This window comes from Trachypithecus francoisi, unplaced genomic scaffold, assembly GCF_009764315.1.
Source record: "Trachypithecus francoisi isolate TF-2019V2 unplaced genomic scaffold, Tfra_2.0 Lachesis_group13, whole genome shotgun sequence".
Taxonomy (NCBI): Eukaryota; Metazoa; Chordata; class Mammalia; order Primates; family Cercopithecidae; genus Trachypithecus; species Trachypithecus francoisi.
In genome coordinates this window covers 85,212,356-85,356,534 of record NW_022681458.1, presented here as the reverse complement: position 1 = coordinate 85,356,534, position 144,179 = coordinate 85,212,356, and the positions used below count along the sequence as shown (strand labels likewise).

Genomic DNA, 144,179 nt, shown 5'->3' with positions numbered 1-144,179 from the left:
TCTGCTGCTCTAAATCATCACCCCAAACTGTACCTTCTCCCTCTCCAGTCAAGTCTGAAAGGAAGAATGAGGTGGGAATGGAGAAGAAGGAAATGATTAGAGGTGTAAGGTAGCCTTAGTAGGGGTGGGAAAAGAGTAATGCTTCAGTTTTCTATCTATTCCACCAAGACATACCTCTCACCACTGAACCAATCGCTGGGGCTGCCATGAGAACCACTCTTCAAGCCTGGAAGGAGTGCCTATAGGAAGAGAAGGCCAGCATTTCATTTCTAGCTTTGACATCTGCACCTGCAGTTGCCTTGCCAATCCAGCCCTGTACCTACCTGAACTGAGGGGAAAAAAAGTGACTTAGAAAAGGGAGAGAGCACAACCTTGGGGCTACCCACATGTGTATCTCTATGGGCCATGTGAACTTGGGGGAAGTAGCTAGGTTTGTGTTATCTTGACAAATTCTACCCACAAGGATTGGCCATTGAAAGCACATCTCAGCAGCAGGAGCTGGGGAGTGTTCTATGTATGAGATATCAATGACTATGCAGTGGCGAGGTCCCTAAGGGGCTTCTGAAAACTCCCAGGTAGAGACCTCTGCCTCCCAGTCCACATTAACCACAGAAACAGTCAACATTTTACAGATGACAAACTTCAGCTGCACTATTAAATGTGAGAGACTTGTCCTTTTTTTTCTTTCCCAAATCACCACAAACTGGGGAACCCTAGAAGAGAGAGAAGGGGATAGTATCCCAGAGGCAGACCACACCCATGTCTTCTATTCCCGACACCTTATATCTGATCTGTGGTGTTGGAGGGAATAGCTCTAAATTAGATTGAGATTGAACCTTTTCTAACACTGAGTTGTTATGGTTTTGTTTTTTCTAAAGAAGCCTAACCAAAAGATCACAAGATCTGCCCAAGTAAAAGAGAAATTTGACAAAGCTTAAGTAATTGAAAAAAAAAAAAAGTTACTTTCCTATATATGCCCCAGGGAAATTCAGAATATTCAGCAAACTCATTACTAAAAGTAAACAAAATAATATGATATTACTATTAGGAAGAGAAGTACTTCATTAAAGTGATCACAAGTGAGAAATTAAGGAGAAGGACACTAAACATACACTCCATATTGTATTTTTAATACTAATTAGGAGACTTTAAATCAAAGAGCAAACTCTACAAGATTAATAATGATGGCACTCAGTATAGCCGATTTACAGCATATTATAGTAGTAGTAACATGGGCTACAGAATGAGAAAGACCTAGATTCAGTCAAGTATTTTGATGAATGGCCCTCAATTTGGTTTTATCTGATATTTTGTCATGAATTCAATTGAAGCCATAAATTACTGGAAAGGCTATCACGGAACTGTATTTTAACATAATTGAAAGTATTTTCTTCAAACAATTTTGAAATTGTATTTTTTCAACATATTATATCACACATTTTATCTCTTATCAATAACACTTTTCATGGGCATTATTTTCTCACCTGAGGAGATGGAGACAATAAATAGATTATATTGACATATATAATAGACTAGTGCAATAATATGACAGTATGGCTCAGATAATTTTTAAAAGCTATGACAATATCTACTATCATCAAGAAATATTAATTGGGTAGGAAGAATTTGAGCTAGGCTTTGCAAGGTAGGAAAATATTGCTAACCAGGGAGGGTGCAACTTTATATATCAGGCAAAGAGGCAGAGGAAGGAATATATTAGGAATAGGAACCCATAGTATGGCATAAAGATGCTGTAAAGCCATGACCCAGCAGACTTTGAAATCTTTTCAAAAATATTGTATTCTGTTCTAAAATATAATTATGAAGTAGGTGTCATCATCTTATTTTCACTAATAAAATTAATTGAGGCATAAATAAGTTGAATGATTTTTTACTAGACCACTCAGTATAAATATTACACGAAAAGTCAAATCCAGATTATTTGGATTTCTAATTTTATTGTCTTTCCATTACATTTTTAAGATTCTCTAATATTAACTTGGAATAAATTGGTGTTGAAATAAAAAATTATTCCATCTAGGCCGGTCACAGTGGCTCATGCCTGTAATCCCAGCACTTTGCGAGGCTGAGGCAGGTGGATCACAAGGTCAGGAGATCGAGACCATCCTGGCTAACACAGTGAAACCCTGTCTCCGCAAAAATACAAAAAAATTAGCAGGGCATGGTGGCGGGCACCTGTAGTCCCAGCTACTCAGGAGGCTGAGGCAGGAGAATGGCGTGAACCCGGGAAGCGGAGCTTGCAGTCAGCCGAGATGGCACCACTGCACTCCAGCCTGGTGACAAAGTGAGACTCAGTCTTAAAAAAAAAAAAATTATTCCATCAAAAAACGTCCTGATGTATTTACTACCTCTGTGACCTCTCAGAATCCACATGGGAAATGGCCACAGTAATGCCTTCTAACAGGGTTACTGACAGGATTAATGATGAAATATGACCTAGCAGATGATAGGCACTTGAAAAACAGTGGCTACTGTTGCTAGCATTTTTTCTTCATCATTTATTCATAATTACCACCTATTAAGGTGATTATTTACAGAAAAGATATCAGTGACATCCAGAGTCATAACAGTACTGGTAAAAATATATTTAAGAGGAAATTTTGGCTTATGGAAAAAAATCATAATTCAGGGCAAACAAAATTCCTCAAAGTAGCTAGCATTTCACAATAACTTAGGTGCCCTAGTTTATGGACTACTCTGTAGGTAAGAAAAATATAAAGTGATGGGTTTTGTCCCATGCTATATGGCTTATAACATTGTATCAGGACTGGAAGGGCACTCAGAGGGATCATTTAGGCCAAAGGATGCTACATGATATGCTCAGGGACGTCTGATCCTACCTCAGCCCCACTCATCCTTCATCCTTCATATGCCCCATCTGTTTGTTTGCTGGATGTTTCTATCATACTATACATTTATGTGCCGCCAAATTTCATCTTTGTTGTTTAAGGAGGGCACCTAAGATACCGGTATTGGTTCCTCTGCTCTTGGTACTTCATTTCGGAGGAGTACTTGGCCTCACCATCTGATTCAACACCACCTAACATTGCACTGAATGACCAGACAAGTATTTGAGTCATGAAAGTCTGTTTGATTTGTGATCCCTGTATTCCCTCCCCTCTTTGACCACTATTCTCTTTATTCATTCTTCCTTCCACACAGAGAGGGTAGCAAATACGGTTTGTTTTTTTTGTTCTTGTTTTTTTTTTTTTTTTTGAGACAGAGTTTTGCTCTTGTTGCCCAAGCTGGAGTGCAATGGCGCAATCTCGGCTTAGTGAAACCTCCAGCTCCCAGATTCAATCGATTCTCCTGCCTCAGCCTCCCGAGTAGCTGGGATTACAGGTATGTACCATCACACTTGGCTAATTTTTTGTATTTTTAGTAGAAATGAGGTTTCACCATGTTAGCCAGGCTGGTCGTGAACTCCTGACCTCAGATGATCCACCCGCCTCGGCCTCCCAAAGTGCTGGGATTACAGGTGTGAGCCACCACACCCTACCGGGGGTAGCAAATACGAACCAGTCACAGTATTTGATGTATTTCACTTTGTTCTCTTTAGAAGTTCTCATAATTGTTGTCCTGAGGAAAATCAATTAAACTATTGACTTAAATACCATGTGGGATCAATTATAATTCCAATTAACTGTGCCATCTGGGTTGCTCATTACCACTTTTGGAAAAAACTTGTTATAGTGAGAAAGTATGTCTCCTGTCCTCATGTTTATTCATCGTTAGGTCTAGAATTTACCGTTAGACACTGCCCCTGCATCCTCAAGATCCCACAGCTAACCTCCTCTATTGTGATGCCTTGGGTCTGTCTGCCCCAAACCATTTTTCCTGGTCACAGAGGACTTGTTACTGGCATCCTTCTTCTCTTCCCACTGCAAGAGCTAACAATTACTAATTCAATACATGTCAGTCACTCTGCTAACCACTTTGCATGCATGATTTCTTCAAATCCCACAAGGTAGACAATACTGTTCTCCTCCTTCAAAAAGAAAATACTTGAACCTTAGAAAGAGAAAAATGCCTTTTCCAATGCCACAGTGTGTTCAAACACAAGTCCCTGAGACACAGGCACTGCCCCTCAACCCAGCTGCCCTGAGCCTTTCTCAGAGCCAGGTTCCTGATGTGTTCTGAGCTCATAAGCCTTTAATGAGATGAACAAGCTAGAGAACCCCAGAAATGTTTCTCAAACTTGAGATCCTTCAACACCAGCATCTTTTACAAAATATAGATTCCCAGAGAAACACATCCCCCCACCTCATACTTACTGAACCAGAATCACAAGAAGCGAGACCCAGGAACTTAGTGCTTGAATACCACCCAGTGGGGGTTACATGCTTAAAAGTTGAGATCTTCTGTCCTGTGTCTTGCTTACAGGACACCTCAAGTGTACTTAACAAAGTCTCCCCAGAGACAATGCCCTGACTCCTGGTGGTCTAGCCCTAAAATGTAACTCGGATATGATCTGGATTTGAGAGAAAACTTTGTGATACACTCAAAGCTCACCTTTTGACTGACAATTTATTTGATGAAGTTTCAGCTGCCTCTGGCTGGGTTCTGAGCCCTATGTCACAGAAAGCACATAAAAGCAACTGGTCTGCTGATCTTTTTTGTAGCAGTCACAAAAAGAGATACTCTATTCAATTAAAATGTTTGTTGATTATCTATTCTTTGCAGATAATACAGAGGTGCATGGACAGGGTTCCTGTCCTGAGAAAGGCTGGAGTGGATACAGAAAAGAAAATAATCAATTATCTCTCTCTCTCTCTCTCTCTCTCCCCCCCCTTCCCTCCCTCTCTCTCTTTCTCTTTCACACACACACACTCCCATGAGCCAACTCAACCTGTCTTCATCATTAGAATATCACGTTTGAGTTCTAGTGCTTAACCAATGCAAAATTGGCTTTTCACCATCTCCCTCCTTTCTTTTTTCTTAATAAGAATCTTCAACTTCCTAGACCAATCTCTTGTCTCTTCCCTTCTCCTCGTGTTGATGTCATACTCTTGCATTTATTGAACCCTTCCATTATCAAAAATAGATGTCTAAATGTCATAAACTCAGCATCTGCCTTGACATAAGATATCCCCATAGCAAATCCACTGATCATATAAGAAAAAAATAGGCAAAACCTAGTATCAACAAGTAGAAGTCCAAAATACTTAGATGATGGGACAGTCAGCTTACTCATTAAACACTTGAATAAAAACTTTCCAGCAATAATTTCCTCAATATGATATTTATTTGAATATATAACACTGTATTAAAATGTGTTAATTTCTTCCCCTCCCCAAGATCAAAGGAAATAATGAATAATGAGAATCAACTCACACCATTCAAACTCAAACCTACCATAGAACTCTGGTTGGCAAATCTCAGTCAGTGATTCCTCCTGGTTCCCAAGCCAGAGCATAGGAGGTTTCGTCTACTCTGCTCTAAATAAATGTACAGCCTTCTGAAATGCAACAGGTCATTAACATAATGAAAAAGGACATACAGCCTCCTCTTAATTCAGACTGCTCACCTCATCTTCCCTGAAGTGAGTTCTCATCCGTTTATTTCAGGACATGGACAAACTACCTAGTATCAAATACTCACAAATAGAGATTGGGAAAAAAAGGAAAATTCGACGATGCCTATGTGATTCTCAAGCTCTGTACAAATAAAAAATTCATCTTATACTGAATCAGGTGACGAAAGAAACCATTTCTTTTTTTTTTTTTTTTTTTGAGACGGAGTCTCGCTCTGTCTCCCAAGCTGGAGTGCAGTGGCCGGATCTCAGCTCACTGCAAGCTCCGCCTCCCGGGTTTACGCCATTCTCCTGCCTCAGCCTCCCGAGCAGCTGGGACTACAGGCGCCGCCACCTCGCCCGGCTGGTTTTTTGTATTTTTTAGTAGAGACGGGCTTTCACCGTGTTAGCCAGGATGGTCTCGATCTCCAGACCTCGTGATCTGCCCGTCTCGGCCTCCCAAAGTGCTGGGATTACAGGCTTGAGCCACCGCGCCCGGCCAGAAACCATTTCTTATCTGGAGTTACTCCCAAATAAATGTTGTACTTGTGACTTTTACGTGAACTCTAAGCTTTCCGGGTTTCAAATGCTACTTACTATAATCTAACTACGAATTCAGCTCCACCTACTTTTGTTTTCGGGTAAATAATGAGTGTATTTTAGTTGGAAGGAGTTTTCCTTCTATATATATATTTTTTTAAAAAACAAAACCTAAGCCTTACTCTTCGTTAACTTCATGTGGTTCAACTAAAGTCAGACTTAGAGTTTTTTCTTTGAAGCAGGATAGACATCACTTAGGTTGTCTATCCTTTTAACAATGCCATGTTGGCTTTTTTCCATGTGACATTTAATTCCAATCTCTAGAAATAATTTGTAGAGAGAGCAAATTTGCCACATGTACAGCAATTAACATGAGAAGTTTTCCACACACATAGAAAAGCTCATGATGTGGTCTGGAAAACAAGTCACTTCCAACTTGTGGAAAACTGAAGGTGTTCTTGCCTTTAAGGCAAGATCTGCCTCTGATAGTCATTCTAGTTATTCTGAACCTGTAACTGCCTCTCCCTGTTTTATTTTGAGATATTTATCACGTTTGATCAGTTGAAAGTTAACCTGGTGTAACACAAAAAGAAAAAAAACTCCTTTGCTTGAATTTGTTCACAAAGGACATCCATTCTTAACAGAAAACATAGCTTTTGTTTTCCAAATCGCATGTGAGTTGTTTAATTATGAAGTTCCTAACAATGATGGCAATTTAAACAGTAGCAACAAATGCACTGGAAACTATTGCATCCTTGGCCAACCGTATGTGACACACAACTCCATTATTTGCCATCATCAAATATAAAGAAAATAATGGGGAAAGAAATCATAGCAGTTGAAAACTGTACTCATATGAAAGAAATCTGGTTTGTCTTATGGGTTCCTACTAACAGAACTATGTAACATTTTGCTGCCAGTTACTAGCCAAGGTTTTGTATTATGTATATGGGCCACGTAAAACTGAAAAAACAGCTGCTTCCACACATACCCCCAATTGCCTATATAATGCTTCTATCTCCCCTTCAGGATCTAGCTTGATGTGTCCTCACGGATGAGTCTGTCTGTCCAATACCTCCTTCCACGGGTGGCCAAGCATCTGCATCTCTCTAAACACCAATCCCTGTAAGAATCATTAGTATCAACCCAAGTTTCATTTCTCTTCGGTGGCCTTAAAGAAATCTTTCCGATGCTTGCTGTGTCCCTACCTGTCCTGTAGTGCTGGAGCTGGCTGGAGAGAGGCAGTAAAGGCCGTGAAGCTGCCCTGTGGGAGACACTGGCCCTGCACAGAGCTGGGGGAGGGCACATTGCTGGCAGCTGGAGGAAGAGGAGGAGGAGGAATTTGTGTGCCACTGCAAACAATACACAGTGCCAACAAAAACACCATCCTTTTTCCCAAGAAGTTCAAAGCACTTTGCAAACATTAACTTATGAGCTCACATAGTCATGAAGCAATTATTACTTTATTACACCCTTAAGATAACTACTGCAAGCAAAGTGACTGGGAAAAAAAGAATGCATTCATTGTTTCATTATTCCTTGGCTACTTATTGCATACCTACTATGTGCTAAGCACTGGAGGTGAAGGGGCTCCTATGGGCTCTCACACTACTCCATGTTCTTTTGCCAACCCAGTTAGGGCACTAAGCACCTGGCTACACTAGTTGTTATGTTTATTTACACTTTATTTTTGCCCAAATTGTTTAATGGAATGTGCTCCATTCTTCTGAATGCCTATAATGTGCTAAGTGCTAAGCGAACAGACAAAGGAAAAACTTTTAAAGTTACCTATAAATCTCATTACCACTTTAGGAACTGGGGAATAGCAATTCAAAGTACTTTCTTTTAAGATGCCATAAACAAGCTTTAGTGTGTGCAATCTTTGTCTCTTTCAAAGTCTGTGGAATTGCCATAGTGAATAAGGAGAGTTAAGATCAGTAATATCGTGCCGAATAGTTTATATAAATAATCTATATATTTTAAATCATTAATTAGATGAGCAAGCATGTTCGGTGATGCAGAGAGCCTTTATCCATGGGTCTTTTTATGATCTCCCTTTTATTTTATGTGACAAGATGGCAGGTCAGATATAGAAAGTGGTTGATGCCATTTCTAAATTCTTCTCCTTAGGCATCGGACTCCAGATATTTTAGAGTATATGGTTGTCTAAGACTAATTGGACGGAAGAGGCTGGTGGCTGCTTTTAAAAAAGGCATGACTTTTTGATGAATCGAAAGGGACTCAAGGTGTTGTCTTTTACAGATGCAAGCTGAGGATTCTAGTCTGTTCAGGTGTTACCCACACAACAGGTGGGATAAATTGCTAGGCAGGTGACAGTCCAATGACCACAACCATGGAGGATTTAAGAGGGAGATTTTATTATTTGCAACAAGGAAGGAGGACATCTGGGATAGTTCCCCAAGCAGTGCCTCCAGGAACAACAGTAAAAGCAGGGCTTGTATTAGGCTGGTTAGCTGAGTCATTGTATGTGGAAGTGGTGTAAAGGCAGGGCAGTTGCCTGCTGATCATGCTTCTACATACACCATGTGTACAGAAAATGGCAAATAAGCTCCTCCCTGAGCAGTGTTTGTTACTATGGTTAATGAGGAGAGTTGGCCAAAGTTCATCTCCAACTCAGGCATCTCTGGATCCAACCAGTTGTAGTTTTTCCAGGGCTGAGCTTCTTCCCAGGGCTTTTTGAAATAAGAACTCAAGATACGACAGTCACAAGTGGGGATTTCCTCACAGTGCATACCCACAACCCTGGAACCCTCGGTTACACAGGGAGTCACTAACCCACCCTAGTTTGGACTGAACATAAAGGCTGTCGTGGTTCTCACTTAGACATTTACATATATTTTTAAAGTCATAGAGAATGATAATGCCACTTAAAACCCAACATTCCTCTCTAATAAATACCTCTCTGACAAAACAGAATATAATGGATGTATAATATTGATCCAACACTCAAATGTATTGGTTACCACACATACCCCATGAAATGCAAGCTCCACATCTTAGCATTTAAGTAGCACCGTCCTTTGGCCCCAAAGTACCTTTCCAGCCTCAGCCTCATCCTCATCCTCCTTATCACTCTGGCCGCAGCATAGGTTTTCATAATAGTATGTGATTCTTACCTGGTATCCTCTGTCTTGAAGCCTGCCCCTGCCCAGCCCTAATAGACACACACACACACACACCACACACACATACCTTTTCTACCTGAAAAACTTCATTCTTCAAGAGCACATGATGTCTTCTTAGCCAATTTATTCCCAAAATATATCATGTATAGAGATCATATCTTATTCTTTCATATCTTCAGCAACTAGTACAAATCTTTGTTGAATGTGGATTTTCAAGAACACATCAATATAGCACTTACTAATGAGGGCAAGGTGATCAATTACTTGGGTTTACTCTTCAGCTGGTTGCACAAATGGGATTTTTAAAAAATCTTTTTATTAAGCAGAGCTGCTAATAAAGAGAATAAAATCAATTAAATAAATTATTAAGTTAAAAGCAGATCTATTATTCTTTATTAAAAAGGTGCTACATTAATAATACCATTATTACCTAGCTTCTCACACCTTAGATGGCAAAAAACTTCAGAGCCTGGGCCATGTTCTATCTACTCCAAATATAATAATAGCACTGAAGGGAAAACTATATAGCTGTGGAACTGCTACAGGAGGATGAAAAATGGCTAAACATCAACAGCGATGACAACGCAAGCTGAAACTGCTTACTTCTAGTTTCAACTTACATAGGAAGAGAACAGAATAAAGGGACAGGGAAGGATCCAGAACAAAAAAGAAAAGGAGGAGAAGAAACCAAGGGAATGGCTGCTGGAAAAGATTATCCTTACTGTTAGGTTCTGCCATTTTTCTCTTTATGAAAGTGAGAAATAGAGACATTTCTATTGATTGCACAGAACAGAATGACCAGCAGTTGGAGATAAATACTACTTAGTAAAAAGTTGTTCTATCTTCAAAGGCTTTAGCAAAAATTAGGGGCTGCTGATCTCTGTCAATATTTTAGGAAGAGTCCTGTCATTATCTAGATTTGAAACATTGATGTCTGTTTTTCAGTTTTACTCAAAATAAACTTAGGGAAATCAATAATTTAACCTGTGCATAGCACGTATATTTAAAAGCACATACTTTTAGTGAGCATAGTGAAGTACTCCTGCAAATATGATAAGTTCACTTGATCCTCACAGCAACCCTTCAAGGTGAGTATGGCATCTTTTTACAGATAAAGAGACTGGGTCTCAGAGAGATTCAGTATCTTGCAGAATTAATATACAAACCCCAACAGCTTAACTGTACTCTGGGGATTCTTTCATCAAATTACAACACTATGTGAATACTTTAAGAATTATTACAGATGCAGCTTTTATTCTTTACAGAACAAAATGCTGGCACTTTATATTATGCACCCAAATTTACTGAACAAGAGGTCTGTATATTATATAAAATGATTTTTTTCCTTGATACTTGGAAATTACCTGAGAATCCCGATGCCATTTAAGGAATGCATTCCCAAGTGAATTAAACCTCATCAACACACAAGCAAATATTTATTTTCAGTTCCAAAAGCTTTCAGCCTTAATTCATTCTTTAGCAGACAATGCAAATTCATGTTTCCCGCCAAATCCAGCAGAGGGCAGGATACTCCCACCAACAGCCAGCAGCTGGCTGGTGCCTCTAGCCAAGCCAGTGCAGTTACCTGGTGCAGCGTTCCCTTCTCACCTGGATCCGAAATGCAGTGTAGGCTTGTGCTGAAAATAGGGAATGTGGGATGTGCCCTTGGAAACGTCCATAAAAGTTTTGCCTTAGAGGCCGCTCACATTTTGTTTGATCTAAAGATACCTGGAAACTAGCCAGTTCCAATTATCTTCCTGGAATATCTTGCTGAGGATGCTACGCTACGGAATTAATTTAAGATATACCATGATAGTTTCTGTTTCTGGCTTTAGGCCATCGCTGGTCATAGCTGAGCTACTCCACTCTTGGGCTCCATGCCTGTTTCCCATACCTTCTATCTCCCTGTGTCCCAAACAACTCTTAAGAACTACCCATTGCATGGCCTCCTCTGTCTGTCATCCCTGCATAACCTCCACTAATCAGAAACAATGACCTCCTGCCCACTAATTCAAATTCTCCCCAAGCCCGACTTATGGGCCACCTTCTCCAGGAAGTTGCTGGAAGTCCTGGCCCCAGTGGTCATCATCAAGAAACATTTGCCAATGTCAAAGTCAAAGAAAATATAAAGAAGAATCTCTAAACTCACTTTTTCATTTGGGAATCACAGAATTGCAATTTGAGTCATACACAAACACAGGGGTGGTCTTCAGTATGTCCGAAGAACAAAGAGAGGGTTGGGAGTTTCACTGGAAAGATAAATGTTGTTATTTTGAAAGAAAACTCATTGGCACTAGCAAAGTTTCGGTGGGCTGGCAAGCTCTGATTGGTGAGTGATGGTGGTAGGTAAAATTAATCTTAGAGTCTCAGCAGGTTGTTTCAGCAACTGGACATGTGGACAATTCTTGGGGTAGCTGTTATGTGCCCCTAGTCATTTTCCCCCTTACCCCTTGAATCTGATTTAGTTCGGTATGACAATAATAAATCAATATGTGTAATTAACGTTCACAGTAAGTGAACTATTAGGTGAAGGTTTTGTACTAGAGCTTGGATCTAAAAAGATATATCTCATTCCTTCCAGTCCAGATAGTAGCATGGTAAATGTAACATGGAAGAGAGCAAGGATAACTGTCACAGTTCACAGGAGAGAACAGTGCTTCTGAAGGTAGCAGAATAATTGTAGCAAACTTCTAGAATTTTCAAACTATGGACTACAAGTTTGTCATTAGGACCTCAAAGGCTCCCAGGGTGAGGTGGTAGTAGGGGAAGGGATGGGTAGTTGGACCGGCTTTGTACCACCCCCAAACCTACTTCCCTACCCTTACTTTCCCCCACCTCCAACCAGATTAAAACAATGCCATTTTAACCTGTATTATTTGTGTACACCTCTAGATACTACATAAAGAGTTCCAAAAGGAGATCCGCAAGTAAGCAAACAATCCACCCACCAATAATCATAACAACAACAAAACAAATTTTTAAAAAACAGTTTAAAAATCACTGTTCTAAAATTCAAAGGCCTTTCTTCACTGTTGAGGAAACCATTCCTGGAGAGGAGGAACGACCAAACTAAGTCGTAGGCTGGTCAGTGAGGGAACTGGAATTTGAATTCCATCTAGCCTCTAAAGCCTAACACTTTTGACTAAAAGATGAGGCTTATTTTGAGCCTGAAAGAGAAGGACTCATTAAATAAAGGGATGAACCCCTTAGTCATTCTTAGGTAAAAAGAGTCACCCAACCAGCAAAGCCATCCAGAGCAGAGGTGAGGGGCAAAGTTGCTTGCATGAACTTAACCAGCCACAGATTAAGGTTATGTTTTTTTTTGTTTTTTTTTTTGTTTTTTTCCTTCAAACAATACCTTTACTTTCCCATTAGAATACGAAGAATTGGAGATTCTGAACAGCAAGGTTTGGGGTGGGTATCAGTCACTTCAAATCTGGCTATGCAGAGAGTGAAAGACATGGCGGAATAGCAGGGATGGAGGGTGAGTGAAATGTATCTTCATTGGGAGTACTGAAAGAGAGCAAGTTTTTCAAAGTTGTTGCCGGTATCTCATGAAAACCCAGGCTGCTACCATGGTGAGGGCAAACACTGGCACCAGCACCATAAATATGGGAATACCACTTGGGTCCCCTTCACCTCGATGTCCTATAGGTCCATTCTGCACCTGTAACCTGTGCTGCACTCTCAGAGACACAGCATAACCTGCATTACGAAAGAGGTCTACAGCAACCTGGTGCAGCAGGTTCTTTAGGTCTTGGCCATTTACTGAAAGGATCTTATCACCCTCCTGGAGCCGCCCATCCAGGGCCGCAGCCCCATTTTCTTTGATGCGGCTGACGTAGATGCCACTGTCGTTGGAGACATACTGTTGATCTGTCCCACCGACGATGTTGAAGCCCAGCCCTGAGGGTCCTCTGGTAAGATTGATCTCTTCCTCGGCGACCAAATAAACCAGTCTTCCGTTCATGTTTTACAGCTCATCTCAAGGTTGTTTTAAACCACATTTATTGGCAATGAATTGAGCACTTGGACAGAGTGGTGAGCCAGATAGATGTGACAACTCTCTGTGTTCATGGGGCTGACATTCTAGTAAAAGATATAGACATGTCACTGTCATTTGAGAAATGTTACACTGGAGAAGTACAATGTTCTACAAGGGAGTTATTAAATTCTATGCTTAGCACCACCTCCCAGATTATTCTTTCAGCCATGTCTAATTAACTATTTAAACAACTAGTTGTCCCAATTGCATAAAGTCCAGCCTGGCTCTCTTTAGGCCTTTCCCCCACCCTCAATGCAGAATGTCACCCAGGATCTCAAGTTGCATTTAGTTGTCATGTCTACTCAGTCTTCTGCAATCTGGGACAGCTTCTTAGTCTTATCTTTTCTTTTTCATGACCTTGACACTTTTGAAGAGTATAGTCAGCTGTTTTATAGAATATTCTTCAGTCTATTTGTCTAATATTTACTTATGATTAAGTAAAACTCGTGTATTTTTGGCAAGAATACCCCCAAAATGATGCCATACTCTTCTCAGTGCATCATATCAGGAGTTCCTGTTGTCGATGTGTCATATTTTAATGATGTTAACTTTGATCGCTTAGTTAAGTTAATCTGCCAAGTTTCTCCACAATAAAGATACTATTTTCCCTTGTAATTAGCTATTGAAGATAGTCTGAAACTGTGTAAGTATCCTGTTTCTGATTATATTTTTGCACACTAGTTTTAACATCAATTGAATTGTCCTTAAAACAATTATTACTGTGCCATTAACCAAATGGCAACTTCATATTTCTACCACTTCTATGTTTACTCTTTGGAATTCTACTGTAAGGAAGACACCTCCTTTCTCCCTCATCCATTTATTTATTTATTTGTTTGCTTTCATCAGTATGAATTAGTAGATATTTATTTTATTCAATGGATTATAATTCATTTATTTTTTGGCCCATATTGTCCCAGTTTTCACCTTCAAGAGCTCCTTTAGGTTGGCTTCCAGTCCTTTCAATTTGCTCCCATCATTTTTGAACATTCACATTCTGGCATCACAAGATGATTCAAGGCTAAGCACAGTGGCTCGGGCCTGTAATGCTAGCACTTTGGGAGGCCGAGGGAGAAGAATCACTCGAGCCCAAGAGTTCGAGACCAACCTGGGCAACGAAGTGAGACCCAGTCTCTAAAAAAAAAAAAAAAAAAAAAAATAGCCGGTGCACTTGTAGTCCTAGCTACTTGGCCTACTCAGGAGGCTGAGACAGGAGAATTCCTTGAGGCCAAGAGGTCAAGGTTACAGTAAGCAGTCATGGCACCACTGCACTCCAGCCTAGGCAACAGAGTGAGACTCTCTCAAAAATAGATAGATAGATAGATAGATAGATAGATAGACAGAGGCATATCTTTTACTTTCTGCATCCCAGTCCTCAAATTAGCCATTTAACTGAAAAATGGTACTTAGAATCCAAGTTCTGGGTACCAGGATACTCACGGCTGCTGGGGTGTCACTGCTTCCAGTCCTAAGTGAGCAGAGTTAAGGAATATATGTATATGCAGTCAGCCCTCTGTGTCTGCAGAGTTCAACCTCACATAGAAAATAATTCAAAGAAAATAAAAATTAAAACAATATAGTTCAACAATTATTTCATAGCATTTACATTAGGCATTGTAATATCTAGAGATGATTTAAAGTACACAAGATGTGCATAGGTTATGTGCAAACACTATGCCATTTTATAAAAGGGACTTCAGCATCTGTGGGGTGCCCTGGAACCCGTTCCCCATGGATACCTAGGGACAACCATATATACACAAAAATACATGCACATCTATGACTATTTCTGTAACTATCTCCTCTCTCTTTCACTCTCTCTCTGTGAGAGAGTGTGTGTGTGTACTCAGAACCAGTCTATACAGAAACAGTAGTTCAAACTGATACATGTGAATCTAATCCATAGGGATCATTCTCGCCTTCCCTCTTTCCTCATCTGTAACTCTTTTGTCTGACAGGGAGAAACTGGCTCTCATTATTCACCATTTTTTTACTTATTTGTTCGGTCTTAGAATACATATAGTTTTAGAATTACTAGCACATTGTCCTGTGAAAAATGAATTCCCTGAGAAGGGTACAATATTTTTGTGCAGTTTTTTGTCTTTGCCCTTATAGAACATATTTAAAAGATTGTTTTTCAGTATTACTTAGATTCATTCTTTTTTATCCCATTTATTATGGTGGTATTAATTTTTGGTATAGTTATATACATTGGTTACTGTTTGTGCTCTATTTTGGTTCCCCACACATCCTGGTTAATATTAATTAGTTTTTTTAAATATGTGAAACACTACTTGGTTCAAGAAGTTAGAAACATCCCAGAAGATGTACTTGCAGAAATATTCTGCCTCATTCCTTCTAACCATTTCCATTCCCCTATTCTTTCCACCCCATTCCCACTGATCTCTGTAAATAACCAATAATAGTAGTTTCTACTTTTACCTTCCCATACTTCTTTTTGTGCAGATGAGAAAATATATGTTTATTTTGTTATATCTCCTTCTTTCTCATCTGATGGCACCATACTACAGATATATGTGCACTTCACTTTTTTCACTTAAAAGCATATCCTGGGCCAGGTGTGGTGGCTCACACCTGTAATCTTCCCAGCACTTTAAGAGGTCAAGGTGGGTGGATCACAAGGTCAAGAGATCAAGACCATCCTGGCCAACATGGTGAAACCCTGTTTCTACTGAAAAAAAAAAAAAAAATCAGCTGGACTTGGTGGCATGCACCTGTAGTCCCTGCTACTCGGGAGGCTGAGGCAGGAGAATCGCTTGAACCTGGGAGGCGGAGGCTGCAGTCAGCCAAGATCACACCACTGTACTCCAGCCTGGCAACAGAGATTCCATCTAAAAAAATGAAAGAAAAAAAAAGGATATACTGGATACCAGTATAATATCAGTCCAGAGATTCTTCACTCATTTTTACAACACCATAACACTCTCGATTGTGCAGATGCACCATAGTTTATTCAACCATTCCCCCTAAGTATGGGCATTCTGGTGTTTTCCCATAATTTGCATTTGCAAACAGTGCTTCAGTGAATAACAGTGTGTACACGTATTTATTTGTATTGCTGGAGCTGTGCTTTCAGAATAACTTCCTAGAAATAGGATTAATGGGTCAAAAGGCAAATGTATGTATGAGTTTGTTGGTTATTGCTAAATTTTTCTAGGGACTTTTAATAGCTGTTAATGTCCAAGCTGCACCCCCAGAGATTGCAACATAATTGGCCAAAGATAGAGGCTGGGCATTAGTATTATTTTTAAAGTTCGTAGCCCTTTGTTGAGATGTAATTTACATACTATAAATTCACTCTAAGCGTAAGATTCAATAACTTTAAAGTAAATTTATACAACTGTTCAAGCATTACCAGTATTGGTATCTTTTCAAAACTCTCCATGTGATTCTAATGAGAGTTGAGAGTATAAGGCAACTAAACAAGGTCATTATTGCTGATGCTTTTCACTACCATATGGTGGTGTTGTCCTGCTACTTGAAGGCACAGGGCTTTTCCTACGCTATAGCGCCCTGCTGTTTTAAATCCAGTGGAACCTATTTCACATTAAGCCAGACTTCTCTTTAAGTATATTGTCTTATTCATGTCAATGGGTCTTTTCTGTCCCAGCAACCAGGTGAGCATAATCCTAGAAAAAAAGAAGTCAACATACATTTTGAATATCTCCCATAGGAGGTTGTCTTTTGAGTGACTACCTTAAGAAGGACTCATACTATTTCGTATATAAAGGGGCTGACATAGACCCACTCTGGGAAATGCTGGGAATGATTTCCTCAGGCAGGTGACATTTGAACGGAGTTTTAACTGATGACTATGACTTAACCTGTTGAAACACAGTGGGTAGAGGAGAGCACATTCCAGACAAAGCAAGCAGTACAGGCAATGACCCTGCAGTGGGGCTGGTGTGCCTGGTGCACATAGAGATTATGGTGCGATATGTTGCTTGGTAAGACCAGAAAGGTAGACCTAAGGCCAGATCATCCGAGCTCTTTTAGGCCTAAAGGATTTTGGTCTTAATTTTAAAAGCACTGGAAAGCCACTGAAAAAATTTAAGTGCTACACTAGAGAAGACGTGGGCTTGTGTAACATGGTCAGATTTATCAAGAAAAGTTCACTGGGGCTGCAGCATACACACACACACATACACACACACACACACAAGACTGGAAAAAGTGGCTAGTGGAAGACCAATTAGAGAACAAATGCGCTGAAGCACAGAAACATGATTTTTTTTTACTCCTACTTGGCGACCAGAGTGGTGCTAATATTGAGAGAAGTGATAGACTGACAGGACTTAATGATTGGTTGAGACTCTGGGGGCTGAGAGAGAAATGTATCAAGGATGACTCAGGTTAACAGACTACACCTCCCACTTCTCCTTGCAGTCATCTCAGGTCCTCTCCTCTTTACTCCTCCTCATTCTTTTGGAGCTTTTAGCTTCCTGCTCTCTGTCATTCTCTCTATCCTGCCATGATTCTTGATGATTTCAATATATATGCAGATACTCCTTCCATTATCACAGTTGCTTAGTTCCTTGATTTCCTCTCACAATCATTTTGTATTCTATGTTATCTTAGCCACTGATTCCCACAGACATACCCTTGACCTTTCACTACCATTAACTTAAATCCCTCTGTAATGTCATTTGCAAACACCCATTCTAGTATCCCAATTCAAACAATCCCTTGACCCTATCCGGATATATATCCCATTGATTATACAACAATTGCACTGCCCCTCATCTCATCATAGCCTCATTTTCATTACTAGACAGCTTAAATTACAAAATCAATCATTGCAATCACTTTCATATATTATCAACTTACTCAGACCTCTCTTAATTTGTACAATCCCTTGGCCAGCCACCATTATTACGATTAAATGGTGCCCTTTAGAGTGGTATAAAAACAAGATGTATACCAGATACCTTTTATTTCCCCCCAAGGATCAAATGTCCCTCCTTCTCCCCATTCTATGTTCTGGGAAGCTGATCTATGAGGATTACAGCAACAGAGCCTTATGCCCTCTGTCATTCAAATGGTTCAAACAATGGAGAACCCTGGCAGGAAATAAGAGGAATACAGAAAAATTGAGTTACAGTTATTTTACTTGTTTCATCCTTGCAAATTCATCAAGAATTATTTGTATCGCTAATTGAAGTCAATTCAGTGGCCTTCCTATCTAGAGATATTAGCAGCTCCACTGCTTTTAGACCTGGGTTCCTGCATTATCCCTGTAGTGTAGTTGTACTCCATGAACAACTTTTGTTTTACATTTATTATTAAGGTGAAATTGACATAGTGAAATGCATGAGCCAGTCAACTTTAACAAATATATACACCTGGAAAATGCATATTCCAATCAAGGTATGGAACATTTCCATCATACCAGTAACTTCTCATGCCCCTCTCCAATCAATACACTCTCTGCCATGGCAAACGCTATTCTGGTTTCTATAACCACACATTACATTTGCAGATTTTAAACTTTTATAAACTGAATCATATAATTTTTATTCTATTGTGCCTTGCATCTTGCTCTGAACATCATATCTATAATATTCATCATAGAGTTTTATCAGCAGTTTGTCTCTTTTTTTCTGTACTATGGCATTGTATGAGTATACTACAGTTCATCTCTTCTCCTACTCATGGTCATTAGGGTGGTTTCTAATTATTTGCTTTTATACATAAAGATGTTATGAATATTCTTGCACAATCCTTTTGTAGGCATATATTTGCATTTGGGGGATAATTAAAGAGGAGTGGAATTATGGGTCACAGGGAAAATGTATCTTTATCTTTGTAAGAAACTTTCAAACAGTTTTGCAAAGTGGTTAAACAATGTTATGTAAGTGTGAGAGTTTCAACTGCTTCACATTGTTGCCAGTATTTGGGGTTGTTATGTTGTCTTTATAATTTTAGGTATTCTGCTGAATACAGCAGTGTCTCATTGTGGTTTTGACTTCCGTTTCAAATACTGTGTACATTCTTATGTGCTTATTTGCCATTTGTCAATCTTCTTTTGTGAGATGTTCCAGTCTGTGGCCCAATGGGGAAGAGGGCATTTATTTTCTTGTAATTGAATTATAAGAGTTCTTTTTATATTCTCAATGCAACACTTTTGCAGATGTAGATTTTGCCAGTATTTTTTTCCTGTTTGGTGCCTTGCAGTTCCACTTTCTGTAGATTAAATGATGGTATTGTGCCATTGTTAATTTCCTATTTGATAATTGCCATGTGGTTATCCAGTAGAATATTCTTGTGTTTAGGAGATGCATACTGAAGTAGGGAGAAGTAAAGAAGCATCATATCGGATATATATATATATATATATATATATATATACACACACACACACATATACACAGATATATGTATATATATACACACACATACATATCTATATGGAGAGAGAGAATGATATAGCAAATGTGGTAAAATGTTAACATATGGGGAATCTGAGTGAAGGGTAATTAGGAATTCTTTATACTAGCAACTTTTCTGTAAGTCTGAAATTATTTCAACATAAAGTTTGGTTAAAAAAAAAAAGAAAGAGAGAGAGAGAATGTATGACATTAAAGAAATATAGGAAGAAAGCACTTTAATCAGAAGGAGAGCCTTATAGAGTGAATGTTTGTGTCCTTCCTAGATTCATATGTTGAAGCTCTAACCCCGAATGTACTAGGAAGTGGGGCTTTTGAAAGGTAATTAAGTTTAGATGAGGTCATGAGGGTAGAGCCTGGTGATAGAATTAGTCCCCTTAAAAGAAGAGAAGAAGACACCACAGCTTCCTTTCTCTGCAGTGTGAACACACAGCAAGAAGACAGCTGTCTGCAAACCAGGAAGAGGGCTCTCACCACGTATTGAATCTTCTAGTACCTTAATCTTGGACTTTCCAGGCTCTAAAGCTGTGAGAAATAAATTGTTGTTTAAGCCTCCTAGTCCATGGTATCTTGTTACAGCAGCCCAAACTAACACAGAAGTATTCACCAAACTTTTGTTATGGTAGGAGGTCAAATGAGATAAAAACTGAAGAATGTTGAAAGAGTATGCAGAGGCTAAGTTGTAGATGTCTTACATGCCAAACTAGGGATAACTGACTCTATTTCTGAGGACTACAGGGATGATATGGATACAATCAACAATTACTGAACTTGAAAACAATTACTGAACTTGAGAACCACATGTGTAAGGTATTATTTCAGAAAGATTAATCTGGCAAAGGCATTCTTTGCCAGAGATGGAAGACAAGAGTCTAGTTGGAGACATCAGTTAATAGATAATCACAACAATCCAGGAAATGAAGATTTAGACTTGGATCTAGATGAAGATTAGACCACTGGATCAGTGTTCAAAGGGAACCAGATTGAGGCTAAAGAAAATGAGAAATTACTATGATAAAAATGGGAAGCAAAGAGTGGCAGAGTGAAGAGTTAAAGTCAGTTTGCTGTAATCATCACATAGAATGTAATAAATTGGTGAGGTGGGGAGAGAAAAGGACAATTATGTTGTTTCTTTAACTATGGCAGAATGACTTTTCTCCAGTTTTTTAATGCTAAAATACAGAGTATGTCTCTGTGCTGTGCAGTGGAAGGTCATGAGGTAGAAATGGCAAAGAATAAAGTACATCACTGGAAGGTCTTCTGAATAGGCATTTGCTTCCCTCTTAAACAAATACACTCTTTAAGATAAACTGGGAAGACCAAGATTAAGGTACTAGAAGATTCAATATTGTATTAGTTCATTCTCGCATTGCTATAAAGAAGTACCTGAGACTGGGTAATTTATTAGAAAAAAAAAAAAAAAGAGGTTTAATTGGCTCACAGTTCCACAGGCTGTATAAGAAGCATGATTGGGGAGGCCTGAGAAAACTCACAATCATGGCGGAAGATGAAGAGGAAGAAGGCTCATCCTACATGGCTGGAGGAAGAGAGAGCAAAGGGGCAGGTGTCACACACTTTCAAACAACCAGATCTCATGAGAATTCTGTCACATGACAGCACTAGGGAGATGGTACTAAACCATTAGAAACCACCCCAATGATCTAGTCGCCTCCCACCACGCCCCACCTCCAACATTGAAGATTACAATTCAACATCAGATTTGAGTGATGACACTGAATCACACCATATCAAGTATCTAGTGAAGACCCTCTTCCTGGTTTGCAGATGGCTGTCTTCTTGCTGTATCTTGCTGTATGGCAGAGACAGGAAGCTCTGGTGTTTTTTTTCTCGGGTCATGGCAATGCGAAAGAAAAGGAAGGAACAGAAATGAAAGCATTATGGTACAGTCGCTCTGGTTAGGCCTTAGAAGTTTTTTGTTGAGACGCAGTCTCGCTGTGTCGCCCAGGCTGGATGCTAGAGTGCAGTGGCACGATCTGGGCTTACTGCAAGCTCCGCCTCCTGGGGTCATGCCATTCTCCTGACTCAGCCTCCTGAGTAGCTGGGACTACAGGCGCCCACCACCATGCCCGGCTAATTTTTTATATTTTTAGTAAAGACGAGGTTTCACCATGTTAGCCAGGATGGTCTCGATCTCCTGACCTTATAGTCCGCCCGCCTCGGCCTCCCAAAGTGCTGGGAAAACAGGCGTGAGCCACTGTGCTCGGCCGGGCCTTAGAAATTTTCAAGCTGCCCTGAAACTTCTGATACATAGTCAGACATGGTGAAAAGTTTGAGACTAGGGAGGTACTGGTACCACACGGTGACATTAATGAAGACATGACTCCTGGACAGAGGGCTCAGTGGTCAAAGGGAACCAGAAACTGGGAGGTTACTATGATAAAATCGTACGTTTAATTACTGTAAGATAGAACATTTGAACAAAATGAAAATTCAATGTAGTAAATCCAAAGAGAATGTAATAAATTAGACAACTCTGTATTGACTGGAAATGGAACCAGAGATTCAGATGGGGGCTGTTAACATTGTTTAGTACAAAATATGTTTATATCTTTATCAGGTTATAATGCTTTTCTTTTTTTTTTTTTTTTTTTTTTTTTTTGAGACAGAGTCTCACTCTATCACCCAGGCTAACGTGCAGTAGTGTGATCTTGGCTCACTGCAACCTCTGCTTCCCGGGTTCAGGCAATTCTTGTGCCTCAGCCTCCCAAGTAACTGGATTTACAGGCACACCCCAACACACCCAGCTAATTTTTGTATTTTTAGTTTCACCATGTTGGCTAGGCCGTTCTCGAACTCGTGGCTTCAAATGATCTGCCCACCTCGGCCTCCCAAAGTTCTGGGATTACAGGTGTGGGCCACTGCACCCAGCCCAGGTTATAATGCATTTTAAGTTTTATCTCATGTATTTAGGGGACAGTATTAATGTATAAAAAAAAGTGATATAACACAAACTCTATCCACTTCCCTTCTCTTTCTTCGTATCACTCCTTATCCTGAACTGTGAAAATCTCTGTGTATTTCTTAAAGAGTGAAACAAACACCTTTTCAAAAGACCTTCCAGTGATATACTTTGTTCTACGCCATTTCTATCTCATGACCTTCCACTGCACAGCGTACAGAAATGTTTTGTGCTTCTGTGTCAAACAAACTGGATGGAAGTCACTCTGCCACAGTCAAAGGAACAGCATAATTATCCTTTTCTCTCCCCTTTCCCTCCAGAAAGAATTCAAAGTCACCAATAATGAATATATTTTTTAAAAGATCAAATCAGGCTAATCCAAAAAGTAAATACATCAACAATGGCATTAAATGGGAATTACATCAAGTACTTGTCAAGACAGTCAATAAATGATAGCCTCTCTACCAACACCACCATCCACCATTTGAGAAGGACAAAAGGTAGAAAAAGACAATTGTTGCAATTTTAAAATAAAGTTCATTTATGTTTGCTGCTCACCTCAGTTCTCCCACAGGTAACAAATTCATTTCCATTAGGTCCTGTCAGAGTACAGTCTGTTTCCCAAAAGGGGTACAGAGAGGTTACAAAGTAACTTTCAGGAGTATTTTTTGCTTATTGTGGGAGGAGGGAGAGAGAGAGAGAGAGAGAGAGAGTAGGCAAAGAACTCTGGGAACAAAATTGTCTCTCCCACTAATTCTATCAATTAGAGATTCAAAGTAGTTAATGAGCTGTTCTTTTAAAGTGTAAAGGTCTTGTAGGGTTATGCTTCATTTGCACCTGAATGTTATTAAACAAATAATCGAGATTAGCTAAATTTCAAGGCAGAAAACCCTGTGGCAGGGGCAGGAGATTTGAGGAGCTTTATGGAGGAATAGTGGAGGAGGCAGCCAGACTCCTGACAGCCAAACACCCCTAGGGCAGTGAGTATCTGAAGGTAGGGAAGAAATGGCAGGTGGTAGCAGGATTTCAAAAAGGAAAAGGGCAGTGGCCAAGCTCAGAGTAGACATTTTTGTTCCGAAGTCAGAGAGCAATGGGTGTGTGCCACTCATATTCCAGCATGACTTTTAGATGACTACTTTAAGATATTCAGACATAAGAGTTTCCCTTATTTGCATACAAAATTATAATCCTTACAACTTGCAAGATAGATATTATATCCTCATTTCACAATTGAGGAAACTTGCACACAGAGAAATTATATAGCTTGATCAAAGTCCCGCTAAGTTTTGTAGATATAAGGGCAAAATTTGACCATAAAAATTTTTTTACCACAAAACATGCCTTGCTTTCAAGGAGAGCCTCTACACTTGCTGGTTACAAATCTCATTTTCATTCTCCTGGGCTCCATCATTCTGGGCTAGAGCTGAATGGACTTTCTAGTTCAACTCAACGTCTTTCTAGTCAACCTATGCCGTCTTACAGGAGTGGTTCAAAAATTAGAAAGAACTCAAACTTTGGATTCCAACACACAGGTTCACAGCTCAGCGCTGCCACTTACATGCTATATAGCTGTCAGCATATTTCCTTTTTGTAACACAGATGATTGTACTTAACTTACAGTGCTCTTGGTGGATTATCTGCTCCTGCATTAGAAAATCACCTCATATTGTAATCACTTAGAAATGATACGTACTTCACTCATAATTTTGTAATGTGATCAGGTATGTTAGAGATAGCTTATCTCTGCTCCACTCAGTGTCTGGGGCAGCTTGAAGGCTGAGAACAAGCATCATCTGAAGTCTCAGTTACTCAGAAGTCAGGCAATTGATTCCAGCTGTTTGAGATCTTAGCTGGTAATGACAGCCAGAATATTTACACACGGCCTCTCCCTGTAGCTTGGGCTTCCTCACAACATGGGGCCCAGATTTCAAAGGTAAGCATTCCAAGACAAAGAGCAGTTAGGTGGCAGCTCTATTTCTTTTTATCACTTAGCCTCAGAAGTCACATAGCATCACTTTTGCAGCATATTTTCTTTGAAATAGTCACAAAGACCTACCCAGAATTCAGGGGGTGGGACATGTGTCCATTAAAGGGGGAGTGGCAAGGTTCTGTAAGAACATTGAGATCAAAAGTATTATGGAGGTCATTACTGGAAACTAAAATCTACCACTATCCACTTTCAGGTGACAACAATTCACATCTCTTCCACATGCAAATACACTTAACCCTTTCCCCAAGACTCCCTCCCAAGCCCATCAAGCTTGAGGTTCAGGATCCTGTCATCTAAATCAGATGAAGTTCCTTGAATGTGATTCCTTAAGTTTAGCCCTTTGAATATCATTCCTCTTGAAATGGAGATCTGTGAACTAAAAGACGAGTCATCCACTCCACACACACCTGACATGCAATGTGATAGATTGAAGAAAACCATTAAGTGTATTCACATTCAGTAAGGAGAAAACAGATGAAGTATAGCAGATACTGAATCATTCTGAAATACAGCCACGTACATATTTCCATTTCCTTAATTAGGAATCAGTCCTGCTACCTAGGAATTCTCCATAGCTCTTTGCTCTGCCTTTTGAGCTGTTTGACCCACTGACTTATCTTTCCCATTTCATAAAATGTAAGTTGTCTTTGTAGTTAAAGTTTTCTTGGTCTGCTTCCTGCACATGGAAATTTAGGAGTTAAAATTCTCTTTTAATTTTATTCTGTCTCCATCCTTTTCAATACAAGATACTAAAATTCCTTTAAACACTTTGTGGGTTTCTTATGAATCAATTTATAATCCACTCCATTAGAGAAAAGCCACATGCCCAAATCCCACAGAGATAAGGCTTTTTCTAACTTTAGCTCTTTTTAAGAGTGCCTCCCTCAAAATTTTTAGAAACCCTATTGTTATATGGAAGTAGTCTGTGAAACACCACTTAAGGTCATTAGTGGGCTTTTGTCTGTTCTAAATGGTCTAAAATACACTATCTCAAAACTTTATGAGGCCTTAACAAAAGGTTTTATCTTTAGACCATGTTTTCCTGACAGCACCCTGGATTTGATCTCTGCTCAGAAGCCACATCTTAATTTTAGCATCAACTGCCATCTGGAGAGGCTGGGAATGAGAAACAGTTTTCTTTTCCAACCCAGCAAGTCCTGGAGACTTTATATATAACAGTGCTTTCTTTAGCTCATCTCTCTTCCTTGCATTTTACTACAGGCAGCTAGGAAGCAGACAGAAGGCAAAGCACTTTCAACCCTCTTTCTGCAAAACTCTTTAGCTAGAATATAGGTATATTTCCTATTTTCCATTTTACTGCAGGAGACATTATTGCTAAGCTTTCTGCCACTACATGAGTCCCCTTTCCTCCAGCTTCCAAAAACATTTTTCTCTCTTTTCTTCAAGTTCTCACCAACAGCCTTTTCAAGGTCACCAGGCTTCCTCTGATAGTTTCCTTGATCTCTTTTAAGTTTTTGGTAACACTCCCCTAAAGACATTTCCCATTTCCACCTGCCTCTGACCCTAAAGCTATTGCCAAATATATTAGGTTTAGTTTTAGCTACACTTCAATTCCTGGAACCAAATGTGTTCCAGCTATCTACTGCTGCCAATAAAATCACCCTAAAACTTAATGAATTGAAAGCATGACACTTCTTTTGCTCAGAAACCTGCAATTTGAGGAGTATTCTGTGTGGATTGCTCATCTCTGCTCCACTCAGGCTTAGCAGGGGCAATTCAAAAGCTGAAGGCTAAATTCACATTTTGTCTCTGCTCCATGATATTTGAGACCTCAGTGGGTAGACTTAATGTCTGTGGATAACTTGTAGGCTAGGACCTGAAATCCTCTGAAGGCTTGTTCACACTCATGTCTAATGGTTGATACTGGATGTTGGCTGAGATTTTTTTTTTTTTTTTTTGAGACGGAATCTCACTCTGTTGCCCAGGCTAGAGTGCAGTGACGTGATCTCGACTCACTGCAACCACCACCTTCCAGGTTCAAGCGATTCTGTCAGCTTCCCAAGTAGCTGGGATTATAGGCGCTTGCCACCACGCCCGGCTAATTTTTGTATTTGTAGCAGAAACGGGGTTTCACCATGTTGGCCAGGCTGGTCTCAAACTCCTGACCTCAGGTGATCTGCCCGCCTCGGCCTCCCAAAGTGCTGGGATTACAGGCATGAGCCACCGCGCCCGGCCGTTGGCTGAGATCTTACTGGGGCTGTTGGCCGAAACACCTACATATAAAGTCTATGTGTCCTGGGCTTCCAAACAACGTGGGCGGCAGGTTTCCAAGAATGTGAGAGAAATAGCCAGGAAGAAGTACTGCCTTTTATGAATTAGCCTCAAAAGTCACGTATATGGACATAGAGTGTGGAATAATAGACACTGGAGACTCAGAAGGGTGAGAGGTAAGGGGAGGGGTGAGTGATATGAAATAACTAAATGGGCACAATGTACATTATTTGGGTGATGGTTACACTAAAAGCCCAGACTTCACCACTGCACAATAAACCCATGTAACAAAACTGCACTTGTACCCCTTAGATTTATATATTTTAAAGTCATGTATGGCACTTCTGAAACATTCTTTTTATTGAGACAGTGACACAGGACCCATAAGTTCAGGTGGTCGTATTTTAGAAGAGCGTGTGAGACTAAAAATATTGTTTCTGCCATTTTTGGATAACACAATCCATGTCAAAAAGGTTAAATGAAATAATTTACATTAAGAAAGAGATGCTCAACTGGGCACAGTTGGCAGATCCCTTGAGCCTAGGAGTTTGAGTCCAGCCTGTGTGACACAGCGAGACTCACCTCATTAGAAAAAAAAAAAAAGATACTTACTACATGTCAGTTCCCTGCCTCAAGTAAAATACACATTCCTCTTCCATCTTAATCCAAAGTATTGCCTTAACATGAAGTATATGGATGGTCTTTAAAGATATCTTAGATTGAACGTAAAATATCTTGAATATAAATGTGTGTATACTTTTTTTAATGTTGATCAAAACCATCAAGTTCTTAAAATATCAGTGACCAGGAAAAAGTGGTTATTTCTATGGTCTGTATCATTAAGAAGAGTATTTTTAAAATATATTTTAGGAAAGTGACCTATTTTCTGTAATGCTGAAGGTCAACTTTACAGGTATTTCCTTCAGAAAAATTAGCAGGAGAAAAAAAGGCACATCAATACAAAAAAGGTTAAATTAAAAATTGTTTTTTCTAATCCAATAGATACAAATTGCATATACTTAAGCAAACACATATTCTCTCTTTGTTCCATCTTGCCCTTAAATAAGCTCTCTCAACTGAAACAGAAATCAATTTGCAGTAATTCGGCATTCCTATTTCATTAGAGTGGGCATGAAAGACGGTACATTATGATGAAACTAAAAGCCACTGGTGATTGCGTCAACCTGCCTCTAGAGTGGTTCTTTCTCAAATTTCAATATACAAGCTCTGGTTTCATGAGGCTAGCCTCAAAAGAGCCTAAATGTAGCTTTATGCTAGATTTATATGAGTCATAATTCAGAGGTGACCAAGCCATGTGAAGGAGGAAGTAATGAAGCAAAATTCTTTTCCTTTTCTAAACCAGCCCTAAGCACTACTGTCCTCATTATCTACTGCTTCTTGAGTAACTAAGATTGGAAAATGGAAGAATACACAAAATCAGAAAGAAAAAGAAGAAAAGTGGGAGTAAGAAAAGGAGGCATAGTGTCACATTAGGGGGCATATCAAGCACCTGCCCCTCCAGCCCCTAATGTGCCAGAGGGGGAAAAAAATGTATCTATCAGAAAGAAAATAGAAATGTTGAACGTGTATATAACTACCTACATTCACACTGAATAAAAATCTATAATACTCTGTAAAAATTGCAAATGTCATAGATAACTAACCCTAAACATACAAGGAACATAGGCACTATAAAAAATATTATATTCCAGCCATTCCTACAATGAGATTGATCATTGCAGGGGTAATTGTGTAGATGTGTGAATGGCTTACAAGTAGTCCATCCTTGAAAAGTTGTTATTCATTCAGCACCTTGAACTATATGTTGAGGAGTTCCCTCAATATGAATAAATGATTGTGAAGCTCTTTTGATCTCTGTCCCTCTCACGCTCTTTCTCTGTCTGTCTCTGTCATATGAACACATTTTAATAAATTGGTCATGTCCAAAATTTTATTTTAGGCATTTATTATTCTGTTGCACTTGATTTGATTCAGTCTCAAAAGACTTAGTCCATAGAATAAATAAGCTTTTAAATCAGTAATTGAATAAACAAATATAACACATTAAAAATCTTACAAATTAAAACGGGGACTTCTGCTTCCATCCATGACAGACTATCTGGTACTAAAATTGCCCTCCTGCCATAAACAGCTAAAAATCAGGAGAAAAAAAGATATATACATATGAATGAAACATATATATATGTATAACATATGTGTGAAATATATGTGTGAAATATGTGTGAAATATATATATAACTATATATATATACATATAAAATAAAACTCAGGCATTTAACAACAGGTGGCAGCATAGGATTATAATCCCTAAAATAAGGGAAACACATGAACTGAGCCCCACTATTGCCCAGGGTCTTTCTTTTCCTAGACGCACTTCTTGAAAGATTGTGAGGAGAAAGGCCGAACCAAGCTAAGCTATCACATGGCAGTCTTGCTGAGTTAAGGAGACAGATATTGAAGTTTGACAAGTCTAAGATAACTGGTATTTGCAGAACCAGAGGGAGCTTCACAAGGAAGCAACTTTAAAAGTCTGCAGCGAGGTAACTTTGAGTCTTTTTCGAAATACTACGTAGTACCTACTTAGGGGAATCTTCATGAAACAAGGCAAAGAAAAAATTTTGAGAAGCAGTAAACAGAACAATCCCCAGAGTTCACACAGAGCTTGGGAGATGTTTGTGTACTGACCAAGAAGAGTGTAGAGAGTTTACTGAAACCTGGGGCATTTAGTTGAAATCCAGGAGGGTTACACCTTTGTAGTAAGATTAAACTAGTCCTAGCAATAAAGCTACTCTAGACCTTTACAAAACTTACAAACAAGACTTAAAAGGATCAGACTATTCTTCGATGCTCTTAGACATCTTCCAAATCAAACTTCAACTCTCCTGAAAGGATTATAGTAAGACCTAGACACTCAATAATGTAAGCTTTACAATGTCCAGCATCTAATAATAAATTACTGGATATGCGAAGGGAAAAAACATAATTCATAAATGAAAGAGCAGTTTTAAAAACACAGACTCAGAGGAAGACAAAGATTTGAAAATAGCTATTATAAATATGGTCAAGCACCGAAGTAAATACAGAAACGGAAGCTATATAAAAGAGATAAGTGATACTTCTAGAAGTGATACTCCCAGGACTGAGAAATATAGTATCTGAAATGAACATTTCACTGGAAGGGTATATTAAGAGATTTTAAAATGCAAAATAAAGGAGTAATAAACTTTAATAAATAAGCAATAGAAATGAATCAAATTGAAGCACAGAGAAAAAAAGAAGCTACAGAAGAATGAGAACCTCAGTTACCTATGTAACAATAGCAAGTTGTCTAATACACACGTATTTAAGCACCCTAGAATAGAGGAAATAGTGCATGGAATGAAAAAAAAAAAAAAAACTCTGAAGACATAGTGGAGCACAGAAATTTTGTAGATGTAATGAAAACAATAAACACACAAATCCAAGAAGTTCAGTGAAACAAAAGTAGGATAAAAACAAACAAAAACCACACCTAAGCCCATTATAATAACATTGCTGAAAACCGACGAAAAAAGAAAAATCTTAAGATGGCCAAAAAAAAAAAAGTTACAATGCAAACAGAGAAAGAGAATTACTCCTGACCTTGTCAGAAACGATGCAAATTAGAAGATAAAACAATGTATTTAATGTGCTGACAAAAATAAACCAGAAAACTCCCAAAACTGCTTAGAAGTCTATGTCCACTGAAAATATCCTTCAAAAATGAAGATATTTTTAAATTAAGAAAAGTTGAGAGAATTTCATGCTCTATAAGGAACATTAAAAATAATTTTCTGACTGAAAAAAAATCAATCCAAACTCAGATCTATACAAAGAAGTTATGAGCATTAGCTATAGTAAATATGAGAAAAAATGTTCATATTAAAAATATTTTCAATGTAATTATTTAAAATGGACTGTTTAAAGCAAAAAATTACATCACTATATTGTGAAATTTATAATACAGAAATAAAATGTATGACAACAAAAATAAAAAGGACAGGAGGGAGAAAACTAAAAATACTTTGTAAGATTGTTATTATATGTAATGTGGCATAACAGTTTTTGAAGGTAGATTATGATAAGTTAAAAATGTATATTGTAAATCATAGAACAAACCCTAAAAAATTAAAGTGAAATCACTAATAAGTCATAGAGAAAATAAATTGGAATATTAAAAATAGTGAACTAATCAAAAACAAGAAAAAAGTAAAAAAAAAAAGAGATAAGTGGAAAAAAATAGTAAGGTAATAAAATTAAAATTAATTATGTTGATAATTATGTTAACTATGAATGGTCTATACACTCCAATCTTTTTTATTTTACTTTAAGTTTCAGGGATACATGTGCAGAATGTGTAGGTTTGTTACATAGGTATATGTGTGCCATGGTGGTTTGCTGCACCTATCAACCCATCATCCAGGTTTTAAGTCCCACATGCATTAGCTATTTGTCCTGATGCTCTCCCTCCCCTCGCTCCCCAAGCCATGAGAGACCCCAGTGTGTGTCGTTCCCCTCGCTGTGTCCGTGTGTTCTCATTGTTCAACTCCCACTTCTGAATGAGAATATGCAGAGTTTGGTTTTCGATCCTTGCACACTCTAATTTTTAAAAGTAAAAAGTCGTCAGACTAGATAAAAATGTAAGACCCAACTGCACACTATCTGTAAGAAATCTACTCTGAATATAAGACCCATATATATTAAAGTATGCAAAAAATATACCATGCAAATACTAATCATAACAAAGCTTCAGTGGCTATATTAATATCAGATAAAGTAGCTTCATATCAAGGACTATTATCCAACATAAAATGGGATATTTCATAATAATAAGGGAATTCATTCATCACCAAGGCATAATAATCTAGGTGTGCATACGTACACACCTAAAAACAGTTTCAAAATGCCAGAAATAAAGACTGATATAGTGCAAGAAGAAATCAGCAAATCTATAATTATAGTTGAGAATATCAACACCTTTCTTTCAATAATTGGTAGAATAATTAGAAATCAGGATAAAAATATTTGAACAACACTGTCAAACAACTTGACTTTATATTTACAGAATACTATACACAAAACTACAAATATATATTCTTTTTGAGTGCTCACAGAACACACACCAACATAAGCCATATTCTGGACCATAAAACAACTCAATAAATTGAAAAGGATAGAAACCATTCAGAATCTGAACAACTCAGGACAAAGCTATCAGTAAGTAAGCGAACTAGTTTTCAACTCAGAAGATTGATTCTAGTAGCCAGGTCCACTATAACATGCTATCGGGCAAAGAAAAAACACTGCCAACATTTGAGAAGGTGTCCCTTTTTTTTCCAGGGGCTTATTAGTCAAAATATATATGCAGCAGAATCCATACATGCAGAAATTACTTGTGCCTTTTTGACAAGTAAAAAAAAGGGAATGGAATATTACCTCCACTCACACTCTATTTTTATCCACTGAAGTTTTCCAGGTAGAATAGCCTCTCTTGTTTTCAAATTCATCTTTGGGTTCCTTAGCAATCTAGAGCCAACAGCCAGTTGTGAAATTCAAACTGTAGCATGTCTCTTTTCTCTAAACCATTCAGATTTCTGTGCTTACGACTACCACTACTACCATACATCGCGAGTTATTTAATATCTGTGCCTCAGTTTTCTCACCTGTAAATGAAAAGCTGTTGTTGATTTACTTATTCCATAGTTTGTCAAAAAAGTCACCTTAGGATGATGATGATGATGATGATGATTATTATTATTATTATTTGAGATGGCGTCTCACTCTGTTGCCCAAGCTGGAGTGCAGTAGCATGATCTCGGCTTACTGCAACCTCCACCTCCCAGGTTCAAGCTATTCTTCTGCCTCAGCCTCCCCGGTAGAGTAGCTGGGACTTAAAGTGTGCGCCACCATGCCAAGCTAATTTTTGTATTTTTAGTAGAGACTGGATTTCACCATGTTGGCCAGGCTGGTCTCGAACCCCTGAGCTCAAGTGATCCGCCTGCCTCAGCCTCCCAAAGTGCTGGGATTATAGGATTGAGCCACCACGCCCGGCCACAAGATTTTTAAACTTTACGAAGAATATATGGCATCTCTATTTTTCTGGGGACTAAAACTTCAATGCTTCACTGATTGAACTTAGACTTTGAGCTAAAATAATTCTCAAGCATAAATTCATTATATTAAACATATATTTACCAATTGCTTTGTATGTCTAAGCCACAGTTCTCAGTACTGTGGATAAATGAAAAGTCGTTAAGGTGAAGCCTAAGCCCTGAGGTTACTGATCTAGTAACATCGATTGTTTCCAAACATTACCACAGTGGAAAAATTGAAAAAGGAAAATTTTAAAAACGCCTTTAACAATATTATCTTAAAAGCAGGCAATACTCAGCGAGAAATTAAGCAAAATAAGTGCAATACAAATAGATGGGGAGAAAATCTTCAAAACATTGCTTAAATAAATTAAAGAAGACATAAACAAATGGAGAAATATATAATGTTTATGGATTGGAAGGCTCAATATTTTTTAAGGAAATCGTTCTCTCCAAATTGATCTATGACATCAGTGCAATCCCAATACAAAAATCTCTCAGGGTTTTTTTTTTGTTTGGTTTTTGTTTTTTTTTTGGTCAAAAATGACAATCTGGTTCCAAAATTTATATGGAAATTAACAGAGTTAGGATAGCACAAAACAACTTCAAAATAGAACAACAAAGTTGGAGGACTTATAACTGTTTCATTTCAAGACTTACTATAAAGTGGCCGGGTGCAGTGGCTCACGCCTATAATCCCAGCACTTTGGGAGGCCGAGGCGGGTGGATCACGAGGTCAGGAGATCGAGAGCATTCTGGCTAACACGGTGAAACCCCGTCTCTACTAAAAATATAGAAAATTAGCCGGGCGAGGTGGCGGGCGCCTGTAGTCCCAGCTACTCCGGAGGCTGAGGCAGGAAAATGGCGTAAACCCGGGAGGCGGAGCTTGCAGTGAGCAGAGATGGCGCCGCTGCACTCCAGCCTGGGCGACAGAGAGAGCCTCCGTCTCAAAAAAACAAAAAAAGACTTACTATAAAGTGAGAATAATCCAGTGTACAACTGACACAGCAAAGACATACAGATAAAAGAAACAGATAGGAAATATAGAAACAGATCCACAAATATATGACAAACCGAACTTCGACAAAAGTGCCAATATATTTAAATATGAATTTTTTTCAGCAAAAGATACTGGAGCAATGAGACATCCATATGGATGTGACCTCTATCTCATACCTTATACAAAACTTAAATCAAAATGTATCAGGGATAAAAAGTTAAAGCTAAAACTGTAAAACTTCTAGAAGAAAACATGAGCTAGGATTCTTCATATTTTTGAAGTAGACAAAGATTTTTGGATAGAGCACAAAACAAAACCACAAAGAAAAATATTAGTAAACTAGTCTTCATCAAATTTTAAATTTTCTGCTGGAGAGTGAGGGATAAAAGACTACAAATTGGGGTTCACTGTATACTGCTTGGGTGATGGATGCACCAAAATCTCACAAATCACCACTAAAGAACTTACTCATGTAGCTAAATACCATCTGCTCTGCGAAATCCTATGGAAATAAAAAAAAAAAAATAAAAATAAATAAATAAAATAATATTTCTACACTTGTTAAATGAAAAGACAAGTTACCAACTGCAAGAAAATATTTGCAATGCATACACTTGAGTACATACTGTATAATTCCATTTGTATTAAATTGATTTTTGCATATCAGTCTTATATCTTGTGGCTTCACTAAATTAAAGTATTAATTCTAGTAGCTTTGTATTAGATTCATTAGGATTTTTTAATATACACAATCATGTCACCTGGCCCCATTTACTTCTTATTTTTCAACCTCTATTTTTTTTTTTTCTTTTTTAGAAACAGGATCTCACTCTGTTGCCCAGACTGGAGTGCAGTGATGTGATTATAGCTCACCATGGCCTTGAACTCTTGGGCTCAAGCGATCCTCTCATCTCAGCCTCCCAAGTAGCTGGGACTACAGGTACATGCCACCATGCCTGGCTATTTTGTAAAAATTTTTTGTAGAGCCAGGGTCTCACTATGGTGCCCAGGTTGGTCTCTAACTCCTGACCTCCAGTGATCCTCCTGCCTCGACCTCCCAAAGTTCTGGAATTACAGACATGAGCCACCACACCCAGCCCCAATCTGTATTTCTTTTCTTCCTTTCTCTTATCTTATTTCACAAACTAGATCTCCAATACAATGTTGTGTAGAAGTTGTGAAAATTAATATTAATTTATTTCTGGACTTAGGAAAAAGTATAGTCTTTAGCCATTAGGTATAACTGTAGGTTTTTCATGGATTTGATGTGATTTACAGAAAACAATGTAAGAGTCAAATATACACATGCTTATTTATTTATCCCAATTGTTCATCTGAATTTAAGGGAAATAATCAAAGTGAAGGTCCTCATTTTGTCTGCACTAGCTTTGCACCTCCCAAGAAAACCATTAACATCTAGACCCTTCCTCGCACTCTCTTTCTAGAAAACTCCGATTAAGACAGGTGCCTACATCAAGAATGAATGAGTGAGATAATATTCAAAAGAAGATCATGTTTAAACTGAGCCTGATCAGAAATAAAAGTGAATCATGTGAGTTAGACAGAGACAGGGAAATTCCAGAAAGGTGGAAAAATAATTACATGAAATCCTAGAATCATAGATACACATACAGTGTTTATACCATTGCCAGTAGTTTTAGTTGACAGGTATATTAGAGAAAGACAGGTACATGAGAGATTAGCTGAGGGAGGAGTAAAGGAAGGAAATTGAGTTGCTATGAAATTCTAACTTTGTCCAGAAATAAACAGTTTCAAATTGAAATTTTAAAATATTGTAAAGAGGAAAATAAGCTGATTATACTTATAATTTAGAACAATCACTGGTAGTTATCTGAAAGAGAGTAAATTAATAGGAGTGGAAATGGAGACACAATATGAGAAAAGGCCAAGGCAGACACCAAAGTAACAACTGGTAGGGGCCTGAAGTGAGACAGTGGTATGGTGGCATACAGATGAAGAGGAAGGATAGATATATTAAGGAAGAAGGGACAATAGGACTGGGTTGTTGGGTTGAACAAGAGGGATCACAGGCAGGGAAACAAGTTTGTCATGAAAAAAATGACTTGATATTTGTCAAATATTTGTATCCAGAATCCATAAAGTATACTTACAACTCAATGATAAGAAAACAAACAACCAGTAAAAAAAAAAAAGGAGGGCAAAATATTTTGATGTACTCCAAATATACAAAGTCAGTATTTGTAGGAAAAGAAGCTAAATATTATTAGTGATCGCAGAAGTGCATTTTAAAATAACAATGAGATATTACTGCACTTCACCACAAAAGCTACAATGAAACACTCTGGAGCAACTATTACTCTCATACACTGATAATGAGTATAAAATGGTATAAACACTTTGCACCCCTAAGTATTTACCTAATTCTACTTGTAAGTATTTACACTCCAGCAATTATAGTGTTAGGTATTTACTCAAGAGAATTGAAAACACATATCCATAAGCACCTTAAACATCAGTGTTCACAGCAGATTTATTCATAACAGCCCCAACCTGGAAACAACCCAAATGTTCAACAAGTGAATGCATAAACAAATTGTGATATGTTAATAGAATAGAACTGTACCCAGCAATATAAAAGAACAAGCTGCTGATACATCTAACAACATGACTGAATGTCAAAAACAGTATGCTAAGCAAAAAGTCAGACACAAAAAATTACATTTTGACATTGCAATCAGAAGTGACTATGTTATAACCAAGTGGATACATAAAGAAGAGGCTGGACATTAGGGCCTGGATCTTAGAAGAGAAATCTGGAACAAATATGCAGGTTTGAACATCACCAGCCTTATTAGAGACAAAATAGTAGATGAGATCACCAAGGAGAAGTGTTTAGGACAGCCAAAGCCAGACATAGGTAAATATTAGCATTGTAGGGACTCAAAGAGAAGAAAATACCGTCCAGGCGCGGTGGCTCACACCTGTGATCCCAGGACTTTGGGAGGCCAAGGCAGGCAGGTGGATCATTTGAGCCCAGGAGTTTGAGACCAGCCTGGACAACATGGTGAAACCTTGTCTCTATAAATAATAGAAAAATTAGCCAGGTTTACTGGCACACGCCTGGTCCCAGCTACTGGGAAGGCTGAGGTGGGAGGATCACTTGAGCCTGGAAAAGTCGATGCTACAATGTTTGCCAGTTTGGGTAACAGAGTGAGACTGTCTTAAAAAAAAAAAAGAAGAAGAAGAAGAAGGAGAAGGAGAAGAAGAGGAAGAAGAGGAAGAAGAAGAAGAAGAAGAACAGAATGCAGACAAGAAGAAGAAGTGCAGAATGCAGACAAAAAGAAGTAGGGGGAGGATAATCAAGGAAAGGAAAATAATTGTGGGAGAGGACAGTCTGTTGCAAAGGCCAGAGAGGGACAAAGGAAGAAAAGGGTAAATATCCTTGCAGTAGACTGCTACAAAATACTTAGCACAGAGGAGGCCATTTTACAGGAAGAGTCAAAAGTTCTATTGTAGTGGGTGGAGGAGTGAATGGGCAGAGAAGATGGGGACAGAGAATGTACCCTACACCTACAAAAGTGCTTTGGAAAGGAAAGAACTACGAAGTCTATGTCTTTGCGAATGTCATATTTCTACCCAATTGTAAATTTTTGGTTATTTCACAAATACCTCACAGTGACTAAATTCTCAGTAAGATGTTTATGGTATCACCCATGTATTTCTGATAAAGGAAAAGCTGACACAGAGAAAAGTGCATTTTTTGAACTAGTTCATATATTATATAAAAGTAAAGAGCCAGATTGCAGTATAGAATTGAAATGTGTTTTGCAAATTCTTGCTTTTGCTCTATACAGAAATCCTAGGCTGTATTTCCCCTGTTCCGCTTCACTTATATCTTATGTGATTGTCACCTTGTGTTTCTCCATTTAAAAATAAAAGGCAAACTCAGCAGTTCCTTTTTCTTAAACTGCTTCAGTAACCAGCAGTTGCCACATTAAAAGCTTTAGCTGCAGGACTATAAAAATAGTCTAATGCTCCCTAGCAAGTAGCTACATTTCAGCCAGTTCTCTTTTCAGGGATGTAGCAAGGTCAAATCTAATGGCCAGGGAAGGACAGGCTATGAGAGAGAAGGGAAAGCCAGTCGACATTCACGGAGCAAAAGTGCATTGTGCTTGGAATTTTTTGTGTAAATGTTAAACAGTGCCCACAGTTAACCACCTGCTTGTTGTTTAGAAGGGTTCAAATGAACAATTTCAAGCACAATTGAATAACACTCAAAAGAAAATCAAGTGTAATTTCCTAAGTTGCTGAAGCAAGGATTCTTCTATGAAACACCATTAGTATTTCTAAACCTGATTTGATTATGTTTGAAATTTAATGCATACAGTTTAGTGGCACCTAGAAATTTCTTTGTGCAAAGATGGAATTACAAGGTAGACCTTTATAAATGATTGTTTCTTTCTGTGTATGTATTTTTTTAATTCTTTGTGTCATGATTGTAATAAAACTAAATGATTAAAGATTAAATGTCATTTCTTTTTTGTCTTCCTTATGACAATATTTTGTTTTGCATTTAAGATACATTAAAAAGTAGGGAAAATATACCACATAAAAACACTCACATCACACCGCTTGTATAGCTCGTCTTGAAATTCTTCACCTGCGTACTACCTCTAAATAGTTATCTTTAGGAAAGAAAGGGTATGTTGGAATCTTCTGGTTACTCTGATAAATCTCTTAAGAGGGTAATTATTTTACTGCCTTTATTAAATGCCAACTTCACATATCACTGCTGCTTTAAAACCTTTTTCCCTCGATGACAGGATCAAGTTAATGCTGTAATCTAATCCTTACAGAATCCCTCAATCCCAGCTCTGTAGGTTACTCACTGCCATGAGCATCGGCCCTTGTTTTAGACACGTTTCCAACCAGGGACAACCTCTTCCTTGTATTCTACTTAAACAAATCTTTCCCATCCCACAAGCCTCAACACGTCAATTTTCTTGACTATTTCAACAGAATCAATATCTGATGTCTATGTCTCCATTCACATTTAATATTTGTACCCACACTAGGCCTTAATAATTTTCTTTCTTACAACCTTTCTTATATCACTATCTTCTAACGTTAGATAGCTTTCCATGTGCATCGTCTTCCTAAATAGATTATCTTCTTGAGTGCAAGAACTAAGTGTTTTCTTAACACTTAGATGACTGCTAAGATACTATACACTTAGCAGCAATGTTTGGTAAGGACTTGTTAACTAATATTTGAAGGAAAAAAGAATATTAACCTCTTTTAAATATAAAAGTGATTGTAATTACAATTTTGTTACATACATCATTAACAAGACAAACAAAAAAATGCACTCTGTGGGAAAATATTTCTAATAAATAGATTTTAAAGAAACCATTCAAATCAATGTTTTAATAACTCTCTATCAAAATATGTATATTTCTTCTAAAAGTCACAGAGCATTTCTTGAAAATCACTTCCAGAACACCTCATAAAACAGCCTGGATTCAGTAATCCCCTAATCTCCAGTAATTTATCCTGAGGCAAAAAAGTAACTATCCAATTTTATGTTCACACTGTAGGTAAACTATTGCATCAATGTGAACATTCACCAAAGTTTGCACATATTAATTTTTTAAAATTAAGATGATGAAATTGCAGAATTACAACTGAGGGAAGAAAACGCTACGGCTAATGCCACTGAAACTAAAGCATTCATTTTATTTCATGCCTAGGTTTCACAATCTACATTGATATGATATAAATATTTTGCCTTTCTCTGCAACTCCAAGCAGCAGCTAATAATGAAGCAGTTGAGAACCTGACTTAATGATTGCTAACCAATAATATTTGGCTGGTGAAGCTGGTTAGCACTGACTTAATGCAAAATATTCAGGACCCTTAACAAAACTGCTCCCAAAATGGAAAAAAAATAGATAAGCAAAAGAAGTTAAGAATCTATACCAAAAGTAAAACCAATTCAGTGTTGTGCCTCTCTTATGTTAAGTCTCAGAAAACATCAACTTTGTAGGGTTCAGAATGTAAACCAAACAACTAATCTTCTCATAATGTCATTCTGAAACAGCCGTCATGAATTAGAAGTCAAGCTGAACTATTCTTGATTGGGTAAGAAACCCAATCCGAAGGTTTATTGCAGATATTGGGGTATGAATAATGAGTTTCATAGAGTATTTTTTTACTGTCCCAAACAATACATTACTCTTAATATTTTAAAACTATATCTTCAAACATAAGTGAAATGACCCCTAATTCCCTAATTCCAGTGCTCAAGGATTTAGTCATTTTGATCATACATACTAGCAGATATATAATTGAATGCCGATTAATGCTAAATGCTGTAAAGAAAAAATTACACAGGGGAAATGGGTAGTGAATGACAAAGTGTGCTACTTTTGAAAGGGTAGCAAGAAAGGTTAATTTGGTGTGATGGCATTCTTACAGAGACCTTTAATGTTCCAGGAAGACGAAACTGCAGGAGCAAAGCCCTGGGACAGGCATGTGTTTGGCAAGTTCAGGGAACAGCATGAAGCCAGGGTCTGGAGAACAGTTGGGGATGAATGTGGGGACACTGGAAATGAAGGTAGAACAGTGTCTGGTTCCGTGTCCTGAAAAAGCTTGTAGACCACATGCTTGTGATTTTAAGTGTAATGGGAGCTATTTTAGGTTTAAGAGCAGGTCAACCCAGTAGTCATTTAGTAAATGTTTAAAAAGTGAAAACAAACAGTTGCTTGGTAGAAAAAAAAGAAACAAAATCTATTGTCCTAAGTGCCATGTAGAGAAAAGGCTATTGAAGAAGTATCCCTTCCAGTTCCGAAATTCTGGAATTCTATAACTCCTTGGTTGAAAGGAACGAAGGAAGTAAAATTCCAGTGCCCACTGGAGCCAGCTTTTAAGTCTCCAACACCCTCTGCATACACTGCATACAAATAAAACACAATTTAAAAATAATCGAACATAATTATATAGAAACCAAACTATGACACATCTTCCTTTATTTAAAATAGAGTTCTATATGCTTCACAGAAACAAGTGCAAGAAGTGCTTGATTTATTATCTTTCCCACTTTACAAAACAATACATTTTCAGAAAATGCATACATAAAAATATAACATTTAGGCAGATAATTATTTACATCTGAAGACAGATGAAAGTTACGCGATAATATTAAAAAGCTTTAAAATAAATACTTTTATGACTTGCTGTTGGTAAAGTTAAACATTTTGGTATAAAGGCTATCACTGAGTTTTTAATAAATTCTAAAACACTATTATTTCTAAATAAAATAAGTCTATACATATTACTATAAAATGCATATTTTCACAGACTAGAAATTAATGAAACATCTGAATATCATTCACTTCTCTTTGGAGTTTGAAATTCTCTTCACCTTCAACATTTAAATTACAACTACTAAAATCCATCTACATATTTTTGATACAGTTTATTGCCCAATTCTTATTTTAAAACCTAATTTATTTTTTCATATTCCTTCCTTGTATACATTCCTTTGGGCCTATCAGCTGAAAGACAATCTTTTTACATACTTAAGAGTATCAGCTAGCTTACAAAAAGTCTTTACAACGGTGATTCTTTTCACAGTAGTTCAAGAGTTCAAGGCATGTTTTGCAATGTCAAAATGCAATGGTTTTGACATTTGTAATATGTTCTTAGGTATAAGAAGAGTCACGCTACCAAAAGAAAAGTATAATTAGTATTAGTACTTTGAAAGTCAATCCAAAATTCCTTTTTTGAGATCTGAATCTAATTTTCTGTTTTTAGGACATTTAAAAACCTGAAACACAGATCAAGTTTGAATAATTTTCTCCAGTCTAGAATTAGAAGAGTACATGAGCACGACACTAGTCATTGCAGAAATGAACTAGAATTTAATATTTTGGCTCAGATACTCTTATTTTGTATGAAGAGGAAAAAAAGGACTGGGTCTTCAAAAATAGTTACTATTATTTAGCCTATGGAAGAAATAAAAATATTAGTAAATTTCATTCTATGCTTGCATTTGCTAGACAAAATTTAGGCACACAATCCTCTCTTTACAGGCAAAGTCAGTACAGCTCCATGCATAGAATGAAAACTGTGTGTAAGATATCAAAATTAGGGTCCATGTGCCTTGCTGCAGATTGTCTGGATTGAAAAATTGAACCAACACGATAAACACACAATTTCTTTTCTCTCAGGAATGCCAGGATGAAAAGATAAAGTATTATTTCTTCTAAGTTCTTTGTTCAATTTGCAGATGTCAAAAATTATTTTGGCTTTTTAATTCTCATTTTCTGAAGATGTATAAGCCAGACCATTCTTTAAACATATATAAGCCAATAAGATGCTTTTCTGTAAAATATAAAATTATGTCTGGGAGCCAATTGCAGTTGGATTTTAGCCCCCATCTGCCCCTCAACTGGGAAGATTTGTATAGAGCACAACAGGCCCGACTGGATGTGATGGCAGTGGGTATAAGGGTAATCCCCTAAAGCACTCAGATTCTCAGTGGCCCTATTAAAATTCAGATTAATGTAACCCACAGTAAACTCTTGCAGTTAAAATGGTTAGGTCTGGAGAGAAAAATTTCTTTTACGATAACCTGGACCAATGATCAGGAAATACAGTCACAGCTGAAAATATTAAAATCTAGAATGAAATAGAGCTCTTCTCTCAAATGTATTCATCTACAACTGAAAGAGAAAAGTATGCTGGCAGTTCTATTATTGTTAGGGGAATTTTAAAATAGAGATTGTTACCTAATTTTGCTGTAGTATTATGTTCCAAACTAATAGCATAATGGCTTAGTTTTAAGAGATGTCAAAAGCAAAACAAAGCAATGGTATGGAACAGCAGAAATAAATTTAGCAACCACATTATGGGGCATATATTTCAAATTGTCTTTCCCAGTCACTATTTCTCAAGTGGGATTTAGCATTAAAGCAAAAGTAGACATTCTTTATATGTTAGCTAAAAGCTAGAATACAATTAACAGCTAGTCTTTTTAGGTTTTGAAAAAAAAATCATCTCTGCCATTAACAAATACTCTATAGTGCCAAATGAAGGATTACTGGAGAAGTTACGAGGTGAAATCTCTTATACATTGGTGGGGAACTTAAAATCTTGTTAAGAAGTTCATTGTGTAGCAGTTTGGACAGATTAAAAGATAACTAAAGAATTACAGGAATTATAGAGTGACTTGGCATTGATGAGATCTGCCAAACATTTTTTAATGCACTAAAAGAAGATGAACGCCAAAGACAAACTAATGAGAAACTGACGGGGGAAAAAAAAGAGAAAGAGAGAAAAGTCAGATAATATACCACTGGACATAGTCCCAAATTCAGCTATTAAATCAGCTTTCACCCCAAAGTACAAAGAGAAAGAACAATCCTTACAGAAAGGGTGGGGGATGTCAGGAAGCTTCTCTAATCATTACTGGCACTAAGAAATTCTATACTCTCACTGTCCCTAAATTTTATCCATTAATTTTATCAGCACCCCAGTGGTTGCCTACTTAGCTTGACAACCATTCTACAACTCTCTCTTTGCCTAGTTTAGTTTTTCTCAGTGACCCCACCCTGAGTGAGTAAATTATTTTAGTAGAAACACAAGAAGTGGGATTTTATCATCATCATTGAATGGCACATTATGTTAATGTGTATTCAAGGTAGGTTTAGGTGCATGCAAATTAATTTTTAATCAGTAAAAGTTGGGGATATGGCAGGGAACAGTCCTGGGTGTCACCACCAGGCTTTCATGAGAGTTCTGCTAATAACTAGTAGTCATTTAATCTCTGATCCTTGGTCTCATCATCTAAACAAAACTGGAATCAAGTTATATAATCTCTGAGAGTACTAAGGGATTCTCTTTCATTAGAAGGCTAAATTCCAGATAGTTAAGTTAAATAATAGTTATTTTTTTAATTAGAAACTAATGATAATGTTGAAAGATAGTGAGGGAATATTAAGAAAAAAGTGAGAAAAATAATGAAATATAAAGCAAGGCTAGATGGAAAAAAGAAAGTCAAATATCTATATATTTTCATTAAAATGTTTTGAAAAATGCCCATATTATAAAAATTCTACTTAATATTAACATTTTTTAAAAACTTATATTCCAATTGACTTGTTATTTAGAAGCAGCTCTCAAGATAAAACAATTACTGTTTTCACTAAAATAGCAGAAAAACTCCATGTAGGTATTAGCACGCAGAGCTAGAACTAAGCATTGTCAAACAGAAATGGTATGTTTCACAAAAGATGTTTAAAATATCTTCGAAAACCACAATGGTGCCATTTTAAGATACTAATACTAAACATTCCTAAGTAGCTTGTAATGATGTGTTTGTGAATTTATCTAAAGGAATGATTATTGAAGACATCAACTGCCAGCTTTTATTCATTTGGTACTGTTATTTTCTTAATTTTCCAGTGGGAAATAAAATTTCTATATTTTAAATACATTTATTTAGCCAAATACACTCTCATACTTATTTCAATCAAAGACTATGCCCTAACAAGCAATTTTAAGTTGTTTACTCAAACTTTGTATAATGGCAAACATCAACTCCCTGTTTTCAGATGATTTGCTAAGCAGGTTCCCTGGTACTTTTGCGCAGACTCAAAGATAACCCTGAGTTTTCTCTGCCCCAATGAGTCACATGGTGGCAAAATTCCAGGAAAATAGAAGTAGTTTTGTTTTATTTTATTAATAATTCTACAATAGTAGCTGTAATAAAATAATAAATTACTGTGGAACTTCTAACCTAATGAATCTATTATAGATTTTCATTTTTAAATAAAAGCTAATTTTAATTTTTTCAGATACTGCAACCAGGTTACTATTTTCATACAATCATGGAAATTTAAAATGCAAAGTTAATTGAAAGTATAAAGATGAAAAGCAAGTGCTATGCCTAAAATAGTGCACGACAGTCATGTTTCACTTAACTCTCAAGTCAGAACATAAATTAAGAATTCTAGATGTGACATGCCAAATATTTTAGACATAGAAGAAAGCATACAACAGAATCTGTACCAATTACAAACTTAAAGGCAAAATTTACAAGGCAACAAGTTCATGCTGAAATACTGACAACAAATAATGTTTCTCTTATTTTCAGAAAGTGATGCTGCATTTAAATCCCATCACCACTTTATACAGTACTGAAAATTCATAATAGCGTTTTCCCAAGTCTTGTATTATACCCCAAAGCCAAAATATCTGTAAGGAGTAAAGAACACTGATACTCTGAACCTAACCTAAGAATAATTTTTTTTTTTTTTTTTTGCTTATAACAAAATTTAAAAGAACTAAATATTACACAAAGGGACTCCATTAAAAACAATATAACATTTGACAGCATAAGTATATACAAGAAGCCTGCCTTATGCTCTAAACTTCATCATCCTATTTTTGTAAGTGAGCATATTCTATATATAATCCTGTTAAGAGTAAAGGAAATATTACAACTTTTAACATTTTCCTCATCATTTTTGCTGCTCTATTCCCTTTCTTTAAAAATGTGTTTTGTAATTGAAATATAAGACTACTCAGCAAGGAGTCATAGTTAACCAACACAAGAACAAGAAAAATACCTCAAAATGTACTAACATACGGATTTCTTCAGAGTGAAAGTTGAACCAATAAAATATGAAATTATATTTAGACACCCTCAAATAAGCTACAAAACATAATGACAAGAAGAATGGAGATGTTAAAAAATCCTCTCTTAAAAATTCAATAAGCATATTTACCCAACATAAGTAAATAAAACAGGAAATACCATTCTTGTTTATTTGAGGCACGTACAACCATAGTAAATAAATAATTTCATTCTTATATATGCAGAAAAACAATCTATGAGAAATTAGTAACAAGCACAAGCAAGATTACCCCTTCACATAGGCTCTTTTGAAAAATCACTTCACATAGGCACTTTTAAAAACTGATGATATATTTAGATTGTCTGTAATATCCAAATAAAGCTACTTTCTAAATGAGTTGCAAATGAAAGCGATTTTCAGACCTATCCTAGAAACCCACTGTCATGCAGAACTCAAGACATCCCACTTCATATTTTATCTGTCAATTTATTTTCTTCCCCCACACACTCACATCCCTATTCACATTCCCAAATTAGACTTTAAAATCCCTGAGGGCAGGACCTATCTATCTTTGTATTCCCTCTTGTACCCGATATTGTGGCAAGCAAGATATGGGTACTCTATGATTATTTAATAAGTGGATGAGAGCATTAACAAGTATGGAAGTACACGCAAACTCCATAGCTGTCAGTGTTTTGCCTTCCTTATTTCAACTCAGTAAAATGAAGACAGATTCAGTAACATATTTTCATAGTGAAATGAAGCATAATCACTAAATTGTATTCTATGAGAAAATACAGAAGTATATCCTTCAGAACACTATTACCCAAGCTGTGCTTTGCTTTATAGAACAGTTAAATATGGGATAGTAAAAAGTTTCCCCTCCTCTTAATAAAAGGGTTCCACCACGATCAGGTAATCTGAGCAATCCAGTTTAAAAAAAATTCAAGTAGCATTTCTTTACTGTTATTTTGGTAAAGTTTTGGTTTTTTTGTTTGTTTGTTTTTTGTTTTTACTGTTATCAATAGCATTCACTTTACTCTTCAAAATACATTATATGCTAACATGTACTATCACTTTCTAAGCAATATCAAAGAACACTTTGGTCTTGGATCATCTCAGCAGAAGAATGTTCTATGGAATGGAGTTTGAAAAAAGATGTTTTAGGAGAATAAAAGACATCATGTTAAATTTCCTTTACCAAAATAGCATTATAGATTTGAAGGGCATATTTAATGTCCCATTAAATATTCATTACTCTGTGTCCACAGAAAGTAGAATGAAGGCAGAACTATCATGAGCATTCTTCTGTACTCACTCGCTCATTGTGAAAGGGTAGAGGAATATGTATTTGCTTTTTCTCATACCCTCTGTAGGGTTTGGTTGTTACACTTCATTGAAGAGTTTTCTTAATTCTTCTCAATATATTCTCAAAATATTTCCTTCTTTCCTCTTCCTCTTCTGGCTTTTCTTTCTAAGTGTGTATGTACAAAGGAAATAGGGACCTCTGAATCGTATCTTAAAGACATTTTCAGACAATGAATATTTATGTTTGATTAATCTTTGGAAGTGTTCAGAAAACATTAATACTCATTAACAAATGGGGTAACCATGATATTTCTATGAGAAAAAAATATCAACAGATATGGTTCTGAGATTTCATGCAGGTCCATCATGATTCTGCAAAATAACTCAATATGCCTTCTGCATGACTAAACCACAAATATCATAATAAAAGATATTGCATAGGGAGAAAAGCACTATTCAAGGAAAAGTAGGAAGCTAGCTGACTCATTACAGTCAGTGTAATGATAATATAATTGCACTACAGTGCTCATTATCACAAGATGTGGACCTAGTGCCAGTTCTGCCATTAGCTGTGTGACTTTGGGACATTTCTCAGTGTCTCAGGATATCAGGTATGTCTTTTGCAAAAAAAGGAACAAGTTTAGTGGTTCAGCGACTGCTGCAGTAGTGGATTACGAAGGAGAACAGCAGAAGAGGAGACCAAGCACATGGGACACCGACCTCACTTACATCTTCCACTGAGCAGCTCCACTTTCACATGTTTGATATATTAAAATTTAGAGCAATATTTATTTTTTAAAAAGTCCTGCTAACTTAAAAATGGGGAAACATAGATTGCATGACCTAAATTTCTATTTAAGATAGCATGGTCTAGTTTGCATGATTAATTAATGAGTTTTCGTCTCAGAAAAAAAAAAAAAAAAACTTTTAACATCTTTTCCTGTTCATTCATGTGCTCTTGGTTCAAGTAAAATAAAAACTTAATGACTATATCATTTTTATAGAGCTTATTTTATACTTTTGTAATATAGTTCTTTCTTATTAAATAAAAAGATGAGTGGAGGTGCTGCTTTCAAAATAAAATTAAACATAACAGAGAGATTGGATGAAGTCAACTCCTGCCCATGCTTAACTTTAGAGTTATCTTTTCATGCGGCCTTATGGGCACTTAAATACTGTACTGTCTTATCTTTGAGGTAGAACAAAAAAAATGGCAAAAATGTTCACATAAAGGGGAAAATGGAAAAGAAAGCTGTGAGAGATTTCTTTTTAACATAATTATCATCATTAGGCTTTGCAGTCTTCTTTAACACAAAGTTGAGATATAGTCTTCTTAATACGAAGAGCAGTTAGGCGGGCCGCTCCGTTGGCATACCAACACTCACGCATTATTCTCCCCATGACTCGGAGTGCCTTTAAGAGAGAAAAAAAATATTAAAGACTTTAGCTACTCACATAAAACAGAGCACAAAAGAAGTAAAGCCATAAACCCAGGAATTGATGCCAAGCTTCTTTATTTTTTTTTAAGAGATGGGGTCTTGCTATGTTCCCCAGGCTGGAGTGCAATGGCTATTCACAGGTGCAAGCATAGTGCACTACAGCCTCAAACTCTTGTGCTCAAGCGATACTCCTGCTTAATCTTCCAAGTAGCTGGGACACAGGCATGCACCACTGTATCTGCCATTGATGCTAACTAAGCTTTGATGAAGAAATAGTAAATGTAAAACAATATGAGAAGAAGATTAGGGTCAAATTCCTTCAAAAATTATATCAAAACTGAAATATTAACCTTGTAGAGACTAACTAAAAAATGCTTCAATCCACTGATTTCTGGGAATATGGGACATGAAAAACATCAAGGGATATGGGAAGGCTTGGAAATTCCCTGTATCTTGATGTTGGTGATGAGTACACAAATGTAGACATATGAAAAAAATTCATTGGCCGGGTGCGGCAGCTCAAGCCTGTAATCCCAGCACTTTGGGAGGCCGAGACGGGCGGATCACGAGGTCAGGAGATCGAGACCATCCTGGCTAACACGGTGAAACCCCGTCTCTACTGAAAAATACAAAAAACTAGCCGGGCGAGGTGGCGGGCGCCTGTAGTCCCAGCTACTCGGGAGGCTGAGGCAGGAGAATGGCCGTGAGCCCGGGAGGCAGAGCTTGCAGTGAGCTGAGATCTGGCCACTGCACTCCAGCCCGGGCGAGAGCAAGACTCCGTCTCAAAAAAAAAAAAAAAGAAAAAAGAAAAAAATTCATCAATCTGTATACTAACATTTGTGAGTTTTACCAAATGTAAATTATACTATAATAAACATTATGATCTAAGCATAAATATCAGAAATTCTGGACTTTAAAAATGAACCAGCAAAGAGATAAGATAAATACTAAGAGGGGAAAACAATGAAAATACATGAAACCAGAGAAATAAAGGAAACTGCTGAAGCAAGTGGCTGCTGTAGAGGTATCTGCTACTCTCATGGTCTAGAACTTCAGAACTGGTGGACTGCATGTAATAGAGAGTACAGCCCACAGCCCACAGAAAGTTTCAGATCAAGATGCTGGCCAGGCAGTGTCTATGCCTGTAATTCCAGCACTTTGGTAGGCTGAGGTGAGAGAATTGCTTAAGCCCAAGAGTTCAAGACCAAGCTGGGTAACACAGGGAGACCCTCTCTCTACAAAAAAATTTAAAAACTTAGCCAGGTGTGGTGGTCCCAGCTATGCAGGAGGCTGAGGTGAGAGGATTGCTCGGGCCCGGAAGTTCAAGGCTGCAGTGCACCATGATCACACCACTACACCCTAGCCTGGGTGACAGGGCAAGACTCTGTCTCAAAAAAAAAAAAAAAAAAGATGCTTAGAAAGCCCTCAATTTAAGGATGACTACTTCCCTGAAATCTTCTAGGGAAACTGCCTAAGTCTTGGCTCTTGGTGAAGAAAAAAACAATCAAGCCTATGCCTTTAAACATTACAGTAAACATGAGCTCATAATGAAAATTCACAAACACATGAAAAAAGGTACCATAAGCAAGAGTCTGTTGTAAATAGTAGTTTTGGCCCATAAAAACATTAGATGCTAGAATTAAATGATATAAGTATATAAAATACATTTTTAAAAGGAAAGAGAAATACAAAATATGAGTAAAAAATGAGAATATTTTAAAAAGTGAAAAAGTACCAATAAAACATCTTGATATCAAAAATATAACAATTGGCCAGGTGTGGTGGCTCATGCCTGTAATCCTAACACTTTGAGAGGCTGAGGTGGGTGGATCACCTGAAGTCATGAGTTCGAGACCTGCCTGGCCAACATGGTGGCGTGTGCCTGTAATCCCAGCTACTCCAGAGGCTGAGGGAGGAGAATCATTTGAACTCGGGAGGCGGAGGTAGCAGTAAGCTGAGATCATGCCACTGTACTCCAGCCTGGGCAACAGAGCAAGATTCTGTCTCAAAAAAATAAACAAATAAAGTAGAAAACTCAATGGATGAGTTAAATGGCAAATTAGACATATCTGAAGGCAGAATTAAAGAACTGAAAAATAAATCTTGAGGGATAATACCATAATGACACAAATATAGAAAATATGAGTGAATTAAAAAAGCAAAGTGTAATGAAGGGTCTAACATGCATCTAATGAGTTCTCCAAAACTGAGTAACAGAAACAATCAGAATCAGAGAACAAACTATTTGAAGAAATATGACTCTGAATTTTCCAGAACTGAGGAAAGTCACAAGCACTAGAATAAGATAATCCAAATATTCCAAGCAAGATTAACCAAGATATATCTATACTGAAGACATCATAGAGAAACTACAGAATGCTGAAGATAGAGAAGTTCTTTAAAGTAGTCATAAAGGAAAGCTAAATTAACTAAAAATTTATTGATTGATTATTGCACACTTCTCAATAGCAAACTGGAAAGTAGGTAATAGTGGGATAATAACTTTAAGGTGTTTAGAGAAAATAACTGTCAACCGAAATTTCTATGGTTAGACAAACTATTTGTTCAAGATTGAGGACAAAATAAAGACATTTTGAATATGCCCAAACCGAAAAATCTTACAACCACTAGGCCTTCTCTAAAAAAACAAAATAAAATACTTTTAAAGGATTCATGTCAGGAAGTCAGAAAATGATTTGAGAGGTAAGAAGAAATGCTGAGCAAAGAAAATGGTCAACATGTGAATAAGTCTAAATAATGATGGTATAAAAAGAGGCTAATATCTATTATATGAGATTGACATAAAACAAGACAGAAACAAAGTACTGGACAAAAACTGCATATATCAGGAATGTACAAAATTGATCACACTAAAATGACTATGTTGGGTCTATTCCAAGAATGCATATTTGGTTTAACACTGGGAAATCTATAAATGTAAGTCATTGCATTAAAAAACTAAAGCAGAATGCTATATCATCACCTCACAGATATAGCATATGCTTCTATTATATGGAATACTACACAGCAATGAAAATGGACAGATTATAGCTACATATAAATAATGGAGAGTGAAAACATTTTGAAAATAATATCTACAGTAAGTTTCAATCACATAAGTTTCACAAATATGCAAAAGTAAACAACATATTGTTATTCTGGATATATGTATATATTCTGAAAAAATATACATATAGTAAAATTCTAAAGCAAAGCAAGAAAATAGTAAAGAAATAATTGATTATAATAGTAACCTCTCAGAGGGGTAAGGAATCTTCAAAGGTATTGAAAATGTTCTATTTTTCAAACCTGATAATGGATTCACTAGTTTTCATTCTATTATACTTTAAACACTATACGTTTATATTGTTTCATGTACATAAATTATTATTAGAAAATTTTTAACGTAATCTCAATTAAATTATAAATGCTTCAAAATTTGCTTCTCAAGTATGTAGGTAAGATATCTACACAAAATATAAAAATAACAAAACACAAATCTTGTGTTTTAAATTAGAAATTAGAAAAAGGGTTGAGAAACATGATTAAATTAGAAAAGGGTTGAGAAACATGAAGGAACAGAAAAATGAGACAAAAAGGCAACTATAGAAATGTTCCCTAAAACAATGCCAGACTAAAAGACATCACCTAAAAAAGACCTCATTCATTACATTAAAATATGGCAAAAAATAGACAGCAATAACTGAAATGAGAGAGAGTAAAGTATCAGAATGGTTCTGAAACTAGTTAGATGGTTTAGACTCTTTTTCCCACCTTCTACTCTTTTTCCTTGCAAGAGCTAGAAAAAAATCTCTATCTTCACATAAGGCATAACAAGCATTGCAATAACCATTTACTGTTTGTCTAGTACATTACGGTTAAATACTGGTTTGCTGGAGATGATGAGATAAATAACAATGGTCTCTGATGTGAGGGAGCTTTTCTAATGAGAGAATAAGTTCAAACTTCAGCAGGTTAGAGATGAGGTATAACTTATCGAATATAAAGATGATTGGATTGTAATATTCTGTGTGGCAGAGACATTAACTGCCCACTGAGTCTACCTGTGTTCCCTGCAGTTCCTAGCCCCACTGCAGTTTGGTGGGACCATGTGACAAATTCTGGTAGGAGCCATGAGTGGAAGAGATGTGTGTCACCTGATGCCAAAGCATTAAAGAGCCAATGTGTGATCCTCCAGCGCCTCTCTTCACCTGACCTAGAGATCTGGAAACTACGTGTCTAAGGATCAAAATCAGAGTGATTACTGAGTTACTGCAGTGAGAACAGGTGCCATGGGGAGTTGCCTAACCTGCAGAGCAGTTTCTGTAAGCAAGAAATAAAGTGAAAAGTCACTGAGATTTCAAGATTTGTTACTGTCACATAACCTAGCATTATGCATGCATAGCACTAAAGGGAAAATAAAACCCTTCTGAAGACTTATAAAAAGACATATGTCTACATATATGGAATGAATTGGATGCTTACATTAAAAAGGAAAAACTATATGGTCTCTGAAAATTCTCCCTGATACTCACCTCAAAAATATAATAAGAAAAATAAAGATATAAACATAGCCTTACTTCACAACTTTGCCACTGGTTTGGGATACTCGGTCGAAACTTCTGGTCACAAACAACCTTTCTCATTTCCTCTATCGAGGGATCTGAAGGCACCATGTCATAATAAGGCAATTGGTACTCCTCAACAATTCCTGCAAGAAATTTGCGTAATAAATTTCCATGTGCAAATAACAAACAAAGGTGTCTATTTCAAATAATACCAATTAAGTTTTCTAGGCACAAGTGACACCCCAGGGAACTCGAAAGCCAAGTTTATTAAAATAATGTGTCACTATAAAATCAAGGATATAAATTGAAATCACCCAGTTGAATAAAGTTATAAAATGTTATCAATTTTTTCATAACTATAAAATGTATATATTATATAAAATAATTTTATAATTATATAATATATAAAATTTCTATTTTATAATTACACAAAATAAATTTTACATGTTTCTATTATTAAAATTATGTAAATTTTTATTTAATTAAAATGTCATTATACAATTTAAAAGTAATGCCTTTCTTCTGATTATGAAATTTGTAGCACAGCTTCATTGCTTTGTGAACGAAGTAAGTATCTTTTCCCATCAGATAACTTTTTCAAAACAAAACAGCTTTCTCTCTTTGAAAACTTTTAGGCAATCTTTTTAACATTGGGTTTCTTACATTTAGACTTCAGAACTACTGAACCTGAGAACGTTCTGGAGAAGAAGCCAAAGGTAGTTGAAGATAGACAGTTCAACATGAAGGTTAATATTTAAAGAGTCTCAAAGACAAAGACAAAGACAAAGACGACTTTAATTATTAGAACATTACTTAAATTCCAAGAAATCCCTTATAAAATCTTTTTAATTAACTGCAGTGCTTTTAAGTTAAAATATGTAAGACATGCTATAATACTAGACAACTAACTATAATCCACGTCTGCTAAATTACTATTTTTACAGTTGAAGAAAAGTTAAGGACAAAATCTAAAAGCAACTCTAGACTAATATCAATATGAAATTTTTACAAAAAATTATTAACATGTTTGAAATCTTGCTATTTGCCTTGAATTACCCTAATGTCTTTACAGGTTTTAACTGATCAGTCCTCAAAACTACTGACTAAACAAGGTACAATATTATTTGTTTTATAGACGAGGAAACTGAGGCACAGAATGTTATGAATTTGTTCAGAGACATAGAGCTAGTAAGTGGCAAATCTGTAATTCAAACACTAGTGTCCACTAGGGTTTTATAATGTTTTATAATATCATCTATGAATAAAAGAGAAAAGTATATATGTTGCTCATTCAGACATAATTTTAACCTTAGAAGCTTTTCATAAAATCTGCAAGGTTTTTTTAAAAATGAGATTAATGTAATGCAAAATGACATCAATACAAAGTGCAAAAAAATGACAATAGTTTAATAATGACAGCTCTTTAATCGAATGTTTACTGTGAACAGGCTCTATACTAAAAGCTTCACATGAATTAATTCATTAAATCCTTAAAGCCCAAGGGATCAGTTTTTGTATTATCTTCATTTTACAGATGAGGAAATTACAACTAAGTAACTTGTCTGAAGTCGGACATTCAAGGAATTGCTAAACCACTGCTTAGTCCTAAGTCTGTCTCACTTGAAAGTGGAAACTCTAAACCATTTTCTACCAGCATTTAACTTTTTCTCTACTGATGCAACAATTTCATCAGACGTATTTACAGGGCTTCCCCCTCCCTAATTCTTTCTCTCATTATTAAATACTTTTTTTTTTTTTTTTTGAGATAGAGTTTTGCTCTTGTTGCCCAGGCTGGAGTGCGATGGCGCGATCTCAGCTCATGAGCCCCCACGCCTGGCTAATGTTGTATTTTCAGTGGAGACGGGGTTTCTCCACGTTGGTCAGGCTGGTCTCAAACTCCTGACCTCAGTGATCCACCCGCCTTGGCCTCCCAAAGTGTTGGGATTACAGGCATGAGTCACCATGCCCAGGTGCATTATTAAGTTCTAAACTGCTGGGAGCAGTAAAGGTAGGACGTTTGTCTTTGTCCGCCTCTTCCCAAACCTTTATCCAACCCCACAACATTTATCATATCACAGGGAAGAAAATAAACAAGAAAAGCTTAAGAAACTGAACCCTTCAAGTCCTGTTGCCTCTGCAAATCATTTAACTTCTTTGAGATATGTTAGGAATACCAGCTTACAGCTTACAAACTCAAATAATTTTCAAGTACTTCATAAAGTGTCATATGGAAATAAAAATTATCAGGAGAACTGTCACCCCACTAAGCAGTAATCACAATATAAAATCTCCATTACATGCAAGATATCCCACTTTTGCCACTGGAAATATATCACCAAAAGGTATTCTCTTAAATACTAAAAAACTGATTCAATATAGTGCTTGGGGAAAAAAGATAGAACATCACATCTTGTATTCAGAGTATCAAGGAAAGGCAAACACAAAGGATATTTCCAAAATTTTACCTCCGACGGAACACCTCCGGGCTATTTCCCAGTAAACCAGACCAACAGAATAGATGTCAGCTCGTTTGAAGGACTCAAAGATATTCACATTCATTGTATCATCAAGCATTTCAGGAGCCATATACCTTCAAAAACATGCACATTTCAGATTCTGTGTATGACTTTATAGCAGTCCAATAAAACAATCTTAATAAATTAGGAGAGCTTATGTCATTTTAAAAGGCAGATTTGAGGCATGAATAACATTAAAGAATACATTATTGACTCAACCATCAAGTGTGCTCAGCAGCACTCCACCCATACTTTCTCTCAGTGAACAATTTTATTTTACAAAAAATATAGCCATGTTTGAACAAGAGTCAGTGTAAGAAATCTACAGTCCATGGACCTGACCGAGCCTCACTGTACTAGGGAGATTTTGGAGATTTCCCAGAATACTGAAGTGAGGATGCAACACCCTCCCAAGTTCTTGCAAGGGTGTTAGATCCTCTGAAGGAATCCAGCATCCAAGGCTTCCCTGAAGGTTCCTGATGTGGGGATAATCAGACGGGTGAGCTAAGGCTTTTCTTGCACAGGGAAAAGAAGTCCCTTAGGGCTACCCAGTGTGAATAAACTGCCCAGAAGTGCTCCTGGGGCCTCATTAAAGTCTCCCAGTGAATCATGAGAGGCATTCACAGGCACTGTCCTGGGAATTTCAAATATGGCTTGAAGGTCAACTATAGCAGCTTAGAATTTCTGAACTCTCAAGGGCCTTTAACAACTCCAAGAAAATATTTTGGTTGTCTCTGATTTCAAGGTCAAGAACTCTGGAATTTTGCCAAAGTAATGTAGAGCCTGAAATTCAAGTAAAAAGAATTGGAAGTAGGCTGGCCATATGGCCAAAGGCTGGCTATAACAAGAAAAACACCAGAAATCCCATTCCTAATGGGCCTGACCTGACACATGTGTGGTATATGTTGTTACTTCACGCTCATTCTTGATCTTCAGAGATTCTGTTCCTTGAAAGTGGGAACTGTATCCAAACTCATATTATCTTAATACATATCAATTTGGGAGACTTAATGATAAGTAAAAGTATGGGTAATTGTTATTTATAGAATAAGGCAATATAGTAGCACATAAGTGTACTCAGCATATAGAGTCCCTACCTATCTATTTCAACATATTGATTCTGTGTCTGTTGTGTAGAACCTGAATATGTAGAACTAGTCCTGAGTTTCAGTTCATTTATGGGATATAAAGGCTTTGGAGGAGCTACATACTGCTGACATTTTTTTTCTTATCTGTAGGAAAATGCATTCTCAGCAGATAGCACACTAAAAATAATACATCACTATCTCTTCCACCGTTTCTCTCCACTGGACTCGGTACCTAAATGGCTGCAATCCATGTGGCCCAAAATGCCAACTCTCCTTGCTTTATAACCATTGTGCCCACTAACTCCTCAGTGACCCAGAGAAGACTTCCGGATTTCTTGGGCCCAGTGGTTTCCCATTTGGACCTGAGCCTCCTCCACACACATGAGGACATTCATGCTTATTGGCCACTCTCACATCTCACTATGCTACCCAAGTCAGTCATCTTACCTCTTCGTTCCCACTTTAGGATTCTGAGGTATGTCGATAGTGTTCAGTATTGAATCATGCTTCACAGCCAACCCTAAGTCCGCTATGGCACAAGTTTCACATTTTTTCACTAAGATATTCTTTGATTTTATGTCTCGATGAGCAATAGCAGGTTTACCTATGAAGCATAAGAAGAACAGATTCATTTTTTCCTTTACCGAAGACTGTTCAAGAGAAATCATCCTGAAGACTTAGCTCTAAATGAGCTAATTCAAAAAGAGTGTTCTTCAAAGCTCCTGTCACTATCTAAATTATCTTGTTTATTTATGTACATGCTGAATCATCTGTCTCTCCCAAGTAAACTGTAAACTGAATAAGGACAGTAACTATTTTGTTCAACACCATTCCTCTATTGCTTAGAGCACTAGATGACTAGATCACTCATAAACATTTTTTAATAGATGAGGAAAGAATTAGTACTGCTATGTCCTCATAAGAGCATAGCAAATATTGTTTTACAAAATAAGTCTGAAAACTTCTATTACCCCACACCAGCAGTTCTCAGTTGTGGCCAAAAGATCCCCAAGGTCCTTGCAACTCTTTTCTAACTATGCATCTGTGTGACACCACCTTTTCTTCACATATTTCAACCAAAACAACATATGAGAACAGACGGAATGAAGAACAGGTATGAAAATCCAGACATTAAAACAGACATTAAAGGGATTTGCAACAATGTAAAACAAAACCAATATTTTCACTTGATCAGTTTTTGTATTAGAAAAAATGTTGTTACATTTAAAATGTTATTTACGTTAACATTTAATTGGTTATTATTTTAAGTAAATTAATAAGTACTTTTAAATTCCTCAATTTTAATTTCTAATATTGTAAACGGTAACAGATACAAGTTACATACACAAAAACCTTTGTAGTACTCAATAATTTTAAGAGTGTAAAGAGATCATGAGTTCAAATGTGAGAACCACTGCCCTGTCTAGACTAATTGACTCTCTAGAGTCAACCTCTTAACTCAATAAATAGAAATGGCAGTAGGTACTATTTGGCTTCAAGTACATGATATACAATTTTTTTTTCAAAATTACATTATACTTTCCAATTACTTTTTTAATTATCAAAGGTAAACATTTAAATTATTTGTATTCTGTGAATATAGGACATTTGCCACTAAAGCAAGATCTCCTGGTACATATGCTAAATGGCAAAGATAGAACCACTAGGAATAATTTTTTTTAAATATTATTATGGATAAGATACAAAATAGTGAGTATATTGATGAGAGTTGGCTATATCATGACAACACCTTTAGCTTTAAAAATTATCTTTAGTGTTTCTTTTCTTTCTTTTTTTTTTTTTTTGAGATAGGGTTTTGCTCTGTCACCCAAACTAGAGTGCAGTGGTGCAATCGTAACTCACTGCAGCCTGGAGGTGATCCTCCCACCTCAGCCTCCCAAGTGGCTGGAACTAAAGGCACATGCCACCACAACCGAACTGTTTTTTTTTTTTTTTTGGTAGAGATGGAGATCTCACTATGTTGCCCAGGCTGGTCTCAAATTCCTGACCTCAAGTGATCTTCTCACATAGACTACCAAAATGCTGGGATTATGGGTATAAGCCACCGTGCCCAGGCTAAAGAAATAATAATTAATTTTTTCTAATAAATTAAAATATAACTAAATACTTCTATCCTCATATTCAAAGTGGACAAAAATGAAAAGGAAATACATACCTTGTGTCCCAACAATCTCCATATGAAGGTGTGCCAGACCACTAGCAATTGAGAGCGCCAGCTTGATCATTCCAGCCACCGTCACTATATTTCTATTCAAATAGTCATATAAGGAGCCCTGTTCGTGATATTCAGATACCAGCCAAAGTTGAGTCCAAGTTCCATTATCTAACAAGAAAATGTAATTTTGTTGTTGTAAATACATATTGAGAAAGAAGCCAAAAGCTTTTGACAAATATCAGTGTTTAATCAGTGTTTAATCTGTATTGTTAACAAAGCAAAGTTAATTGCTTCAGTGGTAATGCTTACAGTCCGAGTTAGTAAAGAAAAAATTCTCAGTGAATTCCTGAAGATACTGATATGTTGGAACCATAAAAATAGAAAGTTGTGAGGTTGTGATTGATTCTAACAACTGAACAACTCCTTTCTTATTTCCTCTCTATCAATACCTGCTAGCAATAGTAAGCACATTACAGGAGAAATCACTGAGAGATGAATTTAGGCTCAGTGTTGTGTTATAAATTACTCTGAGCTTTTAAGAAAAATTGTGCCAATAAAGATCAGAAATATAAGAAATGTATGCAAAGTATTATTTCTATCATAAAAGCTCTAACATTCTAAAAATGTTGATGTTATTTACCTTTCAAAATATAAAGTTGATGATTTTCCCCAAAAGCTTATAGTAACAGCCAAACACAACTACTAGACATTTTCAAATAATTTACCTCATTTAGCCAACACCTAATCCAGCTTATAAAAGACGTTTCGAAAAGCAATCACCCTAAAACTTTTCTACATATTAGTAGAGTGAGCTTTAGGTTTTGAAATAAAATGTCTACAGTAACCCTGGGCGGTCCTGACCAGTTCTAACACTCAGGGAAAGGATCTATAATGAACATTTGCTAAGGACCTATCTGGCCAAATGCTTTATGTATAACAGCTCTTTGTTATCCAAATATTTAATTTCCAAATCTGGGTAGTGATAAAATTTCCTAAGAATTTAAAAGTCAACATAACATGGTAAAGCTCATTAACATACAACATATAAAAATAATCCTTACTCACACTTCTTTCCCTGATTGACACAAGTGGCTATCTTGCCCTCTAACATCAATGCTTTTGTCAGACAGTTGACTAAAGAGTGAAACTGTAAATGTTGCAAAAGGTAAAGGAACTAAAAAATGAAAGTGAAGTTAGAGATCATTTGGAATCATGCAAAAAGCCACTGACAAGTTAGGAGATGATAGAGGTAGACCAGTTAAACTCAAGAAGAGAAAACCAAGGATAATATCTCTTGTGCATATTATTATTTTATTTTTATGTATTCATTTTTTGAGACAGAATGTCGCTCTGTCACTCAGCTGGAGTACAGTGGTGCAATCTCGGCTCACTGCAACCTCTGCCTTCCAGGCTCAAGCAATTCTCCTGCCCCCGCCTCCTGAGTAGCTGGGATTACAGGCATCTGCCACCAAGCCCAGCTAATTTTTTTTTTTTTTTTTGGTATTTTTAGTAGAAATGGGATTTCACCATGTTGGCCAGGTTAATCTTGAACTCCTGACCTCATGTGATCCGCCCACGTTGGCCTCCCAAAGTGATGGGATTACAGGTGTGAGATACCACGCCTGGCCAATGCATATTATTTTATAATCCAATAAACATCATGATTAAACTAGCCCATGAAGATGATCCATGTACAGTCATAACTGCTTTGACAGCGTTGCTGCTTAATCCAACCAGCAGGCAGTTCAGCTCAAGATTAGGAGGGAAAAGAAAACATTCTTAACAGCTAAATGAGAAATGTCTCCTCAATGATCTGGATACAGTTTCAAAGTATATGTAGTTACAAATGTGGAAAGAACTTTTTTTGTTAGCCATCTTGCCTTTACCCCGTTTCTCCTTAGCAAATCAGAAATGGCAAATCATCAACAAACATAATTATGGCCAAAATGTATGCTAAATGCTAAGCCTCTCTTTTTCCATCCAAGTAATAATGAATATTTTTATGATTAAGTTTATATTAGATAAAATTGACTATAGGTTCTGAATTTTCACAGGCAATGGTGGATCCTTGACATTCATAGATAATTTGTCTTAACCCTTTTTTAGACTGGGGTTACAACCTCGACTCTATCAAAGTTCTTCCTGAGTATAGATAATCAACGAATTTTATACCCAATCTGTGATTATACAAGCGTAGGTACAATATTTTATGAGTACTTATTTTAAATATCAGAAAGCTGATGCTCTGACTTGCTCCATGAAACTCAAAAAATAACAAACACTACTTTGCACCGTTAATGGTGGTCTCAAGACACAAACTGTGCACAAAGTAACATTTCATAGAAAAGTTCACTAAAAGTGTCTTGCTTGCCACCATTCCAATACAATCAAAAGGGATAATATTTTCAGAAATTTTGAGTCTTGAAGATGAAGGCTGTTATACGGATGAAAAATACAGCCTAACAAAGTTGAGCATTCAGCCCTAACAAAGTTGAGCATTCAGCTAGTATTAATTGGTATGTCTGTATTGGTTATTAAAATATTGAAATATTTCTGTCCTGGTTGGTAAACAGCTGCTATTCAAAACTCCTGGGCTGGGCACAGTGGCTCAAGCCTGCAAATCCAGCACTTTTGGGAGGCCGAGGAGGTGGATAACGAGGTCAGGAGTTCAAGACCAGACTGGCCAACATAGTGAAAACCCTGTCTCCACTAAAAATACAAAAATTAGCCAGGTGTGGTGGCAGGTGCCTGTAGTTTCAGCTACTTGGGACTACTTGGGAGGCTGAGGCAGGAGAATCGCTTGAACCCAGGAGGCGGAGGTTGCAGTGAGGTGAGATCATGCCACTGCACTCCAGCCTGGGCAACATAGCAAGACTCTGTCTCAAAAAAAAAAAAAAAAAAAAAACCTCCCAATGATACTCCTTTGCCCTAGACATCCAGATGCCTCCATATCTCTTCATGACCAAGCAGCATCTAATGGGATAAAACCTAGCACGGCAGAGTTCTCCAGGATTCTGTTCCAGTTGAGGCTTCTGTTCTGATTAGTTGGTTTCTGCACCAATAAGTCAGCAAACATTTTAAGCACCGCCCTGGCTATCTGGACATCATGATTTCCTATCATTCATTTGCCCTGCTTCATTGTATGATTATGTACATTTATCTGTGGGAAAGAGGAAAGGATTTTATATAAATTAGACTTTCATATAGACTTTCTTAAAACAAAGAGATGAATTTATTTTTTCTTATCTGATACTAGACAACATTTTTTCACTTGTTGAACACAATTAAATTGGAAATACCTTTGTTGTCAGCAGCAATGAAACCAAGGATGTTTTCATGTCGCAGCATGACGGTCTGGTAAATTTCTGCCTCACGAAACCAAGATCTTTCATCTCTGGAGGAGAATATTTTCACAGCCACATCTTCCCCACACCATCTTCCATGCCACACCTCACCAAATCTACCTTTTCCTACTATTTCCTGAAGCACAATCGTCCTTGCAATTGTCCTTTGAACCAACAGAGGTAGACCTAACCAAAGAAAAGATGGAATTGATGATTAAACACAAATGCCAGAAAAGAACTCTCATAATAATCTCTGTTTTCAGATTTTAAAAAAGCAAACATTTAAGTGCTTTAATAATTTTGTCTATTTTGAAGGAATAAGTACCATTATAGCAAACTTATTTAATGTCAAAGCATGCTGAAAAAAATACTTCAAATTATGAATATGAATTTGTCTTCTCGTATTCACAAGTAAAAATTTTTTGAACATAGCCTGCTGCTGCAGATATCTGATTTCCAAGAATTGCTGCAAATCTCCTTCATTTGCCCATCAAAGCCAGTCAGATTACTAAGTACACAAGAGTAAAAGCAAAAAAAGAAAAAGAAAAAAAAATGTGTTAGCCTCTAAAATAAAATTCATGGTTCCTGGTACAACTGGAAGAACAAAATAATTATTTGTGAATTTTTTCAAAACCAAGCTGAAATTGGAAAGTGAAGAATGAAATGCAATAATGATGTGAGATAATGATATTACACTAAAGGCAAGATACAGTCAAATAAGATACCAAATAAATATTTTCTGAGGAACAAAAAAAAATTTCAAAGAAAATGTATCCTGAATGCATGTATGATGCTTCTATTCTTTGAACTACTAACTCCACCTCTAGAATTCTGTCGCAAATACCTAATGCAAAATGTAGAAAAATGTATGTCAATATGTTTAATATCTTATTATTTATAGGAAAAAAATAAGTAAAAGTGTCAGGTAATGGAATAATTGTGAAATAAAGTGCAGCGATTCAGAGCACAGGTGGGTTCAAATTTCAGCTCTGCCACCTGGTAATCACGCACAAGTTATTTCACCTGTCTGTGCTTCACCTTCTTCATCTGAAAAACTGGGGATAATCAATATTACCCATCCCATAGAGATGATATGAGAATTAATAAGCATGTTCAGCACCTAGCACAGTATCTGGCCTATTACATGCTCAATAATGGTTAACATTATGTTAATCTTAGGATGGCTTACTCAGAGCCAATAATAATGATGATGCTTATGAAGAGGTATTTAATAACATGAAAAAAATAATTTTGCTATAATATTAAATAAAAACAGCATAGTACATTTTATTCTTATAAATATAAGTGTACCTAGCTATTCAAAATATGTACAAAAAATAAGACTCAAGAGGAAATATGCTAAATGTTATGATGGTTATTTCTCTTGGTGAAACTGGGGTGAGTTATGATAGTCTTCTTTCTAATTTTCCACATTTTCTTAATTTCCACAATAGATATTTATTACTCTTAAAATCAAAGGAAAAAATAGTTAAAGAGGTTACAGTCTACATGTATTCTGAAAAGGCACATTCAGTTACTGTTTTTGTACTCAGCTAGGGAGCCCTCATAGCAATGACCCTGTCTTGAGAGGGCTTTGGTCCCTGCACCTAAAACGGGTCACTATTCGTTCATATGTCCTCATAAGCACAGACTACAAATCTGCTGTTACAGATCTCAACAATTAGTCACAAAACCCTACAGGCAGAAAGTTCTTTTGATATCATCTGGTTCAACACTATCATTTTAGAGATGGCAAAACTGAGGTTCCTCGATAATCAAAGTCTTTCCCAGGATTATGCTGCTAGTGAGAGGCAGACCTAGAATTAAAACAGGGATCTTCAGTGCAAACTCTTCCTCTCTAGAAGCAAACTATAAGGACTGTTTTTGTTTGTTTGTTTTTGTTTTTTGAGATGCAGTCTTGCTCTGTCAGGCTGGAGTGCAGTAGCATGATCTCAGCTCACTACTACCTCCACCTCCCAAGTTCAAGCAATTCTCCCACATCAGCCTCCTGAGTAGCTGGGATTACAGGTGTGCACCACCATGCCTGGCTAATTTTTGTATTTTTAGTACAGAAGAGGTTTCACCATGTTGGCCAGGCTGGTCTCAAACTCCTGACCTCAAGTGATCCACCTACCTCGGCCTCCCAAAGTGCTGGGATTATAGGCGTGAGCCACCGCGCCTGGCCTGGACTGTTTTTGCAGGCAACAATCAATTTTACTACTTGACCACACACTAAGAGTTGTACTAACAATTATTACATCAAATCTCAATCTCAGTCTCTCCCTTCCTCCTGCTACCCTATAGTCTTATCTGCATACATACACACACACTCACAGAAACATCACTACCAACAACCAGCACTACCCAAAACACAACAAATGGATAGAGAACTAGATAAGCTTATGCTTTAAAACTGAAAATTAATCAAGTATATAATCAGTGGTGCAGATCAGGAACAAAGTAAGACAACAACATATAAAGTACTCAAGACAGCAATTAAATTGAGACATTAAAACTCAATAAAACTTGCTTTGGTATCTTTCAAAGCAATCACCAAAATGAATCTAATTCTTCTGGTATGCACCTAGACATTTGATTTGAAGATACATGGATTTTTGCTTCTCCCTGTAGGTTCATTTCAGTCTTTTAAGCAGGGGTTGTAGAAGGTTAGCTTTCAATAATGTCACCATCAGTCAGAATTGTTACACTACAAGGGAAAAGCAGCAGCCTACCCAGTTTCTTGGAAGCCATCTGAGACACCATCCATTCTCATCAGTCCATTTTCCCCTCTTGCAGGCATTATATATGTCTTCAAAATTTGTCCCTGACCAGGTCAAGAATAAGCTTCCCAGTTTTTGTTCCTCAGCATCCGACAAAACCGTCTCACATGTAAAGTTATTGGCCAGTTAAGAAAAGCAGAGGGAAGCAGACTCCCCCTTCCTCCAATCCCCTCCCTACAGGTGAGTTTTTATGACTGAGGTCTCACTGCGGATACACCCATTCTCTGATTATCATAGGCAGGGAGGCCTTCTGTTACTTTCAGCTGCTGGTCACTGCCAAACATATGCAACTGGCTTTGGGGGAAAAAATGCCTAAAGTTTTTTCAGATCGGTATTTAAAGAAATCATCCATGCTTGGGTACATTTACTACTTTTTATTTTTTTTTAAACGAGAGATCTTAGAATAATCTGAAAAGGACAGAGTCCAGAATCAGTAATTCCAGATTTAGGTTTAAACATGCAAAAAACACCAGAAAATGTAATATTAATTTTCGATTTATGCCCAAGTCCATTACTACTTTCTCAAACTAAATCCCAATCTCTAGTATTAAAATCTGAATTACTTTCATTTGAAAGGAAAATCTTTGGTTATCTCAAATGTATTTAAGGAATAGCTCCAAAATACCTAACATCTTCAGATAAATTAAAATGTTTTTGGGGATGGGGATTAAGCAGAGAGTTATGTAACCTCTTGAACCATATATATATATATATAATATATATATATATTTTTTTTTTTTTTTTTTTTTTGAGACGGAGTCTCGCTCTGTCGCCCAGGCTGGAGTGCAGTGGCCAGATCTCAGCTCACTGCAAGCTCTGCCTCCCGGTTCACACCATTCTCCTGCCTCAGCCTCCCAAGCAGCTGGGACTACAGGCGCCCGCCACCTCGCTCGGCTAGTTTTTTGTATTTTTTAGGAGAGACGGGGTTTCACCGTGTTAGCCAGGATGGTCTCGATTTACTGACCTCATGATCCGCCCGTCTCGGCCTCCCAAAGTGCTGGGATTACAGGCTTGAGCCACCGCGCCCGGCCTTGAACCTTATAAAGAAATCATATAAGGTTTCAAGAAACTTGCCATAAATCAGAGGTCTTTGTGCCTAGAATGTTGTCAATATTCAAGAAATCAAGGCACAGTGGGCCTCAAAGTGTCAGAGTCAAAGAAGGAAAGAGTATTGAATATCAAGTTTTAATTTTAAAGAAAAATGTGGCTGGTGCATTGGCTCACACCTGTAATCCCAGCACTTTGGGTGACCGAGGCAGGCAGATCACTTGAGTTCAGGAGTTTGAGATGAGCCTGGACAACATGGTGAAACCCCATCTCTGCTAAAAATGCAAAAATTACCCAGGTGTAGTGGAGCATACCTGTAATCCTAGCTACTTGGGAGGCTGAGGTAGGAGAATCACTGGAACCCAGGAGGGAGACGTAGCAGTGAGCCAAGATAGCACCACTGCACTCCAGCCTGGGTAACAGGGTGAGAATCTGGAAAAGAAAAGAGAAGACGGGAGGGGAGGGGAGGGGAGGGGAGGGGAGGGGAGGGGAGAGGAGAGGAGAGGAGAGGAGAGGAGAGGAGAGGGAAGGAAGGGAGGGAGGGAGGGAGGGAGGGAGGGAGGAAGGAAAGAAAGAGGGGAGAGAGAGAAAGAAGGAAGGAAGGAAGGAAGGAAGGAAGGAAGGAAGGAAGAAGGAAGGAAGGAAGGAGGGAGGGAAGGAAGGAAGGAAGGAAGATGCCAGTCTTCTAGCCAATCATTTAATTTAATTTAATTTCCGGTTTTTAAAACTTTGCAGTTTGGGAGTTTTCTTACCAGTATTCTTCCCTTGAAAGATGCTACCTAATGTGTACAGTGATGGTGTAAACATTTAGACTTCGTCAGTGGGGGGCCAGGTGATTTTGCCCCAGAAGGAGCAAACTCTCTGGGTTCGATCATGCTTTTCTTTTCTGATGAATACAAAGCTGCTTCACGCTAAATATGGATGCACATAGAGATGTTATCACCCCTCTGTCCCCTACCTCTGTTAATTGTGTCTGCGTGGATTTGCCTGAAAGCCATTGGCAAGGGAGTTCTTCAAAATGTTAGGCTACAATCTTAATGATCCTTCCAAAACAAGAAGAGATGCAGGGGCCTCTGAAGTGGTTCACCTAGGGTTACTCTTGTTCCTATTTCCATAAACCACGAACTAGCAGGATTTCTGGATATGTATATATATAGAATCCCCTACCATTTTATGGAGTTTGTTACTCTGGGAAAAACTGTCTCCCCACTCCCCACAACCTCCTGAAAAAAAAAAAAAAAAAAAAAAACTTCAAATGCTTTGTGTTGTGAGAAAGGCTCATTAGGCTATAACACAGCCTGGTACTTGAATGTTTGACCTGGGGTTCTGGAGTTCCATTAAAGAGGAAGAGAGTTATTAATATACAACTGCAGCCAGCAAAAGCCAGCACAGGAATGCTGCACTGCTGTCTTTAATCTTCTGTTTCTTTGTTTTAAGAACATATTCTTGATTTAATTTCAGGTGTGTTCCCTGTTAGCTTCACACATATCCCAGGCGGTGTCTGTAGATTCTGAAAATCCTCATAACCACAAGCAAAAGTGCCAAAGAACACTACTTTGTATAACCAACATCTCTCCCTCAGAACTCAGCACCTTAAATACTACAACCCTAACTCTTTTGTGTCCATAAAACATTACCAAGAAAGCAACAGTGATTGTTAGTAACTATAATAGGGTGAGATAGGGAGGAGAGAAAGGAAACTGCTTTCTTGCTTCAGAAATAAATTCTGAAGGAAAGTGAACGTAAGAATCTGAACACCTAAAGCTACAAAAAGCAACTGAGAAGACTTAATTCTATAGGCCACAATGGTTTTTCTCTACCTCAGGTACTAAAAGGAGTTCCTATACCAGAGCTCACCACGTATCCTTTCAAGATGGAATTCATAGTATTTGGGCCCTTTTGTTAAAAAGTTTTTATTTACTTTTTAAATAAAGAGTTTGCTTATGAAAAAATGGACAATGGTAACATACCAGAGCCAGATCCAGAGGCAGTTACATCATAAATCAGATCTTTCAGGGTTTTTCCAGCATTTACCAGATTGCACTCAGAGAGTGGTTCCTCCACATTCGGTCTCTTTTTCTTCCTGTAGGAGCACTGTCGACCCTGGCATGCCCATATTGTCAGCATCACAGCTATGGACAGGAGGCAAACAGGCACAGTAATAATGATGGCCAGCTCCATGGGTCCAACTTTTGGGGCATTTGGTGACGCTAAAGTTTAAAGAAGAAAGAACATGACCATAAATCAACCCATTTTAAGTATTTTTGGAATTGGAATTGCAATCACCAAAATTTCACATCCAGAGTATGCAGCTACACAGTATGCACTTATGTTCATTGGTAAATGCTCTCTGTGGTATAAGAAAAGATGGAGAAAAAGAAATGAGATTAGGCTGCAGCTAGGAATGGTTATGGCAGGTGACAATAAGAAATATGATTAGGATAATGGAAACTAGCACGTGGGATCTGTGTTACGATCTCTGAAGCATTTCACTCTTTTCTGTCTACTATTTTTCCTCCATTATTCAGCAGTACATTTTTTTTTTTTTTTGATGGAGTCTCACTCTATCACCCAGGCTGGAGTGCAGGGGTGCAATCTGGGCTCACTGCAACCCCTACCTCCCAGGTTCAAGCCATTCTCCTGCCTCAGCCTCCTGAGTAGCTGAGACTACAGGTGCCCACCACCACACCCGGCTAATTTTTGTATTTTCATTAGAGACAGAGTTTCACCATGTTGGCCAGGCTGGTCTCAAACTCCTGACCTCAGGTGATCTACCCACCTCAGCCTCCTAAAGTGCTGAGATTACAGGCGTGAGCCACCATGCCTGGCCACAGCAGTCCACTTTTAAAGCATGTACATTCATTCTTTCATGCCAAAATAATTATTGAGCTCTTGCAATGTGTTGCTGCTATTCCAGGTGCTGGAGATACAATGGTGAGGAAAGAGCCCAAATTCCTGTTCTTGAGTCATATATGTTCTCACTCATCTACTAAACAGATGTTTAACACAAAAGCAAGAAAGAATGGTGCCACAGGAAAAAAAAAAAAAAAATGAAGCAGGGAAGAGAGAGGGAGTGATGGTGGGATGAAAAGGATTAAGAAAAGGACTGTGAATTTTATTCTAAAAAGTTGTTTCAGGGTTTTGGTAGGTGAGAAGCATGATCTAACTTTTATTCTGAGTGGCTGCTGTGTGAATAGACACTAGAGAAGCAAGAATAAACGTGAACAGGCCAATTAGAAACCTAATGCAAGAAGCCAGTTGGGAGACCATGGTGTTGGCTGACAACCTTACCTAAAATAGCACTTCTTTCCCATTCCCTGTACACTCTCAAGACCCTTGCCCTGCTTGATTTTAATTCCTAGCTCTGATCACCACCTAACACATCATATACTCATTTATTGATTACCCAGTTCCCTCCAGAAGACATAAGCTTCAGGAGAGGAAGAAGTCTGCCTGCTTTGTTCCCAGCCATATGTCCAGTGTTTACAACGATGCCTGACACATAGTAGATGATCAGTAAATAGTTCTTAAATGACAGAATCACTAAAAGTTCTACTAGTGGTATTCCTATAAGAGACAAGACTTTTCATTTTAGAAAAATAAATGTGATCATTGAAACCAAGTAACATAAGGATATAATTAAATTTGTGATTCTAATTTTAAAAACACATGAAGCCAATTTTTTTTTGCTTAAACTTCATCTTGCCTTTAAGAAATCTTTTTTTAATTTAGAAAAAAAAGTGATACATGAAAAATCTATGATGACAGATAATTTCCTGTGTTTTTCAAAGAAGTTATTTTGACACTTGAAACTGACACATTGTTCATTTCCTTTTCATTGACTAAAGATAGCCTCTGCATCAATCCCATTTCATCCCTTTGTCCTACTACTGTGGTGTTGATTTTTGTTTTTAATAAATCTTACAGCATATTTGATAGACTATGGGAACAGAATTGAAGAGACGTAGGTTCTCAAACATCAAGGAGAAGGAGAGGAATCCAGGTTTTAGAGAGAGAGAAACCAGCTCCACCTGTGGGCTGCCATCTTCTTGCTATGAACCTTTGGCAAACTGCCTCCCCAGCTGATTCCTCACAGATCAAAGAATGCGAGACTATGCTTGGAAATCAATAGCCTGACACCAGCACCAGGGCATCTAAACAAATGGCAATGATAATGGGCCTTGATAGTTTCGCCATTCCCCAGATGTCCTCCTTTGCACTGACAATGCTAAAGAGCTTAATATCTTAGACGTTCTTACACTTTACCAAAATGTGTCAAAAAACACATGACTATCATTGAAAACAAATATTATTTAATTCTGAAGGAAAAAGAATCAAATTTCCCACAAATGTGTTCATAGAAATTTCACTATAATGCCAAAGATAGTAGTTTATCTACTATCAGTAAGTAAAATATTTAAAATTGTTAAGTGAACTTCAGAAACGATCATAATCCATGCTGTTCTACTACTTTGCCTAGTGAATTTTAACTGATTACCAACTTTTCTTCCCTGAGTGTTTCAGAATTCCTCTGAAATCATTAGTAGTTATACAGGTGCATATGAGGAGAAATTGGCCCACAGTGTTCTTAGAATAGGTACTAAAAGAATTCTCTGACTTGACTTTGTTTTAGTAATCATTAGCCACGGTACTTCCAACTTCTGAAGTTTGCTGTTCCAAAATTGTGTATTTCACAATGATCTTTCAAACTGTCTCTATATTTTTATGTCTGCACAAAGGTATTCCAGTTTTTCCAAAAAAGCCACAGAATGCATTTAATCTCCTGCATCTTACATAAACATCTACTTAAATGTGTTTTTAAATACACAATTCCACTATTGAATACAATTACATGACTAAATTTTATTTTGATATGTGTTATTAGGAACCATCAATAAAACACTAGCATTAACAAGCTTATTGATCGTCATCATTTTTGTAAAGCTCTATTAAGCAGAGCTCAAATCATCACTATAGCAACTAATAAAAAAGCAAAAGGTCAGCAACCCTAAAAATAGAATAATCTCCATAAAAGTGCACCACTCTAGCGATGGCTATGGCTCTCAGAGATGTTTATTACAGATGAACAATGTTTCTACTTTTGTGAACAAATTTACCAATATGAGTCAGTAAAGAAAAAAGATTACTCAGCTAGAAAAAGTCTAGCAACACCATTCTGTAAGAACTCCTTAAACACTGAGGAATTTTAAAAGCAAACATTTGTAAAACTATGCTTTAAACCTAATGCTGATGATAATCACTAGAGGAGAAAAATGAAAAAAAAAAACAAAACAAAACTGTAGTCTACATCCAGCGAATCATGGTACAAGAAAACAATCATGCAGCTAAGAATAGGTTTCAATAATAACTAACTTTGATGAACATATTAATTTTTCTAGCAGTTTTACTTTCTTGATCACAGGAAAACTCTTATGATTTACATGCTTTGCAATTTAGGGGATTTTCTGTGCCAAGTGAGATGCATTCCCCATGGAATTAGCAGCTCCATGGAGGGACACGTTAAATCCCAAAAGTGAGGTGGGAGGAGGGCTGCATTGTTAATTCAAGTGATTTCACTCCTTAGAAAATTAGATTGAAGAGGATAGGGAAAATGAGAAAAAAGCACTAACCCAGAAAGGGTGAGGCCCTAGCTGACAAATATTCCCCCAAAATAAGCCCTACAATATGTTAAATTGAGAAAATGCAAGGGAAGGAAGTATTAACAAGATAGCAGGAAGAGAAGGGGGAAGGGAGAGAAGGAGAGAGGGAAGAAAGGAAAGAGGAAGGAAGGAAGGAAGGAAGGAAGGAAGGAAGGCAGGCAGGAAGGAGGGAGGGAGGGAGGAAGGAAGGAAGGAAGGAGAGAGGGAAGCAAGAAGGCAGGGAGAGAAGGAAGAAAAGAAGGAGGGAGGGAGGGGAGGAAAGAAGGAAGGAAGGAAGGAAAGAAGGAAGAAAAGAAGGAAGGAAAGAGAGAGAGAAGCAAGAAGGCAGGGAGGGAAGGAAGAAAAGAAGGAGGGAGGGAGGGAAGGAGAGAGGGAGAGAAGGAAGGAAGGAAGGAAGGAAGGAAGGAAGGAAGGAAGGAAGGAAGGAAGGAAGGAAGGAAATTTTGAATTTATCTTTGTGACTTTTGCAACTCTCCCTGGAGACCTGCGTGGAACTGGTGATTGTGAAAGTCACCGCTGGTTGCCACTGTCCAAGTGAAGACTTAGTTTAGATGCAGCAGCTTCTCCTAGAACAGTTTACTATTCCCATTACCTCCTCACTACTTCCTATTTCTTGCTTTAAGGAGAGCCTCAAGATGAAAAGAAAAAGATAAGACAATGTAGACATCATCCCCACATTTCCTTCCCTGCTCCTTCGTCATTGAAAGTACGAGAAAATATTGATGTTTATGAGATTTACATGACCTTCAACTTAATTAATTTACATTTCCTTAGCATATGCTGTAAGAAGGAGATGGCTATGTGAATCTGAAAAAGTCAATCCCTCAAGATGAATCCTGAGTGGCAAACAGGACCTAAATTTAAAATAGAACCAAGTGGCCATTTGCTGACTAGAGGTTACACACATACTGTGAGTTCCCAGAAAAGCCATACATCTGCTTAACTTTGAAACTTTCATAATTAACTGTTCTTGCCCATGTTACCTGAATCAACCAATAGACTGTGGCCTACATCAACCAATCAGAACTAAGCAAGTTCTAATCTTTCATTTTCATAGGAGGACCTGACTGAAAACCTAAATGGGAACTTTCTCTATAAAAGCCAAACAAACCCTGCCTTTGTTCTCTGGAATGCACCTTCAGTTTAAGCTGAGGGCTATTTCTACCCAGTTTGCAAGCTGTTTACTAGAATAAAATCTCTTTCCTCTAAGTTCCTTCTCAGAACTTTTGCTCACACTTAGAAGTGGAGGTGTGTACTTGATCAATTGCTTCAAATAATCATATGGACTACTGGCATGGAAGTCTTCTAGTATAATAGCTACATTTCAAATTACAGACACATTTCCCCACTATATTAAAATGGCAATCAGCTGACTAAAAACCAAAGCATTACAATGGAGTGACGTATCAGAAACCCTCTGAGAATAGAGGGAGTGAAGAGATATGTCCTGATGGAAAATTGTTTAGAAACAAACCAACCAACCAACCAACCGGAGACCTTCATCCAAACAAAGTCCATTCTTGTAAAACCTTTCAAGGTTAGTGCTTCCATCCCAAAAGTCACTGTCATTTTGCATTAAATCCACTCTCCCTCCTATTATGAATAGTTTTTCCCAAGTAAAAAGATAACATTTTACAAAGTCTAATTCATGAAGGTATAACTATTAATATCAAGTCTTCAAATGCTTTCTCACTCCCCTTCACTGTAAAAAGAAAGCATTTCCTTCTCCAGCTTGTGACTTTGAAATGTTCTCAGATAACTCACCAACCAAAAGGGAATATTGCTGGAGATGCTTTTTTTTTTTTTTTTTTTTTTTTTTGAGACTGAGTGTCGCTCTGTCACCCAGGCTGGAGTGCAGTGGTGCAATCTCGGCTCACTGAAAGCTCCGCCTCCCAGGTTCACGCCACTTTCCTGCCTCAGCCTCCCGAGTAGGTGGGACTACAGGCGCCTGCCACCACGCCTGGATAATTTTTTGTATTTTTAGTAGAGACGGGGTTTCACCGTGTTAGCCAGGAGGATCTCGATCTCCTGACCTCGTGATCCATCTGCCATGGCCTCCCAAAGTGCTGGGATGACAGGCGTGAGCCACCGCGCCCAGCCGGAGATGCTTTTTGATGGGTCTGTTTCTGTCCTGGCACCTGGAAGAAATGCCACCACTGTCAACTGAATGACATGATGATGTTCTGCCCATCCACCCCTATAAACCTATGACACAGTCCTGTGAATTCGATTAAAGGGACTTTATTTAGTTCACAGGTTTCTGGGGGAAAATAAGTGGAAATAATATGTACAGCTGAAATAGAAGAGAGAATATACTACCACTACAACATTCAAAGATAGCTCGTTTATTAGTTCAATAGGAATAATTGCTTTTGTAAAAAACAGAGTGACCCGTTAAGCAATGAGAAATCTCCCAAATCGTCATGATGGACCTCCCTTAACCTGCCACTTCACGGCATCCTAAAATGTGGGTACCACTATTTCCAATATTTGCTAGATGGTAATGAGAACACATTTCTAACCGGTTTCTTGATGCTTTACTAAGTTGGTTCAAAGATTAGCTCCAAATGGATTGCTTTGTATGCATTGACTGAGAAAAACTCTTTAGAGGGAATGCCAGAAAAGCAGGACAAAGTCCATGAGCTTGTGGAATTTAAGATCTACTATATAATATATGACCCACCTAGAGAACAATTCCCAAGCAAATTCACAAGTAAAAATATGGAGAAGGCTGAGTGTGGTGGCTCACGCCTGTAATCCTAGCACTTTGGGAGGCCAAGGCAGGCAGAGCACAAGGTCAAGAGATCGATACTATCCTGACCAACATGGTAAAACTCTGTCTCTACGAAAAATACAAAAAATTAGCCTGGCATGGTGGCTCGTGCCTCTAGTCCAGCTACTCAGGAGGCTGAGGCAGAAGAATTGCTTGAACCCAGGAGGTAGAGGTTGCAGTGAGCTGAGATCGTGCCACTGCACTGCAGCCTTGGCAACAGAGCGAGACTCCGTCTCAAAAAAAAAAAAGTGTATATATATATATATATATATATATATATATATATAAACATACATACATACATGGAGAAAATTTTAAGATTGGAGAAGGAGGCCCAAGACTAAACCAGGAAGAAGTTGAATCCCTGAATAGACTAATAGCAAGTTGTGAAATTGAGTCAGTAATACAAAGCCTACCAACCAAAAAAAAAAAAGCCCAGGACCAGACGTACAGAGAGGAGCTGGTACCATTCCTTCTGAAACTATTCCAAACAACTGAAAAGGAGGGACTCCTCCCTAACTCATTTTATGAGGCCAGCATCATCCTGATACCAAAACCTGGCAGAGATACAACAAAAAAAGAAAACTTCAGGCCAATATCCCTGATGAATACCAATGCAAAAATCCTCAATAAAATACTGGCTAAGCAAACAGCAGCACATCAAAAAGTTTAACTATTACGATCAAGTCAGCTTCATCCCTGGGATGCAAGGCTGGTTCAACATATGCAAATCAATAAATGTAATCCATCACGTAAACAAAACCAATGACAAAAAACACATGATTATCTCAATAGATGCAGAAAAGGCCTTCTATAAAATCCAACATCCCTTCATGTTAAAAACCCTCAATAAAGTAGGTATACAGGGAAGATATGTTAAAATAGTAAGAGCTATTTATGACAACCCCATGGCCAATGTCATACTGAACGGGCAAAGGCTGAAAGCATTCCCTTTGAAAACCAGCACAAAACAAGAATGCTCTCTCTCACCAGTCTTACTGAACATAGTATTGGAAGTTCTGGCCAGGGCAATCAGGCAAGAGAAAGAAATAAAGGTATTCAAATAGGAAGAGAGGAAGTCAAACTGTCTGTCTGCAGATGACATAATTCTATATTTAGAAAACTCCATCATTTCAGCCCAAAAACTTCTTAAGCTAATAAACAACCTCAGCAAAGTCTCAGGATAAAAAATCAATGTGGAAAAATCACAAGCATTCCTACACACCAACAACAGACAAGCAGAGAGCCAAATTAAGAATACACTCCCATTCACAATTGCTACAAAGAGAATAAAATACCTAGGAATACAGCTAACAAGGAATGTGAAGGACCTTGAAGGAGAACTACAAACCACTGCTCAAGTGAACAAATGTAAAAACATTCCATGCTCATGGATAGGAAGAATCAATATCATGAAAATGGCCATGCTGCCTAAATTAATATATAGATTCAATGCTATTCCCATCAAACTACCGTTGACATTCTTCACAGAATTAGAAAAAAACTACTTTAAATTTCATATGGAACCAAAAAATAGCCTGTATGGCCAAGACAATCCAAAGCAAAAAGAACAAAGCTGGAGGCATCATGCTACTTGACTTCAAACCATACTGCAAGGCTACAGTAACCAAAACAGCATGGTACTGGTACCAAAACAGACATATAGACCAATAGAACAGGACAGAGATATCAGAAATAACACTACACATCTACAACCATTTGATCTTTGACAAACCTGACAAAAACAAGCAATGGGGAAAAGATTCCCTATTGAACAATTGTGCTGGGAGAACTGGCTGGCCACATGCAGAAAACTAAAACTGGATCCCTTCCTTACACATTATATAAAAATTAACTCAAAATGGATTAAAGACTTAAATGTAAAACCAAAAACCATAAAAACCCTAGAGGAAAACCTAGGCAATACCATTCAGGACATAGGCATGGGCAAAGATTTCATGATGAAAATGCTAACAGCAATTGCAACAAAAGCCAAAATTGACAAATAAGATCTAATTAAACTAAGAGTTTCTGCACAGCAAAAGAAACTATCATCAGAGTGAACAGGCAACCTACAGAATGGGAGGAAATTTTTGCAATCCACCCATTGGACAAAGGTCCAGTATCCGGAATCTACAAGGAACCTAAACAAGTTTACAAGAAAAAAACAAACAATCCCATCAGAAAGTAGGCAAAGGATATGAACAGACACTTCTCAGAAGAAGACCTTCATGCAGGCAACAAGCATATGAAAAAAGGCTCAACATCATTAATCATTAGACAAATGTAAATCAAAATCACAATGAGATACCATCTCATGCCAGTCAGAATGGTGATTATGAAGTCAAGAAACAACAGATGCTGGCAAGGCTATGGAGAAATAGGAATGCTTTTACACTGTTGGTGGGAATGTAAATTAGTTCAACCACTGTGGAAAACAGTGTGGCAATTCCTCAAGGATCTAGAACCAGGAATACCATTTGACTCAGCAATCCCCTTACTGGGTATATATCCAAAGGAATATAAATCATTCTACTATAAAGACACATGCACACATTATGTTTAATACAGCACTATTTACAATAGCAAAGACATGGCACCAACCCAAATGCCCATCAATGATAGAACAGATAAAGAAAATGTGGTACATATACACCATGGAATACTATGCAGCCATAAGAAGGAATGAGATCATGTCATTTGCAGGGAAATGGATGAAGCTGAAGGTCATCATCCTCAGCAAACTCACACAGGAACAGAAAATCAAACACCCCATATTCTCACTTATTAAGTGGGAACTGAACAATGAGAACACATGGACACTGGGAGGGGAACACACACACCAGGACCTGTCAGAGGGTGGGGGGTAACGGGAGGGAGAGCATTAGGACAAATAGCCAATGCATGTGGGGCTTAAAACCTAGATAATGGGTTGATAGGTGCAGCAAAGCACCATGGCACACGTATACCTATGTAACAAACCTGCCTGTTCTGCACATGTATCCCAGAATTTAAAGTAAAATTCTTTTAAAAATTAAAAAAAAGAGTAGGGGAGGAGGGAAATAAGAAAAAGATTATCATGAGATATTTCATTCATGATGAATGGAACATTCATAAAAGAATATGTAACTGCACTTTGATAGGCATTTAAAGTAGAATGGGCTAAGAAACTAAGTCACAAACATCAATTTTTTTGTCTACTCCTCTCGTGTAAATCTGTACTTACTGGTTGCAGGCAGATACCCCCTCCACTCTCCCATCCTTGACTTCCTTCCCTTACAATGGTCATTTCTTCACAGTGACCATTGTAAGTTTCATCAAGAATCATCCAATTACAAGTTAATTCGCTTAGATCCCTCCAACATGCTCCATTTGCCATGCAGCAAATGGCTTCCCTTTTGCAAATAGCAAACATAATTATGTCAGAGGGGTTATTTGGGATCAATATGAACCTTATATACTGAATAAGGGCAGAAGATTTTCTAATCCAGAGATCAAATCGAGCCATGACAGAGGCAGAAATAACATGACAATTATTTCTCCCTTTTAACTGAATCAAAAGAGCTATTGATGGGTCATTCCATTGTTTGGTGCTCAGTCTATAAATGGCTATTTGCATAAACTATCTTCTTCTGGCCATGTTTCATAATGGAGTGCCACACATTAAAATATTTCCTGTATGTGTTCTCCTTGTGCTGCTGGTTTTCTGGGAGTATATGACAAACATCAAGAGGCTGCAAATCTTCTTTCATCCATTAGCATTGGAATTTAAGAAGAATAACATTTTTATGCTTTAAAGAAACAATCTTGGATTAAATAATATAATCGTTGTCATAAAAAGTATGAAGAACTTTCACTCAAGCGGAGGTAAGCTTAATAAAATGTAAACAGAATATAAATAGGTTCCATAATCAGTGTTCTTAATTTCAGGGCACATACCTAGCAGAAATGATAGTCTCTTAATCTTTGTTATCAAAACACATATTCTCAAATAATGCATGTCTGTAAAGAACTTAGATAGTAATTATTCAATAAATATTTTAGGGTTCCTTTTTTCTTAAATCAACCCTTTACATAAAAAAAAAAAAAGAAAGTCTTTGGAGTAGCACCCATATCTCAATCTCTCTGTTTCCCCAGCACATAAGCACATAATACAGAGCGTTATTCACAGAAGACACTTAAAATATTGATGACAGGGGAAAGTTATACTTCTCTGTCCTAAAGTCTATGCTAGCATAACTTCTCCCACAGCTAATATATTCACACAAAGCAGCTTGTTCACTTGGAAAAAACTGATGTGAGATAATCACATTTTGGCCTAGCTCACATATAGCTTACATATAGCTCAATGTCCTATACCTAATAATCGCCTCAAAAATATTTGAGTAAAAAAGTAAAGGTATTTAAATAACTGAGAGAGTAAAGCCTTATATAATGTAAAATCCTCAATTTAGAATTGGCTATAAACTTTGCTTTCAATTTCCTATTACATCTCTATGAACAAAATTTCATAATGTAAATCAGTGTATTTGTTTCTGGAGACAGGAAATGCCTCCTATATTAAACTTTAAAACACAAGTCTGACTTTTAGATGCTTATATTTCAGAGCACTTTCCAAACAATAAAAATCATAGCACCTTTCATTTTAGGGGGGAAAAAAGCCAGAGTCCCCGGAGAGTGAGGTATAAATGGATTTGTTCGTGTGATGGCAGAACAATTCCACAACGGGTCCCGTGAGTATTTCTCAGCATGCACATGTCACCTTTGCCTGACTAGAGCAATGAATTTATGTATCAAATAGAAAACCAAAAGAAAGTTAAGAAACAACAATGAGTCTTTTAAGATGAATGAAAATAACAAGACTTTTAAACTCCCAAAAGAATAACATTCACTTTCTGAGTCTGCAATTCTTATAATTACAGTTTGCTTTACAATTATTAGTTTTTGATAAATTAGATTTTAATGTTTTGGCAGTTTATCTTCTTTCAAATGCAAACTTTGGTTTGGTTTAAAAAGTCTAATTTAGACATGTGCCTAATCAATACGTATTATATACCTACCACAATTGATATAAATTATCAATTTTCCTTTTCCTCTTTATGCAATTGAGAACAGAACAGGAAGGCAGAAATTGTACTGAAGTTAATAAAGCGCCCACATTTTAATGTTTTGTCATATTTTCTTTATCAAAGTAATTATTTGAATTACTGAAAAATATAATGGCATTATTAAAATAGTATATTGAAATCTGGAGGGAAAAATCAGAAATTATTACAACACTTACCCTTTTAAGCACTGTATGTTTTGGTAGCAAAATGGGAACAAAGATAACTGGAATTTGAAGGGTTTTCTTTGTTGAATAGTCTATTTCCATATGAAGGGCTGTAACTAGTGCAAGCATGAACTAAGTAGCAATTCTTATCAAAATTAACCCTAAAAAGTGCCAGCTTCTCTAGCCCAGTCTTCCTGATCTTATTCTGGATGAATTTTCATAGACAATTTTAAGGTGCTCATGGTGCTATTTGACATCATCATGATTTCTCTGAGCATGTCCACGCTATTACCCAGAGTCTACAGAAATCAGTTCTGTCACAAACCAAAATACAACCCAGCCATAGAGGAACCAAGCAAAAAAATGGGATTCCTTCACACAGGAAAAAAATACTTGTCCAATATTAAGGAAGTAACATACAAAAATGTATTAAACAGAACAACTCAACTATGCTAAAATATAACTAAACTATTGATAGTGGGAACTCTAGGCCAGTGGATGTAAGCACAATACATCATGAATGAATGAAATAAATAAGAAAAGCCCATGCTCCACACCGAAGAGTCAGTCACTATTCAGCTTCGGCCAACTGATAGCATGAGACTTCAAGGATGTCGTAGCTTCTGAATTTTCAAGACCAGCCAGGAATCTGGATTTTTATACTAAAACTTTATCTTCATCCATTCTGTAAAATAGCATACACTGGGTAACTTATAAAGAACAGAAATTTATTTATCATAGTTCTGGAGGCAGGAAGTCTGAGATCAACATGCCAGCAGATTCCATGTTTGGTAAAGGGCTGCTTTCTGGTTCATAGATGGCACCTTCTCCCTGTGTCCTCTTATGGTGGAGGGAGCAAAGGAGCTCCCTTGGACCCATTTTATGAGGGCTCCACTCTCCTGACCTAATGAAGTCAAAAGACTGCTACTTTCTAGTACTATCACCTTAGAGGTTAGAATTTCAACATATGAACTTAGGGGGAACATATTCAGACCATAGCAGACTCTTAATGTTTAACATTATAAACAATTTCAATTTTCTTTCCCAGAAACTGTGTAGATCAAATAAAACCTGTCTACGGGCCTATCTCATAGACAGGTTTTATTTGATCTACAAACAAAAATTCTACCTTCTGTGGGCAGGTAGGCTTGCTTTGCTGCCTCTCTGGATGACTTGCTTTGTTGCTTTTATGTTAGTTAGAATTGAATTTAACTACAAATAACAAAGGAAACCAAATAAATCAATTGTTTTTCTCCCTCATGGGAAAGAGATCTGAAGATGGGTAGTCCAATAGTAGAAGGATAGTTTTATAAAGTTTTCAGTCAGGCCCCTGTCAGTTCCCTTGTTGCTGTCCTACAGTGAAACCATCATCCTCATGATCCAAGGCAGCTGCTATAACTGCTATACCTCCAACCTTTGCATCCAGGCAGCATGATGATAGTGGTACACTCATATGCCAATTCTTTTTTTTATTTATTTATTTAATTTTTTAAGAGACAGGGTCTTGCTCTATCACCCAGTCTAGAGTGTATTGGTGCAATCATAGCTCACTGCAGCCTTGGTCTTCTGGGCTTGAAGGATCCTCCTGCCTCAGCCTCCCAAGTAGCTGGGACTACAGGTGTGCACCACCATACCCAGCTAGTTCTTTTTTTTTTTTTTTTTTTTTTCGAGGCGTTTTGCCCTTGTCACCTAGGCTGGATAGCTATGCTGTGATCTCGCCTTACTGCAATCTCCGCCTCCCAGGTTCAAGCGATTCTCCTGTCTCAGCCTCCTGAGTAGCTGGGATTATAGGCATGTGCCACCATGCCCAGCAAATTTTTGTGTTTTTAGTAGAGACAGGGTTTCACCGTGTTGGCCAGGGTGGTCTCAAACTCCTGACCTCAGGTGATCCATCCACCTTGGCCTCCCAAAATGCGGGGATTACAGGCTTGAGCCACTACACCCAGCCTAATTCCTTTATTTTTTGTAGAGATGCAATTTCATCATCTGGCCAAGGCTGGTCTTGAACTCCTAGGCTAAACAGATCCTCCTGCCTGGGCTTCCCAAAGTGCTAGGATTACAGGTGTGAAACATTATGCCTGGCCACCAGTGCTGTTTTAATGAGTCTTCTCCAAAGTCCTCCAAAACACTGCCATTTATCTAATTAGCCAGAAGTTAGTTACATTACCACATTTAGCTGCAAGAGTAGCTGAAAATATTATCTGTTAGGGAGACAGCCACATACCCAGCTAAAAAGTCTAAGTTCTCCTGTGAAATGTGTATGGAAGAAAACCAGATGTCTTGGATACACTTATTTATAGTCATATTAACTTTTGACTCATTAGGCTTTTTTATTAGAAAAAGAATATATGTGCAACAAAACAAGCCAGACACTATACAAATTGACAAGAGAAGAGTTAAAGAATGTATAGTATATGTTTACCATCACAATAATTTCAACATTTCTGTAAACTTTCATTTTAGATACGTATTTTAAATATTTAATTGAATTTGTTTTCTACACTTTAATAATCATTGTTTTTTACCTGGAATGTTGAGTCTATTTACATTAAACTATTTACATTTAATTATTACTGACATATTTGGGTGTTCTCTCTTTGTCACATCTTCTGTGTGCTTCCTTTTCTCTCTTTTCCTGACTTCTTTTGGTTTTTCTGTCAGTTTGTTTGTTTTGTTTTTGTTTGTTTTGGAGACAGGGTCTCATGCTCCTGCCCAGGCTGCAGTGCAGTGGCACCCAGGTTGGAGTGCAATGGTGTGACCATGGCTCACTGCATTCTTGACCTCCTGGGCTCAAGCAAGCTTCCTGCCTCAGCTTCTCAAGTAGCTGGGACCACAGGCACACGCCACCACGCCTGACTACTTTTTAAAAATTTTTTGTAGAAACAGGGTCTTGCCATGTTGCCCAGGCTGATCTCAAACTCTTGGGCTCAAGCAATACTCCCACCTCGGCCTCTCAAAGCATTGGGATTACAGGCGTGAGCCACCGTGCCCAGACCTCTTGACATTTTTTGGATTGTTTTTATTATTCTATTTTTCCCTACTGAAGATTAGAAAGAACATACTCACATTCTATTCTTTTAAAAGTAACATAGAAATGACAACAGGCACATTTTAAAGCATTAATGCTTAAAAACATTTTTTACCCTTCTCCTAGACAGAATAAGGTCTTTAGAACATTTTAACTCCATTGGCCCCTCTCCTGACACATCCAGTATGCCATTATTACACTGAATGGTTTATATTAATATTTTTAAAGCCCTATCTGATTATTGCTGTTATTGTCAATAATATTCTTGAGAATTAGTCACATATTCTCACTTTCTTTGCTTTTCGTTCCTCCTTGCATGTCAGAACTTTGGTGTTACTTTCTTTCTGCCTGAAGTATATCCTTCAGAATTTCCTTTATCAAGGTGTCACTAATAGCAAACTCACTCTATTTCTGTTACTTTACAAGGGCCTCTTCCTTACCTTCCTTCTTTAAAGATATTTTTGCTGGATATAGAATTGTGTTACTAGCTATTTTCTTTCAAAATATTGCACATATAATTGCACTGTTTCTCTTTTCACTTCTTGCTATTGAGAAGACAATGTTAATTCTACCTGGGTTAACATGTTAATAAATGTTCATTGATTAACATTTAATTCAATTTAATTGAATTTAATTAAGACAATTCAAAGGAGCTGAATTTAATGTTAATCTATTTACTCAAATTTAATGTTAAATTGAGTTTAACTGAATTTAATGTTAAATTTAATGTTAAATTGAACTTAACATTATATTCAATTAAACTGATGAACATTAAATTAAATTCTGCTCTAATTAACTTTTTTCCTCTGTCAACTTTTAGGACTTCCCTTTGTCTTTGGTGTTCTGTAGTTTTACTATAATGTGTTAGGCTTTGGAAGTCTTTTTATTTGTCCTACTGATATTCATTGACTTTCTTGGGGTTGGGGACCAGTGTTTTCCATTCCGGAAATGTTTGAGCTGTTATCTTTGCAGGTACCGCTTTTGGCCCATTTTCTCTCCCCTGTCTTTTGGACTCCTATGTGAAAGCATGTGTTAGCTCTTCTTTCACTTTCCTCTGTTTGTCATCCTCTCTTCCATACATTCCATTTCTATTCTCCGTGTACTGCATACAAAATTATTTCTTCTGACCTGTATTTAAGACCCCTATTTCTCTCCTCAATCATTCTAATGCTAACTGTTCTTAAACCCATCCCTAAGTTTGGTAAATTAGTTATTGTATTTTTCATTTTTAAGAGTTTTCTTCTGTGCTTCTTTAAATCTGCTAGTTCACTTTTTAATGGCTTCCCATTCTCTAAAAATATTTTCAAGTTTGCCTTTTGTTTCTTTACGTTTGGAAAATAGACATAATTTTTGTCTGTTAATTCCAATATATGACGCCATCGTCTGTTTCTGGTATATGCTCTTTTCTGCTGTCCTTATTCATACTGCCTCGCATCCTTGTATGCTTGGTTGTTGGAAGTACTGAAACATGGAAGTAGGCTGGTGACATTGTCAAGCCTCTTTATTAACAAACAATAGACCCTGACTACTTCCAGATTTCTTGCCATGTGAGTCACTGAATTTCCTTATTAAGATATTATTATCTAAGTTTTGGATACTTTTTTAAAAAAATGTTCTGGCTGACACAACATTTTTTTAACTTTTGCCCATCTAATAGGTGGGAAAAATGGAATCCCAGCTAATAGTGAGGTTAAACATCTTTTCGGTATTTGACCATTTAGATTTTCTCCTCTGTAAAATTTGTTTACGCCCTCTCATTTTTTGTTCATTTAGCATTTTCCCTTTCTGAGTCTCTCTCATGTACCCTCTCTCTTTCCCCAACCCACCTTGCAATTAACACATACACAGACACACACACACACACACACACACACACCCTCTTTATCTTTTAAATAGTTATCTTTTTCCAGTCATATATACTACAAATATTTCTACATTTCCACCCAATATTTAAATTGTTTTCTGGTTTTATTTATGTTGTCTTTTGTCATTCATTTTTATTTTAGTTTTCATCAAGTCAATTATATCTTTCTTCTCCTTTTATAGCAGCTGGGTTTCCTGTCTTATTTAAGAACAGCTTCCATACTATAAAGTCATAAAAAATCTTTTTTTCTAAATTTTTCTCTGACATTTAAATTGTTTTATATTTCACAATTAGATATTTAATCAAGCTGTAATTTATTTTTGTATATGGTATGACACTGTGGTACAGTCTTGTTTTCTTCCAGATGGATAGATAATTATGCCAGCATCATTTCAAAAATAAACTATCTTAGAATTTCCATTTTTGCCAAGTTACACTTTAGATGTCCACAGAAACCCTTCTTGCTACAGTACACATAAAAATGCTGAATAAAATATCAATAATTTTTTTCTATTTTATGATAAAGCTGGTGCAAAAATAAATGAATTGCTCGACAGCCACGAATAAAGTACAAATCCAGAAAGGGGATTGAGCACTGTGGCTGCCTTGGCCCTGGAGGCATCTGCCAGCTCTTGGTGGTGAAGTGCTCAGTTTACCACACTGTATCACGAGGCTGGGAAATAAAACATGGTTCCTGAAACAGTAAAAGGTCAGATCAGCGATTCTTGCAGAAATCAGACAACTAAGAATGGCACTGCCATGAAAACAAAACAAAACAACAAAACAAAAAGTTCTACAGAGAGAGATAGGGTATATGCTTGTGTGTCTCAAGCCTGACTTTGGGTAAAGCAGAAAAAAGACAAAGAAAAAAAGTCTGAGATTTCCTCACTACAAGTGCGTATCCCTTACAGGGAGGCTCAGAGTCAGAATTCACTCCATTACGTTGCCCTAAAAAACCTAATCAAAACACTAAATGGTTTTGGGTTGGTAACACTCCCCCAAGCAGCTGGCAGAAGGTAATATAAATCTTCTCTGGAGGAACAAATTTTAAATACAGGCTTCAAAACTTTCCTCCAGATAAGGTTTCCCAAGACCATGAGCTCACAATAAAATAAATCATTAAAAAACACAAGGAAAGAAGTCACCAAAACAGCAGAACCAAAAACAGCAGAACCAAAAACAGCAGAACCAAACCCACAGAGACTATAGATACTGAAATCACCAAAGATTCAAAAATTAGAAAATATGAAAAAAGGGTTTAAGAGACATGTTGAATAGAGACAGAAGGCTGAAATTACACGAAATCAGGAAGGAATTGTGAGAACTGAGGGGGATGGATTAGGGGCCTCACAGACAGAAACCACTGTAAGGATACACACCTACTAGGGGAAGAGGGGAGGGGAGTCATGAGCTCTAGTCAGGAGAAAAATTTTGTCACACACACAAAAAAATAAAGCAAAGTCCCCACCATAACAAATAGGATCTAAGTACAGAAGAGAGGATCAGCTGAAGCATGAGACTGAGTTACTGCACTTACATCAAGTCAGCTACCCTTAGAAATGACCCCACCATCTGGGGTGACTGATGAAAGAGTCAGAGAGGCAAGAATCCACTTGGCTTTCAGGTGAAACTGTAAAGGGAAGTCCGAGATTTTGTCCAACCTCTTCTGGTCACCTCCTGACCTTTCTTCTACTGTACATGGACATGACGCAGACTATCAAGTACTGTAGAAATATCACACTGTCTACTTTTCAGAGTACATTTCTATATTTCCTGTTTTGTGATCACTTCGAAATTGACAAATCCCTACAGGCAGAAGGGGAGATGTCAATCACACTCACTGATGACACAGAAATAATGGAGTTGTTGGCACTAGCTTCATCATCCAGTACTCAGCCTGAAAGTCCCCAGCTTTTTCAAATAAAAAGGTTTGCATCCGGCCAGGTCCAGTGGCTCATACCTATAATCCCAGCACTTCAGGAGGCTGAAAGCAGGAGATTGCTTAAGGCCATGAGTTTAAGATAAGCCTGGGCAACACTGTAGGACCCCATCTCAAAAAAAATTTTTTGTTTTGAAATTAGCCAGGTGTGGTGGCATGTACCTGTAGTCCCACCTACTCAAGAGGCTAAGGTAGAAAGATCACTAGAGCCCAGGAGTTCAAGGCTGCAGTGAGTCATGGAGCAAGACACTGTCTTAAAATTTTTTTTAATTAAAAAGAAGCTTAAATTCAATTAAATATTACATAGCATTTCTTGTATACATTAATTAGTGGCCAGACAACACATATCTTCCCTATTATAGATAACATTTGAAAACCAATTAATGCAATCCATCATGTGAACAGACTAAAGAAGAAAAATCACACGATAATCTCAACAAACTCATGAAGCTACTTTTTAAAAATGTAATATCCATTCATGATTTTAAAGAGAAACTTTCACCAAACTAGGAATACAAGTAAATTCCCTCAATTGATAATAGGAATCTACAAAAAGCCCACAGTTAACAACATACTTAAGGGTAAAAGAATGAATGCACTCCTCCTAGAATCAGGAAAAAGGCAAGCATCTTCACTCTCACCACTCCTATTCATCATTATATTGGCAGTTCCATTCAGTTCAAAAACTCAAGGTAAAGAAATAAAATTCTGTATCTTCTCTATATCAGAACAGAAGATATAAAATGGTCTATATTCATTGATAAGATGATTATGTATGCAGAAAATGCCAAAGAATCTAGAAAAAAAAAGCTACTAGAACTAATATAAGTTTTCTTTTCCTTCCTTCCTTCCTTCCTTCCTTCCTTCCTTCCTTCCTTTCTTTCTTCCTTTCTTTCTTTCCTTCTTTCCTTCTTTCCTTATTTTTTTTTTTAATGGTGTCTTACTCTGTCACCCAGACTGGAGTGCAGTGTGGCACGACCTCGGCTCATTGCAACCTCTGCCTCCTGGGTTCCAGCGATTCTCCCGCCTCAGCCTCCCGAGTAGCTGGGACTACAGGCATGTGCCACCATGCCTGGCTAATTTTTAGTAGAGATGGAGTTTCGCCATGTTGGCCAGGCTGGTCTCACACTTTCAACCTCAAGTGATCTGCCCGCCTCAGCCTCTCAAAGTGCTGGGACTACAGGTGTGAGGCACCGCACCAAGTCTATAAGTTATTTTCACAAGCTTTTAGGAAATCATAAGATAAAAGGAAAATTAATTTTATTTTCATATACTAGCAATTAACATTTAGAAATTGAGATATTTAAAATACCATTCACAATAGCATCAAAAACATGCACTAGAGATAAAGTCAACAAAATATTTATAAGACCTGTTCTCTGATAACTACAAAGCACTGCTAAGAGTAACCAGAGAACTAAATAGGTGAAGAAAAAAAAAATACTAGGTTCATGGATTAAAAGTTCAATATTGTGAACATGATTTATTTGCTGCAAATTAATCTATATGTTCAACTCAGTTTAATCAAAATCTCAGCAGGTATTTTTGTAGAAATTGTCAAGTGGATTCCAAAATTTAGATAAAAATGCAAAGGATAATAGGCAAATTAATCTGGAAAAACAAAGTTGGAGAATTCACAAAACCTGATTTCAATACTTACTATAAAACTACAATAATCAAAACAGTTTGGTGATAGTATAAGGCATATAGAACAATTGAACAGAAGAAAGAGGCCAGAAATATACTCACATATGTAAAGTAACTTTATTTTCAACCAAAGTGCAACCATCACTCAATGAGTAAAGGATAGAATTTCAATAAATGATGCTAGAACAACTTCAAATCCATATGGAAAAAATAAAACTCCACCTTAACCTCACATAATAACACAAATCAAGTTGAAACTGAATGTAAAAATTGAAACTAATTGTAAAAACTGATATATTAAAACTTCTGGAAGAAAACATAAAAATATATATGAATTTTGGGTAGACAAAAACTCAGGACATGAAACTAGTAAACTATCATAATTATTTAAAAAAAATAAATCAGACTTCATCAAAATTTCAACCTTGTGCTCTGTAAAAAATAGCTTCAAGAAAACAAAATGGCAAACCACAGAATGGAAGAAAATAGTCACAATTAATCTATGTGATAAAGGACTTGTATTCAGAATATATAAAGAACTCTTCCAATTCAACCAGAAAAAGATTTAAAAAAAACCCGCCTCCCAGGTTCACGGCATTCTCCTGCCTTAGCCTTCCGAGTAGCTGGGACTACAGGCGCCTGCCACCACAGCCAGCTAATTTTTTTTTTTTTTTTTTTTTTTTGTATTTTTAGTAGAGACGGAGTTTCACTGTGTTAGCCAGGATGGTCTTGATCTCCTGACCTTGTGATCTGACCGCCTTGGCCTCCCAAAGTGCTGGGATTACAGGCATGAGCCACCACGCCTGGCCAAAAAAACTCAATTTTTAATAAACACTCAAATAGACACTACATAGAGGAAGATACATAAATGATGACTAATACACACATGAAAAAATAATTTAACATTATTAATTATTGGGAAATGCAAATTAAAACCACTATAAAATACCAACACAAAACCATTTGAATGACTAAAATTAAAGACTGATTATACCAAGTGTTGGCAACAATACGTACTAACTGAAACTATCACACATTTCTGTTAGAGATATAAAATATTATAAGCAATCTGAAAACTATTTGGGAGACTATAAAGTTAAACGTATACTTATCATGTGACCCTGCAGTTCCACCCTTAGGTATTTTCAAAGAGAAATAAAAGCACATATCCAAAGACTTGTACGTGAATGCTCATAACAGCTTTGCGAATAATAGCCTCCACATGGAAACAACCTGAATGCACATCAATGGATGAATGGATTTTTTAAAATTGTAATATATCCGTAGAATGGGACATTATTCAGCAATAAAAGGAATAAACTACTGATAAACCCAGCAACATGAATGAATCTCAAAAGCATTATTCTGACTGAAGAAAGCCAATTCCTCCCCCCTCAAAAAAAAGTTTCATAATGACTCCTTTCATGGGAAACTCTAGGAAAAATAAATCCAATCTACAATGATAGAAAATAGATCAGTGGTCTAGCCCTGGTGGAAGTGGGACTGAGAACATTTTGAGGTAATGGAGATGTGGTGGTGGTTACAAGGGCATATGTATGTGTCTAAACTCATCAAACTATATAGTTAAAATGTGTGCATTTTAAATGATAAAGGTTTGAGATGATGAATATACTAATTACCCAGATCTAATCACCCACTGTTCTCCCACTGTTCATCACACACATTCTCAATAAAGAAACCATTTTTTGTAAATAAAAAAATAAATAATAAAACATGCACATTTTATTATGCCTAAATTAGACCTTAATAAAGTTGATTTTTGAAAAAGAAAGACTGGTTACTGATTAACTTAAGGGTAGAACATATAGACCTGTCAGTACTTTGGCAGAGCTTACAGCTGGGTTGGGAAGGACGTACATTCTAGCTGCATTGAGTACGTTTGATTTGCCCAATTGCATATGAGACATCTTACCCTCTAATACCTTTTGTTGTAGTCAAAGAATATAGTCTTGAGGATCATTCACTATTGGGAAGACACATTACAAGTTACTGCCACAGCTAATGAGGAGACTCTTTTTTACCCCTAAAATCCTTTGTATTTGGCTATGGAGAAGACCATCAAACATAAGGAACCTTCACTTTAGGGTGTCTCTGGTGCACAGATAAACTGGGAGATAAAATGTAAGGAAACAAGTGCCCATAATAGATCCCAGATCACTACCAAAGCAAGGAAGTCTATGGAATCTGAGATAGAAAGAATAAATATGGGGGGGCGGAGCAAGATGGCCAAATAGGAACAGCTCCAGTCTCCAACTCCCAGCGCGAGCGATACAGAAGACCGGTGATTTCTGCATTTTCAATGAGGTACTGGGGTCATCTCACTAGGGACTGCCGGACAATCGGTGCTGGTCAGCTGCTGCAGCCCGACCAGCGAGAGCTGAAGCAGGGTGAGGCATCGCCTCACCTGGGAAGCGCAAGGGGGAAGGGAACCCCTTTTCCTAGCCAGGGGAACTGAGACACACAACACCTGGAAAATTGGGTAACTCCCACCCCAATACTGCGCTTTAAGCAAACGGGCACACCAGGAGAATATATCCCACACCTGGCCGGCAGGGTCCCACACCCATGGAGCCTCCCTCATTGCTAACACAGCAGTCTGCGATCTAACCACAAGGCAGCAAAGAGGCTGGGGGAGGGGTGCCCGCCATTGCTGAGGCTTAAGTAGGTAAACAAAGCCGCTGGGAAGCTCGAACTGGGTGGAGCTCACAGCAGCTCAAGGAAACCTGCCTGTCTCTGTAGAATCCACCTCTGGGGACAGCCCACAGCTAAACAACAACAACAAAAAAGCAGCAGTACCTCTGCAGACGCAAACAACTCTGTCTGACAGCTTTGAAGAGAGCAGTGGATCTCCCAACAGGGAGGTTGAGATGTGAGAAGGGACAGACTGCCTGCTCAAGTGGGTCCCTGACCCCTGAGTAGCCTAACTGGGAGACATCCCCCACTAGGGGCAGTCTGACACCCCACACCTCACAGGGTAGAGTACACCCCTGAGAGGAAGCTTCCAAAGGAAGAATCAGACAGGTACAATCGCTGTTCAGCAATATTCTATCTTCTGCAACCTCTGCTGCTGATACCCAGGCAAACAGGGTCGGGAGTAGACCTCAAGCAATCTCCAACAGACCTACAGCTGAGGGTCCTGACTGTCAGAAGGAAAACTATCAAACAGGAAGGACACCTATACCAAAACCCCATCAGTACGTCACCATCATCAAAGACCAGAGACAGATAAAACCACAAAGATGGGGAAAAAGCAGGGCAGAAAACCTGGAAATTCAAAAAATAAGAGCGCATCTCCCCCTGCAAAGGAGCGCAGCCCATCGCCAGCAACGGATCAAAGCTGGTCAGAGAATGACTTTGACGAGATGAGAGAAGAAGGCTTCAGTCCATCAAACTTCTCAGAGCTAAAGGAGGAATTACGTACCCAGCGCAAAGAAACTAAAAATCTTGAAAAAACAGTGGAAGAATTGACAGCTAGACTAATTAATGCAGAGAAGGTCATAAATGAAATGACAGAGATGAAAACCATGACACGAGAAATACGTGACAAATGCACAAGCTTCAGTAACCGACTCGATCAACTGGAAGAAAGAGTATCAGCGATTGAGGATCAAATGAATGAAATGAAGCGAGAAGAGAAACCAAAAGAAAAAAGAAGAAAAAGAAATGAACAAAGTCTGCAAGAAGTATGGGATTATGTAAAAAGACCAAATCTACGTCTGATTGGGGTGCCTGAAAGTGAGGGGGAAAATGGAACCAAGTTGGAAAACACTCTTCAGGATATCATCCAGGAGAACTTCCCCAACCTAGCAGGGCAGGCCAACATTCAAATTCAGGAAATACAGAGAACGCCACAAAGATACTCCTCGAGAACAGCAACTCCAAGACACATAATTGCCAGATTCACCAAAGTTGAAAAGAAGGAAAAAATCTTAAGGGCAGCCAGAGAAAGGTCGGGTTACCCACAAAGGGAAGCCCATCAGACTAACAGCAGATCTCTCGGCAGAAACTCTACAAGCCAGAAGAGAGTGGGGGCCAATATTCAACGTTCTTAAAGAAAAGAATTTTCAACCCAGAATTTCATATCCAGCCAAACTAAGTTTCATAAGTGAAGGAGAAATAAAATCCTTTACAAATAAGCAAATGCTTAGAGATTTTGTCACCACCAGGCCTGCCTTACAAGAGACCCTGAAGGAAGCCCTAAACATGGAAAGGAACAACCAGTACCAGCCATTGCAAAAACATGCCAAAATGTAAAGACCATCGAGGCTAGGAAGAAACTGCATCAACTAACGAGCAAAATAACCAGTTAATATCATAACGGCAGGATGAAGTTCACACATAACAATATTAACCTTAAATGTAAATGGACTAAATGCTCCAATTAAAAGACACAGACTGGCAAACTGGATAAAGAGTCAAGACCCATCAGTCTGCCGTATTCAGGTGACCCATCTCACATGCAGAGACATACATAGGCTCAAAATAAAGGGAGGGAGGAAGATCTACCAAGCAAACGGAAAATAAAAAAAGCAGGGGTTGCAATCCTAGTCTCTGATAAAACAGACTTTAAACCATTAAAGATCAAAAGAGACAAAGAAGGCCATTACATAATGGTAAAGGGATCAATTCAACAGGAAGAGCTAACTATCCTAAATATATATGCACCCAATACAGGAGCACCCAGATTCATAAAGCAAGTCCTTAGAGACTTACAAAGAGACTTAGACTCCCATACAATAATAATGGGAGACTTCAACACTCCACTGTCAACATTAGACAGATCTACAAGACAGAAAGTTAACAAGGATATCCAGGAATTGAACTCATCTCTGCACCAAGCGGACCTAATAGACGTCTATAGAACTCTCCACCCCAAATCAACAGAATATACATTCTTCTCAGCACCACATCGCACTTATTCCAAAATTGACCACATAATTGGAAGTAAAGCACTCCTCAGCAAATGTCAAAGAACAGAAATTATAACAAACTGTCTCTCAGACCACAATGCAATCAAACTAGAACTCAGGACTAAGAAACTCAATCAAAACCGCTCAACTACATGGAAACTGAACAACCTCCTCTGAATGACTACTGGGTACATAACGAAATGAAGGCAGAAATAAAGATGTTCTTTGAAACCAATGAGAACAAAGATACAACATACCAGAATCTCTGGGACACATTTAAAGCAGTGTGTAGAGGGAAATTTATAGCACTAAATGCCCACAAGAGAAAGCAGGAAAGATCTAAAATTGACACTCTAACATCACAACTAAAAGAAGTAGAGTGGCAAGAGCAAACACATTCAAAAGCGAGCAGAAGGCAAGAAATAACTAAGATCAGAGCAGAACTGAAGGAGATAGAGACATAAAAAAACCTCCAAAAAATCAATGAATCCAGGAGTTGGTTTTTTGAAAAGATCAACAAAATTGACAGACTGCTAGCAAGACTAATAAAGAAGAAAAGAGAGAGGAATCAAATAGATGCAATAAAACATGATAAAGGGAATATCACCAGCAGCCCCACAGAAATACAAACTACCATCAGAGAATACTATAAACACCTCTACGCAAATAAACTAGAAAATCTAGAAGAAATGGATAATTTCCTGGACACTTACACTCTCCCAAGACTAAACCAGGAAGAAGTTGAATCCCTGAATAGACCAATAGCAGGCTCTGAAATTGAGGCAATAATTAATAGCCTACCAACCAAAAAAAGTCCAGGACCAGATGGATTCACAGCTGAATTCTACCAGAGGTACAAGGAGGAGCTGGTACCATTCCTTCTGAAACTATTCCAATCAATTGAAAAAGAGGGAATCCTCCCTAACTCTTTTTATGAGGCCAACATCATCCTGATACCAAAGCCTGGCAGAGACACAACAAAAAAAGAGAATTTTAGACCAATATCCCTGATGAACATCGATGCAAAAATCCTCAATAAAATACTGATAAACCGGATTCGGCAGCACATCAAAAAGCTTACCCACCATGATCAAGTGGGCTTCATCCCTGGGATGCAAGGCTGGTTCAACATTTGCAAATCAATAAACGTAATCCAGCATATAAACAGAACCAAAGACAAGAACCACATGATTATCTCAATAGATGCAGAAAAGGCTTTTGACAAAATTCAACAGCCCTTCATGCTAAAAACGCTCAATAAATTCGGTATTGATGGAACGTACCTCCAAATAATAAGAGCTATTTATGACAAACCCACAGCTAATATCATACTGAACGGGCAAAAACTGGAAAAATTCCCTTTGAAAACTGGCACAGACAGGGATGCCCTCTCTCACCACTCCTATTCAACATAGTGTTGGAAGTTCTGGCTAGGGCAATCAGGCAAGAGAAAGAAATCAAGGGTATCCAGTTAGGAAAAGAAGAAGTCAAATTGTCCCTGTTTGCAGATGACATGATTGTATATTTAGAAAACCCCATTGTCTCAGCCCAAAATCTCCTTAAGCTGATAAGCAACTTCAACAAAGTCTCAGGATACAAAATTAATGTGCAAAAATCACAAGCATTCTTATACACCAGTAACAGACAGAGAGCCAAATCATGAATGAACTTCCATTCACAATTGCTTCAAAGAGAATCAAATACCTAGGAATCCAACTTACAAGGGATGTCAAGGACCTCTTCAAGGAGAACTACAAACCACTGCTCAGTGAAATAAAAAAGGACACTAACAAATGGAAGAACATACCATGCTCATGGATAGGAAGAACCAATATCATGAAAATGGCCATACTGCCCAAGGTTATTTATAGATTCAATGCCATCCCCATCAGGCTACCAATGACTTTCTTCACAGAATTGGAAAAAACTGCTTTAAAGTTCATATGGAACCAAAAAAGAGCCCGCATTGCCAAGACAATCCTAAGTCAAAAGGACAAAGCTGGAGGCGTCACACTACCTGACTTCAAACTATACTACAAGGCTACAGTAACCAAAACAGCATGGTACTGGTACCAAAACAGAGATATAGACCAATGGAACAGAACAGAGTCCTCAGAAATAATACCACACATCTACAGCCATCTGATCTTTGACAAACCTGAGAGAAACAAGAAATGGGGAAAGGATTCCCTATTCAATAAATGGTGCTGGGAAAATTGGCTAGCCATAAGTAGAAAGCTGAAACTGGATCCTTTCCTTACTCCTTATACGAAGATTAATTCAAGATGGATTAGAGACTTAAATGTTAGACCTAATACAATAAAAACCAGAAGAAAACCTAGGTAGTACCATTCAGGACATAGGCATGGGCAAGGACTTCATATCTAAAACACCAAAAGCAACGGCAGCAAAAGCAAAAATTGACACATGGGATCTAATTAAACTAAAGAGCTTCTGCACAGCAAAAGAAACTACCATCAGAGTGAACAGGCAACCTACAGAATGGGAGAAAATTTTTGCAATCTACTCATCTGATGAAGGGCTAATATCCAGAATCTACAAAGAACTCAAACAAATCTACAAGAAAAAAACAAACAACCCCATCAAAAAGTGGGCAAAGGATATGAACAGACATTTCTCAAAAGAAGACATTCATACAGCCAACAGGCACATGAAAAAATGCTCATCATCACTCGCCATCAGAGAAATGCAAATCGGCAGGGCGCGGTGGCTCAAGCCTGTAATCCCAGCACTTTGGGAGGCTGAGACGGGCGGATCACGAGGTCAGGAGATCGAGACGTCTCATCCTGGCAAACACGGTGAAACCCCGTCTCTACTAAAAATACAAAAACTAGCCGGGCGAGGCGGCGGGCGCCTGTAGTCCCAGCTACTCAGGAGGCTGAGGCAGGAGAATGGCGTGAACCCGGGAGGCGGAGCTTGCAGTGAGCTGAGATCCGGCCACTGCACTTCAGTCCGGGCGACAGAGCGAGACTCCGCCTCAAAAAAAAAAAAAAAAAAGAGAAATGCAAATCAAAACCACAAGGAGATACCATCTCACACCAGTTAGAATGGCAATCATTAAAAAGTCAGGAAACAACAGGTGTTGGAGAGGATGTGGAGAAATAGGAACACTTTTACACTGTTGGTGGGACTGTAAACTAGTTCAACCATTATGGAAAACAGTATGGCAATTCCTCAAGGATCTAGAACTAGATGTACCATATGACCCAGCCATCCCACTACTGGGTATATACCCAAAGGATTAGAAATCATGCTGCTATAAAGACACATGCACACGTATGTTTATTGTGGCACTATTCACAATAGCAAAGACTTGGAATCAACCCAAATGTCCATCTGTGACAGACTGGATTAAGAAAATGTGGCACACATACACCATGGAATACTATGCAGCCATAAAAAAGGATGAGTTTGCGTCCTTTGTAGGGACATGGATGCAGCTGGAAACCATCATTCTTAGCAAACTATCACAAGAACAGAAAACCAAACACCGCATGTTCTCACTCATAGGTGGGAACTGAACAATGAGATCACTTGGACTCAGGAAGGGGAACATCACACACTGGGGCCTATCATGGGGGGGGGAGGGGGGAGGGATTGCATTGGGAGTTATACATGATATAAATGATGAATTGATGGGTACTGATGAGTTGATGGGTGCAGCACACCAACATGGCACAAGTATACATATGTAACAAACCTGCACGTTATGCACATGTACCCTAGAACTTAAAGTATAATAAAAAATAAATAAATAAATAAAAAGAATAAATATGGTCTAAAATCCATGACTGCAAGTAGCATTCAGGGATGAAATACGCCAAGTATAACTTTTGAGGTTGCAATATACATGATAATGCCTTACAACAGTGTTTCCAAGGATTGGGACAAGTACTAGTGGTAGTACAGGGAATTACTTTAAGAGTTTTTCTGAGATGAATTGGGATGGCAAACAAACATGATATTAAATAATACTGAGTCATATTATGATTCCTTCTGTTATTCTCTTAGTTTTTTTGGATTCTGTAACAAAAAGTCTCATTTCCTGCTAATACGTCTTATTCTTCTTTCTTCTCTCTTTTAAAAAGGAGAAAATGCAAATACCTAACTGAAATGCAGGAGCATTGTGTCTTTGTTGACATAGGTATCTTCTATTTAGGGCAAGTTTTTACATTTGTGATAGTGATACTACATTTTATACAATAAATGTTTTTCAATTAAAAGGCGGTTAGCTTATTTTAAAAATAGGTAAAAAGTACTTTAGTGGTATACTGATATAATGACATATGAACACCTAAGCTTGGATAACATTGCCTTAAAATGTTAATTTGTAAGGAAGTATATGTATCCCTCATAGATACATCTATATTGATAATCATTAAATTATTATTATATTAAAAATATTAAAGAAATTCAATAGCAGGACTATTTTCACATCATAAACTAGTTTTAAATTCAGAATTACATGCCCCTTAATGTCTCCCAAAGTTTCAGATCCCAGTTACTGATAAAGGGCCAGATCAGGATTTTTAGCATCTTATAAATTGGGGTAAAGCACTGTATAATTGGATGAAAGGCAGAAAAATATCTGAACAATGATGAAGGGTCAAATTTACTCTGCCTCTATCTCTCTGGGGTGTGCTCCCACTTGAATGTGGGTAGATGGAGAAGATATGCAGAGGATGCTCCTGAAAAAAAGATTCTGTCCCCAGAAAAGTTGGCAATCTGCTATTTTTAGTTATGCTCTTTTTCTTCTCAGTATATTTCTCAATGTCTTTTACACGTGATCTTAGCCAAAAGGCCAAGAAGCAATCTCAATTTCTTTTTTAAAAATCCAAAAAAATTTACATTTGACTTTAGGTCCATTAATCATTTCAAAAATACATCACGTGGACAAATTTCTTCAAAATTGTTACATTGTTGTCAATGTTTTGACAATGATGTGCACTTTTTTAAAAACTCAACCTCAGCTAGACTCTAGAGAATTTTACCAGCCAAAATCAAAAACAGAACTGTAAAACAGATTTTCTTATTTAAAGAAACATAAGACAGTTTGATTCCTACCATTTCTTATAGTTTCCCAAGAGTAAAATTAAATTTGGAATGAAGAAAGATAGACCCCTTACCTGTTGGAAGGTGCAGTGTTATGTTGTTGCAAAAATCTGTGAAGCAGCATTCGGTTTTGGTAACATTGTTGGAACTATGACAGAAGACTTGAGCATTCAGTTCTGGAAGGGAGACACAGGATTTGATCACCTGTTCTTTTCCATTGGTTAGCATGACTGATGCCCAACATGCTCCTTCTGTTTGGCAGGTAAAGTTTGAAGAATCACACAAAAGACATACACACTTCAGTCCTGGAAAGAGTAAGGCAAAAAGATTTAAAATACAAAAGACATCATGCTACTTTACTTGATAATACCTCAGAATATAAATTCAGTCTTAATGAGAATAGAAAAAGGGTTTAAATAAAAACACTTGCTAAACACATGCTAAGCTCTTACTCCCTCTCCATCTGTATTTCACTAAACATCCTGTCCAATTATCATTTACTATTGCTAATATTTTTGTGATTTATTCAGTTGCTACTATATTTAAAGCATTTTTCCCATCCATGCTCTAAATACCCCCTTATTAAGTTCAATCAGCTCATTCCTAAATCAATAGCTCCTAGGAAATGCTAGGAAACAGTATCACAGCAACCAAAAGGAGCTGTCCAGCAACACTCACAGAACATTAAAGTGGGGTTATGGCAGCTGTGTAACCAAACAATTCAGTGTGTTCTGTTCATTTGCCCTCCTTCCTTTAAACTTTTAAGCAAATGTGCTAAACGCAAAGCTAACCATAGACATTTATGTCTCTAAAAAATAGTTATGACACTTTATATTTATTTTCTGTGATACTTTAACACAATTGTTATTGTCATAGTTCCTTTAAGACATTGGTGAGCCACTATATTTCCCCTCTTCACTAAAGAACATATTTTAGAATGAATCATTTGAACAGACACCATGACTTTCAGGTAATTTTCTTTAATTCATACATCCAGTCCATAAAGTAAGGCACACCAATAACAGAATTTAGAATATTTATACCAATACAACTGTGAAAAATTACACTTTGTTAAACTAATCTGTTCACTATCTACACCTCTCCAACATTCTCCACTTATTATACACACACACACACACACACACACACAACACAGTCACCACTAAGTCACATGTCCAAAGCGGTGCCTATTTATTTTTGATGCAAAATATTCATCAGCATGAAGCATCTAGTGGTTGTGAGTTATTTATTCAAATTTTATTTAAATATATTGTTTCTAAATAGCATAACACTAAATAAGCTTTGTATTACTGTTTTAAAATTCTTTAAATTTCAATAGCTTTAGGAGTACAAGTTGTTTTGGGTTACATGGGTGAACTGTATAATGATGAAGTCTCAGCTTTCAGTGTACCCATCACCCGAATAGTGTACATTGTTCTCAATAGATAATTTTTCATTCCTAACCTCCCTCCCACCCTCCCACACCTCCTGAGTCTCCAATATCCTTTACGTCTCCCTGTTTGCCTTTGCATACTCATAGCTTAGCTCCCTCTTATTAGTGAGGACATGCAGTATTTTGTTTTCTGCTTTTGAGTTACTTCACTTAGGATAATGGCCTCCAGTTCCATCAAAAGTCACTGCAAAAGACATTATTTCATTCTTTTTTATGGCTGAGTTGTAGTCTATGGTATATACGCACACACACACAAACACACACACCATATATATACTTGTGTGTATATATATATACCTGTGTGCATATATACATGTGTGCATATATATGTGTGTGCATATATATATATGCACATACACACACACACACCATATGTTTTTATTCATTTATCGGTTGATGGGCACTTACGTTGATGCTGTATCTTTGCAATGTGAACTGTGCTGAAATAAACATACATGTGCAGGTATCTTTTTTGATAACCCAATAGTGGGATTGCTGGATCAAATGGCAGTTCCATTTTTAGTTCTTCGAGAACTCTCCATACTGTTTTCCATAGACATTGTAATAATTTAAATTCCTATCAGCAGGGTATAAGCATTTGCTTTTCACCATATCCACACCAATATCTATTTTTTTTGACTTTTTTAATTTTTTTTTATTTTTTTTATTTTTATTTATTTATTTATTATTTATTTATTTTGAGGCGGAGTCTCGCTCTGTGGTCCGGACTGGAGTGCAGTGGCCAGATCTCAGCTCACTGCAAGCTCCGCCTCCCGGGTTTACGCCATTCTCCTGCCTCAGCCTCCCAAGTAGCTGGGACTACAGGCGCCCGCCACCTCGCCCGGCTAGTTTTTTTGTATTTTTTTAGTAGAGATGGGGTTTCACCGTGTTAGCCAGGATGGTGTCGATCTCCTGACCTCGTGATCCGCCCGTCTCAGCCTCCCAAAGTGCTGGGATTACAGGCTTGAGCCACCGCGCCCGGCCTATTTTTTTTATTATACTTTAAGTTCTAGGGTACATGTGCATAACGTGCAGGTTTGTTACATATGTATACTTATGCCATGTTGGTGTGCTGCACCCATCAACTCGTCAGCACCCATCAATTTATCATTTATATCATGTATAACTCCCCAATGCAATCCCTCCCTCCTCCCCCCTCCCCATGATAGGCCCCAGTGTGTGATGTTCCCCTTCCCGAGTCCAAGTGATCTCATTGTTCAGTTCCCACCTATGAGTGAGAACATGCGGTGTTTGGTTTTCTGTTCTTGTGATAGTTTGCTAAGAATGATGGTTTCCAGCTGCATCCATGTCCCTACAAAGGACGCAAACTCATCCTTTTTTATGGCTGCATAGTATTCCATGGTGTATGTGTGCCACATTTTCTTAATCCAGTCTGTCACAGATGGACATTTGGGTTGATTCCAAGTCTTTGCTATTGTGAATAGTGCCGCAATAAACATACGTGTGCATGTGTCTTTGTAGTAGAGTAATTTATAATCCTTTGGGTATATACCCAGTAGTGGGATGGCTGGCTTTTTAATGGTGGCCATTCTGGCTGGGGTAGGCTGATATCTCACCGTTATTTTAATTTGCATTTCCCTCGTGATTAGCGGTGTTGAACATTTTTTCATATATTTGTTAGCCATTTGTATGTCTTCTTTTGAGAAGTGTTTGCTCATGTCATTTGCCCACTTTTTAATGGGATTATTTGCTTTTTTCTTGCTGATTCTCTTGAGTTCCTTGTAGATTCTGGATACATCCTTTTTTGGATGTATACTTTGCAAATATTTTCTGCCATTCTATAGGTTATCTGTTTATTCTATTATTTCTTTGTGCAGAGATATAGATGACACAAACAAATGGAAAAACATCCATGCTCATAGACTGGAAGAATCAATATTGTGAAAATGACCATGCTGCCCAAAGCATTCTACAGATTCAGTGCAATTCCTATCAAAATACATCATTTTTCACAGAATTAGAAAAAAAAAAATCCTAAAATTTTTATGGAATCAAAAAAGAGCCTGAATAGCCAAAGTAATCTTAAGCAAAAAGCACAAATCTGGAAGCATCACATTACCCAACTTCAAATTATACTATAAATACAGGGCTACAGTAACCAAAATGGCATGGTACTGGTATAAAAGTAGACACATAGACCAATGAAACAGATTAGAGAATCCAGAAATAAAGCTACATACTTACAACCAACTGATCTCCGACAAAGCACACAAAAACACACACTGGGGAAAGGATACTCTATTCAATAAACGGTGCTTGGAAAAGTGGATAGGTACGCATAGAAGAAAGAAACTGGATCCTCCTCTCACATTATACAAAAATTAACTCAAGATGAATTAAAGACTTAACTCTAAGCCCTAAAACAAGAAAAATTCTAGAAGAAAACCTACAAAGACAAACTATTCTCAACATTCCCTAGGTAAAACATTTATGACTAAGACCCTAAAAGGAAATGCAACAAAAACAAAAATAAATAAATATATTATTAATGTAATGAACTTTTCGTTAAATCACAACTGTCCTCCCATAATTATCTAAATGTCCAAATTTTTACCATATAATCATTGTTAGTAAATTAAAGTCTTTAAATTGCTAATCGCTCAAATGGGAGTTGATTTTACACTTGTAAAATATTTGATACATAAATGACAACTTTTACTTAACTTCAAATACCGATTTGGGAGCAAAAATGGGTACTATTCCTATATAACTGAATATTTAACAAAGAACAAATTCTATATCAATCATATAGAAATTATTCTCTTCTATCAATAATTTTTCTTAACTGATGAAGCATCATTTCTAAAAACATTTTTAATACTGGTATCCTAAGGGAAATACAATCCTAAAATAAAATACTGTTTTGTTATCAACATTGAACCAAGCACAACAGCTCACTTTCCTATTTATTCCAGTGGTGACCAACATTAATAAATATACTTTGCCACCAATATTTATGTGATACAGAAGAACCATATATTCTAACTTGATTGGGATTCTATAGAGCTATATAGATAAAATCTAGTGCTTTAGAATATGTTTCAAGGCACTTTCCTTGCAAAAAGAGAACTCATGGGCAACCATTCATCTAGGTTTCTACTGAAAATGAAATCTTTCTAGCATTCTCCAGTTCCAATCTTAGAAATTTGATTATACTAGCTTTGCAATCTTAGGCATTACTTTGTCTCCTGTACCTCCATTTTCTTATATGAAAGGCAGGACTAATAATAATATATCTCCTCATAACGTTGTTGTGGAGCATAAATTAGTTAACCTATGTAAAGCCCTTAGACAAATCTCTGGCACATAGGAAATACTATATAAAGACTTAGGGACTATCTCTCCTACTACTGAAGGAGGTAAAGCCAGTTGCCTTATGCAAACAAGCAAAACAATCAAAATACATTTGTAACACATAAAGGAATAGCCAAATGAACTAGGGTGCAGAGACCATTTAAAAGCCATAATAAAGAAATGCATCTCTTTCTGCTCTGTCAAGAGGGATTTGACTGCTCTCCTTCTTTTAATGACCCAGACTAGATTCTAGATGGTCACACAGCAGGTAGTATCTGGCGATGGTCCAGCCAAAGAATTCAGGAAAAGACAAAGTCCCAGCCCTCACTCTGTCACTAACTTGCTGATTGACTTTGGAGAAGACATTTAACCTTACAGAGTCTCAATGTTGTTCTCTGAAAATAGAAAACGAACAGCATAGGGAAAGTGGGTCCAAAAATCTTAAAGTCTTACATAACACCAATATTTTACGACCATACTTATTTATATCTTATGGAAATCTACAATTACAAAATAGGAAAATTCATTTAATGTTAAGAAACTTGCTGAACTATGGTTATTCTTCACTTTCATATTTTAAGGGGCTAAAGGTAGGAAAAAGAGTAACTCTTCCAACACACAATCTCAAACCATTTGTCACTAGACATTTCATCAGAATCTCCTTGGACGCTCTATTTCCAAGAGAAGTTTAGCAACTGACACAACCAACTACGGAATATGAATCCGCTGAGTGAAGACAAACATAAAGCACTCAACAATTAAATATATGTTAGTTTCACATGCATTCATCATCTCATATAATCCCACTGCAACTGTGGGAGTTAGTTGTCACTATCTCCATTTCATATATAACAAAATGAGGCTGAAAACGATAAAGTGACTGACTTATGTAACAGTCTCTGGACTAGTCAAGCAATGGTACCATTTTTTAACGACACCTTACTCATGAAAGGTGCCATAAAAAAAAAAAATGGGTATGTGAACAATTCTCCCACCCCACAAATTTCTAGCAATTGTGAATAAAATAGAATTCTAATAGAGCAGAAAGAAGCTGTTAACGAATTAACAATTGAAAACTAGGATTCTGATTGGTATTATCCTAATAGCCTTTAAAACACAGTTGGTATTTTTGAAATGAATTTTACCTACCTATTTTCTGAGGGGACATGCAGTCAAATAAAATTCAGTATCATGTCTCTTGCATCTAAAATAAATAATCTCACCTTACAGCTTTATCTAAATTCTGTATTAAGTAAGGCTCTGAGTACATAATCTGATACTTTCTTTTTGAAGCACTACTGGCTCCTTATAAAAATGATTACATAATAGCTCTTAGCAAGGAATTATGCAGATATTCACTAAATGTTTAACAAGCTATAAAAATTTACTTTGGTTAAAAGTAAAAGGCACAAATCGTAAGAATAATATATACCTAGGTGATATAGTTAAGACAGAAAGTGACACCTTACTTTAAATCTTGCATGATGAAAAACACTGGCAAAATTGAGGATTTGTTAATGATAATGGCTTCAAACATCTGCTAAATGTTCCCATTTATTCCAGTTCAGCTGGCAGTACAATAGGACTGACAGCGAACAAACAGCAAACTAAATAGGACCTAAGATGAAGTAACATACAACATACTCAGACTCTCATATTTCATTTCCCACCAGTCCACTATATCACTGCGTTTGACATATAATTCAACTATTATTTATATTAACCATCCTCAACATAGAACCTTTGTGCTGCCAATTACAATATAAGTTGCCATTAGTGATTAGACATGATTTCGTATCTTGTCTTTTTCAAAAAAAACTGATGTTCATTGAGTTAATTATACTACAATATTCTGTGACAGAACAAATCTGGTTGTTAGCAGGCAGTAGTCTTGTCTCATGTTTATTTTATACTTTCCCATTACAATGTACTTGAGTCCTATGGAAAGGGACAGCAAATGAGGCTGAAGGAGGAAAACAATTACCCATGATAAGGAGGTTTATTAGATTTTTCACCACAAGGAAGATTGTACTTTGCTTTTGTCTCCTCCTACCCCTTTAATTATCCCCTTTTATCCACTCTGCCAATTCGTCTCTAAAAGGCAAGACATCTGTTACCCACAAGACATCTGTTACCCACATCAACTAAAGGATGTGCACATTCCTAACCAACCAGAAAATAAATATTCATCCATATTTACATGTGATGGCTAGCACACCCTGGTGTCCAGAAATATAAAAACCATCTGACTACAAAAAAGAACCAAATTCGTTGATCTGCATTTATGTGCTATTCTTATTAGAAAGCCAAATATTTATTTGGCAAATACTAGGTGCTTTGAATTAGACAGTATTTTCAATATGTTGGTTACATATTACTATGTTCCCTATGTTTGGGGTCTATATGCTAAAATTAACCAGTGCTTAACATAAACATCTGACATAAACTCTTCTTTTCCAGACATCAGTTTATTCAGTTTCTCTAGTTTTAGACCAGGCTATGGAACACAAAATATTTTTTTTAATTCAGAAAACCGTCTCGGATTTGACCTGCTGAATATGTAATCTTTTCATCATTTGCAGGCTTCTGAGTTAACAAAGGGAACAATTCAAGCTTTTCAGTGTGCTGAATATGAAAAGTGCAGCAGCAGGAAAGAAGCCAGGAAAACTAGCACTAGTAAATCTGAAGGAAAGCCAGACAGGGTCAAAGAAAATCAGGCAAAGATCTAGTTTCCTTTTCTATTCCTTGTCAAAATTTTATTTTCTTGTCATGTGGTCATTTCAAAGCATTCACCTTTCTTAATGGTAAGGAAAAATAGAACAAAGAATGAAAATAGCATTAATAAAATATGGTCAATATAAACGCAAACTTTTTAGTCAAATGAGCTTTCAATAAAGATTCAGCTGGTAGAAATACTACTTCTCAGGCTGCAACCAAAAAAATTCAGAACTCCATAAATAAGGGAAGACACCCATCACAAAGAAAAACTGTTCCTTTGCACAAAGTAGCAATTACATTCCCCATTAAAAAAGGTTTAGAGCTGAGAAGGAATGAAACCAGCAGGGATTCTGTCCAGGAGAACTGCTTAAACTTGCAGCTGTAGGGCTCAATTTAGTTAGAGTTCAGCACATTGTAAATTATTAGTACTAACCATTTGGAATTTTCTCAGTCCAAAGGCAACATTGATGAAACTCGAGGTTTTAGCTCACCTGACCACCAGCCATCTGAGACTTTAGACAAGTTCCCCAATCTCTCCAGATCTTATCTTCCTCACCTGTAAAATGAGGAGGTCAAGAAGCAGGCTAGAAGACTTCTAAAGACCCCTCCAGTTCTATAGTCCTCTGCTACTCTGAACTTGTGTCACAGTTCTCAATATAAGTGACTTAAGGATTATCTATGATAGATGAAAAGACAGAGCTGGGGTTAAGGATGTGAACAGGATTGGTCTGTGCCCCCCAAATTCACACGCTGCTATTTTAGAGGGTGAGAGAATTCTACTGGTTTCTAAATCAGCAAAACTTCTCCAATTAATATTAAAGATTGTGTATCTTGTACTATATATATTACATGAGAATTGAGTGTTCTTTCCAATATCAGCATGAAATTTGGGGGTGATGGGGGAAAAGTGATGGAGGCCTGAAAATGTTCATAGCCTCTCTGAGTTACGTGAGACATCTAGAGACTGTTGCTGAGTCCCTCAATCTTAGTATCCACAGGATCACAGAAACGGTATGCAAGACCAAAAGCAACTCAAAAGAGCACCACACTTCAGCAATCTGAATACTCTACATTCTACTAAGTAGATACGAAAACGTTTCCCAAAAATATTTCAACGGCTGACAGCAATTAGAGCTTAAAACTGACTAGAATGATGTTATTTATTTACTTATTGCCTCAAAACTTTGAATACATATGGAAAGGACACGTATGATGGCACAATGTCACAAAGCTTTTAGTGCAATTTTAAAACTTGACGGGAAAATTTCTGTTTAACATTTTTGCTTATCAGCGTGGTGATTAACTGAAAGTTTCACCTTTCAAAGAACGCTTTTTCCAGAAATACCATTAATAACCTTCGCTGCTAAGCTCCTCCAGTGTGGGACAATTAGTAATCAACCATAAAGGGATACAACATAATCAAAATGGTCCATGACAAAATTATTTGTGTGGATTCTCTTAAAACATCCCTTTGAAAGGATGAAAATGCAGGATTCTTAGACAGGAAGATGGCAGCCTTCTCCTTCCTGCCTTTGGAAGTCAAGGCATGAGTGGGCAACAGGCTAGCAGGGGTGGCAGTTAGTGATAACTGCTCTTGGGTATATAGCAGGGTCTCCAAGGCTTAATCTTTGTTTCCTTAAGGAGGATACAGCCTATCTGGAGTCCTCTGGCCCAGTTTAGACTTTGCAGCCATGTAGGGGAAAAAACAGACCCTATTTGAAGGGTCAAAGAAAAGAGTATTCCCAATCACAGGACACGTTTCCTCTGCCACTCCTCACATACAATTCTTGCTTGGTTTGAAAGGTTATTTTCTTACCCTGGCAGCCTAAATGGTTCCCCATCAAACTGTTCCCCAGTAGTTGGGGTTTCTTAATCTACTGTCTTCTGCTTAGGAGAATATTGGTGTTTAATGGATTCCAATTACATTTAGAATAAAGCAAAATCCACAATCATTATCATGACCTGATAGGCTAATAGTCTGGGTTCATCCCACTCCTCCAACCTCATCTCTCATAACTCAGCCTTCCGGAGCACTTGTCTCCTTTTTGCAGCTGTGATATAACAAGTTTCCCACCTCATGGCCTTTACTCATCTTGTTCCCTTTGCCTGTAGTGCCCTCCCCTTTCTTCTCATTCGCCAGGTCTTAGCTCAAATGTCACCACCTCAGAGAAATCTTCAGTGACTACCCTTGCTTAAGGATCTGCTTCCCATCCTTCCTGCTACGTATCACAATCTATAATTCACTTTTTAATTGTATTAGCCCCACTAGAATGAAAATTTCATGAGGGCAGGGTCCTTCTCCTGTTTTATCTGCTATCACTTCCCCAACATTTAGAATAGGGTCTGGCAGTGTGGTAAAATTCAATAAAGATGTATTGAATTACAAATTGTAGAAAACTGCAAAGTACAGAAGAAATTTTTGTCCATGCTATTTATCTCTTGGATGAATTTTAAAGTTTCTTCTCAGTTTGAAAGAGGTTTCTATAAAGATAGAATAGAATAGAATAGAATAGAATAGAATAGAATAGAAATAGATATAGAATAGATATAGAAATCCTTTGTCATATGTGTTACATATAGCTTTTCCCACTTTCATATGTATTTGCTTTTTTCCCTAACACATTACCTTCATTATTTGGGGGGTAGGGGGCGGAAAGATACTTACCCCTTGTCAAAAAGAAGTCAAGTACTACACATAAAGAAGGAAGTAAAATAAAATACATCACCCTTAATCCCAAATCCCCCAAACCACTACTGTATACAACCTCTCCAAATATTACTTTGTGGAGTTTCACACTAGATATGCATAGTGATGTTCTCATTAAAATCCTAATAACATGATAGACATAAACTGTGTCTATCAATATTTTACTCTGCAATTTATTTTGCTTCAAAGCTTAGAAAATCTCCCATCCAGATATTTTCTAGTCAATATTTTCTTCCAGTTTCTGATCTGTTTCTTAAACACTTAAATATATATGCAATTTTGACATGGATCATCCAAACCATAGATAATATACAAATCTCCTTGACAGTAGTAAGTGAATTGCTTTATGGCAAGTCTTTAGATAAATTTTTAAAATCATTATTTAAAGAGTACTTTACTATATGCCAAATTCTTTGGCAAAGAGTCAAGGCAGGGAGGGAGGGAGAGAGGAGAGAGAAAAGGCATGCACTAAAGCAACTTGACCGTGTAAGTTAAAGGATGTTAGGACAGTGTGGTAAACTGAGCCAGGGACACATGTAGGAGCTGTGAGCTGCGTTGGGACACAGAGGTGAAGCACTACTGAATCCGGCTGGTGCTGGGGTAAGACATGGGGCAGGGGCGGGAAGGTTTCTTGGAGGTGAATCTTGAGAAGCACACCTGTTCACCCTTCCTGCCGTTCGGAGGACGAGTCCCAGACCATCCTCTCAGTAGTCCTCCCAAGACTGTCCAGAGAGCACCCACCAGCCTGAGGAAACCGCGGCAGTCCTCCCCCACCAGGCAGTGTGGAAATACTTCCTGCTGCGAGGCGGCACCGCATGGGCACTAACTGCCCCCACTTTGTCAATGGGTTTGGTAACACTCACTGCCCCGATGGAACTCCATTCCCGGTCCCCAGCCCGCTCCCCACCCCAACAATGACCTTGGCACCCCGACACGCCCCCGCGGAGCTCCCCTTGCCTGGACTTGCAGGTTGGAGCTCGGAGCCCTCCCCCAGAGCAGCGGTCAGGGGCTTCCGCCTCCCCTTCGTCTGATGAATTTGCGAAGGGGCACCCTGGGGTCGCCGGGACGCCCTAGCTGTCCGCTGGACCTTGGTGCAGTGAATTCCGCCCCGACGACAGCTTCCGCGGTGCTCAGCCACCTGCCCGAAGGCAGCGCAACGTGCTCCGACGGCTTCCCGGCGCACCAGGGTACCATCTAGTGGCAGCAGAGGCAGGACGCAGGCTATTTTTTACAGAATGACCTCCACTCTGGATTAGCATTCCTCAAGCATTTTTAAAACCTGTGTGTCTTTAAAATAATCATAAAATGTCACACTCTCGATTTTCTGTTATTTGAAATTTTAAAATAAAATTCCTTGTCTAGAAGCAAATCAATGCAGTGATGATTTGATGACCCTTTTTCATTTGGAAATAGTGGCCCTCCACTCTCCAGCACCCTTGAAGATCACCATTTTAGCCTGGGAGGATTTGCTAGACCGGTATTTATTGAGAGAAACCTCTTGTCTGAACCAAAAGATTCCACCTATCCAAATATTGCCAGTGAAGTCTTTCCAAATTGTAAGAAGAAATGAGAAACTGATAAGCCCTTAATGTGTATTATAATTTGCATATCCTTGGGAGGCCGAGACGGGCGGATCACGAGGTCAGGAGATCGAGACCATCCTGGCTAACACGGTGAAACCCCGTCTCTACTAAAAATACAAAAACTTAGCCGGGCGTGGTGGCGGGTGCCTGTAGTCCCAGCTACGCGGGAGGCTGAGGCAGGAGAATGGCGTGAACCCGGGAGGCGGAGCTTGTAGTAAGCCGAGATTGCACCACTGAACTCCAGCCTGGGCGACAGAGCGAGACTCCGTCTCAAAAAAAAAAAAAAAAAGTAATAATAATAATAATAATAATAATTTGCATATTCACCTAGGTCCTGTTGGTCTTACAGCTGTTATATTTACGCTCACATAAAATCATACCTGATAATGGTGGTTACCAGATTTGGAAATTTCACTGACCAGTAAAATTTCAAAAATAATTTGGGGACCCAACCAAGGGTTACATCAAATTTTTGTGTTGTCAAGGAAGAACATTGAAAAAAAAAAAAAAAGCGGTGGCTCATGCCTGTAATCCCAGCACTTTGGGAGACTGAAGCGGGCAGATCATGAGTTCAGGAGATCGAGACCATCCTGGCTAACATGGTGAAACCCCGTCTCTACTAAAAATACAAAAAATTAGCCGGGCATGGTGGCAGGCGCCTGTAGTTCCAGCTACTCGGGAGGCTGAGGCAGGAGAATGGCCTGAACCCGGGAGGCAGAGCTTGCAGTGAGCCAAGATCGCGCCACTGCACTCCAGCCTGGATGACAAAGTGAGACTCCATCAAAAAAATAAAAAAATAAAAACGCATCCTCTATTACCATCATTTCAAAAAAGAAGTCAATTCACATGATTGAATCATTTCACACTGTATACACATCAAAACAACACATTATACCTCACAAATATATACAATTATGATTTGTTAATTAAAATATTTATTAAAAGAAAAAAATAAAATAGCTCACATTAAAAAAAGAAAAAACAGCATTATAATACCAATTAAGAAAGTAAAGACATAAATCCCAGAATTAAGGTCTGACTTTACCAAAATCAAGGATATCTTTTAAAAATTTTCAAATGTGGATAAATATAATTGCATTTTATAATGTTACATTTCTTTTATTTCTTTTAATGGTCTTTTTTTTTTTTTTTTAGATGAAGTCTCACTCTGTCGCCCATGCTGGAGTACAGTGGCACAACCTCGCCTCACTGCAACCTCCACCTCCTGGTTTCAAGTGATTCTCCTGCCTCAGCCTTCCGAGTAGCTGGGATTACAGGCGCTCACCACCAAGCTCGGCTAATTTTGTATTTTTAGTAAAGGTAGGGTTTCCACCATGTTGGCCAGGCTGGTCTCGAACTCCTGACCTCAAATGATCCATCCATCACGGCTTCCCAAAGTGCTGGGACTGCAGGCGTGAGTCACCCACCCAGCTTTAACAGCCTTTTTCTAATAAAAATTATTAATCTGGGGGTTGACTGCATCAGAAAGTGGAGCTGAGTGTCCAACCTGTTATTATTCCAACCTATTGTGTGCACAATGAATGGCCATACTCCACATGGAAATGCTGTCTCAAGTGAAAGGGGCAATTTTCTGTAGTGCTATTTTTACTCAATATGGAATATTCTGGAAACTGAAAAAAGCTGAATAGTCCCGGCAGGGTGGCTCACGCCTGTAATCCCAGCACTTTGGGAGGCCAAGGCAGGCGGATCACAAGGTCAGGAGACCGAGACCATCCTGGCTAACACAGTGAAACCCCGTCTCTACTAAAAATACAAAAAATTAGCCAGGCGTGGTGGCGGGTGCCTGTAGTTCCAGCTACTCGGGAGGCTAAGGCAGGAGAACGGCGTGAACTCAAGAGGCGGAGCTTGCAGTGAGCCGAGATGGCGCCACTGCACTCCAGCCTGAGTTCAAAAAAAAAAAAACAGCTGAATAATAATAGCCACCCACCCCAAGCAACAGAGAAAGCTAATAATGGCCGACCAGGTGTCTAGCTAACAAGCCACATCTCTGCCCAGGGAACAGGGCTGCTGAGCTTTCCTGGCTCAACAAACTCACTCTAGATAGATGTTCACCCACCAGAAATTCACTTGGCAATGACTCCGTCAGTACTGGAGCACAAATCTTAACAGTGTATTTGATCAGCCTGCACACGTTGGTCTATTTTACAGAACTTGGAAGATAGTATGCATTTTTTGAATTAGTACAGTCTTGTGTTCAATATATTGCTTTTCAAATCTATGATTTACTTGATGATTAACTCCTGATCAAGAATACACGATACACTTTTAACACTGTTTCCACAGGAAATGATTACCAATTATAATCAACTCCTGAAGGATATTATTTCCAGCAATATCTTGCAGTGATAAGCAGGGATTGCTACTCTGTAGCATGGAGAAGTGAACCTGTGTAAAGAAAAAACACCACAGGATCCCTAATCCAGTCCAGGGCATTTAGGGAACAAGTTAGGAGACTTGGGGTTCTAATCCTAATTCTAGTAATATGGCCTCTGGGTCTTATGTGTTCAACTGATCTGTTTAAGAAAGAATTCAATTAAATGATCTCTAATGTGCCTTTCAGTTGTAACATTCTATAACCCTAAAAGCAAAAGGCATCAATGGCCACCATCCAGTATCAGAAAGAGCAACAGAAGTGACAGCATACCCAGAAAACCAAGTTGTTGCCCTAGAATCACAGATAGGGAAGAAAACTGTTCAGGAGAATAATGTATTCTGATAAAGACTGACATGAATAATCAGAGTTCATATTTTGAAAGTCTGTTCAGTCAGTGAGATCTAGTTTTGTGTTTTCAAACTCTATTAAAGCGGAGAATATAGAAACCAAATGAGAGAAGAGCAGAGTTCAGTGATGAAAGGAGTATATGGCATACTCAATCTATTTGGGAAATATGCCATGAAATACAAAAAAACAATTAACCACAAAAAATATTAAGTTCCAAACTAAAAGCTAAGAAAGCTCTGACTTGTTAAGCAGAAGCAATTAAAAGTAACCAGTAAGTAATCAACAATTGATAGTCATATTATGCAGTTACAAGATTGAAGACATAGAAGAACAGAACTGTCTGTCTCAAGTTTAGAATGAAAGTAGCAAAGAAAATTGAAAAGGTAAAGTCCTCAAGGGTTCTCAGGGGCTCACTCGTCAGAAGTTTTTACCACAATCCACAGCTGCATATTTATATATGATCAGATATGGTAAAGAATAGATAATTCTCACTAGAAATAAAAGGGAACTATCCTAAGAAGCTGATCTAGCTAAAAAAAATAGGGTGGCAAGCTCACAGTTGAAAAGGGAAGAGGAGGACAAGTGATTTGGAAGGATCTTTTTGTTTCATTAAGGCTGATCCTAGCTGAGCATCTTTCCAACATTGATCATGAGGCTCAAAAGTTTAGCCTGGATAATATGAAGAACTCATATACTGTGCAAACATAAAAAGGGCAGCATCACCTACCACTCCCTTCAAAGAAGATGGGTGGGAAAGGGAGCTGATGAATGGGGAGCACATTTTAAAAATCCATAATGCTTTTTTAAAATATAATTCTTAGACTTCTAGGAATTATCATAACTATTTCAGAAGGTAGGGTTACTGGCCAGGCGCGGTGGCTTGCACCTGTAATTCCAGCACTTTGGGAGGCTGAGGCGGGTGGATCACTTGAGGTCAGGAGTTTGAGACCAGCCTAGCCAACATGGTGAAACCCCATCTCTACTAAAAATATAAAATTAGCCAGGTATGGTGGTAGGCTCCTGTAATCCTAGTTACTCAGGAGGCTGAGGCACGAGAATCACTTGAACCCGGGAGGCAGAGGTTGCAGTGAGCCAAGATTGCACCACTGCACTCCAGCCTGGGTGATAAAAAAAGACAGTCTCAAAAAATAAAAATAAAAATAAACTAAAAAAAGAAGGTAGGTTACCTGGCTTTTCCTGGTTCCTTTTATCTATCAAGATACTGTTAAGTAATGTAATTGCCTGCTGCTTGTTTGCAGCTGCCCAAATATATTTCAAGACATAAAAGTATAAAAGTGAGGAAACATAAGAAAGAAGTTATAGGACCTCCAAAAAGTCTCAAAAAATTCATATTAGCCAGAAGAAAAGGAAAGTCTAAGGTAGGTCATCTAAGTCTTGCTGCTGCTTTTATAGTGATATAAAACAAAACAAAACAAAACAAAAACTATAGGAAAGAAACAAACAAAAACCTTGTTTGTAGCTGTGTCTGTGTTTAACATTGTTGGAATTCGGCAAGGTGCAGTAAAAAAGATCCTGCACTTTGGAAGATGCCTATCTGTAGTTCTAATCCTGAGTCACCCCTAACCCTGCTGTGCAGCCTGAGAGGTTACCACACCTCTCTAAATCTGTCCATGCACTGATGAAGTAGGGATAATAATTCCTATCTCACAGATTATGAAAATTTTTAAAACAGATATTCTAGATAACACATTTAACACACCACAGATGTTAAAAAAAAAAAAAGGAAAAAAAAGAACACTCAAAAATTAAGATCCTGCTATTACAAGTTATGGGCTATTCAGAGCTCAACATTTAAGGCACAAACCACACTCCTTAAAAATAGCTTTCAGTGTTTCTCACAACTTTCTGGTTCTGATTAACGTTTTCCTTGGTAGTGACACTGCCACACTAAGGTGATAAAATCAGCAGCTCCAAATCAAGATAGACATTTTTGTTAAAATTTTTTTTAAAAATGGTATCCATACATAATGAACGGGTAGATGTATCTGGAACATTAACTCCCATATTGGTTACTATACTAATTTTTCTTTTTCAATCAATTATTTCTTGGGCCTGATAATTTCAACAGAAAAATGAACAAAGTAGATGAACAGAGAAAGAAAAGCTATCAATAAACATGAAAAGTTTAAATCTCACTAATAATCAAAACAGAAAATTAATGCAAAGACATAACTTTCACTTGCCAAATTAGAAACGATGTTGTAAGTTATAACACCCAGAAATGGTTGGGGGGTTGGTCAATGAAATTTCATCTTCATACACAGTTGGTAGAGTATCAGTTGGTACAAACTCTTAGATGTACAATCTGAAATATTTATCTCAAGTCCTAAAAATATTTATGATATTTGTGGTTGTATTTCTACTTCTACATGAAATAAACACAAAAGTTTCTCTAAATCTTCCATTACAGAGTTATTATTCACTAAAGTAAAAAACAGAAATAGACTAAACACCCCCAAATCAAGTAATATCCTCCTTTTTCGTAATATTTAGATTGGAACTTGCTCACTATAAATACGAAAAGTAAAATAATTAAACATACAGGATATGTGCTCAATTTTTATACATGAATTGAAATAAATAGAATGAAACACATTCAAATATTAATAGTGGTTATCTCTGAGGTATGGGAATAAAGATGCTTTTTACATTTTTCAACACTTTTCCTAATTTCCAATAAAGAATATATTAATATGCTGTAATCAGGGATGAATATTATTTTATTTTGTTAGAGTTCACTTCTTGTTCTGTCAAAGTATTTAGTTCACAGGGAGTAGTTAAACATATCATAGAGATGTCAGTTTTTCAGCAAAGGCCTCTAACATAATCCTGATGGTGGGGTCTGGGTAAACATCCGCAGGTGCGACTGCCATACTATACACCATAGCTAAAGCAAATCTGTTTTCAAGTCCAAAAATTGGAATTTGTGGTCTGAAACAGGCGAGCATACTTGAAAGCAGGGCTGTCCCTGGAAATTCAAATACATCATCATCATAAAATGACTCCCACTCTACATGGAAATTTACCTGATCTCTGGGACATAAATAAGACTAGCCTAGTTTGATGATCTTTCCATAACTTTTCCTCTTACCTTTTAATTGTTGAGAGAGGGTTACAACAGACACAGTGACTTTCCCTGACTGAAGAAGATAATCAAGAAAATGCTGACTGCCCACTATGTGCATGGCACTGTACTCAACAAGGGGTACCTCTAATCTGACTCAGCAAAGTAGGTTTGTTAACACATTAATGAGCCTCTGTAGAAACTGCAGATGCAAGCAAAATTCTCCATAAGCAAGCTTAATTCTATAGTAAAGCGAGAAAAGGAGCCCAAGTAGCCCATAAGTGTTCTCCTGTAGGTGATAAATGACCTTTCAAGTCTAACCAAGTGCTTTCACCTAAAAGAACAGGTGAGCAAATGTTGCATTTACAATGAGCTTTATCTGTGTATGGACAATGTCCCTGACTGCAATTTCCTTTGCTAAGAGAAGAAATCACTATTCCATGTTAACAAATTAAACATAACCTAATTTATCCTAATTTGATTTCATTTCTATCTACTTAATACCATTTTGCAGAATGAAGATTACACAGACAAAAAACATTTTAATATGTACAGAAATTCCTTACTTTCAAAGAAGTTATAAAACATGGGTACATTTTAATTATTCATAATTTTAAAATATTTCTATTTAATGTTATAAGTGCACATGGCAAAAAAAAATAGTATAGGAAGAATTTAAAAGAAAAGCATCCATCTAGTGACCCACAACTCCCCACTCTCACTTCCCAGAGGCACCCACTTTTAACTATTGTTGTTATTATTTAGGACATTATGTTAGAACATTAATTCTAAAAATATATCTGATTAACCAATTTGAAACATAATCTGCTGACTTCCTGATCTGTATGACTTCTTAGTTTATCTACAGACTCTCCAATTTGGGGAGGAGAGCCGGGTTTATTGAGCTGTAATTTACATATAGCAATTATTACAGTAACTATTTTAGTATACTTGTATGAGTTTTGACAACTACAATTCCATAATCCCTCCTGCCAAACTTATACTACTTTTAAGACAGTTTCTCTCTCTGTCCCAACTGCTGGCAAGCAGTGATATTTTCTGTTCCTATACTTTTGCCTTCTTCAGAATGTCAAACAAAGGCAGTCTTTTGAGTCTGGCTTTTTGCATTTGGTTTAAGGCATTTGAGATTTATTCACCATGTTGCATACATCAGTAGCTTTTTTGAATGCATATACAACCGTTTGTTTATCCATTCATCAGTTTAACGACATTTGGATTTTTCCCATTTTTCTGGATTAGAAATAAATCTGTAATAAGCATTAATATACTGTTTTTACGTAAAGTAAGTTTTATTTCTCTTTGCTAAATATCTAGGAGTGGGATTACTATTTTGTATAGAAGGTGTACATTTTTTACATAGAATTGCCAAAGTGTTTTCCAAAGGGCTTGTATCATTTTACATTTCCATCAGTAATGTATGAGAGTTCCAGTTACTTATATATTTCATCCACTTCTTACTGAGTTGTTTCCTTATTATCGAGTTCTGAGTATTCTTTATATTTTTTGGATACAAGTGCTTTATAAGATATGTGCTTTGCAAACATTATTTCCTGGCCTGCATCTTGTCTTCTCATTCTCTTAACAGCATCTTTCAAGGAACAGAAGTTTGTAATTTTGATGAAGTCTAATTTATTCAGTATTTTTCTTTTACAGATCATGCTTTTAGTACCCTCATCTAAGAAATGTTGCCTAACCTAAGATCAAAATGTTTTCTATGTTTTCTTTTAGAAGTTTTCATAGTTTTAGATTTTATTCTTAGGTCCATTTTAGTTAATACTTGTAAACATGCAAGGGATTTTGATTTTTTTATTTATTTATTTATTTTTGCTTATGAATGTATCCAGTGTAATTTGTTGAAAAGGCTATTCTTTCTCCATTAAATTGCCTTTATAATTTTGTCCAAAAAATCAATTGACATATATATGTATGTGGGTCTATTTCTGGTTTCTCTATTCTAATCTGTTGATCAATGTGCCTCTCCTTTTGTCAATACCACACTGTCTTAATTATTGTAGATGTATAATGAATCTTGAAATAGGTACTACGAGGATTCCAATTTTGTTCTTGTTTTACAAAATTGACTTGGGTATTCTCATTCCCTTGCCTTTCCCTATAAATTTTAGAATCACCTTGGTGAATTCTACATAAATTCCTGCTGAGATTTTGACTGAAACTTTGCAATCTATAGACCAATTTAGAGAAAATTAATAAATTGACAACACTGAGCAATTGATTCTGTGAATATAGTTCAATACGCCCTCAATATCTGCAGGGAATTTGTTCCATGTCTTCTGAGGATATTGAAATCCATGGATGTTCAAGTCTCTTCTATAAAATGGCATAACATTTGCGTATAACCTATGGACATCCTCCCTTATACTTCATTTTACTTTTATTTAAATATTTATTGATACATAATGTCTTATGAGGTACATATCAGTGTTGGTTACACGCACAGAATGTATAATAGTCAAGTCGGGGTATCTACCACCTTGAGATTTATCATTTCTACGTGTTGGTAACATTTCAAGTCCCCTCTTCTAGTTACTTTGAAATATACAATATATTATTGGAAAGTACAGTACCCCTAATCTGCTATCAAACATTAGAACTTATTTCCTCTAAATAATTATAGGCTTGCACCCATTAACAAACCCCTCTTCAGCACCCCCTCCCACTTTCCCTCCTTCCCAGCTTTTGGTATCTATATCTATCATTCTATTCTCTATGTTCAGGAGAGCAAGTCTTTTAGCTCACACATATGAATGACATTCATCCACTGATGGACACTTAGGCTGATTCCACAATGTAGGTTTTGAGTAGTGCTGTGATAAATATGTGAGTGCAGGTATCCCTTTGATATAGTGATTCATTCCCTTTGGATAAATACCCAGTAGTGGGATTGCTGGATTGAAGAGTAGTTCTAATTTTAGTTTTTTAAGGAATCTCCATGCTTGTACTAGTTTACATTCCCACCCACAGTGTATAAGAGTTCACTTTTCTCTAGATACTTCGCCAGTATCTGTTGTTTTTTGTCTTTTTACTTAATAGCCATTCTAACTGGGATGAGATATTTCATGGTGGTTTTGATTTGCATTTCCCTGATGATTAGTGATGTTGAGTATTTTTTTCATATACCTGTTGGCCATTTGTATGTCTTCTTTTGAGAAATGTTTATTCCTAATCTTTCCCCATTTTTAATAGGATTATTTGTTTGTTTGCTTTTACTGTTGAGTTTGGGTTCATTTTATATTCTGGATATTAGTCTCCTGTCAAATAAGAAATTACTAATATTTTCTTCTTTCATTCAACAGGTTGTCTCTTCACTATGTTGATTGCTTCTTTTGCTATACAGAAGCTTTTTTTAGTTTAATATAGTCCCATTTGTCTATTTTTCTTTTTGTTACTTGTTCTTTCACAGTCTTAGCCATAAAATCCTTGCCAAGACCAATGTCATAAAGTGTTTCCCCTGTGTTTTCTTCTAGTAGTTTTATAGTTTCTGGTTTTACACTTAAATCTGTAATCCATCTTGAGTTGATTTTGTATGTAGCGAGGACTAGGGGTCCAGTTTCATTCTTCTGCATATAATTATCCACTTTTCCCAGCATCATTCATTAAAAAGGGTGTCTTTTCCCCCAATGTGGATTCATGGCAGCTTTTTTGAAGATCGGTTGGCTGTAAATACTTGGATTTATTTCTGAGTTCTCTATTCTGTTTCATTGGTCCAAGCATCTATTTTTATACCAATACCATGCTGCTTGGTCACTATAGCCTTCCAATGTGTTTTGAAGTCAGTTAGGATGATGTCTCCAGCTTTGCTCTTTTTTGCTTAGAATTGTTTTGGTTATCTGGGCTCTTTTTTGGTTCCATATGAATTTTAGGATTCTTTTTTTATATTTCTGTGAAAAATGACATTTGGTCACTATAGCCTTCCAATATGTTTTGAAGTCAGTTAGGATAATGTCTCCAGCTTTGCTCTTTTTGCTTAGAATTGTTTTGGTTATCTGGGCTCTTTTTTGATTCCATATGAATTTTAGGATTTTTTTTCTGTGAAAAATGATATTAGTATTTTGATAGAAATTATATTGAATCTATAGATACCTTTAGGTAGTACAGTCATTTTAACAATACTAACTCTTCAGATCTATGAGTATGGAATGTCTTTTCATTTGTTCGTGTCCTTTTCAATTTCTTTCATCAGTTTTCTGGTTTTTCTTGTATAGATGTTTCACATTCTTAGTTAAGTTTGTGTATGTATTTTTGTAGCTATTTTAAATGAGATTGCCTTCCTGATTTTTGCTTAGCTAATTCATTACTGAAGTATATAAATGCTACATATTTTTTAATGTCAGTTTTGTATTTTGCACCTTTACTGAATTGAACAGTTCTAGGAGTTTTTTTGGTGGAGGTTTTCGATTTTTCTAAATATAAGATCATGTCCCCTGCAAAGAGGGATGATTTTATTTCCTCATTTCCAATTTGAATGCCTTTTCTTTCTTTCTCTGGTCTGACTGCTCTGGCTGGGTCTTCCAGTACTATGTTGAAAAGGAGTGGTGAGAGTCAGCATTCTTGTCTTGTTCCAGTTCTTAGAGGAAAGGCTTTCAATTTTCCCCCATTTAGTATGATATTAGCTGTCGGTTTGTCACATATTACTTTTATTATTTTGAGGTATATGCCTTCTATGCCTAGATTATTGAGAGTTTTTTTATCAAAATGAGTTGCTAAATTTTATCAAATACTTTTTCTGCATCTATTGAAATAATCATATGATCTTTGTTCTTCATTCTGTTGATGTGAAGTGTAACATTTATCAATTTGTGTATGTTGAACCATACTTGCATCCTTGACATAAATCCCACCTGATCATTATATTTTATCTTTTTGATGTGCTGTTAGATTCAGTTTGTTAGTATTTTGTGAAAGATTTTTGCATCTTTGTCCATCAGAGATATTGGCATGTAGATTTCTTGTTTGGTTGTGCCATTGTCTAGGACTATCAGAGTATTGCTGGCCTTAAAAACTGAGTTTAGGAGAATTTCCTGCTCTCCAATTTTTTCTAATAGTTTTAGGATAATTGGTATTAGATCTTCTTTATATGTTTGGTAGAATTCCACAGTGAATACACCTAGTCCTGAGCTTTTTCTCACTAGAAGACTTGTCATTACGATTCAGTCTCACTACTAGTTATTGGTCTGTTCAGGTTTTCTATTTCTTTCTGATTTAATCTTGGTAGGCTGTATGTTTCCAGGAATTTATCCGTTTCCTCTATGTTTTTCAATTTGTTACTTTATAGTTGTTCCTAACAGTCTCTGATGGTCTTTTGTATTTTTGTGGTATCAATTATAGTATCTCCTTTTTCACTTCTGATTTTATTTGTGTCTTCTTTTTTTTTTTAGTCTAGTTAACAGTTTATCACTTTTGTTTATCTTTCCAAAGAGCCAATTTTTCATCTCATTGATTCTTTGAATTTTTTTGTTGTTATTTAGTTCATTTAGTTCTGCTGTGATCTTTATTATTTCTTTTCTTCTGGTAATCTGGGGTATAGTTTGCTCTTGAGGTTCATTGAGGTGCCTTGTTAGGTTATTTGAAATCGGGTGTGGTTTTTCTAGTGTGGGCATTTATTGCTATAAACTTCTCTATTAGTACTGCTTTTGCTATATCCCACAGGTTTTGATATGCTGTGTTTCCATTTTCATTGGTTTCAAAACTTTTTTTAAAATTTCCATCTTTATTTCTTCCTTGACTCAATGGTTGTTTAGGGGCATGTTGTTTAATTCCTATGTATTTGTATAGTTTCCAAATTTCCTCTTGGTATTGATTTCTAGTTTTATTCCACTGTGATCTAGAAGATATTTGATATAATTTTAATTTTATAAAATTTGTTGAGACTTGTTTTGCAACCTAACACATGATCTCTCCTGAAGAATGTTCCATGTGTTGATGCAGAGGATGAATATTCTGCAGTTGTTGGATAGAATGCTCTGTATATGTTTGTTAGGTCCATTTGGCCTAAGGTCCAGTTTAAATCCAATGTTTCTCTGTTCATTTTCTGTCTAGATAAACTATCTAATGCTGAAAGTGGGATGTTGAAGTCTCTCACTATTAATTGTATTGCAGTCTCACTCTTTCTCTAAAACTAGTAATATCTGCTTCATGAATCGAGGTACATACATACTTAGAATTGTTATATCTGCTTGCTATATAACAACATTCTTTGTCTTCCTTTTTACTGTTCTTGACTTAAGGTCTCTATTATCTGATATAAGTATAACAACTCCTGTTCACTTTTGGTTTCTATTTGTGTGAAATATCTTTTTTCATCCCTTTACTTTCAGTGTATATGTGTCTTTACTGGTAAAGTGCATTTCTTGTAGATAGTGTATAGTTGGATAATTTTTTGTATCTATTCAGCCAGTCTGTATCTTTCAAGTAGAGAATTTAATCCATTTCTATTCAAGGTCATTATTGATATGTGAGGTTTTGTTCCTGTCATATTGTTAATTGTTTTCTAGTTGTTTATAAATTCTTTGTTCCTTTCTTTTTCTCTTAATATTTGTCCTTGTGGTTTAGTGGTTCTATAGTGGTCCTATTTGAGTTATTTCTCTTCCAAATGTGTGTGTGTTTGTCATGTCAGTGAGTTTTATACTTTCATGTGTTTTCATGATGGTAATCTTTTCAATGATGGTTGTCTTTTTGCTTCCAGGTTTAGGACTCCCTTGAGCATTTCTTATAGTGGCGATCAATTCCCTCAGCATTTGCTTGTCTAAGAAGCACGTTATTTCTCCTTCATTTATGAAGGATATTCTCACTGGATATAGTTTTCTTGTGTATCAGTTTTCTTCTTTCAGCATTTTAAATCTATCATTCCATTCTCTTATGGCCTATAAGGTTTTTGTTGAGAATTCAGCCTTTAAAAAGATGGGAGTTCCTTTATAGGTTATGACATACTTTTGCTGTTTCTAGAATTCTCTTTTCTCTTTGACTTTAGACAGCTTGATTATAATGTACCATGAAGAAGACATTTTTGCATTGTATCTGTTTGGGGATCATTGGACCCTATATTTGACTATCTAAATCTCTTGCTAGAGTTGGGAAAGTTTTCATCTATTACTTCACTGGATAGGTTGTTAAACCCTTTTGGTGTCTCTTTGCCTTCTGGGATACTAATAATTTGTATATTTGGTCCCTTTATTGTGTTCCATATATTATGAAGATTTCATTCATTCTTTTTTATTATTTTATATTTTCTTTCTTTTTTTTTTTTTGAGACGGGGTCTCGCTCTGTCGACCAGGCTGGAGTGCAGTGGCTGGATCTCAGCTCACTGCAAGCTCCGCCTCCAGGGTTTACGCCATTCTCCTGCCTCAGCCTCCCGAGTAGCTGGGACTACAGGCACCCGCCACCTCGCCCGGCTAGTTTTTTTTTGTATTTTTTTTAGTAGAGACGGGGTTTCACTGTATTCACCAGGATGGTCTCGATCTCCTGACCTCGTGATCCGCCCATCTCGGCCTCCCAAAGTGCTGGGATTACAGGCTTGAGCCACCGCGCCCGGTCTTATATTTTCTTTCTGATCAGACTTTTTTGAAAGACCTGTATTCAAGTTCTGAGATTATTTCTTCTGCTTGATCTAGTCTTTTGTTGAAGCTTTCAAATGTATGTTGTATTTCATTCAGTAAATTCCTCAGTTCCAGGATTTATTATTATATCTTTGGTAAATTTCTCATTCATATCCTGAATTGTTTTACTGATTTCTTTGTACTATTTTTCAAAGTTCTGTTGTATCTCACTGAGATTCTTTAAACTCAACAATTTGATTTCTTTATCTGGGATTTGTAGAATTCCTTTTAAATTGGGATATATTGCTAGATAATTATTATGTTCCCTCGAAGGTGTCATATGTCCTTGCTTTTTAATGTTTCTTGTGTTCTTACATTGATATCTGCACATCTGATTTAACAGTTACTTCTTCCAATTTTTCAAATTTCCTTTTGTAGGAGAGGACTTTTTCCTAAAGATGTATCTATGGCATTGGTTGGGTAGGGCCCTTACTCTTTGATTTTGGGTGCATGCAGTAGTGTAGTCTCTGTATGACTTTTGTGTGGTAAATAGCATCAGTGGTATCTATGATTTCCTCAGTGAGTTATAGTATGGTTATGAGTGGAGGCTGTGGTAAAGTTGTGCTGATGACAGGAATTCCAGGTGGGCCAGTCTTTAGGCATGAGTGGTGGCAGCAGTGGGCTGAGAGTGCCTATTGTTAGACTCCAGGGTGGCATATGTTGACTGTGATGTTAGTGGGTCCAGATGGGTCCATTCTTGGGCCTCCGGTAGCTGCTTGGGATGCTGGCAGGTGGGTGGGTGGGTTCTTGGGCCCCTGGGCAATAGGCTTGTTGTGGGCAATGGCAATAGCAGTTGTGGGACAACTTTCTGGATCCTGAGCAGTGTGTGCTGGTGTTGGCAGTATCTGTAATGGGCTGGGTAGGCCAGTCCCCAGGCTCCTAGGTGGCATGTGTGGGTGTATTTTGTCAGGGGTGTTGACAGCAAGCTGGGTGGGCCAGCTCTTCAACTTCCTGAGGGAAGTGCACACATGCCAGAGGTGGTGAAATGGGCAGGGTGATCCCCATGTTCTCAGGCAGAATGCTTGGGCTCTGTGGATGTGGTGCCAGGGTGGACAGGTCTGACCTTGGTCCCCTGGTGGTATGCAGGGCATGGGCTGTAGTAGACAAGGTGAGGTAATCTGTGGTGAAGGCTGTGGAGAACACGACTCCAGGACCCATTCTAGAGCACAGCATTCACGCTATTGGGATAAATGGAGCTGCTTTTAGCAGTCCCCTGTGGCTAGCTCTCAGGGTCTGAGAAGTGCACACTTTGTCTCTGGCAATAGCAGCGGCCAGAGAAACGTGTGGGGAGCCTGTATTCAGGCCACACACTAGAGTGCAGAGGCTGTGAGACCACAATCCCAAACAGGGAGCTCTTAGTTCTAGGTAGCACTTACTTCAGCTCCTGGCTGCAGGAATGACTGTAATGTTTTGGGGGGTTAGTGGGAGGGATCCTGCCCTCCTTGCATGGACCCCAAAACAGAGGCTACATTGAGAGTGGGGGCTCAGTCACCACTCACAGCCCCAGACAGGCAGCTCCAGACAGGCAGCCCACTCCAGCCTCTGGCAGCACAAGGGCAGCTGTGGTGCAGTGGTATGAGTGAGGGACAGGATCCTACTTTTCTATGTGCTAGCCTGAGCACAAGGGCTGCACTGCCAGCAGGAACAGGATTTCTACTTCCAGTCCATCAGCGCTCAGGCTCACCCACCTCAGCTCCTGGTGGCAGCAACTGCTGCAGAAGTGTGTGGAGTTGGGAACGGGTCCCACTCTCTGATTACAAGCCCAACAACAGAGTCCATGCCACTGCTGGGGACAGGGTTACTTCTCACTGCCCCAGACAGGGAACTTTCAGGCTCTGGAAAGTATACACTCTGGTTTCCTTTGTCCCAGGAGCCACGTCCTTGGTGTGCTGCACAGTTCCTTCCCCAGAGAGTAGTACTCCATGTGGACTAGAGTACTAAGGACCACACAACACCTTTGGGTCCAGCTAGCACTGTGCCACTGTAGCCCTCTAGCTAGACACTGGGGAATGTCAGTGGAGGCTTCCAGAATGTAGAACTATAGGGCCTATGGTTACCAGGGCAGGATGAATCCAACTGACAGCAGAACTCTCACAATTATGCTGTTTTGCAGCTCCTTAGGTCTCAGGGAGGTGTGTGACCCAGTACAAGTTCCCTGTCTAGTGTAATGTCCACGAAGAGTCTCTAGATCATTGTCCATGTTAGTCTAAGGGTTCATACAGGTAGAGAAGCTCTCCCATGGCAACAGTCTAGTGGGAATATGGACTGCTAAGGGTCTCTCACTTACCCATTCCCTGCAATAGGAAGCCCCTCTGGGCTCCCAGCCAATCTCAGCCACTGGCTGCTCACTTCCTTCTTCTTCCGTGTCTCGGTTGTTTCCTATGACTTTTCTGTTGCTCTCCAGTGATCTCTCCTAGATGTTCTATTCAAGATGTGATTATCTCTTTGCAATTTTGGTTCTTCTTTCTGGGGAAGGTGAGTGTCTAATGTCCCTAATCAGCCATCTTAATGCCTCTATACTTTAAATAATCTCTAGATTACTTATAATACTTAATGCTACATAAATAGTTTTAATACTGTATTGGGTTTTTACTTGCATTATTTTTATTGCTGTATTGTTAATTTTTGTTGGTTTTTTTTCCCAAATATTTTCAATCTGCAGTTGATTGAATCTGCAGATGTGAAACCCGCAGATATGGAGGGCCAACTGTATAGGATTCCATTCATTTAGGTTTACTTTAAATTATTTCAACTGTGTTTTATAGTTGAGTGTTGTCATATTGTTTTAAATGCATCTGCTGATATTGTCATATGGTTTTTCTTTAGTCTGCTGAAATGGTAAATTGAAATATCAGATTTTTGAATGTTGAACTAGCCTTGCATTCCTAGGACAAACTCCACAAGAAAATAATGTATTATCCTGTTGTTACATTTTTGTTCAAGTTGATAACATTTTGTTGAGGATTTTTGCATCTCTATGAGAGATACTGGTCTGTAGTTTTCTTTCACTGTGATGTCTTTACCTAGTTTAGCTTTCAGTGTTATACTGGTTCCATAAAATGAACTGAAAGATGTTCCCTCCACTTGCACATTCTGGAAGTTTATGTAGAATAGACATTATTTCTTCCTAAAAATTTTGATAGAATTCACCAGTGAAGTCATGTGAGATTAGAGACTTTTTTGTTAGAAGTTTTCAAGCTTTGCTGCAAAATGAACATCTTTAATCTCTTTAGGACTATTCAGGTTATCTATTATTTCTTGATTAGTCTTTGGAAGTTTATATCTTTCAAGGAATTTGCTCATTTTACCTAAATATTTTAATTGTGAATAAAATGCAATATTCTTTTATTTTTAGTTTTATGTCTGTAGAGTAGAGAGCAATGTCCTTCTTTCATTTCTAACATCAGTAATTTGTGTATTCCCTCTATTTTCTTTGTAAATCTAGCTAAGGTGAACCACTTTGACCTATGAGTATTTAGAAGTTTGTTGCTTAATAAGTTCCTGTTGTTGATTTCTAGTTTGTTTCCATTATATTCAGAGAACATATTCTGCATATTTTAATTTTTAAAAAATTTATTAGGTTTGTTCTATGCCCCCACAATATGGTCTATCTTGGCTAATATTCTACATGTACTTTAAAATATGTGTATTCTGCTGTTGTTAGTTGGAATGTTACATAAATGTCAATTAGATCAAGTTAGTTAAAATTATTTTTTAGATTTTGTATATCCTTACTAAAGTTTGGTGTTTTTTTTTTTTTTTTTGAGACGGAGTCTCGCTCTGTTGCCCAGGCTGGAGTGCAGTGGCCAGATCTCAGCTCACTGCAAGCTCCGCCTCCCAGGTTCCCGCCATTCTCCTGCCTCAGCCTCCCGTTGGTTTACTTATTCTATCAGATATGAGTAAGGAGTTTGAAGACTCAAAATATAATTAAAGATGTGTCTATTTCCCTTTCAGTTCTATCCATTGTTGTTTCACGCATTTTGAAGCTCTTTGGCTAGAAGCATACACAACATTATGATATCTTGTCAGTGAAGTGATATCTCTATTACTATGGAATATCCCTTGTAGCATCTTATCTTTTGATGTCTATTTTGTTTGTTATTAATATAGCCACCCCAGCTTTCTTATAATTAGTGTTTGTATAATTTTTTCCATAATTTTACTTTCAATCTATTTGTCTCTTTATATTTAAAGTGCATTTCTTATATTAAAGTGGATTTCTTATGATAGCATATAGATCTTGCTTTTTTACCTAGTCTGACAATCTCAGTCTTCTCATCACTATACTTAAACCATTTACATTTAATGCAACTATTGGTATAACTGAATTGAAATCTACCATATTGTTCATGTTTTCTCTTCATTGTTTTTGATCCCTTGGATATTTTATCCTCATGCTTTTGGATTAATTGAATGTTTTTATTCCATTTTATTTACATTATTAGCTTATTATTTTTACCATTTTAAAAATATTTTTGAGAGATGTTCTTGCAGCTGGGCACAGTGGTTCATACCTATAATACTTTAGGAGGCCAAGGCAGGAGGATCACTTGAGGCCAGGAGTTTAAGACCAGCCTGAGCACTGTAGTAAGACCCTATCTCTACAAGTAACAATCATACGAAAAAAAATACACAAAAAACTAGCCAGGTGTGGTGCATGCTTCTGAGCTTTTATGGGTTTTGTCTGTTTGTTTTGAGACAGGATTTCACTTTGTCAGCCAGATTGGAGTGCAATGACATGATCATAGCTCACTGCAGCCTTGACCGCCCGAGCTTAAGCAATCCCTCCCACCTCAGCCTCCCCAGTATCTGGGACTACAGGTGTCTACAACCATACGTGGCTAATGTTTTTCATTTTTTGTAAAGACAGGGTCTTGCTATGTTGCCTAGGTTGGTCTCAAACTCCTAGGCACAAGTAATCCTTCCACCTTGGTCTCCTAAAGTGCTGGGATTACATAAGTTCTTATTTATTGGAAAATGTCTATTTCTCTTTCAGTAAAAAAAAAAAAAACATGTAGTATGGAATATTGAGTTGGTAATTTTTTACTCACTGCATTTAAAGTTGTCACTTTATTGCATTAAGACTGTTCTTGTAAAAATATTAAAAATTTAAAAAATAAAATCACTCCATTGGTTTGTGTTTTACAGTTTCTGCTAAGAAGTCTGCTGCAATTCTTAACTTTGTTCCTCTTTATGTAAGAGGTATTTTTTAATGCAAGCTGCCTTCAAGATTTTCTATTCATCTTTGAATGTCATCAGTTAGAATGTGATGGATGTTGTCTATAGATGTAAGGTTTGGAAGTAGAGAAATTTCTCTGGATTGGGCTCTCCAAGCTTCTGTGCTTGGTGGTTTGATGTCTTTCATTATATCTAGAAATTATTAACCAATATCTCTTCAACTATTTATTTTGTCCCATTCTCCCTTTTTTTCCTTCTAGCATTCCATTTACACATATGTTAATATATTACTTGATATTACCCTATACCTCTTGGATGCTCTATTGAGTCTTTTTGCTCCTCCCTCTTTATTACCTTTGGACACTTCCCTCTTTAGTGTAATGGCTTTAAACAAGTATAAGTACACTATTATTAGGTAATTTCTAGTGATCCATTTTCAAATTTATGGTTCTTTCTTTGGCTGTCTCAGGTCAATTGATGAGCACACCAAAGGTATTCTTCATTTGTTTTTCATATTTACCCTTTCCTTTTGACATTTTCTTTTTTTTTTTTTTGAGACGGAGTCTCGCTCTGCCGCCCAGGCTGGAGTGCAGTGGCCGGGTCTCAGCTCACTGCAAGCTCCGCCTCCTGGGTTTACGCCATTCTCCTGCCTCAGCCTCCCAAGCAGCTGGGACTACAGGCGCCCGCCATGTCGCCCGGCTAGTTTTTTGTATTTTTTAGTAGAGACGGGGTTTCACCATGTTAGCCAGGATGGTCTCGATCTCCTGACCTCGTGATCCGCCCGTCTCGGCCTCCCAAAGTGCTGGGATTACAGGCTTGAGCCACCGCGCCCGGCCCCTTTTGACATTTTCTTACACTCTCTACCCTTCTAATGAAATGCTATATCTGTTCGTGCATATTTTCCACCTTTTCCACTACAGCTTTTAATCATAGTTATTTTAAATTTCTTGCCTAATAGTTCTAAAATCTGCATCATATCTAAATCAGGTTCTATTGAGTGCTCTGTCACTTGTGAGTAGGGTTTTTTCTTAAGTATCTCCTCATTATTATTGGTTGATATAAATATAATTATACTATTGGTAAATTTAATCATACTATCATAAGGTCTTTACACTAAAACTGGAGGTGTCAGGGTAAAGAGAGAAGCATGAAGTAAGAAGATTGAAGTGTCAGATGTGAAGAGTAATGAATGAAATGACACAGTATTGATTCAAAAGGAACATTAAGAAAGAATACAGTTAAACACAGAGCAACCACTTATAAATAATAATTAGAAGAGAGAGTTAAGAAAATCATAAAGTAAAATGAAATACTCAAAAAATTACTAGTAAAACAGAGGGCAAAAAAGAGGAACAGCAGAATGATAAAAAGAAAAATAAATAGGCTACAAATTACTATACTAATTGTTAATGAACTAAACACCTTAATTACTGTCCAAATGTTAAAAGGCAAAAGTTAAGAACTAACTATATGCTGTGTACAAAGGCTGCACTTTTGTTATAAAGAAGCTGATAGAAAGTAAAGGAAAGGGAAAAAATACACGCAAATACTAAACGTAAGAAAACTGGCATGGTTATATTACTATTAGAGAAGATTTCAAGACAAACAGTATTACTGAGATAAAGAGGGCCATCTTTTATTAATGAAATAGTCATTGCATCAGGAAGGCATGGAAATTGTAAATGTGTACGTGCCTAAGTGTTTCAAAATATATAAAATAGAAACTAATGAAACTAAAGGGAGAAACAAATACATGAGTATAGCTGCACACTTAGTAAGAAATACAGATGATGAGAACAACACTATCAATAAACCTCACCTAACTGGCATGTACAAAACAATACACCCAACAGCCAAAACTAATCTATGGTGGAGTAAAGAACAGCGGATGCCTTTGGGAGTACTGCTTTGAGATATGACTAGGTAGACATGAGGGAGCTCACTGTGATGATGTTTATCTTTAATATCTTGAAAGAGATTAGGTGAATGTATTTCTCAAAATTTCATGAGTACACACAAAAGACTTGTGAATGTCATTATATATAAATATTTTATCCAAAGAGAAAAGTGTTGAACTCTGTGTAATAATAGGCATGCTGAAGTATTTCAAATGAAGTATACTGCCATCTGTAATTTACTTGGAGTTGCATCAGAAAATAACATATATTAATGGACAGAAGGATAGATAAATGGATACATATGTGATAAGGCAAATATGATAAAATAATAATGGTATAATCCAATTGGTCAGTATATGGGTGATAACTAAAATTCTTTTAATTCTGGTGTATATTTGAAGTTTAAAAATAAAACTTAGGAGGAAAAGTAAAGCAAAATCAAACTTTCCCCAAACAAAAATGAATTAGAATGTGTTGCTATCAGAACTGAACTACAAAAATTGAAGGAAGATCTTCAGGCTGAAAGAAAATGACAACAGATATAAACTTGGATTTATACCAAGTAATGAAGAGTACTAAAAGTGATAAATAGGTGGGTAAATGTAAAATAGTACATTCATTTTTAAAACTTCTTTAAAGGTAACTAAATACTTAAAGCCAAAATAATAACTCTAAGTTTTATAAAATATTTAGAAGTAAAACATATGAGATTAATAGCACAAAAGACAAAGAGAGGGAAATGGAGGCATATGATGGTAAAGTTCTTAAATAAACTATGGTAATCAAAGGTATTATACATTTTGGAACAATCACTAAAAATAAAGAGGCATAGCTTAGAAACTAATAGTGAAAATAATATATAAAGCTAATATTTAGTCAATTTAACCAAATGAAGGCAAAAGGGGGAAATGAGAGAGGATATATAAAAATAAGATGACAGATTTATTACATACAACCATATTGGTAAATACATTAAATGTATATGTTGTAAATGCTCCAGTTAAAAGACAAGTATGCAAGACAGGATAAAAAAAGCAGGACCCAAACATATGCTCTCTATATAAGAAACACAATTTAAATATAAAGATATATATGAGTTAAGCATAAGAGAATGGAAAATTTATAACATGTAGACATTCAGCACAAGAAAACTGGAATAACAGAGTAACTATATCAATAGTTTTAAAAAGTAGATATATAAATATTAACCATAAGAAAGGTGGGATAGTTATATTAATATCAACAGAGTGGACCTCAAGGCAAAGCATATTACCAGTAAAAAAGATAAATGTCATAAAAACAAATATTACCAAGGATAAAGTAGGAGTTTTCCCAATCATAAGTATGAATCAAGAGGACATAATAATTCTAATTGTGTATGTACCTAAAAACAAAATTTTCAAATATAGGAAGCAACAATTAGAAAAAAACAAAAAAAAAGGAAATATATAAATCCACAAGTAAATTAGAGATGTCAACAATCCTTTCTCAATAGCTGGTGAAACAAGAAGAGAATCAGTAAAGATAGAAAAGACTTCAATAACACTGTCTAGCAACTTGACCTAAATGACACTTACAGAACACTCCACTCATCCAAAGGGAATACATAGTATTTTCAAGTACATATGGAGTATTCACAAGGTCAGACATATGCCAGGCTATAAAACAAACACAAATGAATTCAAAATAAATGAAATCATACAGATTATGTTATTTCATCCCAAATGGATTTAAAGTAGAATTCTGTAAGAAAAAAAACTCTGAAAAGTACTAAAATATTTGGCAGTTAAATAACAGACATCCAAATAACACACAGGCGGCTCCAAAAAATTACAAAGGAAACTAGGAAGTATTTTTAATTCAGTATGAATAAAAACACAATATCACAATTTCTGGATGAGCTGAAGCAGTTGCTGAGAAGGAAACTTAGCAGTTAAATACTTATATTAGAAAAGAAGAGAGGTCTTAAATTAACAATTTAATATGGGTCAGCAAACTGTGGGCCATTGACTATAAATAAGGTTTTATTGAAATGCAGCAACATCTATCTGTTTGTGTATTGTCCATGGCTGCTTTCACACTACAAAGGCAGGGTTAAGTGAATGCAACAGTGAGTATTCGTTTCACAAGCCTAAAATAGGATAAACTCTGACCCTTTGAGAAAATGTTGCCAACACTTGGTATAATGTACCTGCTAAAGAACCTGGAATAAAAAGCAATAAATTAAACCTAAAGAAAGTAGGTGAAGAAAATAATTAAGAGAAGAAAATAACTAAAAACAAATAGAGAAAATAAATAAAACCAAAAGCTATTTATTTGCAAGAAATCAATAAAACTGATAAACCTCCAGCTAGACTGATCACGGTAAAAGGAGAGAAAATTTAAATTCCCTATGTCAGAAATATTAAAGGGGCCATCACTACAAATCTTATAAATATTAAAAGGATAATAAGGAAATATGGCAAAAAGAAACCTTCATGGTAATGGCAATATCCAAAACATAGTTGAGTAAAAGCCATTCTGGGGAACATCATCTTGATTTGGCACAATAACTCTCTATACTTCTAAAGGGGTCCAGGTGTTTTAATGAAGTCAACTTTCTTCTCTCTACAAAAGGGAATGCCTTTTAATATAACATAGCTAAAGAGTAGCTGTAGGAAATAAAGATTTTCAAAAAGAGTTTCATTCAGTTACACATTTATTATTCTATAAGGAATCTTCTGCTAATTATATAATTATTCTGTATTCAACCTGTCAAGTTTTGTGTAACGTCTATTTTCTGGAAATACAAATGACAGATTGCAAGTAGAATTTAAGTGACAATGCAATCTCACCATGACTATCAGAGCAGGCAAATGTCCACAGAGTAGAATTTTTACTCTTGGAGAATGAAAATGGGGATGATAAAGAAAAAAAAAAATACACTTCCAGGGGAGTAGGCCAGGAAAATGTCATCAGATAAAGTTGTGAGACGTGATTAGTTAATACTGTTTAATATATTTTGGCTCTGTTGTAAAACAATCTTGTTTTTTTAAAGCTGTATTAATCTGGATTACCAGTTTCTGAATTAACATCGCTTAGATACGTATGCATTTAAAAAACTAAATATTTGTTGTTTTTAATTATTATTTTTAATTGATACATAATTGTATATATTTATGGGATACAATGTGATATTTTGATACATGTATACAATGTCCAGTGATCACATCAGGAGAATTAGCATATCCACCACCTCAAACATTTATCATTTCTTTATGTTGAGAACATTCAAAATCTGGTCTTCTAGCTATTTGAACACATCCACATCCTGATGAATTAGATTTTTTTCTAGTCCTGTTTTTGATCATAGAGTCTTTATTTCAGTCAATTATGGAGTTGCACACAAAAAGGTATAAGGTGCTTAATCAACATGCAGAGATGTAGCATCCATCCCTGTCTTTTTACTAACCATGAGATAAGAAAGACAAAATAGATTGGGAGAAAATGTGTGTTTCACTTTCAAAATGGGAGCATCCTAATGATTTTCTTGAAGTGAAAAGTTTAATGAAAAAGTGGATTGATCTAATTTGGGATGTTTAAGTCATTGGCAAATTTAAATTGTTTTAAAAAAATAATAATAAGCCAAGCTCTTGAGTCATACTGAGTGATTCACCCATGAATTCTTGAGATTAATTTAAAACAGCTCCAAAGAAACAGTATCTTTGCATGCCTACTCTCTAAAAGACAGAAGAGAACAACAGAAAGGAGAAGTTATTCCAGAGGAAAAAAAGTGAAGAATCAGGACAGAGCAGGGCTGTGTTAGCCTGGCTGGCCAATCAGAGCAGTGAATTCAAGGGGCACAGGATGAGGCAACGGTAGGCCCTGAGAAGTAGCCAAGTGTTGGCTTCTATGGAAATAAAGTCTTCCTTGTCTGTTTCATACTCCCACTCACCTCCTCCATCCTTTTACTTTCTACTGGATCCCTAAGTAGGAGGAGTAGTGATTTGTATTGTTCGGGTTTCAGGGAACCAAGTGGCCCACATGCTTTAGGGATCCAACTTTCAAATAATAAGAAAAACACAGGGCTCATGGTCATGGCCATGTCTCCCATCTTTTCCACAGCAAGTGTGGGAAGGGTACAACCTGCTTCCTTGGTAGAAGAGATCCCGCCACCTCTTTCTAGACTTTCTACTTTTTCCCTCACTTAACAGTTGCCCCTGAAATTATTGCCTGGAACTCCTGTTCGAGTTTCCATGAGAGCTGAACTAATGTGAGGTATTGTAAATAGAGGTCCCTTTCTCCACAACCTCTATGGCTTCATTTTGCCAGGACTGAATAGCCTTTCAGTGGTTTCCTGGAGTTAGGATCCAGGGTTCGGGTTTATCACAGCTCCTCTGCCTTTATGCTTGGGCTATTTAGTTGTTGAAAAGAAGAGTGTATTCAAGTTTGCCATGCTACTGGGGGCAAAAGCTCCAGGTAATATGAAAAAGTTACTTTGCCTCGTTTCACCTCCTTTTTCTAGATGTCACCTCTTAAATGAAGATGAGACTCAGAAGACAGTGTTTGGGTATTCCTAGGTCCCATTAGCAAAAGAGTCATTTCTGTATCATTTATGAACATACCGCAATTTCTTAAACATACTACCCCAATTTCTTAAACAATGTAAGGATAAATCTTGAGATTTTGACTATTGACTGTGAAAAATGTACGACCTAGAAGACCAAAGCAATGGAAAACCAAAAAGAAACCTCACAGATACAAATGATAAGGTGTAACTAATGACATTCTTCACAGAAATAGAAAAAAAAAAATCCTAAAATATATATGGAACCACAAGAGGCCCAGCATAGCCAAAGCTATCCTAAGGAAAAAGGACAAAACTAGAAGAATCACATTATCTGACTTCAAATTATACTAGAGAGCTACAGTAACCAAAACAGCATGGTACTGACATAAAAACAGACACATAGACCAATGAAACAGAATAGAGAACCTGGAAACAAATCCACCCACCTACAGTGAACTCATCTTTGACACAGGTGCCAAGAACATACACTGGGGAAAGGATAGTCTCTTCAATAAATGGTCCTGGGAAAACTGGATGTCCATATGCAGAAGAATGTAAGTAGACCCCCATCTCTTACAATATACAAAACAAATCAAATCAAAATGGATTAAAGACCTCAAACTATGAAACTACTACAAGAAAACATTGGGGAAAATCTCCAGGACATTGGTTTGTGCAAAAATTTCCTGAGTAATATCCCACAAGCACAGACACCCAAAGGAAACATGGACAAATGGGATCATATCAAGTTAAAAAGCTTCTGCACAGTAAAGGATACAATCAACAAAGTGAAAAGACAATCCACAGAATGGGAGAAAATATTTGCAAACTACCTCTCTCATAAGGAATTAATATCCAGAATATATAAGGAGCTAAAACAACTCTGTAGGGAAAAAAATCTAATAATCCAATTTTTAAAAAGGGCAAAAGATTTGAATAGCCATTACTCAAAAGATGACATACAAATGGCAAACAGCACATGAAAAGGTGCTCAACATCACTGATCATCAAAGAAATGCAAATAAAAATTACAAAGATATCATCTCGCCCCAGTTAAAATGGCTTACATTCCAAAGACAGGCAATAATGAATGCTGGCAAGGATGTGGAGAAAAGGGAACACTTGTACACTGGTTGGCAGGATTGTAAATTAGTACAACCACTAAGAAGAACCCTTTGGAGGTTCCTCAAAAAATTAAAACTTGAGCTACCATATGATCCAGCAATCCCACTGATGGATATAACCCAAAAGAAAGAAAATCAGTATATGGAAGAGATCTGCACTTCCATGTTTGTTGCAGCACTGTTTACAATAGCCAAGATTTGGAAGCAACCTGAGTGTCCATCAACAGATGAATGGATAATGAAAATGTGGTACATATACACAATGGAGAACTATTCAGCCATAAAAAGAATGAGATCCAGTCATCTGCAACAACATGGATGGAAGTGGAGATCATTATGTTAACAGAAATAAGCCAGGAACAGAATGACAAGCATCACCTGTTCTCACTTATTTGTGGGATCTTAAAATCAAAAAAATTAGACTCATGGTCAGAGAGAGTAGAAGAACGGTTATCAGAGGCTGGGAAGGGTAGCAGGGGGTTGGCAGGGAGGTGGGGACAGTTAATGGTACAAAAATAAAGACAAAATGAATAGGACCTACTACTTGATAGCACAATAGGGTGGCTGTAGTCAGTAACAACTTAATTGCATATTTTAAAATAAAGCATGTAATTGGATTGTTTGTAAGTCAAAGGATAAAATGTTTGAGGGGATGGATACCCTATTTTCCATGACGTGCTTATTTCACACTGCATGCCTGTATCAAAACATGTCATGTACCCCATACATATATATATCTATGATGTACCCACAAAATGTTTTTAAATAATTTAAAACTGTTTAATGATAAGGTATAATACATAGTACACTCCTTATGCTTAGAATTTTTCCTTTGTTTTGGTCTGTTTATGAATTATATGAAAATTCTCTTGTTCTATTATTTATTAAAATAAACTCTTCATATACATGTCGACATAATCTGTTTGAGCTTTGTAATGATCCATGCCTGCAGTTGTCCATTTAGAGGATACTACAGATCTCAAATTGAAGATAACATTAATTATTTGGTAGCCACATTTACAGGTCAAGACTAAGCTAGAGCAGGAACTAAACAGCTTCAGGATGATATTTATGTATCCAAGCCCCTTCCCCAAAAAACGTGTCATTGCTCTCTTAGGAACATGCTCTAAAACTTCAAACTACATTGGAGTAACAGGTCCCATAGGGCTCAGCAGCCTCCCTATTCCTGCCTCTATCCAATCTCCTCTCCTCTTAACCTTATTTATGGCAAGAGATGCAAGTACTGCCAAGAAAAGTACAACAAAGTGGGTCTTGGCCATTGCCTGAAAGCATTTCCCCTAAAAGAGAAACATGAAAGTTTATTCAAAAGGAAACTACTCCAAAACTGCATCTGAAAATAACCAGTTTCAAAATACAGCAAACTTGGGAAAAACCAACTGCTTTCATGCAACAATCAAGGGAATCAAGAGTTATTCTTGTTTTTTTCACCCATATTTTCATGTCTAGATACTCATGTAGGATTAGGAAAAGCTAGGCAGCCTTTCAGGTTCATACAGAAGAAGAGAGCTATGCTGTGCAAAGAGTTGGGAGTGACACATCCAGAGACGCACATGAAGACAGAAACAGAGCTAGAACAGGAGAGGTTTTTAGAGATGAAGGCTAGAAAATAGGTCTTCACTTCTCTTTTTAACAAAAGAGCCAGAAATATATGCATCAGCAACAGTTTATCTCACAACAGGATTTCATTTATGTTGGTTTGCAAGATAAAAGTACAGAACACCCAATTAAATTGGAATTAAACAGCAATTAATTTTTAATATATTTGTGTTCTATGTCATACTTGTGACACACTTACACTAAAGAGGTATTCATTGTTTACCTCAAATTCAATTTAACAAGGTATTCTCTGCCTTATTTGCTAAGTCTGTGGCTCTATTTAATGCGTCTTTGAAAAGTTATCGGTAAATGCCCTTGGCTCTCAATTTTTTATCATCAGTCCAGATTTATCCCCTGAACTTCAGACGCAGAAAACCAGCTGCTTACTTGACATCTCCGTTTCAGCATCTTAGAGGTATTTTAAACTCAACATATCCAAAACAGAGCTCCTGTATCTGTCACCATCAACCCTTCTCTCCCCACACCAGCTTTTCCTGCAGTCTGCCCCACCCCAATTAAGGGTCCATTCTTCCATTGCTTGGGTAAGTCATCCTTAGCTACTCACTTTCACAGCTCAAAGTCCTTTATTTTTTGTATGAGTTTACCAATTCAGAGGAAATCTCTAATCATAGTTTCTCCTGGGCCAGAGATGTCTTCCTTGGAACCAGGGAGCCTCTTGCCACACCTGTGTCAATCAACCAATAAATGACTATGCTTAAAGTAGGGTAGGTAAAGGTGGCAACATCTTTTGCATTTATAAACTCAGTCAGCCCTGAGCTTTCACTTTCACTTCCAGCAACACTGTGGAAAACTCTTAGTGGAAACTGCTAACTATTGTTTGCGGTGGTGGTGCAGGGGTGCAGGGGGATGGGGGGGGATGAATTTCATTACTTGAAACCCTCACTCTCACCCTGGTTATTAAGGAGATACTTATTCCATTTTTAGAGTAACAACATACGGCTTTCTGGACTATAATGCTTTCTGGACCAGAGGACAAAGGAATTTTAAGAAATTAGAATAGAATGCACAATATGTAAATCTATGAAACATCTAAATCACAGCTTCAAAGTAGAGAACTCCAGGACACTTTCTGCCACTTCTTTTTTGGGTACACATGATGAATGTTGTGAAGCCATGTCAGGTCTCTCTTATCAGACATCAAGGCATCCAGTACCTACATAATCAGAGTAACTCAGAGCAGCCTGATTTTTTCGTTTCTTTTGTTTTTAGAGACAGTGCCTCACTGTCACCCAGGCTGGAGTGCAGTGGTGCGATCATGGCTCACTGCAATCTTGAACTCCTGTCTCAAGCAATCCTCCTGTCTCAGCCTCCCAAGCAGCTAGGACCACAGGTGTGTGCCACCAGACCTGGCTAGTTGTTCTTAAATTTTTTGTAGAGACAGCGTCTCACTGTGTTGCCTAAGCTGGTCTTGAACTTGCTGGCCTCAAGCAATCCTCATGCCTTGGCCTCCCAAAGTACTGGGATTAGAGGCATGAGCCACTGCACCTGGCTAGCCTGATTTTTTTAATTCCAGTCCAGACCAATAAATAGTTTTTCTAAGTCTCCACCAGCTGTTATCTTCTGAGATTCTCAAAAAGGAGCAATGGACATCCCTCAGGTGACAACAATGTGGGGAATGAGCAACCAAAGTAAAAAAGGTTTACTGGTTTATCATGTGTTCAGATATTTAAAGTTCTAGGCCTGCTCTGCAGAGCCAAATGAAAGGTGGTGCCTTCTGTCACACCGTTTCACTAACTATGTCATTACATCAAGAACGACTTCTCATATAACATTCCAACAATGGCAAGTACATGTCATAAATAGCCAATATGATTAACAGTGTAATTTGTAAAAGTGACCAGGTAAAAATACAGTTGGCTAAGCATGTGATAAAACCAACTGAAAAAATGAAAAGCAAAACAAAACTACCTTGAATCTTTTTACCAATAGCCAGAGATTTTTACAAAGTTAAGAATAAATACTGTAAGTAGCAATATACACTGTTAATGTGGGACACAGAGGGGTAAAAATTTCTTAAGAAGATTTGAAAATGATTGCACCTGACATAGAAAAGTTTTTGTAAAAGTTCAACTTCAATAAATACGTCTCTACTATATTATTCCATATCATGCATTTTTCTTAGACTTCAAATTTTAAGTGAGCGACTTTGAATGGATTATCTTTTTTTATTTTTTGCATATTTCAATGTCAAAAGTTTCCACGCCTTTTCAAGAACATGAGGCATGTTGCTATGCTCAAGGTCTCTGAAATTTTCTAAAGATTCTGGATATACAACAAAATATACCCTTGAAGCTACATTAAAAAAATTGAATCTGTTTTTAAAATGTGTGCAGCCAAGTTATCAGCTCCTCCAAATAAAAAGAGTTGTACAGACAGCCTGCAGAGGCAGTTTCACCCCATCAAAACTGTGATATCTTGAAGACTTTTCTTTGTAAATTCTATTAAATTGTCAAGAGCACTTTCAGTATCCCAAGTTAGCAGAGTTTTCACCCACTTTTTAAAGACTTTCCCATAGTTGGTTTTCTCCCACTTATAAATTTATTAACTCTAAACGCTAATATTTCACTTTATCCCATTATCTTTCTGACAGTCTTGGGCTGTTTTCCTAAAAGATAACTGAAATGCTTTAATCCTCAGATTTTGTCAACAATCAAATTTGTATTTGAATATTGTATTTAGTGATTCTCTCAGGCCATCTGAAACACTGAAATCTGTACATGACAGCAATCACATCATTCAAATCATTCTGTTGCACATGTCACTAAGAGGAAAACGACCCACCAGGAATATAGCTATTAATGTCAAACAGATTGTCATCTGGGAAAACAAAATGCATCAAAATCAGCTTCGGACAAAACACAGCTCTACGGGAAAACACCATATTTTTATGTGCAAATGACTTCAATGTCTGATAGAAATTTTTAAAGAACGAGTTAGCAAAGAATCTGTTCCTCCTCTGCATAATCCAGGACAATGTAATGAAAACAGTTTTCTAGGTAAAGGGCTTTTAGTCACAGCATATTATGATTTTATCAAAGATGCATTTGCCCCACTTTCTAGTAAACATTATAAAGAAACGTCTGGCTTCTAGATTGGGTAGAGGGCTCTATTTAGCCTATCAAGGCACAGACCTGTTATAAACTCTGGGGCGCTTGCCAGAATTTTTTTCCCCAGAAACTCTGAGTAAAGATCGTACCTCGAAAGCAATGTGCGTTGCAAACCACACAGATTTAAGCTCCCACTCTCGCCTCCATAGCTTGGCATCTGCGGCTTTTGGGGTATTCCCCGCCTCCTAAAACTCAGACTAAATCATCACCTCCCACCACCACCATGCCACCATCCTTGAGCAGCTCTCAGGGGCTTAGCACAGAGCGCGTCCGACGCACACCTGCAGCCCTCCCGGTCCCTGCAGGGTGAACCCAGCTCCTAGCCATGCGCGCACCCACAAACGCTCTCCTATTTTCTCCGCTGCAAACTGCCCACAAATTAGTCACCCACCTCACCCCTACTACTTATTCCCCCACGTCCCTGCCGCCTTTTCTCTCTTCCGGTGGCTTCGTCCCCAACACACCTGTCTACCCCTACGGCTGCCAGACGTCAGGTGCCCACGCTGCACCCTATCCCGCGCCCCCTCAATCCGACTGGCGCTTCCCGGTCCGCCCCGAAGGTCAGTTTGCTCGGAGTACCCGCTGTCCCCCACCCCCGTGCCCACCCGCAGACCTCCCCCCAGCTCCCACCCTCGCGGACGCCGGGGGAGAAACCAGCAACGTACCTGCCGAGAGCTCGGCGGCCGCGGCGAGCAGCAGGAGAGCCTGGCGGAGCGCTGAGCGGAGCGCCCGGGTCATCGCCACCAGGCGGCCGCGCCGGGGCTGCGAGGCCCCAGAGCAGAGCGAGGCAGCCGGGGCAGCACGGCCCGCTTTGAAGTTCCCGGGCCGCGGGAGGGGAGCGCGGCACCGACACCCTTTTGAAGTGCGCGGTTGGCTCTAGTCAGTGTGGGCGCCCCCCTCCCCGGCCGCCCCCATCCCACGCCCCCCGCGGCTGGCGGTGCGCGGAGCTCCTGCCACTGGCCCCGCAGCCGGGCGGCGAGGGGGTGGTGGGGCGGGCGGCAGAGCCCGCCCCTGCCGCGCCTCCGCCCCCTGCGCCCTCTCGCAGCCGCCCGGGCCTGCTGCTGCAGGGCAGGCGGGCAAAGGCGGCCCTGTACCTAGCAGTGAGAGCCCAGAGCTGGGGCGAAGAAAAGGGGGAGGTGGGGAAGCGTCGCGGAACCTCCGGGACTAGATACTCCGGAAGGGGGCTCCGCACGAGAGGGAAAGCCCCACTGAGACTTTAGGGAAACTTCAACTACGTGGCGATTGCACCCTGGTGATCCGCTCTATAGCCTCCCGCAGAAGAGCCAGCCCCCTAGCTCTCCTGACGTTTGTTGTCCAGGGTCCTTAAGTCCAACCAGGCTGCGCTGTGAGAGCCCCGCGGGCTTTCTACTCGCTTGTCCCACCACTACGTCCTAGCCGTTTGCGCCTCTGGGGAAGGGCGCCCTCTCTGTTCATCCCTGGAAATGACCAGTTGTCCGACTGCCTTCTGGACCTATAAGCTTTGGTTTAACAAACTTCATCTCTTCTCGGGTGCCTTTTGGGAACTCTCCCCTCTATGAATGGCGACCAAAGTTGGACCACCTGCGCCAGGTGATGTGGCCATCTACAATGTGTGACCCAGGTCTGGTAGTAAAAGACCTCACTTATGGAAGATATTTCGGCAGCTACAATTTCAGCAATTGAAGAACTAAGGGAACACACATACACACACACACACACACACACACACGGATTAAGGGAAAGGGAAGAATTGTTTAAAGTAATATATGAGAAATTTGTTTGAGTATTGTTTAATCCCCAGAGGCTGTCAAATAGGTATGTTTCCCATGTGGATTGTGCCTGAAAATATAAGGACAACGGCAACATTACCAATTAATAGAAATTAACCTAAATTCAATTCACCTATGGAGTCTGAACATTAAAGTGAATGGGATTATTTCAACCTGAACAACACGAAAAAGCAAGAGTACAGTACTGGTATTATTACTACTGTTGGGGGTTCCTTGAAAAGTGATAGCATCATAAAAATTGCTTTAGAGTAAAACATTGCTTGCTTCTTCACTAGCTCAGCACTAAATTATACGCTAGGTGTCTAAGTTCTATGAAAGACTTATGGTGAAATGTTGTATATAATTGCCTTTATTATCAAAGGATCACAATATTGGAGATGAGATGGTCATTGGACTTTCAGATGCGGGTGGCATGCTGAGGATCCCTTCTGCCACCACCTTGGATAAGTCAAAATATTCCTAAGCACAAAGAAACTTTGTTCTCATTTTATCCTGGATCCAAACAAACAAAAAACTGGAGATGTGGGACAAATCTGAGCCCTTTCAGACACCCACAAAACAGATGCTTTTTTAAAAAGGCAAGAAAATGCTAGGACACATTATATTTTGTCTGGTTTGGCTTGCTCATTATTTGATAACTGCACCTTAAATTGTGATCTGCCAATAGATCATGATACCAGGAGCCTAAGAGCAGAATGTAGTGAACTTTCTGGGTCTGCTTCCTCAAAAGTAAATGGAACTTAATTCCTCCCTATTTCCCAGAATTTTGACCAGGATCAAAAAGGGAAGTGTATGAGAGAGCATTGTTAAACCATACACATTACAACAATGGCAGGGATTTACTCCCCACATACTTATTTTGTCTCCAATTTAGTAAGCAACATCCTCTGCAAGTTGTAAAGCTCTCATTTGCAAAAAAAAATTAACAATAAAAAAGCTTATTATTCCAAGAAGTCGAATTTTGAATAATTTCAATATTCTACACAAACTCAATGCTTAGTCTAATGGTGCATTATCAGCACAGTAGCCACTAGCCACATGTGGGTGGATATTGAGCCCTTGAAATGTGTCTAGACTGAATCGACATATGCTGTAAATAAAAAAGACATGCCAGGTCCAAAGATTTAGTACAAAAATAAGAATGTATCAGATACATTACTACTAATTTTATGTTGCTTAAATGTTGCAATGATAGTATTTTGGACATATTGAGTTGAATAAAATATATTATTAAATCAATATTACCTATTTCTTTTTACTTTTTAGTGTGACTACTAGAAAATTTTAAATTACATATGTGGCCCACATTACATCTCTACTGGACAGTACTGGTCTAAAGAATCCTCATCAGATGGCAAGGATCCTTACCTTGTCTTAAGAACAGTTTGTATGTATGTATGTGTGTGTGTGTGTGTGTGTCAGTGTGTGTGTGTGTGTGTGTATATATGAGTAGTTACATATCTTGTCAGTCAGTATATGGTCAGCCAATAAAGGAATCAGGATCTTTTAAATTCTTGGCTGAAAGTTCTGTAAAACATCAAGAAAGGTTAGTACATCAAAAACCTAAGTACTTTATTTGTAGGAATATTTTAAACTAGGTCTTTAAATACCATTTTCCCCATCCGCTTGTGCATGTTCCAATGTCAGTACTATGAA

At 37.5% G+C, this 144,179-nt stretch overlaps 2 protein-coding genes across 2 annotated transcripts; both read right to left on the bottom strand.

Annotated features, from left to right (window-relative positions):
* Nucleotides 1-12,555: 12,555 nt before the first annotated feature.
* LOC117095392 (synaptojanin-2-binding protein-like) lies at nt 12,556-13,217 on the bottom strand. Its single transcript, XM_033232125.1, has one exon. It carries the CDS (start codon nt 13,187-13,189, stop codon nt 12,752-12,754), a length of 438 nt encoding a protein of 145 aa, XP_033088016.1. The 5' UTR covers nt 13,190-13,217; the 3' UTR covers nt 12,556-12,751.
* Nucleotides 13,218-40,940: 27,723 nt separating this feature from the next.
* Nucleotides 40,941-141,996, bottom strand: ACVR1C (activin A receptor type 1C). The gene is made up of 9 exons (XM_033231433.1): nt 141,420-141,996; nt 98,096-98,326; nt 67,805-68,044; nt 61,963-62,193; nt 58,664-58,831; nt 56,935-57,091; nt 55,349-55,473; nt 52,896-53,026; nt 40,941-48,289 (listed from the first exon to the last, which is right to left on the bottom strand). The coding sequence occupies exons 1-9, from the start codon at nt 141,490-141,492 to the stop codon at nt 48,164-48,166; spliced, it is 1,482 nt and encodes a 493-aa protein (XP_033087324.1). The 5' UTR covers nt 141,493-141,996; the 3' UTR covers nt 40,941-48,163.
* Between the last annotated feature and the right edge of the window lie 2,183 nt (nt 141,997-144,179).

What these genes read in the sequence shown, in the direction of transcription:
- LOC117095392 (XM_033232125.1), bottom strand. Translation starts at nt 13,189, where the DNA reads ATGAACGGAAGACTGGTTTATTTGGTCGCCGAGGAAGAGATCAATCTT.
- ACVR1C (XM_033231433.1), bottom strand. Translation starts at nt 141,492, where the DNA reads ATGACCCGGGCGCTCCGCTCAGCGCTCCGCCAGGCTCTCCTGCTGCTC. An exon ending in GGCCGCCGAGCTCTCGGCAG is followed by an intron (nt 98,327 to 141,419) that starts GTACGTTGCTGG and finishes TACTCTTTCCAG; the next exon opens with GACTGAAGTGTGTATGTCTT. An exon ending in ACCAGTGGCAAAGTTGTGAA is followed by an intron (nt 48,290 to 52,895) that starts GTAAGGCTATGT and finishes TCTCTCTTAAAG; the next exon opens with GCACTCCGAGTCATGGGGAG.